At 37.5% G+C, this 116,492-nt stretch overlaps 3 protein-coding genes across 4 annotated transcripts in view; 1 reads left to right on the top strand and 2 right to left on the bottom strand.

Annotated features, from left to right (window-relative positions):
* The window catches only part of dnajb11.L (DnaJ heat shock protein family (Hsp40) member B11 L homeolog), a 16,549-nt gene extending 6,644 nt beyond the window's left edge, over nt 1-9,905 (top strand). Inside the window, 7 exon segments of the mRNA NM_001097715.1 lie at nt 502-634; nt 1,535-1,677; nt 3,526-3,608; nt 3,996-4,053; nt 6,080-6,191; nt 6,953-7,112; nt 9,758-9,905. Of these exon segments, the coding sequence (NP_001091184.1) occupies nt 502-634; nt 1,535-1,677; nt 3,526-3,608; nt 3,996-4,053; nt 6,080-6,191; nt 6,953-7,112; nt 9,758-9,822 (754 nt within the window). The 3' untranslated portion in view covers nt 9,823-9,905.
* Nucleotides 9,906-11,830: 1,925 nt separating this feature from the next.
* Nucleotides 11,831-50,677, bottom strand: wipi2.L (WD repeat domain, phosphoinositide interacting 2 L homeolog). Its single transcript, NM_001086850.1, is given in 12 exon segments — nt 11,831-12,482; nt 18,581-18,708; nt 21,732-21,839; nt 23,287-23,451; nt 26,535-26,642; nt 26,727-26,797; nt 32,050-32,142; nt 35,201-35,298; nt 37,317-37,413; nt 38,937-39,106; nt 39,297-39,379; nt 50,521-50,677. Coding segments are annotated over 12 exon segments (1,308 nt in total). The 5' UTR covers nt 50,595-50,677; the 3' UTR covers nt 11,831-12,369.
* A 6,417-nt stretch (nt 50,678-57,094) lies between these two features.
* On the bottom strand, nt 57,095-115,766 carry card11.L (caspase recruitment domain family member 11 L homeolog). Of its 2 annotated transcripts, XM_018236247.2 has the most exons (24): nt 115,376-115,760; nt 110,549-110,763; nt 107,010-107,147; nt 103,702-104,027; nt 97,240-97,419; nt 95,183-95,335; nt 92,737-92,862; nt 91,184-91,381; nt 90,857-91,075; nt 89,545-89,593; nt 86,676-86,791; nt 84,880-84,983; nt 84,748-84,785; nt 83,360-83,492; nt 81,609-81,804; nt 81,037-81,163; nt 78,443-78,683; nt 74,758-74,854; nt 73,846-73,941; nt 68,310-68,427; nt 66,225-66,404; nt 64,615-64,739; nt 59,282-59,397; nt 57,095-57,510 (listed from the first exon to the last, which is right to left on the bottom strand). In XM_018236247.2, the coding sequence occupies exons 2-24, from the start codon at nt 110,745-110,747 to the stop codon at nt 57,303-57,305; spliced, it is 3,483 nt and encodes a 1,160-aa protein (XP_018091736.1). In that variant the 5' UTR covers nt 110,748-110,763; nt 115,376-115,760; the 3' UTR covers nt 57,095-57,302. The 2 variants fall into 2 exon arrangements, with proteins under 2 accessions (XP_018091736.1, XP_041432488.1); XM_041576554.1 differs by lacking the exons at nt 57,095-57,510; nt 59,282-59,397; nt 64,615-64,739; nt 66,225-66,404; nt 68,310-68,427 and adding an exon at nt 72,083-72,211 and having other exon boundaries at nt 115,376-115,766.
* Nucleotides 115,767-116,492: the final 726 nt, after the last annotated feature.

The raw sequence follows: 116,492 nt of genomic DNA, 5'->3' as shown, positions 1-116,492 counted from the left end.
AATAGGGGGTAAATATTCACAATATAATTTGTGATGTAGTTATCTACTAAAATCACGAAAAAATTTTTTTTTTTTTTTTTGTTTTTTTTTATAAAATCAGACTTTTAAAAAAAAAAAAATATATATATTTTCGGAATTTATTGAACCCCGAGGATGGAAAAGTCAGAATCAGAAAATCCGGCATGTCAGACCTGTCGAAGTTGAATATAAGTCAATGAGAGAAGTCCCAATGATTTTTTGATGTTCGCTGGGATTCGTGCAATACCCTGAAGTTTTCAGACACAAAGAATAACAAATCTGAGTTTTCGGGTGAAAAATCCGAATAAATCATGAAAATCTAATGAAAAATCCCAAACCCAAGCGGATTTGATCGGAGTTTGTAGCAGAAAATATTGAGATAAATTTCGGACTTTGATAAATAAGCCCCTTAGTGTCCGTATCACTTTAATGTAATATATAATAACTAATAGTATTCTAGCATCTATTTTCTTCTTTTCTTAGCTTCTTTGGTGATTTTGGGTTCATGTTTGGAGGCAATCCACGTCAACAAGACAGAAATATACCACGTGGTAGTGATATCATTGTTGATTTAGAAGTGACATTGGAAGAAGTATACTCTGGAAACTTTGTAGAAGTAAGTAAAATATTTATTTTTTTCCTTGTGAAAATGACCAAGTAACATATGGTATAAGGCATTGTGCAAAATGTTTTGTAGTTTCTCTGGGCTTGGATTTATTTTTGTTTAATTTAGTAGCAAAATCAGCAAAATACTCTATAAGAAGGTTGTTAAAGGGAAAACTCTAGTCTAATCTAGATCCTAGGGCCCCTTGTGACCAACCCTGGGACCAGATCTTTCCAGGATTGGACACAAACCACATATTTGAAAAGCCCTTGTCTGCTTTTCCTGAAGTCCCTCTGCTTGGGAAATTCCTAATTCTCCAGCTGTCCAACAGGTAACACATTAATACATATGCAACAAACTTTTATCCAAACCGTACTTTGTTTTTTAACTTTTTTTTTCTTTCTGTGGATTCTCTTCATGATTAAGTCTTTCGAGAGTACAGATTTGACTGTTAATCATGTTAAAGATTGATGCTGTGATGTTTGCTAATTAAATGTTTTCTACATATTAGGATTCACCGAATCCAGGACTCGGTTCGGGATTCGGGCATTTTCAGCAGGATTTGGATTCAGCCGAATCCTTCTGCCCAGCCGAACCAAATCCGAATACTAATTTGCATATGCAAATTAGGGGCGGGGAGGGAAATCTTGTGACTTTTTGTCACAAAACAAGGAAGTAAAAAAATGTTTTCCCCTTCCCACCCCTAATTTGCATATGCAAATTAGGATTCGGTATATGGCCGGATCTTTAGCAAAGGATTCAGTGGTTCAGCCGAATCCAAAAAAGTGGATTCGGGGCATCCCTACTACATATATATGAGCTAGTAATTTCTTTATTTGTAACCTAAAGTGGCATTTCATTATTATAAGACCAGATCTGATATACTGAGAGATTTTTATGGTCAAATTGTAGGTTGTAAGGAACAAACCTGTAGCTCGACAGGCACCAGGCAAGCGGAAATGTAATTGTCGCCAAGAGATGAGAACTACACAGCTGGGTCCTGGACGCTTTCAGATGACACAAGAAGTTGTGTGTGATGAGTGCCCCAATGTAAAGTAAGTGGAAATATATAAAGATATATATTCTTGGAATATATCTTCTGCTTAATAAAACATTATTGTATTTATATTTATATAGTGTACACACAGAGCTATATGTATTATACATTAGACAGTAAAAATAATATATATAGAAAAAATGATGTTGGTCTTAGTGATTCTGTGCCAAATGGCATATGGCAACATTAAGGGGCCTGACTTGCTTTGTTCATTGTAGTTACAGTTTACATATGATGTTCCTTTTCCCTAGTCAGGCTCTGGGTATTTGCCAGTTCATAAAAGCATCTCTTCTAGGAGATAAATGCATTTGTGACCTTAGGTCTTTTAACATTTACATATAAAAGAAAAACTACGATCTGTTCCTGTTTATTACTATAATACTTAGATATATCCATCAGTTAGGACCATTTCTGTGCCCCACGACTGTTGTTAGGTTTGCTGCCTTTATAGCAGCAATAGAATATCCCATGTTCCCCTTGCAGCACCGGGCACTTAAGCTGACTCAACACTGGCTGATACAAGATACTCGTGGGACCTTCAGGCCCAGTTGGCAGCTTCTTGCTCAGTTATGGAGGCCCCCCAGCACATATCTGGCACAAAATCACCCGGCAAGTTTGAATATCTGCCAGATGAGGCCTGCATCCGCATGTTGAAGGGGCCCTTGTCTGACAGGTCTCTCCAGGCCCACTGTATGATTCAGTCATTGGCAGCCAGGCAGGATCAGCCCAGTTTGACCGAGTTCGTGGATGGCTAAATTGGGCACAGATCATTTGATCCACGGATTCAGGTTGTGAGCTTAATCCAACAATATAACCGAGCGCTTCTCTCATAAAAAAAGCAAGCCAACACAATAAATGAAAGCAAAATAAAAATTTTAAAAAGTGCGTTTTTTGCAGTCTACGTGCATGTACACGTCTCAGATGTGACTGTGTACTCGCTTGTTTTACCGTGCATGCGCTATATTAATAAATATTAATATAGCGCTGTCAAGAGTGTGTTAGAGAGTGAAAATAGGATCAGAGGGCCCTGCTCATAAAAGCTTACAGTTGTTTGAGGAATTCTGCTGCTCTGGTGTTTCCCCTCTCTTCCATTGTTCAGCAGACATGCAGGCTTCTCGACTTCTTGGCACCTATTTCGATTTTATGGTCATGTCCAGTAAAATGGCTTAAACAGAATTTTTAGGGTAATTTACAGTAAAGGGGAGCAGAAATGATACCACAGCCAATAGAATATTCCTGCAGTGTCAATGTACACATTGCAGCAACATTGTACATTCTGTGACTTGCCAAGAAGTCTGGGATCACACACTGAAGATCAGAGGAGTCAAATGCTGCCAGGCCTGGATTTGTGGAAAGGCCACCAAGGCCTGGACCTAGGGTGCCAGGATTTAAGGGGGGAGGCATGCTGCCCAAACACAACCATATTGGCTCAGAAACAATGGGGAAGGACAGGAGATACACTAGTCTATAATTTCCTGTGAGCAAATCCCCATTGCTCCAGTCCAATGATAAAAACTTATGTGAATAAAGGGGAGGGGACAGGAGCGATGAACGGCAGCGGCCTAGGGGTGCCCACTATGTAAATCCGGCCCTGAATGCTGCGCATCTGAAGGTGAGGGGGATGCACCGGACCAGCTGGAAGGCCAGAAGACTAAACATGACAATTTTTTTTTTATCAGAAATATTTTTTCTGATTTGTCTTCCAATATTAAGGAGTGAAACCTAAAACATTAATTTGTTGTACCCCCTTATGTGTTTATTTCATAGGATGAAACTTATTTTTTATGTGTCATTTTTATGTTAAAAAAAATCTGGAGTGCCTGCATCTGCATTATCTTTACTTTAGGCTTGTAAATGAGGAAAGAACATTAGAAGTGGAGATTGAGCCAGGAGTTCGAGACGGTATGGAGTATCCCTTCATTGGAGAAGGTAACATTCTTTCTCTCTCTCTGTCTCTTAAAGAAAATCATTGCTGCGGCTATTGAACACCTTTTGAGCAGTACACTGCCACATACCTTTATCAAATGTACCTTCGCCTGGACAGGAAGACTAGAAAAGCACTTTAGTTATGTAGTTGTGAAGTATGTGATTTAAAACAATACTGGCTGAGTTTATGAGAATTCTTGTTTGGTACAGGATGATACCATCTGTGAATATGGGATTCTGGTTAGTAGGTGGGGTGGTTGGCAGCTGTGTTGTCAGTTTAGTTGTCTGTGCATTCCAATTCAAACTGAGATAGGCTGGTGTAATAGCCGAAATGTATACATTTATTTGCTTTGTGTTCTTTTCCAATATCATATATTCATTCCTTTTTAGGAGAACCCCATATTGATGGAGAACCAGGAGACTTGCGTTTCCGGATTAAAGTTCTCAAGTAAGTACATGAAACTTTGTAGTGCTTGTTGGACTCTCTTTCCTTACCAACATCTGGTTCCTGAGTTAGGAGATTCTGGCTGCTGGTTTGTCATTATTATGTTCCCTTAATCACCAGGCAGGAGGCAAGAATTGGATTTGGATGAATACCCATATACTTTTGCCTAGTTGATGCATTGCCTTCCAGTAGGTCCACTATCAGTCTTCTTCCTTAACGGAGTATGAGAGCTTCAAATAAATCTAGTTCTAGTTCTGTTACATGTAAATGTAAGGTTATGCACCTGGGTTTTAAAAATATGCCTATGTACATTCTGCCCAGCAGCGGTGGAAGTCACACATATTGTGGGCATTTTTAACACATTAACCTGCCTAGACAATGGGCTAATAAGGCTTTAATGAAATAAAATAATCAAGGTACAGTAGAATGCTGGGCTTCACTTTCTGCATTTGTCAAGCATTACAGGGACGACCCAGCTGTACACGGTACAGGGATGTGTGAGAAATGGACATTTTGTCTTACTTTTAAATTTGAATTGCTATATAACTATTCTATCTCTTATGCACGGGTTGACCCTAACTTGCTCTCTCCAAACCCACACCCATCCAACTGCCATCACCGGAGGGTGCCAGCCAGTCATGAATATGTAAATGAAATAGGTAGACAGCCAGGAGGAGGAATGGCACTGGGGTTAGGCCAGGGTAGTGTTGCAAGTGTGTGTTTGGGGGGGGGGGGTTGGTTTGGGAGAGTCAGGCCTGCCTCCCACTCACAATGTGTTTCCTTGGCCCAGACCTTCCTGATCTGCAGGTAAAAAGATTTACATTTGCAGCTCTTGGCATCTAGTTAGTGTTGCACAGTCTTAGCACATAACCAAAACATCAATAATAGGTTAGAACTTCTGTAACTTCTCACTGGCTTCAAGGCTGCTCCTGCAGTGAGGCAAGGGCAAATGGGGTGACAAAAAGCTTCCCCTAGTAACTTTAAAGGAGAACTAAAGCTTAACTAAAGAAGTAGGCTAGAAATGTTGTATATTATGTTTTGAGCTTCTGTACCAGCCCAAGGCAATCACAGCCATTTAGCAGTAAAGACCTGTGTCTCCAAAGATGCCCCAGTAGCTCCCCATCTTATTTTCTGCTGATTCACTGCACATGCTCTGTGCTGCTGTCACTTACTGAGCTTAGGGACCCACTCACAATATACAGTACACATAGAATAGAAATGTCACAATATAAGGCTGATTAGTAATGAATACAGATAATTACTACATAGCACCATAGAAACCAGGGCAATTGGCATCAGAATTTAAAAATCAGCCCTGTAGCATCAGCTTATATTACAGACAAACCTCATTTTCTGCTTGATAATTAGTGACGACCCCTAAGCTTAGCTTCTCAACAGCTGCTCAGAGCCCTCTGAGCATGTGAGTGTCACAGACACTTTCCAAGATGGTGACCCCCTGTGACAAGATTGAAGTCCTGGATCATTGTTGCTATTGACAAGCTGAAACTTTAAGCTGGTGCAATAAGTTCAGTATATAAAATGGCATTTTCAACCACATAAATTTTTAGGATTTAGTTCTCCTTTAAAGAAGAATTTGCACTAGTAATGCTACCTATCTCGAAATGCTGCAAAATAAAAAAGCACCAGGGGAGGGGTTGGCATGGGTAGACCCAGAAGGACCCCTGACTTGCTAAATTCTTACATATACTGAAACGACCTCCAAATTATGAGGTTTTCTCCCATAGAGTCTATTTTAAGCAAACAATTTTTTTTCAATGACTTTTTTTCTTTGCAATTATAGAACAGTAACTTTAACTTGATCCTAATTAAGCTGCATAAATCCATATTGTGGCAAAACAATCCAAACTGATTTATTTACTGTTTAAATGACTTTTAGTATGGGTATGGTGATCTAAATTACAGAAAGATGACTTATCTGGAAAAACAGATATTATAACTGTTCCTTTTTTTTAATGAATTGCAATCTGTACATTAAATGTTAATTTTTGGCACTTGTTTGATTTAATAGGCACCCAATATTTGAAAGAAGAGGAGATGATCTTTATACAAATGTGTCTATCTCTTTAGTTGAAGCTCTTATAGGCTTTGAAATGGATATCACTCATTTGGATAGCCATAAGGTAAAATACTCCATGTAAACCTTGTGAAAATGGCTCATTATTTGCTGTAATGTATTTTTTGTTTCCTAAATCTGCAAACATATTCATTGTTCATTATGAAGCCACACCCAATGCTCTTTAGTTCCAATCAATTTGTAGCTTTTGAGGGTGTCTTTAGCATCGTTTTGCCATTCTGAATTTTCATAAAACTATACATATTCGGAAATTCACTTGCTTTGGTACTTTCTAACTGTTATGTTTAAAAACTTTTATTATGTGAATGAAAAAATTTACATTTGTTTTATGTATATTTAAATATGTAATCTTCAAATTTTTAATAATATTTAGAGTGATATATCTTGCTGCAGAAGTGGAATATCACAAAATATCAGGTGTCTTCCTCCATAAATTTCCAGGAAATACACAAAAGCAGTTGGCATTTATATGCAAATATCTGAAATTAAGCTGCCAATGAAAAGTTGAAATTACATTTTAAAATAACATGCGACACTTGTTTACGACAGAAAAACTGACACTTTCTACCCCAAAAGAAAGTGGCTATTTTTAAGTGTTATCTGTTTTTGCCAGCTTCTTTTTTTTTTTTTTTTGTTAGTTTGTTTTTATTGGGCCTTTTGTATCTTTTAGAAACAACAGCAATAAAAAGCAGAATACTGTTACACCAATATGGTTTAGTGCAATTCAGAAACTATTCCTATCTTTGTTTTAAGAAAAAAAGGGAATATATATCTATATATCTATATCTCTTTTTATTTTATTTACAGGTTCACATCATGCGGGATAAAATTACTAAACCAGGAGCAAAATTGTGGAAAAAGGGGGAAGGCCTACCAAACTTTGACAATAACAACATAAAAGGATCTTTAATTATAACATTTGATGTTGAATTCCCAAAAGAACAGCTAACAGAGGAGCAACGACAAGGTATTGTTCTTCCTTTGCTAGTGATTTATGAACAAACAAATGTCTGATTTATCATAAATGCATTTTACAATCTGTTTTGCATTGTTTTATACAAAAAGTATTGTACAGGAGATTCTAAAAGACTAGAGGACATCCTGGGAGGGGAGAAGAGAGGCAGATACATAAATCAGATAAATTATGTAAGCCGGAAAGAACTGCAATAATATCAACCTTGACCCAAAAACACTAGTTTAGGATAGATTTATATAATGGGAAAAGAAACTAGAATAATGGAAGTACAGTCATATTATGATTGCATAACTTTAAAGGGGTGTTTCAATTTTATTTAATACATTGTAGAATGGCTAATTCTAAGCAACTTTTCAATTGGAAATCGTGAAATATTTGAGTTTTTGCCCCAAAAAGCCTGTCCAGATAAATTTGAGGTTTAGTAAATAACCCCCTTATTGTTACTCATCTTCCCATTTAGGCCTCTCCTATTCATATTCCAGTAATTTGGACCCTAGCAACCACACTTGAAATTGCAAACTGCAGAGCTGCTGGATAAAACTACTAAAAATAAAAACCACACAAATAAAAAAATATTCTGACACAATTTGCAATTGCTTTCTATCACACTCTACATCATACTGAAAGTTTATTGAAAGGTTGAACAACGCATTTAAAAATGCTATAATGGATCGAATGAACATTTTCAAACCCCAGAGCAAATTTGAACCTACAAACACACCTCCCTGTAATTCCGTAGCGAATGTTTTACTTGACAAATCCTATTTATAGAGCAGCGTCCATGTGCCAAGTTATCCCATCAATTGACTCCTTGTTCCACATCACAATATTGTCATTCTCTCTGCGCTAAAAGAGCCACTTTAACATTTTAAAAATTGAAAGTTACCAGAGGCCACTTATTGGCACCCCTGGAACTGGCTGCTGGTTTCCACATGCGGCAAGTGTCTGACGTTGCTTTATGGCTGGAGCAGCCCTAGTCCTATGTTCCAGGACATCAATTGTACAGACAGTTTGGGGAGACTAAAAGCCAAACAAACAAAAACATATCTAAAGTTGAATAAAAATCTGTATTTAAGAGCTATTATGAGACTTATATGAAATTATCAGGACACAATTAAAAAAAGATCTGCCTTCAGTTGGGACACTCACTGTGCATAAAGGGATAATATCACCCATGGAGTTAGAGGTGCAATATTGTGTAAAAAGATCTATGTTGCTGAATGTTTGTGCTTTACATGTAAAACAATGCTGTTATTTTTTGCTTCATATGCAGAAGCCTAAACCCTGTACCTTGTGCATAACCTTTGTGCTTAAAGGCTGAACTATTTGTGGTTAATCTATTGCCAATAAACTGCTTCGGTGGCTTTCCTTCTCCTTTAAAGGGGATCTTTTGCAAATTTAATATAAGCTTCATCCCACTGAAATAAGACTCCTTCTAAATACAATCAATTCAAATGTCTGTGCTGATTAAGAAATGGTTCCTCTTCAGTATCTCACTCTGTACAACCTGTCACTCTTCATGCTGAGGTCTGGGTCAGACTTTGATTGACAGGAAGGTCTTATACGTCTTTATGGAGGACTCCCTTTCTTAGCAGAATAACTCAAATAACCAACTCCAGCACCAACAAAAGGCAAAAAAAATAACAGTAGGTTAAGGGTGCAACCCCCCCTCCCCCAAAGGATGTATTAAACCTGTCAATCAAAAACTGACCCCATCTACTACATGAAGAGGGATAGAGTGAAGAATCACTTCTGGCAGAATGTAAATGAGGAGCTGAAGTGAAGGATTCATTGAAAAGAATTTCTACTGAGGGTCACTGACCTTCGTAGTAAAGCATTATAAAAGAAACATACTAGGGTGCTCACTGAGGAGGGTCTTGAGTATCCTCCGATATCCCCAATAGCTGCGTGCAGGGGCTGCCCTGTCTCTGTGCTCCCACCTCAAAATAATAGTAATTGCAGGGTTACCTCACACACATCAGTTTGGACCTTACAGTAGCATGAGGTACTGGCAATGTCTTACTGCCAGGAACCAGCAATATGAAATCTTCCAGGATTCACTGGTTTTGTATTGCTATGGATGTTTTGTTTTTTCGTTTTTTGCTTTTATTTGGAGATGTTAGGCACCTTTGGGTAAGCTTAGCACCCAAGCCTTAAGCTGCCTATGCTCCAACCAACTGTGTATCTAGTTCTAGTACAATCATTGTAATGGATAGTTTATCTTAAAAAAATAGCTGTTCTCTATTTACGGCATGGCAGTAGCATTTTTGCCTTGATTTTGGCCTGGGCAGTAACTGTAAGACATTTGTATCTTATCCCCATTTGTGTATGGCTTTATTCTGGGTACTCCCATGTTAAGCTCTGGTCTAGACAGGACGGGATTCCTGTTTCCAGTCTCTCTTCTAATAATGGACCAGACCCACCCAGGGTTCCCTGGTTATTTCATGTGACCTGGTATCTGTGTTCCTGCTTCTTGTCTACCCTTGTGTATAACCTCAACATCCCCTGATGTTCTGCTTTCTCATCCAGTCCGTATTGACTCTGTCTTTATTCCTGCAAGACCAACATAGATACTCCTTACCCATGTTATGTTGTTTGTTTCACTTTATTTACCACAATCTTTTATTCTGTTTTAGGTGTAAAACAATTTATGAAGCAAAAATCGATACAAAGGATTTACAACGGGCTGCAAGGATATTAATAAGAGCCATTGGGAATGTATGGGTGAATTTGTTGGTGCTGTTGTTTATTTTATAATAAATGTCAACTCTACTCTTAAATGCACTTTTTCTTTTCCAAATGCACAAAGAAGACTGACAGGTTGAGTTAAACACAATAAGCAGGAGTTGTGTAATAGCACATTCAGTATTAGAATTTGATCTATTTAAAAAGAAGCCTTCGTTATTGGTTCCTTAGATGATAATTTGAAGAGGCATAACTGGCCCCTAAGATGTGTAGCCAGTTCAGAATCACCACATTTTCCCTGTTCTCATCAACCAATTAACCCCTTGCTTGTGCTGTTTACATATTTAAAACTAATTTTGGATTCATTTTTACGCCTTGCTGCAATACCCTTTTCCATCTCTATTTTAGCTTAACTGATTGCTTTTTTGCATGATTGATTGGTCTCTTTGTACCTAAAACATTCATCTGTCCCAGCAAAATGAATGCATGTTTTTATTTTTGCTTGTGAAAAGTCCTTACCAGTTCACCTGACATTCACCTCCCATGTAGCAGCATCACAGGTTTAAAAGTCTTTCAGACATATAGTGATTGGCAATTAAGCAGATTTCATTATTTTAGTTGTATGAGCCTTAAAGGACCAATAACATCAAAAAGTTTAAGAAAATTCGTTAGTATACATTGGAAAAAAAACACCAAGACAAATTAAACTTTAAAATTGAAAAGCCTTTATTAAGAAATAACTTACCGAAACGGCACTTCTGCTCCTGTTCAGAAAAGGCAACAGGGCGACGATCCATCCTGCAGCGCGCTATTTCTCCTCCCTGGCTATCACCCATATTGTACGGACTGCGTGTAAAGTTGCGTTGTGCATTTCTGATACCTTGATGTACATGTATGAAACAAGCCCAAATGAAAAGAATCCCAGGAAAAGCACAGCCATGGAAGGTTCTCACCAAGGACCTGTGTACACAGACTTTACCTCTCCAGAAGCCGCAAGGCAATGCACGGCTCCCCAGTCTTCTTCCAGCGTGTCCCTTAGCTATAAGTACCCAGGCGGTCCCTGGCTACTTGTCATGTAAGTAGTGCCAGGGATCAGTAGCCACCCGGAGCCAAGACATGACTCGCGATCTGGTCACTTATGGAAAGCACCTTTCCCAGGGAATACAGCCTGACATCCCCTCCCTTATGTCTGTACATTGCACTGTCCTACTGCACTATTGCCTCGCATGATCCCGCCCTGCGGGGAGTAGTCTCAAAATAACTACTTGCATAGCCAGTCCCCAGAATACTACAAGTGGCCAAGGGAGCCCGGGTTCAGTAGGACAGTGCAATGTCCATAGACAGCAGCGAGTCATGTCTGGGCTCGTGGTGGCTACTGATCCCCGGCACTACTTACATGACAAGTAGCCAGGGACTGCCTGGGTACTTATAGCCAAGGGACGTGCTGGAAGAAGATGGGGAGCCGTGCATTGCCTTGCAGCTTCTGGAGAGGTAATGTCTGTGTACACAGGTCCTTGGTGAGATCCAATGGCACTAGAATGGTGCCCAGAGCGGGGCGAGAGATAAAATCCTGACATTGGTTGCTTGCACAGTTCCCACTCAGAGCTTCCATGGCTGTGCTTTTCCCGAAATTCTTTTCATTTGGGCTTGTTTCATACATGTACATCAAGGTATCAGAAATGCACAATGCAGCTTCACATGCTGTCCGTACAATATGGGTGATGGCCAGGGAGGAGAAATCGAGCGCCGCAGGATGGACCGTCGCCCTGTTGCCTTTTCTGTAAAAGAGCGGAATTGAGTTGCGGTAAACTATTTCTTAATAAAGGCTTTGCAATTTTAACGTTTAATTTGTCTTGGTGTTTATTTTTTGATGTATACTAACGAATGTTTTTTTTTAATTTTTTTTGCTGTTACTGGTCCTTTAAACCTTTGAAGTCCTAGATAAATTGCTTCAGAGCACCTTTCACCTGACAGAGGAATAACATTTGCAGAAAAAAGCAGGTCACATTCAGATTTTTTTTTTATTTATTAAATGGTCCATCATGAATACACAAGGTACGGGAAAGTTTCCCCCACTTGGCCTACCTTCTCATAACATCGAAGAAAACAGTAATTTGAGCTTAATGCCTCATCCTAAACTTATTTTAAAATCTGTTGTCATATTTTGTATATGTTGTACACAGAGATTGGTACAGATTACACATGGAAAGAAATATACACACATTCAACTGTTTAAAAGAAGGACCCAAAGTCAGATACCTTTAGCAGTTTTGTATCTTTTTATGTGTGAATTGCAAACGATGCCATGCAACGCTAGGTGCAAGTACAATTTGGCAACAAAAAGCAAAGCTGTTAAAACAGAAAGGACTTAGAAGCCACTGAAATCAAAGAAAATTGCTTGAGTTGATAACCCCCTCCTCTTCCTAGAATGGAGACTATAGATACTGCAGATGTCATCTCTTAGTGCTCCTCATTTCTTCTTCAAGTCTATAGCAGCAAATAAGGGGGGACAAGAGTTGGAGGTGTCAGAGTTCTGTGAAATAAAAAGCTCACGCAAATCCCGTCACTCGGTTTGTAGAATCATAGGTGGGTTTTCATTATCCTCATCTAGCCGAAGATTGCCCATTTCATCTTCCTCACTGGCTCCTCCGACAGCGCCCAGATCATCAGCATAGGCTAGTGGCAAATGGAATTGGAGGACAGTTTAAAAGGAGGTAAATAAGGAAATAAACAAGACATGCAGCATGATTGTTAAAGGGACGGACCTCCAATTTATAAGCAAATGAATGTTTGCATATTACATTGTACACTACAGCTCACAGGAGCTCTCAGAAATGTTCTCTAACTATATACTTAAAGGGGTCGTTAACCTTTATTATGTTATAGAAAGGCCAATTCTAAGCAACTTTTCAATTGGTTTTCATTATTTATGTTTTATAGTTTTATAGTTTGCCTTTTTATTCTGACTCTTTTCAGCTTTCAAATAGGCATCGCAGACTCCCTTCTAAAAAAACAAATGCTCTGTAAGGCTACACATGTATTGTTATTGCTTCTTGGTATTCCTCATCTTTCTATTCAGGCCTCTCCTATTTATATTCCAGTCTCTTATTCAAATCAATGCATGGTTGCTAGGTTTATTTGGACCCTAGTTACCAGACTGCTTAAGATGCAAATTGAAGAGCTGCTGAATGAACAGCCAAATAACTCAAAAACCTTCAATAATAAAAGTGCAAATTATCTCAGAATATCACTCTCTAGTCTACATCATACTAAGTTCTCTCAAAAGTGAACAACCCCTTTAAAGGGGTTGTTCACCTTCAATGTACAAATCTTATGAAACCACTAACAATGCTCTCAATGTGTTAGAAAAACCATTTTCCATAACAAAAAGTAAAAATGCCAATGTAAAAGCTAATTTTTATAGCTATTAACTCAGTCCTTCTCCTGTCTCTCTGACCAGTTTTCTGAAGTGATGGGAGTGGCCTATTTTGAACCTGACACACCAAGAACTTCCTATATGATGACATCATCATGCCCAGGCTTTGCCCTTACTTGTTTCCTATTGGATGTTGATACTGCCCTCCTCCTAGTAATTTATTGGTTGCTTGTGAACTGTAACCAGTCACATAATTTGAATGATCATTGGTTGATTACTCAATTGTAATGGCAGAGGTTAACAGACGCAGCATATAAACAAACCTGCCTTGTAACAAACAATCACACAGCCATGCAGACAAATACTGCAGAAAAGGAAGGAGCAAAATTGTTTGGCAACCTTTGGCATTAAGCATAATGTCAGTTATTTACAAAATTGCAACAAAACCAGCACTGACTTGCTTAGAAACGTATGTAACTTACACATCTAGCAGGGACAGTAGGGTTGCCACCTCACCCTTTTAAAACCAAACACATATGAAATCCACAGCCTGCATGGCTAATTAGAGATTCATTTAGATGCTGCAGACTGAACTGATTTCTGTGCAGCCATGTATCATGCATCTAAATGAATTGCTAATTAGCCATGCAGCCTGTGGATTTCATATGTGTTTGGTTTTAAAAGGGTGAGGTGGCAGCCCTAAGTGACAGGCAGAGCAGTGATGAGGGCAGGTACGTTTTTTGAACATTTTGTGCGCTCAATAATCCTTATTGGAAGCAAAACCAGCCTATTGGCTCTATTTAGTGTTTACACCATTTTCTAGTACTAAGATCCAAATTACAGAAAGATCTGCTATCCGGAAGACCCCAGGTCGCAAGCATTCTGTATAACAGATGCCATACCTGTACCTTGCACTTGATCCCAACTAAGATATAATTAATCCTTATTGGAAGCAAAACCTGCCTATTGGGTTTATTTCATGTTTACATGACTTTCTAGTAGACTTAAGGTATGAAGATCCAAATTACAGAAAGATCCATTATCCAGAAAACTCCTGGTCCCAAGCACCTTGATCCCCTCCATCTGCACAGTTGAAGTCTCTGCAGTACACAGCCCACACTCCCCCTCCCTCTCACAAACTTGTAACAGTTTCTCTTCAGTACCTGAATGCTGCTCAAATTCCCCAGCACAGGAAGCAGTGGCAGATTGACAGCAGACATAGCCAATAGGAGTTAAGTTAGCTGCCAGTACAATGTGTGATGTCATATAAGGAAGAGGAAGTGAACACTGTAGTGTTTTTGGGGGTCAGTGACCCCCTCCCAGCACAGGGTCTGTGTGGAACTGAAGGATTAGTACAGGGACACTTCTGAGGTGAATATCTCTTGAACTGTACTTTTTCTGTTAACTATTTCTATGGAAAAGTTTGTTCTATTCATGTGAACTGTTAGATTTGTCAATTTGTTACAAAGGTGAACAACCCCTTTAAAGGAGAATTCAACCCTAACATTAAAAACCAATACTCCCCTACCCTACACAGACCCCCTCCCACCAGCCTAAGTGTTACCCCAGGCAAATGCCCCTAACATTTTACTTACCCCTCGGTGCAGATTCAGGTATCGGAGTTCATCTGTGCCATCTTCAGCCACTTCAGTAATCTTCGTAATGAGACCGGCGCTTTGGCAATTTTTGAGTTTTGGCGCATGCGCAGTTGCCGCGTGTGCCACCACGCCGGTCTCATTTCGAAGATTTCTGAAGAGAAGAAGATGGCGCCCGTGAACTCCGATGCCTGAATCTGCACTGAGGGCTAAGTAAAATGTTAGGGGCATTTGCCTTGAATAACACAGGCTGGGGGGAGGAGGGTTTTTTTTTTTTTTAACGTTAGGGTTGAATTCTCCTTTAAGTTGAAAAGTTGCTAAAAGTGCAACTGGGCATATTATTTCCACTTGCATATCACCCTGTCAAGATGCATCAATATTAATACAAGTCCATGGATTTGTTTGAATTATTTCTTAGGGCAGCATGTCTCCTTTAAAGAGAAAAAACACTGTTTTTACTAATGGGCTAAACTGGCACTTACAGTAGCAAGCCCTCGGCAATTAGTTTTGATCATTCAGTTCTCAGGGGCTAGTGGTGCACATCTTATAAGATCATTCAGGCTATTTCTTGTTGACAGGACACCTTTATGAGTGAAGGTGTTTTCTTCCCTGTTTACTTGAAAGGCAAAGGGATCCGATTTTAAGACCCAGAGATCCAATGGAAGCAATATTTTACATTGCTTTACAAAGTCTCTTCATTTAAGGCTTCCATCACTTCTCAGCAGTTGGAAGATATATTGCGGAGGTTTGAGCAGGGGACAATTCCAATGCCTTTGCAGCTGCACTTGAGGTTAAAGATTTAAACAGAAATCCACCTAGAGGTCTCTATCTACGAGTTACTCGACATCTGAACCATATTCCACTGAACATTTTTGAACAGAACACCCAAGCCCACAGATGGCAACTGCAAAAGATGGACTGTTGCCAAAGGTGTGTATCTTCATGCAGTACCCAAAAATCCATGCCTTTCACTTTAAAATCCAGAACACTAGTTGAATGTCTGTAATGAAAGCACCAGAGTCTTTGTAGAACTGACTCCCGGGAAGCTTTTGCTACTGCAGTCAGGTCCAGACAGAACATCATTTAGAGAGACACCTTTGAATTTAACTGTGCAAAATGGTCTTCCATTCCAACGCTAAGGTCAGGACATTGTTTATTGAACACTGGCGTCAGACATGGTGATGCAGCAGAAGAGTTTGCTCATTTAACTGGTCTGAGCTCTCCTCTGCCATCTTGTATTATGTGAGAAAACCCACCAAAAGAACTTGGGAGCAGTCCCTTGTTTCTTATTTCCATTTTTAGAAATTTCAATTTTTAGAAACTCATAGAAGAGTTATTCATGTTGCACAATCCACATGAGAATAAATTATGTGTGGGGGAAAAAGGGATGAACAAATCAATTACTTTAAAGGGAATTTCCTTAGTGCACTTCATCCAAAAACCTCTTATGTTTAACAGAGTACATGATGTAGACACCATATTATAATTCCTTGTGAAATAATATATATATATATATATATATATATATATAATCCTCTCCCAAGGAAGCCGCACTACTCAGGACTTATTGTGAAGTAATACTTTTATTGAACACACTAACGTTTCGGCTGCGACACCAGCCTTTGTCAAAGTAACATACATTAAAACATTTACCCTTAAATACCCAAACTATGGCGCGAACATATCCCCAACCCTCCCTCTCTGACGTAAGCACATGTAATTATCCTGATTTAATATATCCTCAACTAGTGCAAATGCATGCTGTTATAGTTTGCAATTGTATCGAACTCGTCTTCTCAATCATTAAATCAGATCCCCAAATGGTAACAAATATAACAAGTAAGTATCGCTTCACTTGTCACTACAGTAATACCCCGATACAGTGTTGCAATTAAGCCCCGCTGGCTCCCTGACATTATGAGCAGTATCTGTATATAAAGCTGCCAAGTCACATCATGATTTTTTTTCCATGATGTGGTTATATGGTGACACGGTATGATGGGATTCACCTTGATCCGATAATTGTCCCAGCACTTGTATATATTTGACAGATGCACGATTTGATTGTGGTACAGGACGCCTAACTGACAGGAGACGGCCAGTGTCCACAGATCGGGAGACACACTCACGGGGAATGAATGAATTGCTTTAGCCTATCATACGGCGACACTATGCTGACGCATTTGCTGTGCGCGGCGAATTACACGCAATACTATGGATTAACACATGGAACACGGGGCTTTCTGTCACTTACATGGGCGATCTGATCTTATTTGTTTTCACGGGGATCGTATAGACGGTGGATCACACTTGGTTCCGACTCTCATTTTGTGGTAAACATTGGGAGCAGGAGACACTATTGATGGGCCATCACGGGTGTGCGTCGGTGGTGGTGACACGTGAGCGGTAAGCTTTTAATATTATTATTTGAATCTGATATGATTATTATTTGAATCGGATATGTATTTGATGATGTGACTTGGCAGCTTTATATACAGATACTGCTCATAATGTCAGGGAGCCAGCGGGGCTTAATTGCAACACTGTATCGGGGTATTACTGTAGTGACAAGTGAAGCGATACTTACTTGTTATATTTGTTACCATTTGGGGATCTGATTTAATGATTGAGAAGACGAGTTCGATACAATTGCAAACTATAACAGCATGCATTTGCACTAGTTGAGGATATATTAAATCAGGATAATTACATGTGCTTACGTCAGAGAGGGAGGGTTGGGGATATGTTCGCGCCATAGTTTGGGTATTTAAGGGTAAATGTTTTAATGTATGTTACTTTGACAAAGGCTGGTGAAACGTTAGTGTGTTCAATAAAAGTATTACTTCACAATAAGTCCTGAGTAGTGCGGCTTCCTTGGGAGAGGATCGTATGAAGTTTCACGTGGCATGCGTGAGTGCTGGGATTTGGGGGAAGTATATATATATATATATATATATATATATATATATATATATATATATATATATATATATATATATATATATATATATATATATATATATATATATATATATATATATATATATATAGTGTATTAATAAAGTGCATCTAGTGAATAAAGTGTTGTGTGGTTAATTGATCAGAACCGGCTCTTGCGTGATTGTCAGTAAATGTGCAGTAAATTGTTGTATCCAAAGATTTCCCTTTTAGAGTAATAAAATGGTTTCACTTATGAATTGATTTGTTCATCCCCTTTTTTCCCACAAAATGACAATTTATTCTCATGTGAATTGTGCGACATGAATAACTCTTCTTTGAGTTTCTTTCTTGTGGACATATACATTTTTAATTACTGGAGTTGTCGGCACATCTAAAATGCAGACTTTATTTTGAAGTGATGACATGTTAGGAGGTGCGGATAGCAAAACATTAAAGAACTATTATTTCCACTCAGCCTCTACACTGATTTCCTGCTCAGCCACAGGCTCTTTCCCAATAAGACAAGAAATGTGCATGGGATAAGTGAGGATGGGGCGGCCAGACCTGGGAAGGGGGGGAACTAGTCTGCCTGTTCTACCTACAATGGAAACTAGATGCTGCAGATTAGAAATCTTTTGCCTGCCGTTGGGATTAGGTGCTTTTAAAACTGAATATTTCATAAAGTCTTGAAATTATTATTTCAGTTTATCTTTCCAACTGAGCAATATGATTTACAATAACAATACTGACAATAGGAATTCAAGCTAAACCTTGGGGTCGCCCACTGCACTACAGGCTCTTGTATTTTTACATATGTCTCACAAAGCTTCAAACTGAAAAGATGGAAATCAGGCTGAGCTTACCATGTCTTGTTGGAGATGGCGGTGGATACGTTTTTGTCACTGTAGCGCTATACGTCTGCGCCCCTACTTGCCTGTCGTGGGATGAAGACTCAAGAATTTCACTTGAAGGTTCCATGCTCCCATCAAGCCTTAAAATTGAAAAAATGCAGACTGAACTCCATGATAGAGGCACAGAAATGAAAGCTTTTGTACATTACAAATATACATGAATGAATTAGATGTTAGAGCTGCAACTGATGGATTAAATGGACTATATTACAATTACAAGATGAGCCTGAGTACACCCCCATCACATACCGCAGTTGTCTTTGCCAAATGATTAGACAACTAAGTGTTTGGTGTTGATCTTCAGCTTGTGCACATAAGAAATACAATCCACATGTAGGAAACATTTCCTGATTAAACACTTCTGATTAAAAGGAAAAAGAATAAGAGCAAGAGTGAGCATGAAGGGCACATTCTGGGGACAATAGAGAGAAGGAAACTAGAAACCTTTGAGGCAAAGTTGTACTTTTAAATGAGGTGCTACTGGCAGAGCTGAGCCAAGCAGGATTATCCAAGGCAATAGTACCTGGCCTGACTCCCTGCCAGCATGCTGGAATTCCCTCTTCCTCCAAACTCTAGCTCAAACTCCCCCCCCCCCCCGATCTCTCCCATACTCGCTGCTCTGTGGTTTTTCGGGTGTGCAGGGAAAAAGCCCCAGAGATGTCATTACTGACATGAGGGGAACTTACAAAAACAGTCTCCATCACCAAACTTCTGTCTTATTTCCAGAGCTACAGTATTTACGTACAAATGCCTTGCCAAATGTCTGGTGTGGCTCCAGCTTTAGTCTCGATGATGTGTACAAGAAGAGACAAAGCTATAAAAAGCCATTTCCACTAATTAAACAGAGCTCCAAGAGCCTAGCTGAAGCTGAATTCTGTCCCAAACCAATTTAAAGAACAAGGAAAGTGTAAAATAGAATAAGGCTAGAAATGCTGTATTTTGTATACTACACATAAACATGAATTTACTGCACCACAAGCCTAATCAAACAACTTTCAAAGTTGGCCTCAGGGGGTCACCATCTTGTAACTTTGTTATACATCTTTGCAAGACCGTGCACATGCTCAGTGTGGTCTGGGCTTCAGTTGGGAGGCTAAATTTAGGGGTTGGCATAAATTATCAAAACAGCACAAGTCAAATAATATCTGCCAGAAGCCAATACAGCAAGACTGATTAATAATCAGAATATACAGACTGTACAGGGTCCTGTGTTGTCATGTAATCTAATGTGGATTTTATAGTTTTTGTATTGTTTAAAGAACATGTAAACCCCCCTCCCCCCCCATAAAAATGTAATCAGTGAACGGCCTCTTTGAAATCTTTAGATAATTGCCACTCTGGTTGTTAAAAGGTTAACAGTAAAGATGTATAATCCCACTCACTCATGCATAATCCCTTTCACTCATTCATAATCCTGCTCACTCATGCATAATACCACTCACTCCTGCATAATCCTGTTTACTCATGCATAATCCCACGCACTCATGCATAATCCAGATCACACGTGCATAATCCATCTCACTCATATGCATAATCCCACGCATACATGCAAATATAAATGATGATGTAGCCAATATAAAATGGCGACCTGGTTGAAGCACATCTTGCATCCAGGAAAACACTACAGTGCAGGCTAACAGAGGGGATACAGATACTGCCTTACCCAATGCAGAGACAATATGTGCCTAACCTAAAGACATGGTAAGGGTTTATAGGGTTTACATGTCCTTTAATACAAACTTTCTCCAACTCTGCAGAACCAGTGGCTGCAGCAAAGTATCCTCCAAATAGAATCCCAGTTTATCTGTTTAAATCTGGCTCCATGATCTTTTTCCCTGCAGCTGGAGTTGGAAACAGTAAGGCAAAAATAAAATCCAATACAAATCTCTACACAGTCGCCGACTGCTCTACAGGGAAATAAACAAAGCTGCTTGAGTTCTGCACGGCTGGGAAGTAAGCGGGGGCTCCCCCTGCTGTTCATAAGTATGATTGTTTCCCTGCTCAGCAGTTAGGGACCGTCTGACAATTCCTTTCCACAGCAGCAAATGAAGTGAGAATTTCACTGCATACAGTCAGATTTCTTACCACATTAGTTATTGACGGCACAAATCAATGGTTTATTTTCTTAAAATGCCTTTATTAGGACATGGGCTCTGACCCCAAACATTTGGCAACGTTTCAGACCATTCTCTGTCTTTTTTCAAGCCACTAGTCAGGTTTTCTTAAAAAAAGTAAACATGGGATTTTATTTTTTTTTTGCTTTTCCTTGTCCTTTAAAGAAGCCTAAACAAAACACACACAGGTCTGCTGATAAAGCCAGTGCCAGTGAGTCTCCATTGAACTTGGTAACCACAAGCATACAGCTGTAGCCCAATACATGGCGGCTACCATCAGCAGCACGAGTGACTGCCATCATACCTGTAACTGGGGGAATTAAAGTAACTATCCAACACTATAAAATCAGAACTCTTTGCAAACATACAAAATGTACTGGAAGGCATGACAATAAATGTGCAGATAGACAGCCAGTGTATATGGTTGAAGAGCCTTCCAGTACATGTGAATTGAGCAGACAGAGCTCAATTCACTGGGCCTGCTGCAAGTTTGGCAGAGTGCAGCTTGTTTATTTAGCACTTTGCACACTACATGCTGCATTATAAATGACCATTTTCCTCTAAAATCCGCAAAAAATCACTGAAACATTAGGACCAATAGGATTGTTTTGCCATCAATATGGATTTGTGCAGTTTAGTTACCCTCAAATACAACAAACTTTTTTATTTTTAATTACAAAAATTTGAATTTATATGCTTAAAACTTTAGTTCTGGATAATGGGTTTCTCAATAAGGGATCTTATACCAGTACTGGTCTTGTCCCCAAGCTGACAAGAGATGCACAAAGATAGGGAGGGCAAAGACACACAAAGAGATGGAGGAAGATAGAGACAAAGTCAGAAAGTGTCGAAGGGAGTTTTACATTTGTTGTGTCTAGTGAAGGTCAGTGATGCTGGATAATAAACTTAAGGGCCGAATTTAATGGAGAGGTGTCTTTAAATAGTTATATGTAACACATGGAAATGAAGAAAAACAGAAATACTCTTACTTGTGTTGTTTCATCAGAGTGCACTCCCCTCCCTCCTGGGGATCAAAGTTGTAAATGTATAAATAACCATCTGCTGCCCCAACCAGAAGACGGGAGATCTTCTGAATCCTAAAAGCAACAATAGGTAAGTATGCAACCACCTAAAATATTTATTTAATCTGATCATGTATTTTAAGCTCAAAATTGATCATTGTTTACTAAAAAAAATGGGCAAGATACAAAATTAATTGTGATGCTTTCCTGTAACGCTTTCCCCAGAATCCGAAGCAATATGTCCTTTAACACTTTATTTTATTACTTGCTAAAAACAGTAAATCTTTGAATTTTACCCAACGCCTTTGTGTTTATTAATTAGTCGATTTGGGAGCAGATGGACTAAACCTTCAGCATAAATCTGAAAAAATCTCCTTAGGGCTGAGTAGCTGGTTCTGAACAACACACATGTGGCAAAATATCAAAGGATGAATAGGATCATCCCATGGTGATGGTCCCCAGTAGACTTCCATCAATTAGTGTTCTGTTGAAGGGGTAGTTCACCTTTAAAGGGGAACTATCACGAAAATTTAATATAAGCTTTATCATACTGAAATAAGAGACTTTCTAAATACAATCAATTTAATATTCTGAATCCTTTCTGAAATAATCAAGTTTATATTCAATTTCCCTCTCTCAGCATCTATTTCCCTCTCTCAGCATCTGTTTCTCTTCATTCTGTCTTCATGCAGGAGTTGGGTGTCAGATATTCATTGACAGTTTGATCCAATATATCTTATGGGGGGGGGCACTTCCTTTCCTAGCACATGTATTAGAGCTCATTCAATAACTGATTCCAGTATAAATAAAATCTAATAAAAGAACTGCCTTTTGCACAAACTCTGCATGTAGAAAGACAAGATTTCTGGTGATTTTAATACAGTGAGCTCTAATACATCTTCTAGGCAAAAGGAGCCCCCTGTAAGATATAAAAGATCTCAATGAATATAATAATATATAATATAATAGATGTCAATGAATATCTCACACCCAACTACTGCAGGAAGAAAGAATGAAGAGAAACAGATACTGAGAGAGGAATAGTGAAGATAAATTTGATTATTACAGAAATGGTAGAGAATTTTTTTGATTATAGATCGAAAACTTATTTTTTCAGTATGCTGAAGCATATATTAAATTTTCGTGACAGTTGCCCTTTGATTATGATGTAGATATTCTGATAATCTGAGTCCATTTGCAATTAGTCTTCATTTATTTATTGTAGCTTTTCAGTTGCATAGCTTTTTGTTCAGCAGCTCTCCAGTTTCGCATTGCAGCAACTATCTAGATTTCAATATACCCTAACAACCAGACAGTGGCATGAACGAAAGACTGCAATATAATTAGTAGAGGGAACGAAAAGGAACAATAAAATTCTAGCCTCACAAAGGAATCGTTTTTTTTGGCTGCTGGGGTCAGTGACCCCTATTTAAAAGCTGGTAAGAGGCAGGCAAAAAACTATTAAAAAAAAAAAAAAAAGCAACGTTAACCACCCCGTGCACTCAAAAACAAAGGGACTTACGTAGCTAAAGCACAGATGTTCTTGTGTCCACAGAAAGGTAACCGTACAGTTGCAAATGCCCTGCCCTGGTTAAACATCTCTGTGACTTGGGAAGGTAAATAGCTTGTAGATGCCATGATGACTCTTCCAAAATATCCAGTCCAGCTTGTAGGTTCTTCAGGAGGTCTTGAGGAAATAAACAAAAGTTTAAATTGTGATTGATAACTGTGGTACCTTTACAAAGAGAACACATATAGCAATCTGCAGATTAGAAGCTTTATAAACCGACATTCTTGAAACAGAACAGTATCCCTTCAAAAAAGGTACATGCTGGTGGTCTGGCCACAACAAAAGATGCTACTAGGCCACTAATAGCCCACCAGAGGAACGGCTGCAGGCAGCAGCACTGAACTATACTCAACTGTAAAGAATGCATTTCAAGTGCATTTAATGAATGGGTTTGTTTGAGCATCTGTGCTTGCATTCATGAAAACATAAAGTATATAGATATGGCATCTGTTATCCAGAAAGCTCCAAATTACGAAAATTCTGTCTTCACTAGGCTCCATTTTATCCAAATAATCCACATTTTTAAAAATTCAAAAAGTACTTGATCCAAATGAACACAATTAATCATTAACCAAAACCAGCCTATTGTGTTTACTTAATGTTTATATGGTTTTAAAGCAGACAATGTATTAAGATCCAAATTACAGAAATATCCATTATCAGGAAAACAGGTCCCAAGCATTCTGGATAACAGGTCCCATACTTGTATTTGAACATTTTGTACGCTGTCACAATATGGATTAAAAAGAATTTAGAATTGGAAAAAGGGGTGAGAGCAGTGTAAGCATGATGGCTACTCATGCTTAAAAGCTTTGACCCGTAATGATAAATGTAGATATAGATATTGTTTTATATAAATATGAAAAGGTCTTTCTTTGGAAGGCAAACATGTTGTAACACAGATACTGCATAATGAAATAATAATAAAAAACAAATTTAAACACAGAAGTGTTGATCCTTTCAGTATAATGTATGACATACTGAGGCCAATGTAATAATTCCTCAATATAGTGTGCACACACACACACACTCATTATATATATGTTTAAAGGGTAAGGCATTTTTTAGTAGCAGTATGCACAAAATGTCTCTGTCTTAAATATATTGATAATGGGTTGAGTGCAGAGGACTCTTGTATTTGTCTATATGTATTTTGTGTTCACACCCTCATTAGTGGTGAGCACAACTTTCCCTTGTTTGTTATAGTTATACAGGAGCAGTGACCAGCTCCATGTTGTAGCTCCCACCCTTCCCAGCTATAGTCAGGTGATCCCACTGGTGTCTAATAAAAGGGCAGCCAAGTATGGAGGTTTACTTTGAAAGCAGCTAGTAAGTTGCAGGTAAAACTTAGTCCCTTTATAAAATGTATAATGAAGCAATAGAATTCTTAATGAATCAGATGAAAATTGAGCATAGGACTGGCCAGATATGGGATGACTTTGACGTAGTTGGCCAGCTTAAATATATTGCAATATATGGACAAACAATCCCTGTGTTGTTTAAAGGGTAAGGCATTTTTCAGTAGCAGTATGCACAAAATGTGTCTGTATGTATGTGTATATATATATATATTATATATATATATATATATATATATATATATATATATATATATATATATATATATATATATATATATATATATATATATAAATAAATAAATAAACTACTGGATAGGTGCACTCAGAAAACAATGGAAATGCCTAGGTGCTGGAACATATATGAAAATCTAGAGCAAAGAATATATATATTATATTTATTATATATTTATTATAGTTATATTATATTTAATATATATATATATCTATATATCCGTTTCTTAAACATGCACTAATGCCTATACCCATATTCCCTACCCTTAGTCTCCTGTACTTTGCTTACGTGACCAAGATTCTCCCAACAATTAGAGAAGGAAAGGGTCAAGCTGAAGCAAGTTTAGCATAGATGAATACATACTTTACACTTGCTGATTGTGTAGATATCTGAAGGACAGTGCTATCTTTCAGGATGCCATTAAAATATAGTTTTATAAATATACAAGGTAACTAGATGGGCAACTAACAAAACCATATATTTTTGAGATTCCAGTATAACCAAAATCTAATAAAATAACTGCCTTTTGCATAAATTCTGCACTTAGAAAGACAGGATTTCTGGTGATTATAATAGAGTGATCTCTAATACATCTTCTCGGCAAAAGGAGCCCCCCTGTAAGATATATTGGATCTAACTGTCAATGTATATCTCACACCCAACTCCTGCATGAAGACAGTATGAAGAGAAATAGATGCTAAGAGAGGAATAGTGAAGATAAACTTGATTATTTCAGAAATGGTACAGATTTTTTTTGATTATATATCGATTATTTTTTGATTGTATATTTGACACTACAAGAGGGGACATTACTATACTCCGAATAATGTCATCCTCTTTTTCTTGATTGGTGTTTTTAGTAACAGAGGGGATATTGATATCTGTTAAGAATTTGAAAACTTTTTGTTTTTCAGTGCCCCTTCATTAACTATATCAGTTTCCCCTGTTTGTTAGTGAAACTATCCTTACTATGTGCATGAAAAATATGTAGCTATATATTGTGAATGACCTCTTTTCCATATGTGTATCTGACCCTGTTGTGAATTCTGTAAATATCTTAAATATTTTCTTTAATAATCATGACCACTTTATGTAAGCATTTAAAGGGTTAGAAAGAGGAATGTGATTTTGAGCAATTTCCCTATACACCTTAATGCTTAAAAAGTTATTTGTAAATGCAATTGCTATTAAAAACTGTATCTATCCAACGGTTTACATTCTTCGCACTACTGGCACTGACTGGTGAAACAATGTAGCAGATGATTAAAAGACCTGCAAGAGAAGTGACTTCTGCTACATTCTCTCAAGACTCAGAACCAGAAAAAAAAATCAGTTTGTTTTTTTTTTGCAATAACATCTATTTAAAAGTTTAAATAAACGTGTATTGCAACATTTCTTAACATTACATTTGCTTTCAATATGTTTTAAACTTTATTGGGTGGAGGACCCTTTAAAGAGCCAGAAAATAGTCAGTCATGTAAACTAGGTTATACACAGAGATTATCTTCAGAAATACAGATCAAATGAACGGAGACAAAAAAAATATTAAAGGTAAAAATGAAATTAAAAAAAAAAAGTTTTAGCAATTAAAAATACCCATATCATACTTTTCTTTGATTGTCTCCAACTTGAAGATGTGCACCGTCTCTGTGTTACTTGAGGCAGAAAGGAAGATGCTGTCCATGCTGAAAGCCAGCGAACAAATGCTCACACACCTGGGTGAAAACACGCATTTTCAATTCAGGTTATTACATTTTGGTCCACATGAAACATCAACAAGCATATGAAACCATAATTACCTTTTGACACCCCTTCGAAACTCAAAAAGTTTCTGCCCCTCTGGAATAGAAAACACACGAATTACTGTGCCCTAAAGGAGAGAAAAGAAGACCAGTGAGGCAAACATATAGGAACACCACTAGTAGACTGAATTGTTCTAATTAACATGTATAAAATAGACAAAATAAACAACCCTACAACATCACACAATAGATCAGGGTGTGTTGCTGCAGTGGAGACTAGAAAAGGGTTTCCTCAAGGTGATTATTAACATTTGGTATGGGAGCTTTCCTGATACAAGGTGGAAGAACACCATCGCCACAGTTTTTCAGCAGCAGGGACTGGGAAACTGGTCAGAGTCAAGGGAAAGATGGATGGTGCTAAATACAGGGATATTCTTGAGCAAAACCTGTGTCAGTCTGCCTGTGATTTGAGACTGGGATGGAGGTTCACCTTCCAGCAGGACAATGACCTGAAGCATACTGCTAAACTGCAACACTCGAGTGGTTTAAGGGAAAATATTTAAATGTGTTGGAATGGCCTAGCCAAAGTCCAAACTTCAATTCAATTGAGAATCTGTGGTCATTGCTGTTCACAAGCGAAAACCATCCAACATGAGGGAGCTGGAGCAGTTTTGCCTTGAGGAATGGGCAAAAATCCCAGTGGCAAGATGTGGCAAGCTCATAGAGACTTATCCAAAGCGACTTGCAGCTGTAATAGCCACAAAAGGTGGCGCTAAAAAGTACTGACTTTAGGGGGGGGGTGAACAGTTATGCAAGCTAAAGATTTAGGTTATTTTGTCCTATTTGTTGTTTGCTTCAGAATAAAAAATAAATAAAAAAAATCTTCAAAGTAGCAGGCATGTTCTGTAAATGAATTGGTGCAAACTCTCAAACAATCCATTTAAATTGCAGGTTGTGAGGCAACAAAACATGAAAAATGCCAAGAGAGGTGAAGACTTTTTCAAGGCACTGTATCCAAATACAGTGAATTAGAGAGGAGGTAGCTCATATGATTAAGACATGACTATAAATGAAGTGAACATTAAAACAGCATATTAAGGAATCTTTTATCATTTCAATTACAGCACGAAAAACAAAAATATAAAAAGTTTGTCTTCTTTTTTATGGCCAGACTCAACCGAAAATTATATACTTATATCAATTCCTCTTGTGCAGGGTAACTTGCTTTAATGAGCTTCACACTTTGAATAATAGTTCTGTCTCTAAGGATGATATTGTGTTTGATTATTTTCTACACTAGTATAATCTGGAAAGTGTATTTTGCTGTATTTAGCGTCCATATGGCAAATCACAAACTTGGCATATAAACAGTACAATTTTGATTGGCTGGAATGTTCCAGACAATGCACTTTATTCTGCCTTTACTTTACAGAAAATAGTTAGCTAGTACAATTATCTGCCTTTACTTTTTGCAGAGAGAAGGAAGTTCTTCTAGTTTCATTAGACTGGCTACGGATTCAGTTTTCTCTCTGTATTATGATGATCTCCTCAGACCAGTGTGTTGTGTGTGACATGTATTTGATTTTACAGATTTTAATGCATTCCAAAAAAAGGAATCTCATTTATCTGCTACTTTTCCAACACATGTCCAGGTCCGTACAGTTTCACTATTGCTCTCACTGCAGTGTCAAAGAGGACATCCCTGATTAAGATAGCCTCAAAACACGTTTCCAACAAAACCTGACCAGGAAAAGCATCAACCTGGCAGTTCACAAGGCACCACTTTCCAAAGAAATGCAAATGCTTTAACTGCATCATTGTAAATGATACAGGTTACTTGACATGGCTTTCATGTATGGCTGCTAGCTGACAGCATACTGGTTTGGGTCCTCCAGTGTTTGAGAGACTACTGCATTCTGACCCTAATAGGGGTTTACAGGATTTTCTAAGGTATCTGTGCCTTTACATTTATTTGCCATGTTTCAATAAAAGTTTTGAAGAAAGATTTAATTGGTGCAGTTTATTTTTGTAGCTGCAAAATTGCTTACTGCATATCTGGATGTGCATGCATGATTGTAGGTCTTAACACCAAGTTGCATTGAGCAGTCATTTGGCATTCATTCCTTATCACACATTTGCTTTCAGGAGGTTTCTGTTACTTTTGTTCCCTTTCCAAATCAATGGTTGCTGCTATATCGTTTCTTTCTATCAGTAAAGCTGGCCGTAGACACAAAGATCCGATCGTACGAATCAATGTACGATCGGACTTTCCCATCTCCCGACCCGCCACTAACCATTCAGATCAAAGTCTTTACCATTCCGATCAAATAAAGTAGTTAAAGAACAGATCAGCTAATGTTCTACCTCTGACAGCAATCGTACGATACTTATGTCTGACAAAGCTAGTGACAGTCTCCCACTGAAAATCGTACGATCGGCAATACACGCAGAGATATTATCGGCAGCCAACAGAGATTTTCTAATCTGTCCGATCGGCCAAACGACCGATTTCCACCAGACGAAAAATGTCGGGACTCTCCACACATGGTCCGAAAATCGTACAAATCCACGATTCATATGATCAGATCGTTGCGTCTATAGCCAGCTTTATTCATACAGCAGAGTATGGCAGTAAGTGAAAAACAAAAAACAGTATACATTCAGTCACAAGTTGCTGCTCTGAGTCTGCCTCTTGAGATACAAACATAGTTCTATCCTTTAGCTCAATGGCTCTCAAAAGAAAGCTCGGAGAAGATTCCTTGCTGTTCTGTGCAATATTCACCAACTGGTGGCAGAAGTCAGAAGCAGTCTTGTTATTGGCTCTTAAGATAAGCTCAAGGATCGGCTCACTTTTCTGTAGCCCATTGTCTGTTGGATCAAAATAAGGCAGTTTTCTTTCCCCTTTTACATTTCTGGCTTAGAGTCTTTCCTCACTGAGAATACTTTAGCGTAATGGGAGTAAACAGGGGCAAAGAGATTTTAAAACTGCTGCAAAATTCCTTCAAGAATCTTTATCTTGTCACAAAGTGCTCTTCTCTCTTCTTTAAAGGAGAAGGAAACTGTGTAGGAAAATGCCCCATACTTACTTACCTACTTACTTACCTACTGCTTGTTGCAGATTCTGGCAGCGGATTTCATAGCATCCATCTTCCGGGTTCTCGGTAAGCTGACTGGGAAATCGGCAATCTCCGTCAATTTCAGCACATGCGCAGTTGTCGAAAACCAGCAAATTGCTCCAACTGCGCATGTGCAGACATACCATATGCTGCCAGAATCTGCGAAGAGGGGTTAGTATAAAGTATGGGGCATCTCCCGGGGGGGGGGGTACGGGGGCTTTTTTTTCTACAGGTTTCCTTCTCCTTTAAATCACTATATAGTTAACTGTTGAAATATGCTTTGCATACTGTAGTATTGCACATTTATATTTTCAAGTTGCAAGGTCCTTGTTCCTGTTGATATGCTGTAAATAGGATTCTTCCTATGTATAAAACACATCACTTAGTAGATTAATAAGCCCCATGAAAGTGCCAAGACTTCTCATACCATGTTGCCATGTTCGCCTATCATTTTAAAAAGCTAGCATGTCTTAATCAAGTCCTCTATTTTCATCTCAGTTAAACCTCTACTGATTTCTTGTGCACATTAACTATTTTGGGTTAAATAGCTCGATAGCAACAAACGGAGTAATAATATCCTCCACAATGCAGCTGGTCTCACTTGTTACTCAATGTCCCTTGCCAGGTACATATGATGCAGCTGAATATTTTCACCTGGCCTCACATTAAGAAACATTTTTGTTGCACACATGAAAAATGAATGCACAGTGCGCCGGGCGGGTAAGAGAGTAATTCCATTTATTGCAGTGAGCTAAAAGACAACAGAAACATGCTCTTAATCCTGCATGTGGGAAATTTACTAAACTACTAACATACATTACCCTATACATTTACAGCACATTACTTTATATATATATGTATATGTAACAAACAACTATATAAAACGGTACTAATGGCATTATAGTGAAAGTTTTGCAGTTTCAGAACAATACAACTTGGATCTGCTGCACAAATGCATAAGTTACTGTGCATCACATGCACTTACTCTGCAGTCATTATTAATGGCCTGTTTGTTATAAATCACTGTAGTCTTTGTATACTATAATATAAACAGATTTAGTTCCACGCATATAACTTTCAGATATACTGAGAGACCCGACTGAGCCATGACATACTGAGGGGTCAGATATGGTTGTGAATGCTGGGAGGCAGACTGTTTCAAGGACAAGGAAATGTTAAAATTATGTATGTTGCATTTTAACATGATTTTTTTAACACTGATAAAAGCACTTGCTGTTTCCCCTTACTTTGATTCCATGTTCTCTGAATGCTCCAGTCTTCCAAAGCTCGCTGTAGAAGTACAGTGATATCAATGTATTCCTAGCATTCCACACCACCACTGCCCAGGGCAGTATCAAGCTTAGTTCTGTAGTCTCTCACTTCCGATTGCTTTTTCCCCCTCTTGGTCAATGATACAGGCAGTTAAGTAGAAGGGACTTTAGTACATGCGCAATAGAGACTGCAGGTAGGACCGTTAGAAGAGTGATTCATGAGAAGCTGAATGCCTTTACAGCAATAAAAACCCTAGAGAATCACTTCACTATTAGGAGGACTTACATTGCAGCAAACAATGTTAAGGAAGCTTTTGTTCCCCTTTAACGAAGTGGTGGTGCCACACTGTGCCTTGAAATGTGATGCCGTATCCTCAGTGAATCTTGCACTCATAACTATAGGGTAAGATTGCCCGATAGCTGGGAAGCATCCCAAGACCAAGACACTTCTCAGCATATGGTACAGGCAAGGCATGCAGCATTGCCTTAATCATGTGTGGTCCTCAAGCGGTTTCCCCCTGTCAAAGCTTGTCCTACAATCGGGAAAGTCATGGGCAGCATCCTGCAATAGGGCCCCTGCTGGTGGCAATGGTTGAGGGCCTGCAATTTGTGATATACCGTGGGTGGCATCCTGCACTTTAGAATGCCAGTAGTTTCTTTCCTTTAGTAGCCACTGAGTAACAATACTTAGAAACATACAGTTTTTCATCCACAAAAATCCCCAGATCCTTCTCATTTAAGGATGTCCCAACACACTGCCTTTTAGTGTATAACTCACATGTATATTATTTGTACCAAAGTGCATAACCTTGCACTTAGCAACATTGAACCTTATTTGCCACTTTTCTGCCCAGTTTTCCAATTTAGTCAAATAGTGCTGCAAAGTGGCAGGCATACTGCATGGAACTTAAGAGTTTTACACCAGAAAGCAAAAAGTATTTTTTGTTGTTTTAAAATGCAATTATTTTATGGTTATTAAAAAATTATTCTTACCTTTTCTGATGCTGTAGCAAGTTTAGTCCCACTAGCATCAAAAGCTAAAGCTGCTAGAGGACTGTCATGCGCAGGGATCATGTTGGCAGCTCTCTGAAACCAGACGATAACATTAATAGAAAGTTAGAACCTACAGTATATATCCATGGTCACAGGGTAGAGCCTCAATTCCAGATGAATAAGAAACAAATAGTTAAAACAAATATTTTGTACAGGAGTAAAGCCTTTAAAAGGGTTGTTAACCTTCCAACACTTTTTTCAGTTCAGTTGTTTTCAGATAGTTCACTAGAAATAAAGACTTTTCCCAATTACTTTCTATTTTCTATGTGTAACCGTTTTTCTAACATTGAAGTGTAAAGTGTCATTTTTCACCTTCCAAAGGCCTTCTGGGAGGGGGGGGGTCGCCGACCCTGTAAACTTTTTTAAATTGATACATTTAGTGGAAACATTTCTTATGTTTGTCCCTGCTGAGCAGAATCCCTGCATTTCATTAAAGGCAATGGTTAGAATTGATACAATAGTTTCTAACACTCCAGAGATGCTGCTGAGAAATGTATAAACTAAATGAAATCTGAAAATCTGAAAACAATTGAACTGAAAAAAGTGTTTGGAAGACGAACAACCCCTTTAAAAAGTGTGATAATGTTTTAAAAAAAATAAAATAAAACATTGAGAATGAAAAGAATCAAAATCAAATGTGAAAATGTAATAAATCGCCCTTTACAGGTTTGCAGCTTTTGCCCGACAACACGTCAGAGTTAATTTACGCAGTGCAGTAGTACAAAAATGTATGCAGCTGTATCATTGCATTTGTGTGTACATTTGCCAAGAGCCATTTTGCTGTCCAATCTGCTCTAGGGAACCCTGGAGCTAGCAAGTGCCACCCTGGAGGTGGTGGTAATTCCTGCAGGCTGCATCAATAGGTGCAGTATATGTGTAAATAAAGAATTATGTGCATATGTCATTTTAACACAGAGTGCCACAATCATTATGCAATCCACAATCTGAAAATGTTGAGTATCTGTGTCTGCATTTAAACAATTTAGACAAAACTGCTCAAAGGGCAAATCCTAGCATAGCTATAATTATTATAGAAGTGTGCATGTGAACACTGCAACATGGAAACATTATATTATAAGTAAAAAAAACAACGAATTGTGTCCAAAATTGTACGTTACACAGTGCATTGCATAAATGAGTCATTCTTCCCTTTACTGCATGCTGAGGGGCCAGAGGAGTCAGCAGAGTGATTAAGCAATTTGGTGTGAATATTGGCAATATTGTATTAAACATACTAAAATTTCTGTACCAGCAGAAAGGTTTAGTGGCCCTATAACAGTAATAACCCATGCCTTTAAAGTTCTCCACAGCAGCTTCTAGTCTTAAATCTTGTTCGGCCATCTTTTCTCTGCCAGTGGCATTGCACGTGCTCAGTGTGCTCTGGGCTGCTGATAAAACCTAAGCTTAGGGGGGGATCATCAAAATGGTGTGTAAATTGTGAAGCACGAGTCTGCATTGCTTACTGATCAACCTTGTATTACCGAAATCAATTTGCCTTGTTACTAGTTTGTTAGGAATTCTACATAGTCATGGTTAAAAAGACACAAACATTCATCAAGTCCAACTTTGCTCATAAATTGACAGCAAAGAACAATACAGTGGATACATACAGGCTGAAGGAAAGCACAGAAAGACTGTGCTGAACCTCCATCTCCATGCAGTCCAAAAGCCCAGATTATTTGGCTGTTTTAGGGAATCTATAAGCGATCGCTCTCCAATATACATTGTAAAAATTCTCTCTGCAAGTCCAGTATAACTGGCAGCCTCCCAGGATTTTTTCTGCTTATCTGTGGCAATACATTTGGTTTTTGTCTTTTCCCTGTTCCCATACCAGAGTCCTACAGGAAACCTTTCCTATATTTCTTATTGCTGGGAATAAATGAAAATGCCAGCAAAACTTAGAAAAGGTGAGAAAGATTTAATACTCTGGGCTCCAGTTCAACCCTATTTGGCCAAGTAAGTAAACATTGCTTAATGTGACCAGTGTGTGTTGTGTGAGCCAAGGCCACATTCACCTTTACAGCATAAAGAACAATACTGGCAATGAGAATTCAATACCCATTTTTTAGAAATTTAGACCATTATGTCAGACATGTTTACATAGGCTTGGCCAATAACACATGAGAGAGCAGAAGAAATGGACTTAATGTCTTTTTTAATGTTGTAGGAACTAAATTTACACCTTTTCCTTGCTAACACTTTGCCCCATTAGCGGTACTGAACCTGGGAAGGTATTGTTTTGAATATGACTCCATCTCTTGTAGTGCATATTTGGTGGGGATATATTAAAAATATATTTATTAAATGTTATTCCTTACATTATGGGTTGGACAACATATACCACTATAATAGTGTTACAGACATCAGTCCTTCCCCAGCCAAGACTCTAGTTCACCAATGCCTTGCATTTTCTGTGATAAACAGACCTACAGAAAGGAAATATTGCAGAAGTGTGCATGGCATTTGAAGTAAAAAAAGAGTCTTGGCTAGAGAAGAGATGAATACTGCAACACTGTGCCAATGCTACATATAGGCAAAACCACAAGTCCAGAGAACAGTAAATGACACATAGATGAGCCCCTTAGCAAAATTCAGCCCTCTTAACTCCTCCCCTAGTCAATTATACCCATAAGAATGAGCAAGAATGGGCCCTTATTACTAGTCTAAGCAAAGCCCCATTGAATCGGTCTCCTTCGAAGGAGTCCTGCATAATAGATAACCATGACCTGTTCCAGTATATTTAAATAAAACTACAAAGCCTTCTAAAAATGATGTGGCAATTTCAAAAGTGTAGACTACAAGAATATAAAGCACATTTATGAAGCCAACTGCAATATGCACCATTTTAATTGAGTTTACAATTCCAGCCTCTTCTCAACAATCTTCTTTTAAATCAACCTGCTTTGTCTCTTCAAGCATGCTACTTGGACCTCTGACAATTTATGTATGCTCCTTGATTTTTCTGCGCCTTCTAATTACATAATTTGTGTTTTAGCCATTACTCCTACTAGACACCATCCCAAGGCCTCACTCAAGCCCAAGGAGCTCTCTGACACAGGGGATTTTTGTGCTTTCTATGTAGAACACCTACCAGATTAACAGTGTCGAACACCTGGACTTCACCAATGGATGCACTTCCGGGATATGCTAGGTAGCAATTTTCTCCATTAATGGACAGCGAACACAGCCCTGCAAAATACAAAATCCTTTGAAGCAAATACCAGCCACTCCCTTTTCATAACAATGCTTCTGTTAAATACAATCTAACACAGATTATTTAAATTGGGGTGACCGATATGAAATACTGTATTACTTTAACCATTTAAAGGGGGTGTTCACCTTTAAATAAATGTTAGCATATTATTGAATTACCTGTTTTAAACAACTTTTCAATTGGTCTTACATTTATTTTTGAAATAAAACAATTGCTCTACGGGGCTCACAAACTTTTTATTACATATATTCAGGCCTTCCCCTAGTCATCTTCCAGTCTCTTGTTCAAACCACTACCAGATAGCTGCTGAAAACAGGAGTGCTGCTAAACGAAAAGCTAAATCATGAAGAAAAAAAATAAATAAAGACTAACTGCAAACTGTCTCAGAATATCACTTTTTTTGCACATGGAGATTCTAAAGTCAATACACAGCTTAATACGTTCGTACAAATGGCAAAGTGTGTTAATTTTGATCATCTGATTTAAGGAAAAACATTTGGTCAGGCTTCATTAGCTCATATCAGGGTCAAAAGCTAAAAACTTGGTTATTACATTCAAACTGGCCTTCAGACTGGGTCCCCCATTTCAATATTTTTGGCCCAGCTTGAGGGGAACCAACAATTAGGGAACCAATGAACAAATGAGTCTTGGGTTTGCATGTTTTAAGCATTAAAGGAGAAGGAAAGCTACCAAAGCAGTTTATTGCCAATAGATTAGCTACAATAGTGCAAGCTAGAACACTATATTTATTCTGTAGAATGCCTAACCATACCAGAGTAAACAGTTCTAGAAGCTTTGTTTGTTTAGGATAGCAGCTGCCATATTAGCTTGATGTGACATCAGTTCCTGCCTGAGTCTCTCCCTGCTCACACACAGCTATGGGCAAAGATTACAGCAGGGAGGAGGATTATTTAAAAGGAATGAGGTGGGAGGGAGTGAGGATCTAACTGAGCATGCTCAAGCCCTAGCCCTGTTGGTTTATGCTGAAAACAGGAAGTCTGATACAGAAGCCCATGTGTACACTATAGAAGGAAAGAAATGCTGTGTTTCTTTTGACAGATGACTCAGAGCAGCACTACTTTGAGAGTTTAGACCTTTTGGATAAAGCTTACTTCATTTTAGCCTTTCCTTCTCCTTTAAATGAGAAAAGTGTGTGGGGGGGGGGAGACACTGAAAATTGCCAAACTCTGCAACTGTTTTTCCCTTCCCCTTGCAATCAACCTTTCAGGAAAAGAGTAAAAAGGAACATTACAAAAAGTGAAAGAATGAAAAAAACAATGGGAATAGCAAGAAAAAGACATAGGGAAAAAAGAAGCAGAACAAATTGAATTTAAAAGTTAACTACTCCTTTAACTACAAATTAATTTTGATTTGATGCAGATATTCATAGTCTTATTATATGCAATGGGTTTCATTTTTCAATGTTGTGCTTTTTGAATTATCTAGCTTTTTGTTCAGCAGCTCTCGAGTGTAAAATGTAAGCAGCTATCCGGTTGCTATTGTCTATTTTACCCTCACAACCAGGAAGTAGTTTGAATGAGTGGCTACACAATGAAGAGGGGAGACCTGGAATAGAAAGAGAAGTGATAAAAAGTAGTAAGTAAAAATAATATTGTAGCCTCACAGAGCAATAGTTATTGGCTGCTGGGGTCATTGATCCCTATCTGAAAACTGAAAAGAGGTAGAAGACGACAACAAAAACTACAAAATAAATAAATAATGAAGACCAATTTAAAATCTGTTTAGAATAGGACCTTCCATAACAAACCAAAAGTGAATGTAAACATGAACAACCCCTTTTGTAACCAAAGACACAAACATTTTACAGTTATGACCATTTCCCTTAAATCCTGCATTTTATTTTCTATTCCTCTTTTTTTTAAGTTCTGAAATACAAGTACATCACCTGTTCAGGGGGCATTTTATAAAGTGCTTTCAGAATGATAGCAGTGTGCCAGATTGATGAAAGTATTTGGCCATCATTGAAACATACCTGAAGGGTTGGGTGGTGTTTCTCGAATAGTGTGCAAGACCTTCATATCCCTTATATTGTGAATGTAGAGCGATTCCTCCAGACAAACAATCAGTCTCTAAAAAAAAATATGGGAAAATTAGAGAAATACTTCTCCCTTTCAATTACCAAAATTATTGATAACAGGAATAACATTTGCAGATAATCCATTTTACTTAATTTCAATGGCATCCCTAGATGAGATTTAGAATTTTGCATGCACAATACAGTAAAAAAAAAAGAAAAGTTTACTCTGCTGCACATGCCTAAATATTATGAGGGTTGTCTGGGCAAAGGTAAGAAACATGGCGGCATTGAACTGCGCTACTTTTTTTATTCTCTTGGGCCAGTATTTCTTTCCTGAAACAAGCACAAGCCTGAGCAACTGGATTCACTGGATACTTGCACCCCCCTCCCAGTGAATTTTCCTTTAATCTTACTGTACCTAGAGGCGTGCCCTGAATATTGTACTGAAAAGGTAAGGTATATAAGGCTGTCTGCATTCCATATGCAGTACCTCACTTAATTATACCTACATTCAGAATAGCCAGTGCTAATAGATTTGCCATTGGGTTACCATCAGCCAGAGGAACTGATATGACAGGCTTTCTAAAACCTGGTAGGATGTTCTGTGATTAATGATTTATTAATGACCTGGCCAGTTCTGTGATTACCTACTTGTAAAATCCCTGGCACTCTGACTGGCTGCTGATTCTATGCATAATCCAGCCTGTTAGCTACTTGCTGGTCTCCCTCCTCTCTTAGTAAAACTGCACACTAATGGTGTCACCTTTAGAGCAACTTCAGCATCAATCTCTCTTAAGCTTCAGAAGATAAGCTGTCAGTGTCAATCCCCTGAAGTTACCCTTCCAGAGAAGCATTGGTTCTGTCTAGTTCTCTCTTTAGATATCAGTGTAGTAAAGGGCTGGTGCTTTCTGAGCCCTCTCTGACAAAACCTCCTTCACTGAATAGTTTAGTGTCAACTTTTTATCAATTAGGCAGTGTGCTAGTTCTTTGCGATTAGACATGTGCTTACTGTTACTTTGCCTGGGAGAGTCCAGGGTGGGGTCCCATCGCTAGCACAGAGAGTGCAAAAACACCCCTGACAGTGTGTTTCAGCAGTATATATGCTGATGAAAAGATCCCACAGGGATTCAGTTTAGTAGGAATTCATAATACTGGTGCCCCACTGGACAGGAAGGAAGTGACCACTTCCTTAGCTTTTAATAGGTTGCAAAATTCAATTTGCACTTGCTATGATCAAAGCACAAAAGGCAATAAGGAAGACAGTGGCATCTTAAGTATGATGAAATATGCAAGATGCATTGCCAACACTTTGTATTAACATATTATGAAACGGTTATCAATACAGCTTGCATATTTAATAAAAATAGCAACAGAAAATACATTTACACTTATGTCCCTTGAATAAATCCAAAGCCATAATGAGGAAAAATAAAGGTATGCTAGCGTTTAAATAACAGAAGCAATTTTTATCACTATTGTTTAAAAATGATTTTTCTGAAGAGCAGTTGTTGCAGTATTTAAAAGAAGCTTTAGCGATACTCCCATTTATAAGCCAAGAAGACATCTAGTACTCACTTGACGGTTCAGTTTCACAGCAAGAATTGTGTTGGAGTAGCTGTAGTTGCATATCTCAGTCCCTTTCTTAAAATGACAGACTTTAAGTTTTCGAGGTGCTTTGAGGCTCACGATAGCAACCAGACTACTTGAAAATAGCCTCTCAACAATGCAGACATCCTCTGTGTCAGCTGGAAAAAAAAAAGCAGTTATAAAAAAACAAAACAAAAAAAAACAAACATCCAGCGTTTATAAATACACTATAAACAAGACCTAAAGAATATGACAAACAACGGAGATGTAAACCAGATTTCCCCAGATGTGTGGCAAGAGGCACGGAAATCTGTGATTTTTAATGGAAAATTAGAATGGATCACTTACTGCATTCATATATCTGCTCAAGTTTATCCACTGAAGAGAGAGAGAAGAACTTGTAGCCAGATTTGCTACCAACAGCCAATGATCTGTAAAAAGAACATACAGCAAACATATCACCAAAATATCTTTTGGAACCCATATCATATAAGGAAAAGCTTAAACTTTAAAAAATGAAGATGTAATCGTATCCTCTTTGTAAAAATCCGGTGTAAATGGAAGCTTTCCTTCTCCTTTAAGTATCACAGGATAAATGTCTTGAGGCATGAAATGGATGAGGCTGTACCAGAAATGCTCTTTCAAGGAGAAGGAAAGTAATTTTTACTTGGGGGTGCCAAAAGTTAGGCATTAACTTACCTGATGCCGGTGCTCCCATCAGCAGAAAACTGCACCAGCCCGGGGTTATTCCAGCAAGCAACATGGAGTAACCCTGCTTCTTTTTTCTTCAAATTTCTGCAGGTGCAGTAGAACAAAATAGCCTGCTTTTTTAATTTTTCGTTAAAGTTGGCTTTTCGCTCTACTGCACATGCACAACCGCAGGAAGAAAGAAGAAGCAGTTAGAGAATCGCTTTGTGGTGCTCGCTGGGATAACCCTGGGCCGTTGCAGTTTTCTGCGGATAGGTGCACCGGCCTGGGGTGTCAGGTAAGTAAATGCGATCACTTAAAGGTGCCTAACTTTTGGCACCCCAAATGTAAAAGGATTTTCCTTCTCCTTTAAACTAATAAAAACAGCCTTCTTTACCTATGTGTGAAGTTAATAGCAATTAACAATCGATTTGCTTGCCACAAGTCAGTGACACCTATGGAGGCAACCTTTTTACACAGACATTAATTCCATGGTTCCCTCTTGTAATTATGTGCATTCAGTCTTAATTTATCAGAGCATGCTGGCCATTAGGGTTCCCTTTTGTGTCTATTTTAGTGCTTTGCAAATTGAGTTTCCTTTCATAAAAGAGCACAGGCCTGCAACTGCCTCTAGGCACTTACATAAAGCGTTAACCAGATCCAAATAATACAGACGTAAACATTTTTTTTTACACACAATCAGAACATAATGGTCAGTATTTGTATGTTTGATGTAAACACACTTCTACTGTACAGCACTAAGTAATGTTAGTGTTTTATATGTGTTAATAACAATACTATAACCCATGTTAGTGCAACACATTATAGAATATATGATCTGTTACTAGGTACAAATACCTTTTATTAATGGTGTTAGAAGCCTATTTATCATGTTGTGTAAAAAGTGGAGTAGAGCATTATCGGTGATGTTTCCCATAACAAGAAATCAGAAATTAGATTTCAACAGTTAGTAAATAAAAGCTAATATCTGATTGGTTGCTATGAGCAACTTAACTGGTAATGCTTCACTCCACTTTTTACACAGAATGATAAATAGACCCCATAGTGTGCAGATGTCTGAATCTGTGGTGGCTCATTGAGTTAAGCTCCCCATAGACGCAACGATTCTTCTTGCCGAACGACCGATTTTAGGGAAGTCCGAACAATCCTTCAAAATTATCGTGCGGTTAGTGGGATTCGAACGATCGTACATCTTACAATTTTTTGACATTTTTCAGGAAATTGATGGGCCAGGTCAAAAAATCTTTGTCGGTCCCAGTGCAATCTATCTATGTTTGCAGGGCCAAGCAGGCAGCTCCCCTGGCAAATTGGTCTTTTGAGTTGATGGTCAATTCGTACGATCATTCCGAGATAATCGTGGTCTCACGATGAGGATCGGATCTTTTAAAAATCTCAACATCCATGGCCAGCTTTAACTGCTGTCTTGCAGTGCTGGGGTACGGAGTTTAATTGCAGAGAGGGCACTCTCAGCAAGGCGTTTGCATTTTCTCCCAGGTACTTTGGATTCTTCCCACACACCAAAGACATACATGCAGGCTATGGTGCTGCTGATACATTTGGCCCCATTGTGTGTGAGAATGATAGGGGCCTTCGATTGTAAGATTGCTAAGGATGTTACATAGTTAAATTGGCTTAAAAAAAGACGCCATAAATTACAACCCCTCCAAATGAAACCCAGCATCCATACACAACCATATCTATCTAACCAATTTTATTTTTATTGCGGTTATTAATTACTTAACCCCCTTTAATCCAACACATTTTAAAACCTATAATCTAAGTCTAGGAGTTCTGGTAGGCATACACTACTGTGCTTAGAAGTTTGAATGTAATATTTCAGCATAAATATAACCTAAAACTTAAATCGCTTTAGGATTCGGCCTTTTTCAGCAGAATCCTTCTGCCTGGTCAAACCGAATCATATGCAAGTTAGGGCCTGGGAGGGAAATCGCGTGACTTTTTGTCAGAAAACAAGGCAGTAAAAAATGTTTTCCCCTTCCCACCCCTAATTAGGATTCGGTTCAGTATTCGGCCGAATCTTTAGTGAAGGATTAAGCAAATCCAAAATAGTGGATTCGCTGCATACCTAATAGTTTATAATAGAGTGTATTTTAACAATTTTAAATTAAGACAGAATTATAAACCTTTAAATGTCTCTCCATTAAGCTTTATTAACAGAAGTTGTAAGAGAGAGAGAAATTGGCTAATGAGGAAACTTCGGGCGACTTCGGAAAACAAATCGCTCAGTGCCAATCCGCTGGCGATTTAGATTCTAGCAGAAATGGGTTTTGGGGAGATTAGTACCAAAGAAGAGGCGTTTTGTTGCCAGGCGTCTACATCTCCCCGAATCTTAGAGTGTGCCCTTACCCTAAAAGGTTTTGCTTTCTGCAGAGATATATAATGCAGGTATAGTCAGTGAGCTTGCTGTCTCTAACTGGCTACTATATGTCACATCTCTTGCATCTTGGCATTTTTCTTCTATTTCAAAAGTTCTTCATTTCACGCTCTCATTTTCCTAATCACAAAATTGTGCTCTCAAGTAAGGTCTCACATATGCTAACAGTGTGTAGCCTAAATCTGCAATACAAGTATGGGAGTCTGTTATATAGAAATCCATTATCCAGAAAGCTCCAAATTACAGAATAGCTGTCTCCCATAGATCCTTTTTATCGAAATAATCAAATTTTTTTTAAAAAAAATATTTCCTTTTTCTCAGTAATAATAAAACAGTACCTTGTACTTGATGGACATGTGTCTTTTTTTCAACCTAACTTACTATGTTACTTGATCCAAACTAAAATTAATTCTTATTGGAAGCAACACCAGCCTATTTGGTTTATTAATGCTTACATGATTTTCTAGTAGACTTAAGGTATGAAGAAACCAATTTTAGAAAGATCCGTTATTCGGGAAAACCCAGGTGCTGAGCATTCTTGATAAGGGATCCTATACCTGTACAATGTTTTGTTTCTTGATGCAGTGTGTCAAATTGAATTTGTGTTTTTTTTCTTTTTCAGTAACTACTCATTTTAATTGGCTTTGCAGTACACACTCCTTTTTTACTCTCTGGAGTCTTACTATCAAAAATGTAGTTTTCTTAAATTAATTTCATTATTTTTCAGGATTCTCTGTATCTATGTGACCACATAAGGGCCACCATAGTTTTTTTGTAATAAATTGTAACACTCATATGTTTATTTTCTCAGGTTTTGTTCTCTTTACCTTTAATTGAGACACTTGCTATAAAAAGAACACACTATATAACAAAAGGAGGTTAAAGTAGGTTGCTCACCTTCAAAACCCTTTTTCCAGTTTGTTCACCAGAAAAATACTTTTTTCAATAACTTACTATTTTATAATTGTGAACGTTTTTCTATTATTGAAGTGTAAAGTTAAATGTTTAACCTTCTTGTGTCTTTTCAAAACAACTCTGGGAGGGGGTCACAGACCGTAAACTGTTCTAAATTGATACATTTAGTGGATACATTCCTTATCTTTGCCAAGCTGAGCAGAATGCTTGAACTTGATTAAATGGAAACTCCACAAAAACATAACGAACCTTTTGAAAAGTAAACATAATTTCAAACAACTTTACAATATGCATCATTTAAAAAAATATGCAGACTTTTTATGATTTTTAATGTTTTTTGACAGTTCCCTTAGCCTAGACCCCTGCTGATCTCTTTGACTACTTTGCTGAGCTGGCAGACTAAAAATCAATATAGAGAGCAGTAGGAGCCAGATTCAATTGAGAACGAGTTGGAGTACTCCCGCAGGTTTGAAAAAAAGCATAGAGCAAAAAGAAAGAAAATGTTGTGATGTGGGGCGTTGCAGTTCCACAATGGTCGGAGCAAACCAGTATGGGCTCCAACTCACTAGTACACACTAAGAGTCAATTGCCAAAACTATGGCTTCCTCAGGGCGAAATCGCTTATCGCTTATATTAGTTTAGTGAGCGTTGGCGTTTTTACGCCTGTGCGACAAAATAATATACATGCGCCAAAATGAATAAACGCCAGGAAGTTGTGATGTTTAAACTGCATTGGCGTGTTTGAACAGAGAGCCAATGAGCATTTAAGCTCTAGGTATTTCTAATAATTATATAGGCATTTAACGCTAGCCTGGATATATTGTAGATTTGCTAAGTTTCAACAAAATCAATAGCAATTAATAGGTAAGTTACTTAGACGAGTGCCACACCACCTACCAAAATCTGGATGGGGGTCACTCATTTTTTAAATATAAAGACAAAGGCCAAAATACTATATATATATATATATATATATATATATATATATATATATATATATATATATATATATATATATATATATATATATATATATATATATATATATAGTATATATAGATATAGATATAGTATATATAGATATAGATATAGTATATATAGATATAGATATAGTATATATAGATATAGATATAGATATAGATATAGATATACTGTTCAAATGACCAGCAACTCCAGGGATTTCAGTGAAAAAAGTTTTGTATTTAGATAAGTGCAGTTACAGCTGTAACTGCACTTATCTAAATACAAAACTTTTTTCACTGAAATCCCTAGAGTTGCTGGTCATTTGAACAGTGTATGAATTTTTTACCGTGCACCCGGGTAATCGATGTGACACAGTGTGCCACCCAGACGAATACATATATATATATATATATATATATATATATATATATATATATATATATATATATATATATATATATATATATGGGGGGGCCTGACTATTAGAGAAAGGGGGCGAAAGTAAAACCTTCATTTAACCCATTCGGGGACTTGCTGTTCAAGGTATAGATCCATTCCGCTTCTTTTTGATAGTTCTGGATCTTGCTGTAAAATATGCCAGTGGCGATTTATAATATGTAAGATACTTTTATGTTCCTTACTATAGTCCCCTATTAGTCTAATGATCTTAGTATCTGATTTTTGGGGCACTTTTTTTTTTGCGGTAAGGAGATGGGCTCTGTCCATTTCTAGTGCTCGGATGTAAGCTCGTTTAAGAGAGTTGTGGCTGTAGCCACGTTCCTTGAACCTCCAATACAGTTTTTTGCCTCAACCTTGAACTCATCAATGTTGCTACAAAGTCTTTTGACCCTCAAATACTGGCCAGTGGGAATTCCTAAGATTGTATTATTTGGATGCTGACTTTTTGCGTGCAACAGACTGTCCGTGGCTGTTTCCTTACGATAGACAGAGGTGCATAAGTTATTGCTAACTGGGTCTTGATAAATGCGAATGTCAAGAAAGTTGACAGTCTCCCTGTCAATCTGTGACGTGACTTTCAAATTAATGTTATTGACATTAACAGTGTCAACGAAGTCTGAGAACTTCTCCTTGGTGCTCGTCCATATTAACACTATGTCGTCTATATAGCGGACCCACAGGGGTATATGTTGGGTAAATTCTATAAGGTCCTCACTGAACACCAGGTTACGTTCCCACCATCCTAAATAGATATTGGCATAGGACGGAGCACAGGTACTACGCATGGCTGTGCCCCGTAATTGATGGAAATATTTTCCGTTAAACGGAAAGTAATTGTGAGTGAGCACGAACTAAAGCAGGTCTAATATGAAGGTATTGTGTCTCAGAAATTGTTCCCCCCGTTGTTTAAGGGTGTCATTAACAGCCAGCAAACCCACCTGATGGGGGATACTGTTGTATAAAGATTCTACATCCAGGCAGGCTATGTAGTGATCCGGATCAAGACTGATGCCTTCAAGGCGCCTAATTGCGTCGGTTGTGTCCTGTATAAAAGATGGTAAGCACTTGACGAAAGGTTTTAGGATTTCGTCAATGTAGTTACTGGAAGGTTCAGTGAGACTTCCGATCTCCGATACTATAGGGCGTCCCGGAGGGTGTGACGGGTGTTTGTGAATCTTGGGGATGGTGTAGAATGTAGCGACAACGGGAGATTTGACAGACAAAGTCAAATTCATTTTTATTAATGACTTTGTTGTCCAAGCCATTCTTTAAGATATGCCCAATAGCACTCTGGAATGCTTTAGTGGGGTCACAAGGTAGCTGTGTGTAGCAACCCTTATCGCTTAAAAGGCGCATACAATCCTTCACATAAAGGGTTCCATCCTGAATAACCATGTTGCCCCCTTTGTCACTTGGTTTAATAACAATGTCCCTATTGGTACTTAATTCTTTCAAGCCCTTTCTTTCTCTGCTAGATAGATTGTTTTAAGAGTTACACAGTGTACTTGTCTCTTTGTGGAGAAGTCTAAGGTCCCGGTTGCAGGCTTCAATAAATGAGCTGGCAGACTACTGTTACTTTGTATCAACAACCAGCTGTCCATAGATTGCATCCTCCAAACCCCACAATTCCCTGCACACATGATTTCAATAAGGAAATTAATAGCACAGTGCAAAGAATTGTGGGTTATATAGTTCCTGCATGCTGTCTGTAAGCTGTGGAGTAGTTGCTACAGTTTCTAACCAAAGTGTTTAGTCCTTCCTTCCCTGCCAGGATTTCAAATAATGCCGAAAGAGGAACTTTTAAACAGCTGGATTTCAGCATAGAAAATGGCATTTAGTCATACTTTTTGAAGAAACATGTAACTGTGATGGGTATATTAGGGGTTTCTGTGGGCCTCTTTATCAAATTTTAGTTTGGAAGCTGGAGTTCCCCTTTAAAGGAGACATGTGAGAAACAAGAATGTAGCAGTGCATTAAACTCTTTTAGATGTAGAAGCAATGTAAAAAGTTGCGTTTCTGGTTACTTTATTGAAAATATCTGCAAAATTAGTCCCGCCATTCTGTGCCACTTTCTGCCCACTGAATTCTCTGGCTGTGAAGAGCCAGCAGCACTCTAGGACAGGAACCAATTGGCTGCTAGGCTGAGCCTATAGGGAACTGAATCCTGTCTTTGCATGTGTGACTGCAGGGCTGTGATTGGCTTTCTCCCTTACTGTTCCTCTGGCAGGGACCATTAGGACTCCCCCACCTCATTCATTTGAAACTCAGACAGGGACCAGAGAACATCTATGGGGAGCTATTTTTGAAGACAATATTGATTTACAGCCAAAATTAAAACCAGCACCACATAGTTTACATTATTGCCTACAAATTTAGGGGTTTTCATTTATCCTATATGTCTCCTTTAAAGGCATCTGTTACAATCGACACAATAGTTCCACAGATGCTGCTGAGAAATGGATCAACTAATGTAGCAAATTGTAACAGTTCAGAATCTGCACCTGAATTACTGAGCTGCCAGACTGAAACATCAGAGAAAGGAACATTTAAAGGGGTTGTTCACCTTCAAGCAACTAGTTGTTTTCAGATAGATCACCAGAAATGACGACTTTTTCCAATTACTTTCTATTTTCTATGTGTCACCGTTTTTATAATATTGAAGTGTAAAGTGTCATTTTTCACCTTCTAAAGCATCTCTGGGAGGGAGTCGCAGACTCCGTAAACTGTTCTAGATTGATACATTTACTTGATACATTTCTTATCTTTGTCCCTGCTGAACAGAATCTCTGAGTTTCATTAAATGCAACTGTTACAATTGATACAATTGTTGCTAATACTACAGAGATGCTGCTGAGAAATGTATTAACTAAATGTTGCAAAAAACCGTTTAGAACCTGCATTTGAATTACTGAGCTGCTGGACTGAAACACCAGAGACTGGAACATTGAACTTTAATCTAAGATTTTAGAAAAATGGTAAAAAAACTAAATAATGGAAAGTAATTGAGAAAAATCTTTATTTCTGGTGAACAATCTGAAAACAACTGAACCAATTGTTTGGAAGGTGAACAACCCCTTTACTTAAGCTTCCATTTTAGAAAAACAGTAAAAAATAAAGAAAAAACTATGGATTTTTTTTAAATATCTGAACTGAATAAAGTGTTTGTAAGGTTAACAAGCACTTTAATGGTTTAGCAAAGCAAGATTCTCAATCAAAGTATAAACCAATATTTTTTATGGGTTCCATTCTGGGATAAAATAGTTCTTTAAATATTGGTAATCCGTACTCTGCTTGTACTGCACAAACTAGCCCCTTGTCACCACACCACAATCCAGGTAATTCCAGAAACAGGAGGATCCAAGTCAACAGTTCCTTTAGGGTTACAGTATTTTTATCTCCAGGTTGCAGTTCTGGGGTTCCAAATTTGCTTTTACGGCATCACTGGTCCTTAAAGCAGGCTCTAGGGTCACAAATCTCCAATGCTTCTTCTGGTCACTTGTAACAGCACCAAAATGTGTATTGTATGTAAAATATGTATTCAACGATTTACCACGGCCAGGTAAATAGCTAACAGGCCCATAGGTTATCATGTAGAGGGCAAGAGCCTTCAGAAGACAATGTGCCATCAAAATGTTTACCATTTCCTTCTCACTGACTGAATTGTGGAAGAGTTCTGATTGGCTAACAACAAGTTTATCATGCATCATGATCTTGTGGTTTCAGGCGATCATTTAACTTCTATTGATGTTGTTTTACCAATAACAGCTGCAGAAAGACTGGTGACATCAGCAAACAAGCGGGCATGCATGACCAGTTTTAGTTAACAATTGAAACAGAGGATACTAATAGTTGAAAAGAGTTTTCATGCAAACATAAGAATTGAAGCATGCCTGCACAGGATCCATACATATAACTACACACACCATATAATCATGTGGGTTTCATGTTTAATTTGAAAAGAACTTTTATTATACGGCTGTTGATGTCTGGGTGGCAGGACCCCTTTAAGACAGCAACAAGCTGTACAAGTACAGGGCCAGGTAGTGAAGGGTTTCCATCCCAATCTGTGTGATATTAAAGGAGAAGGAAAGCTACAGAGGCATTTTATTGCCAATAGATTAGCTGCAATAGTGCAAGATAGAATGCTATATTTATTCTGTAGAATGTTTTACTATACCTGAGTAAAAAGCTCTAGAAACTCTCTGTTTGTTTAGGATAGGAGCTGCAGTATTAACATGGTGTGACATCACTTCCTGCCTGAGTCTCTCCCTGCTCTGGGCTCAGATTACAGTAGAGAAGGGAGGGGTGTGGAAGAGGAGCAAACTGAGCATGCTCTTGCTCAGGGCAATGAGGTTTAAGCTGAAGGCAGGAAGTCTGATACAGAAGCCCATGAGTACACAATAGAAGGAAAGAAATGCAGTGTTTCTTTTGACAGGGGACTCAGAGCAACACTACTTTGGGGTTTTACTGGTGTATTTAGATGGACCTTTCTGATAAGGCTTACTTAGTTTTAACCTTTCCTTCTTTAACCTTCGGGGTGCCAAATGTTAGGCACCCCCAAGTGAATGTATTTACTTACCTAAAACCCCTCCTATCAGCAGAAAACTGCACCTGCCCGGGGTTATACCAGTAAGCACCACGGATTGATCTTCATCCGACTTCTTCTTCCTCCAAATTTTCCAGGGCAGACGTTTACACAGTAGAATGAAAAAGTAGACTTTTTAGTTGAAGTTCAGCTTTTCACTTAGTCTAATGCGCATGCGCAGCCGCGAGAAGAAAGAAGAAGACAGAAGAGGATGGCTCAGTGGTGCTCACTGGTATAACCCTGGGCTGGTGCAGTTTTCTACTGACGGGGGGGGGGGGGGGGGGGGTTTCAGGTAAGTCAATACAATCACTTAGGGGTGCCTAACATTTGGCACCCTGAAGTGCAAGAACACTTTCCTTCTCCTTTAAAGGGATCCTGTCATCGGAAAACATGTTTTTTTCAAAACACATCAGTTAATAGTGCTACTCCAGCAGAATTCTGCACTGAAATCCATTTCTCAAAAGAGCAAACAGATTTTTTTTATATTCAATTTTGAAATCTGACATGGGGCTAGACATTTTGTAAATTTCCCATCTGCCCCTAGTCATGTGACTTGTGCCTGCACTTTAGGAGAGAAATGCTTTCTGGCAGGCTGCTGTTTTTCCTTCTCAATGTAACTGAATGTGTCTCAGTGAGACATGGGTTTTTACTATTGAGTGTTGTTCTTAGATCTACCAGGGAGCTGTTATCTGGTTACCTTCCCATTGTTCTTTTGTTTGGCTGCTGGGGGGGGGGGGGAGGGGGGTGATATCACTCCAACTTGCAGTAAAGAGTGATTAAAGTTTATCAGAGCCCAAGTCACATGACTTGGGGCAGCTGGGAAATTGACAATATGTCTAGCCCCATGTCAGATTTCAAAGCTGAATATAAAAATATCTGTTTGCTGGATATCAGTGCAGAATTCTGCTGGAGCAGCATTATTAACGGATTCCTTTTGAAAAAATTTATATTCTCATGACAGTATCCCTTTAAACATGAACTTGCTAACAATCACAAGTAGAACCCTTGACTTTGAGAAGCTTTTTATTTTTTTAAAAGCAAAAGTGATCACTGAGTGTAGTGTAAACTGTGCAGCTGTTGCAGAGAATACAGAGAACTAACAGTTACTGTTTTGCAAAAACATCAGGGCTGCTTTGTGGCACAATCGTACATGAGTCCTAAGCCGGACATAACAAAACCCCCTGCTATACAACTATACAGTATCTCTACAGGTATCTCTCGTGCCACAACATTCAGCATTGGTAATGTTTATTAACTGCCTTCAGCATGACCAAACTTGTACATTTCTAACAACAACAACGTGGGCCTGTTTACCTGCCAAAGCTCCCATTTTGTTAATACAATCAATACATGTAAGTGTGTTCAAAACCAGCTTTCACTTTTACACTAACAAAGAACACGTAATATCATCCTATAGCATTAGCAGCAGCTATTCCATTGCTTGCTATTAGCCTCGAGTCTCCCATGCTTTGTAACGTGGGTTCTTTCTTAACTGTTCCATTGCCCCTTATTGTCAGTTCCACGAGCACTACCGTCACATTACTTACGTGTTATCCTGGTTGAAGTTAGCGAAAAGAAGCTGTCCGGCCGCTGCATCCACGCTCTGACTTGCCAGGTTCATGACGCTTTCCCAGTGCCAACCTGTTTAATATCCGGGTCAGTCACCGACTAAAAACACAGCGGAGCCTCCACATACCATCTTGTTTACGCGTATGAAGAACCTGGAAGTAAGCATGCGCCGTCATTACGTCGTTTACGTAAGGCGGCACAATAGGATTTCTTTTTTGCTCGTCATTCAGTCCGATCGCTATTTCATGTTTCTTTTCCTCAGAACGTAAACAATGGATTACAGACATGAACCGAAGCATTTCATTCGTTCCATGTTCTGCAGCCATGAACAGTTGTCTATATTATTATTAACCTAAAGGAGCTTTTACTTATGTGATCCACTGGTAGCAGCACAAACTAATAATGTTGGCAGATATTGAATTGTTTAGATAAGACAGACATTATACAAAAACATGTGAGTGAGACCCCCCCCCAATAGTTTACAGTAGTTGCGCCTTTACCAGCAAACGCCGACAGAGTGGGGTGATGACAATGCGGGTGGAACCATGGCGCTAGGGTAGGGTTGCCACTTGCCAGGTTTGCATTACAAAACCAGCCAAAGACTATCAAAAAAGTAGCCAAAAGCCATTTTAAAAGTAGCCCAAAAATAGCCAAATTTGCACACTGAAAAATCATAATAAATGCATATATAGACAGCACCAACTTTCAATATAAAACCTGTTTAAAACCCATATAACTGTTAGTGGGAAAACAAGGAGATCAAGCTAAAAAAATTAACAGCTTCAAAAGTTGCCCGCTAGTAGCCAAGAAGTGCTGTGGTCTTGCATAGGGGAAATTTTCTTCCTTGACTAATCTTTAATCTATTCATTGCTTGAATATTATGGGGGGGAATGGGAAAAAGAAAAATCCACAACCTAGAAACCACCCTTCATATGTAGCCAGGCCTGGATTTGTGGCGATGCCACAAAGGCCCTGGTCTAGAGCAGCAACATTTTAGGGGTGGCCCTGCCACATCCTAAGGAGCACTGGTATTTAAGAGCTCAATCGCATGCGCAGAGGGGCCAGAGCTAGGTCTGTTTAGCCGGCGATAGGACCGTGTGGCCACAGGAGTGGGCATGCGCAAAGCTTCCGTTTTGGCCTCGGGCACCGCTTCAATAAATCCAGCCCTGTATGTGGCAGTTAGGGTTGCCACCTTTTTACAAAATTTTCACCGGCCAGTAGTGGGGGTGGGAACAAAACGGGCGTGCTGTGACGTCAAAGGGAGTGGAGCCACGGCACGCGATGGGCCAGTGGTGGGGGTGGGAACAAAAGGGGCGGGCCATAACATCAAAGGGGATGGAGCCACATCACGCGATGGGCAGCAAAAAAGGTAAGTTTTGATCGGATTGGGGGGCGGGCCAAGGGCCTTTTTTTGGGGTATTACAAATTTACCGGCAGCTACATTGCCAGTAAATTTGTAATACCAGCCCCGGCCTTGGCAAGTGTTTTACCCTAGTAGCAGTCTTAACTAAAACAGCAGCACAGTCCATTACACACATGCTGTCTGCAGCAGATCACACTCACCATTCACCTGTCTCTCTCTTCTGTGTCGGACTGAGATGCCAGGGGCCCACCAGAAAACCTTAGACCGTGGGCCCACTTTCCAAACTATTATTCAGCCTTTGCTCACTCAACCTCTTCTCCTAGTCTTTTATATCTACATACTATTCTCTTCCTTTATCAATCATGTTTGCCATAAAGAAATAGGGAATAACTATGAGAGGCTAAATAGTTAGAAGCAAGAGGGCCCACTGACACCTGTGCCCACCGGGAGATTTCCTGGTATCCCTGTGGGCCATTCCAACAGTCTCTCTCTCTTTCTTCTACACAGCTGGGACAGGCCACAAACTCTGATGACACTTCAATTTGCATTTGAAAAATTGGGTTGGTTTTGAAAGTCCAAACCCACAGCAACTTCCAAAACTAGCCCGAATCTGTACGTTGGCAGGTTTGGACTTTTAAAACCCACCACTACATTTTTAAGTAGCCCTATTTGGCGTAACACCCGCCAACCCTGCGCTAGGGGAGAATCAGTGATGTTGGAGCAGGGTTATGATGTCACATTGACGTAAAAAAAAAAACTAGATAGGATTAGATCCTAATCTAACCTAACTGGACAGGTGGCAACACTATTGTATAGGTTCTCTGAACAAAATACATGTAACTGCTGATACATGTAACTGCGTGCAGTAATAATAAATATTATATTCCAAACATTTAGGGTGCGTGGGTCAATATTGTTCAGATAAGATAATCAAAGGACTCGCACTCCAATTCCTTTTCGTGAATAAACGTGTTAATTTATTTTTAGTTGCCTTTTTCCAACGTTTCGGCCCACATTAGGGCCTTGGGCCGAAACGTTGGAAAAATGCAACTAAAAATAAATTAACACGTTTATTCACGAAAAGGAATTGGAGTGCGAGTCCTTTGATTATCATATATATATATATATATATATATATATATATATATATATATATATATATATATATATATATATGGTTGCTACCTTTTCTGGAAAAAAATAGTGGCTTTCTTATATTCTTGCCATTTTTTTCAATAACATTGGCAACAAGCATAATTTTTACCGTCCAGGCCAGAAATAGATACACGGTGGCAACCCTAGCTATATATTGTGTGTGCAAAAGGTTTTTGGACATGGGGGTTACCCAAGATCTCAATTACCCCTTTGTATACCTTATATTCCTTCCAAATTGGTGTTATTTCCCAACAGCATACCTCCCAACATTTAAGAAACGGAAAGAGGAACAAAAATATCTGTCGTGCGTAGTGTGGTGAACATTTTTGACCATGCCCATTTTATGACCACACCCCTAAATACCACATCAATCTTATAAAATTTCGCAGTTTACATTTCTGGGAGTTTGAGGATCTTGTTTTTTGTGTTATTGCAGTTTTGCCAATAAAGCAGAATTGCCCTTTAAGCTGTAGGTCTCAGTTCTCCCAAGAGACCTGCTTAAATTGTTACAATTGTATCTTTGTGTATCTTAAATGTTTGCAGATGTGCAGGTGCCGAGTGTTCTGGGCCTCTTGTTTAATTAAGTTTTAGAAACTTTTTTTTTTCTGGTGTCAGTGCAGGGGATCAAGGAGGAACTTTTCAGTAACAGATGGATTATCTGCGAAAAACTTGACAGTTGGGAGGTATGCTACAGGTCATGTCTTACATCTGACTGTTCTCTCAAATGGGCCCTTACTTTACTGTTGGATGAAGGTTTCACCACACTGTACCCAACCATAAAAACAGACTTGGACAACAAATTGAACTGTTCATTGTACAGATGATGGGGAATTGCTCCAGAAATCTGACTACTGCTTGAGTCTCAATACAGGCCCCACAGTGTACTAACCCTTAATAGCCTCCTTTTTGGAGCCTCTGGCTGCTCCACTAACTAAATAAATCCTGGCGGTTGAGAAACTTGCCTCAGACGGCAGCCAAAAATTTCAGTGTTTAAATAGCTGGAGCACCCCTGACTTCACCGGCCTTTCTCCATTCCTCTGGCTTCCTGGTCTCAACTCAGGTGAGTGAGCTGTTAGTGTGGGCTGCTTGTCGGTCATAATAGACACTAGATCTTCACAAGCTTGGAATTATCTGAAGTGTCTGACCCTGGTACTTCTCATGAACAGGCCACCAAATTTGAATATGTATTATTATACTGTAGTATGTGGGGCATGTGCTAACTCACAGATTACAAAGATATCTACCTTCCACCATCTAAATTTAAAATAATCTCCTGTAAAACCAAGGGCTTAAATTTCAAAATTCAACTGGGATTAGTCTTCCAGTTTCTCAAAAAAACAGGTCCTGATCATGCACTGTTTGTGTAAAGAAAATATGTGAGTGACTAAGGTACTCCACACCACTTTTTCCATAAATTCCTATGGGGTGGCCACCCTCATTGTTAAATCTGTATCCAACATACAGTGAAACTTTAGTTTTACAATTTTACTTCCCCTGACACGTTTTAAACAGTTTTATTGTAGTTCCACCAAGATATAATGCTACTCTGTCTCAGAATAGACATGGCCCTAATTTCTTTCAGAGGTGGCAGATATTGCTTGTCTTCTGAGCAGAGTCTTTAACCATGCTTCCTCTTGTTGAGCTTGCTCTTCCAAAGTGGGTATTGCCCCTTGCAGTGGAAACATCACCCTAATTTGCTGTAGGTCCTTGAGGTGTGCGGTGAAATGATCAAAGAAACAACTGAATGCTGAGAGGCATCTAAGGCCTTTCTGCGATGATCCTGTGTGATATTTATAGCCTACTACAGAAAACAACTCAATTAAAAAAAACAGCAGCTTGAGGGGACAATTTGTCTAGCAGAAGGAAGTTTTGTAAGGGCTCCTATCCCCCCCAAAATTTTCAACCTATGTAACTTTTTATGGGGATAGCAAAAAAAGGACTGCCCTTCTACCCTGACTGTACTAGCCTCAATGTGGGCAAAAGCCCTCAGGTATGATAAAACATTATAGAATACAGTTTCCCCAAATACACCCCTATGATGCAAACTAAGATATTTCCTAACAGTGCTGGATCCGGTGCTCTCAGCAAATTTACAAAATGAAGTACATTGGCCAGTTATATGATAACCAAGAGTTTAAATTATTTCATAATACAACCGCCCCCGAAATATGTGGTACAAGTATCTTCAGCTCAGACACTCAGCCACTAGTCAGTTTCCCATTCCCCCCCCCCCAATATCTCTGTCTCTGATCCTTTATTAAAGTGTTCTTAAAGAGGTGAGTGACCCCAAAACATTTGCTGAGATCTCAAATAAGACAACACATTGTTTGCACATTGCTTAGTCAAGTGAGTGTCATTTGTGAATCGTTGTTCAAATCAGCAGCTGTGTCAGGTTCAGTTGGCTTTGGATCAAATCTAAAAGGACAGTGGTGTGCAGGGCAAAGGCTACTAACATGTTACTGTAAGAGGCAGAGCAGAGTAAACATTTGTTAGAACTGTTTTCTATAAATGTAGCCCTTGAACTATGGGTGGGCCAACTTGAAAACAAAGCAGCTATTTTCTGATCTGACAACACGAATGTGGTGCATGCTGGAAATTACTTATTATCAGTGTCTAGTCCTGTAGTTCTACTTTTCAGAGCGGAACATGTCTCTGGGGTCCAAAACACTGTAGCTGACACTATCCAGAGCAATTATCCCAAATACCTTTGGCAGCTGCTTTCCCCATCTTAGATGAATCAATTGGGGATCTCTGGGCTCTAGGATGCCTACCAACATGATTGGCAAGTCGGGTAGATTTAAGTCCTGTATGTTACAAGAAAGAAACCCTATTGCCTTTCATCAAGCAAATGAGAGTTTGGGGTGCAACCTGACAGCAATGTTGGCATCTTTTTCTTTCATAAAATTGTAGAAACACACTGTAGTGGTATGAACTATAATATGCAACTAACACCAGCAGTAGGCACTACAAGAAAAACACAGGGGGAGGAGCATTCCAAGTACACTACCAGTTAAGAGCAGCAAATCAGGGTTGTATGAGGACCTGGAGTATGCTTCTGGCAAGGGGCAGTGGGAACAGTGCTTGGACATCCATTGAGAGGGCAGGCTAGGCTGGGCCATAGGATACATTCCTGAGGGAATTGAGTTTAAGGCTTGCCAGCATAAGACCCTGAGTAATAGGCCATGGATTTGGTGATTGGAACACTGAAAATGTTTTAAGAATGACACAGTTATAACTCTGCTACTGCTAAATGCAAGACTGTATATAAGCTTGAACCTGTGATTGTGAAACTAATATGATATTGCTTGGAAATGGCAATGAAAACATTTTTTCAAGGAGCAAAAAAGTACCCATATTATTAGTGATTCACTGCACATGCTCTGTGCTGCTGTCAGTTACCTGAGCTTAGGGACCAACTCAATATACGTATATATAATATATACTGCTGATTAGTAATTAAGTCAGATTTTAGTACACAGCAGTTCTTAAACTAGGGCACTTAGCATAATGATGTATTAATTATTATCCTATAGCATTATTTTAAATGAAAGGCCAGCCTTATTTCCTGCTTGATAATTTGCTTTTCAGCAGCTGCCCAGAACACACTGAGCATGTGAATGTCATTGACTCTTCTACCAAAATCCAAGATGGGGAGCTTCTGTAACAAGTTTGAAGGGCTGGATCAGTGCAGTAAGTTTAGTGTATAAAATATGATATGATACTGTCTATCTAATTTTCCTGTTTCTACTAACATAAGAAGAAAAAACAAAATATTTAGCATTTGCTGGGTCCTTACTGTTTTGTGCCTGTATCTCCGATGGCTGTTCTGTCACTGTCTGTCATAGGCATAATTTATCCAGTGTTCTTCTTCAGAAAGAGGAGACAGGCAATTTGGACTCTCCCTAACAGCACCCTAGTCAAATGCCATGCCTGCCATAGCTCTTAAACCATTTTTTTAACTACAAAAAATTATTCAACTAAAAGCATTATAACATTTTGATGACAATTTTTGAGTCATTGGGTATTAACATATATAAAATTTAAAAACAAATATTTTAATCATTTTTGCTGTTTCTAACAGTAATTTGACTGGCTACAGACATGCATAAGTATTAGTAACAAAACTATTTGAACTATATTAATTAATGAAATAAAATGCTAAAGTGTTAAAGGGGTCCACCACAGTAAAAACAGATTTTTTGCAAAGTCAATGTAAATGTACCGGTAATAGATTTTCTAAAATTACATTAAATAAGGTTCTTCTATCCATATTGTTTTTCTCTGTTCCTCTGAGATTTTCTCTTTAATTACTCTTATTAGGTCATCAGTGCTGCTCCAAGTATCTGCCTCTATTGTTGCATATAGACAAGGCAGACTTTCAACTTCCTTCTCATTTTGGCGAATTTTACGCAGAAGTTCTTCTTCATTTTCCTGCCTTGGCAGCATTCTCCTGGAAATAAAACAAAAAAAATGAAAAATTTGTCTCACCTAAAACAACTTAGGAAGTGATGGTAAGATGTAGCCAGAGTAGAAAACAGTTCCTATTATAAAACTCTCATACAAATTGAGAATTATAAGGGGGAGATTTCTAAAAGGGATCCTGTTATCGGAAAACATTTTTTTTTCAGTTAATCAGTTAATAGTGCTTCTCCAGCAGAATTCTGCACTGAAATCCATTTCTCAAAAGAGCAAACAGATTTTTTTATATTCAATTTTGAAATCTGACATGGGGCTAGACATTTTGTCAATTTTCCAGCTGCCCCCAGCCCCCTAGCAATAATGCTCACTAACCCAAAGCCACTACAACTGCCACTACCCTGCAAGCCACTAAACACACATCACATACAACACAGCACATGAACTCCCTGTGTATTACAAAACATCACAACACCCCCCTTTATAAAACCACACAAATCTCCTGCCACAACAAAATAACATTAGGCCCAACCCACAATAATAAATGACACCACTTCCCTATACAATAAATACCAGTGTAACACACTACCCCCCACACACAATTACCCCACGTAAACTAACACCTCACACTACACTAAACCTACTAACAACCACCTCCCCCTCTCTTCTTGGCACTATAATAAAAGCACAATCCTGAGTTATAACACAATTCCCCTCTCCCTGGCAGCCCCGGTGCAACATTACCATACCCACCCTAGCAGTGCCTCCCCTCAGGGCCACAGCTCACCAGCCAAAGGGGTTTCCATGGTGACAGTCGGATCTACGCACACACTCAGCGCCGCTCCCCCCCGGATATGAGGTCAGAATGTAGGGCTCTCACTGAGCTTTATCAGTAACACGGAACTCATTAGAGCGTCAGTGGAATCATATGCACAGGGACATGTCGGGGAGGGATCACGGGCTGGGCACACTCCCTGCATATTATAAACGTGTAGTCTCTGGCCAAATATTTACTCTCGCCAGTCAAGGGGGGGCCCGGCTATTTTGAAAAGTGCAGCACGGCTGGGCCCCCCTTCAGGCCCAGGCCCGGTACAGCAGTATCCCCTGTGCCCCCCTGATAGCGGCCCTGCATCCACCACAAGGAAAAGCATGACTTAACAGAGTCCCATTCTTTCCTATTGTGGCTTTACTCACTGTGACACATGGAACCACCAAATACAGGTGGAAAGTAGCAAGTTTCCCTAGAAACCCTCACTCACCTCCCCCTTATGTATCCCATGTAACTACGTGGAAACGGTGTGCAGTCATTTAAGGAGGGAGGTAGAATTTTAGTAATTGTCTCAGTCTAGTAGTCTATTTTGTTTTTGGTCCCGTGTGAAATAAAATATTTCTGTGAATGGAGCACGAGTCCTGAGACAGGCTCCATCCTCACAGTGTTTTACCAAGGTAAAGCAACAAGAATAAAAGATGCACCAGTGGCCTCTCACAAAAAGCCCAAATCCATGAGCAGGGAGACATATGTAAAATATTTTTTTCTTATTGTACCAAAAGTAGCAATTACTTATTTCCAGTTAGGACCCCCAATCAGAAAGGAAATCTGAAGATAACATTTGCGGATTGGCCAAAACCAACACAAACCACCCGTAAATACAACCCTGATCAATTTTTAGTCTCTCCCATTTCACCATAATCATTTTCTGTTTATGCCACAGTTCTGGGTGTACAGTTTTTGCAGCAATGCTAAATAAGCAATTAGTTAAAAAAAAAACAAAACAAAAAAAACAAGAAAACTAAAATTACATTACCTGATCCTTTTAATGCTCTTCTCAGAAATTTTAATAAAAATGATGATGGGGAAGATCTTTGTTTTGATTAGATCCTTTGAGGAAGACAGCCCTACATCCAGTAAACAATGTTTATTCTGAAAACATTAAAATATAGATATTTTCTCAATCATTTTGTTTGCAATATATACTATTCACATTTTTTTTAATATTAAAGCAAAGTATCAAGTTCTCTTCACATTTGGTGTAGATATGAAGCGGTTTCAGGGTGGTGGTAACTATGCCTTTAACTTACGCCCCCTGGGATTGTAAGATTCACGGTACACACAAACAAACCATACTAATTAGGTCACATGAGCCAATTAACAGGCAGAGTTCCGTCTTTTGCATCCACACTTCTTCCTGTTACAGTTGTAGTATTTCTGGTCAGGTGATCTCTGAGGCAGCACACAGACCATCACGAAATGGTGGTTCAAGGCAAGGGATGTAAAAGGGCAATATTTACTTAAATATATATTCCAGTTTGGCAAGATTCTTTTTTATGCCACTTAATTTGATATAAACGATCTGTTGCTCAAGTATTCATTTTGGGGGCAAAGTTTTCTTTTAATGCTAAAATGTTTTTTTCCTCAGGCTTATCTGATAGTTCAGCCTTACAGCCACACAATTGGCAATGATCACATACCAGCTGATGGGATGAAGTCCACATTAACTAGCTAATGTGGTCCTCGGGTGGGAAAACCAAACATACCCGATCAAGATTTGCTGATTTTTGGTCAGATAATGGTCTGGGAGGCCCGTCGGAGGGCCCCATACACTTGCAAATAATCTGACGAATCTGCCGCTTAAATATGCCTGTGTATGGCCAATTTTAGTTGGATTCCAACCTGGACAATTTTACAAAGAAGTTTATATATCCTAAACTGTTATGTATTTGTATTTAACTGAATACTGAATTTATTCAAGGCCTATAGGAGAAGTTCATACATGCAATCATTTTCTCTTATATAGATAAACATTTTTCACTGCCATTTATCCTGGGGGGGGGGGACTATGTAATATGGGGCTGAGGGCACAGTGTCTTGCACTGCAGGTGTTGCTTTGTCATATATAGTTGGAGCCATATACAGTATATGTGGACTATAGTCAGCCGTGTTCATTAGGGATGAATTTTCAGTAGGTACAGTTTTGTGGTAAAACTCACAGTTTATTTCAAAATTGTAAAAAACACAAAAAAAAAAAAAAAAGATGTTGGACCAGTGCTCTGTACAACAGGAAATAATCAATGGAATTGGAGCCTTCCCACTGTCTATAAAATGAGCTGTCTGGGTGGCTATTGTTCAGTGTGTTGTAGTAAGTCTCAGTCCTTTTATAGAATGTAAATCTAAATTTCTACAATGGTCTGTAGAAAGCCAGTTGTGTGCAAAATTGCATCTATGCAGTAATGACCTAGGTGCCTGCACGCATGCGTAATGTGAATTTAGTGCACAGGAGAACAGCCTCTGTGCATTCACAGTGATATTATTTGGGACTCCTAATAGGCCACTTATACAAACTGGCAAATCTCCTGGCTTCTGGCATCAGTAAGTTGTGATGTTTTTGGAAGTGTGCTGTGAAACGGAGTTTCTAAAAAGCAAGGTGTTGTACTGTGGTATAACCATAAGATGTTGCAGTGGATTGTGAGAACAGCAGGATAAATATTGGGGTCTCTTCCTTCCATCCAAGACACTTTCAATACAAGCAGTCCCCAAAGGCTGTCCAGTATTTTCAGGCCCGGATTTGCGGCAAAAAAATGGGGACGTGTGCGTCCCCATTCAATTACAGCAGCTGCGCCGGCGTTTTTTCACCGGCACGCTGGGAAGGGGAGGTGAGGTGGGCGCTAGGACCGCGTGGCCGCCTGGTCAGCCTGGTCAGCCTGGTCAGCCTAGGGGCGCCCGTCATCGAAATCCGTCGCTGAGTATTTTGGATGATCCTTCACATCCTTCTCATAGGTTTTTTCCATTGCCTTCAGGAAAACAGCAGCATTTGTGCCCACTGTGCAATGTTTTTTTCCCCTAATCTGTAAGACTCATCATAGTTGCCTTTTAACATGTGCTGCTGAATTTTGCACTACTTTTTTTTTTTTTTTTTTACCATCGTGTAAATAATTTTACATTTATTGACTTGAGTTGTTGAAAAAAACCAATGATTATTATCCCCTCTTGATTAAATATATGGTTCGTTCATTTTAATGTTTGCATATTATACAAACCATATTATCTGTTGGCAACAGATTTTTATTGATTGTTTTATAAACTAGTACAGTATGGGATCCGTTATCCGGAAAGCTCCAAATTATGGAAAGGCTGTCTCCCATAGACTCCATTATAATCAAATAATCCAGATTTTTAAAATCGATTTCCTTTTTCTCTGTAATAATAAAACAGAAGCTTGTACTTGATCCAAACTAAGATCTAATTAATCCTTGTTGGAAAAAAAACAAGGCTATTGGATTTATTTAATGTTTACATGATTTTCTAGTAGACAAGGTATTAAGATCCAAATTACAGAAAGATCTGTTATACGGAAAACCCCAGGTCCCGAGCATTCTGGATAACAGGTTCCATACCTGTAATAATATAATAAAATACATCCACCAGATGCAATGCTCATTAACCATCAATCATGGTTAACATCAATCATGTTTGTAAGGTATTGGCAACATGGGAGTCTTTTGTAACATAATAGAAAGGAGCTTTTCTCACAATGTGGGGCAATGCATATGCTATTGGTGAGAGAAAACTGCCTTAACTGTGGTGTAATTTTGCCTTTCCATTGACTTCAGTGTAATTTGGTGAAATTTCATAATTTAGACTTTTCTACACATATAGGGAAAATAGACCCTCCCTTTTTGGCATAGCTTAGTCAGTTGGGCTTATGTAGAAAAGGAGTGTAACCACTATCTGAACTTAAAATATATATAAAAAAAAATTCTAAACAGACCTGACTCCACAGATTGAAAGAAACCCATGACAACTCATACAATCAATTTTCCAAAATTTCTTAAGGTGGTCATACACACACAGATATTATTGTATGAAACACAATTGATGATATTCAGTGTGTATATATAACAGATCAACCTCATTTTCTGCTAGTAAATTTGCGACGACCCCTAAGCTTAGCTTCTCAACAGCTGCTCAGAGCCCACTGAGCTTGAGTGTCGCAGATACTTTGCAATAAAGTGACCCCCTGTGACAAGTCTGAAGTTCGGGATCATTGCTGCTATTAAGAAGCTAAAACTTTAGGCTGGTGCAATAAGTTCAGTATATAAAATATGGCATTTTTAGCCACATTCATTTTTTGGGGTTTAGTTCTCCTTTAACAAAGCAAGCTTTTATTAGCTTGTTCAAGTCAAGTCAAGTGGATTTTATTGTCATTTCAGCCATTTACAGTAAATACAGTACATAGTAGAAACGAAATGGCGTTTCCTCCAGAACCCCTCGGTGCTATACAATCAGTTTGTCAGTTGTGTAGACAATTAAAAAATTAACATTTCAGAATCTCTCCTTTTTCCCTACTCTTATAAAGCAGTTGACCTCCCTTTGATAGTAAGAGTCCCACCCCTCTCTTTTTGCTTTTTTAGTCTATGACAATGAGTCTTTGGGTCTGAGGATCTGTCTGCCCTGCATTGTGTGCGAATGTGATAGGGACCTTAGGGGCAAATTCACTAACCTGCGGAGTTGCACTAGCACAGGCTTCGCCGCACTTTGCCAGGGCGCCGCTAATTCACTAAAATCCGAAGTTGCGCTCAGGGAACCGAAAGGTAGCGAAGTTGCGCTAGCATTAATTTGTCAAGCAAAGCAAAGTTACGCTAGTGATGCCTAATTTGCATACGGCGCCAAGTTAAAGTACAATGGACATACATGTAGCAGCAATTACAGACATTACACTACACAAGCCTGGGAAAGCTTTATAAAATAAAATAGAGTTATTTTGTCCTATACATGTACCCACTGTATAGTTTAGGTTTATAGTATAGTTTATAGTTTATGTTAGGAAATGTAGGGGGGAAGGTGGGTACCCCAAAAAAAATTATGATCTTTTTCACCCTTAAAAAAGAAAAGACGCCAGCGTTTTTTGGGAATTAGAAAAAATTTCAACTTTTTTTGAAGCAATCCCTATCTACTCTATTGCAAGAGGTAACGTTCAGTAAAATGCGCAAGTTAGTGAATTAGCGTAGTTACGTCCCTTCGCCATAGTGCAACTTTGACGTGGCGTAAAGGTGCTAAGTAGCGCTAGAGTAGGTCCACTTCGCTAGTGAATTTACGACAGTGAAGTAACGAAATGACTTCATGCTGGCGAATTTACGATATCGTTAGCCGCTTCGCGCTTTAGTGAATTTGCCCCTTAGACTTTAAGCTACACTGGGGGCAGAGACTGTGCTAAAATGTCAGCACAATAATAATACCAGGGTATAAACTTATAATGTGAATCTTATTAATAACCTCCACTGTCTGCACTTAAAAAAAAATAGACCTATGCAGGTCTGAAACGTTGTGTTTTATCTGGGTCAAGAGCCTATGTCTCAATAAAGGCGTTTTAAGAAAATACATTCATGGATGGTGCTGTCTGTGATACAAAGGATTTAAAAAAAATAGGCATTTTGTGTTTTTAAATTAAGGTCAGATTTATCAAAATGTGAGATTAGAGCTCACCACAGAAAATAGAAGCCCACTTTCTATTCATTACTATGGGATTTTCAGAAGCGTATTTATGAAATGGTGAACTTTCACCCTGATGGGAATGAATAGAAAGTGAATACGTGTTTCTTACATACAGTAAATGTGCATGTTGTATAATTTTGTCTTTGTATCCAACAACATTTAGGAGAAATTTCAATTTATAGTTAACTTTTGCACTGATACGTATATAAATTTGTTTTTTTTAAATTATATTTTTGATAAAAAAAAGCTGGTAAAAGATAATTATTTTCAATGAAGTTATGTTGTGATATTTTGAATTGAGTGGGATGTCTACTTTTACAAAAATTTGTTTTTGGAGGCATATTTTGTGTTTTGATCTTGCATGCAGAAGTTTATTTCTGGTGGAGTGCTTTGAATGTTTTCTTTTGTACTCCTTTGTTCACTTTTGGGTTCATGAATCTAGACTACACACACTGGGAAGTGTGCCCTGACGTGTAATACAGCTGGGATCCTATGCTGAAAGCAGATATCAAAGCATTCGTATCATATATATAAAAATAATAACACAAAATTTAGTTATGTTTTGGGAAAATGCAGTTTCATGTATGTTTTCATTATTATACACTGAAAAAGTTGTATGCAATTGACATAAATGTTTCTTTACACTACCTTTGAAGCAACTGATTCAATAACAGTTGGTGTAATACATTCAAATGTGTTTGGATTCCTTTCTCTGGAATGGATAATAGCTTCTGATCTCTTCTTCTTCTGAAGTACTTCTTTTGTTACTACATCTATAAAAAAAAACAACCATTGTGTGTAAATTACAATATACATATGCATCTTGCTACAAAAGGCACATCCCTTAGGCAATCATTTCTAATGTATAACCTCACAAATGCATGTCTTCCCCACCTCACATTCTCTTGCTCCATTTTCTTTTGCACTTTCCCCTTGATGGTACAAACAAATAAATTCTTTCTTTTGTAAACATCCATTTATTCAGAGAACTTGGACCTTGAATATTTTTTACTTTCTATTCAATACCCAGCTATACAGGGGCGGATTCCTCGTGCTGGCGCCCCTAGGCCGCGCGGTCCGATCGCCCGCCCCCAACCCGCTGCTGCGAGCACATGCACAAAAATGCCAGCGAACGACAGCATTGAATGGGGGATGCACCCAGGCAGGCGCAGTCCTAGCGCCTCCAATACCCCCCACCTGCCGCACGCACAGGCGAGTAAGCGCAGTTGAATGGGGGTGCACAGGTCCCCATATTGCCGCTGGGCGGCACGCCGCCCTAGGCCCGGCCCTTTATGGCCTCGCCACAAATCCGGGCCTGCAGCTATAAAAATAATCTAGAAACACCTGAGATTAATGTTATTAAGGGCTAGGTCTGATGTGAGGATCCGTGCAGCTTTTCCATAAAGTATAGTAAACAGTTGGGATTGACTAACATATTGGAATAGAAAGGGGGAACTAGGCTACTCCAAATCAATAAATCTATATCAACATGCCTTCAAAATATAACATTTATTACCTTGTAGATATATATATATATATATATATATATATATATATATATATATATATATATATATATATATATATATATATATATATATATATATATATATATATATATATATATATATATATATATATATATACATATACTGAAATAAGAAACTTTCTAATTGTGATCAATTAATTTTGTACTAAAATAATCAAGTTACTCTTCATGGTTTCCCTCTCAGCATCGGCCTCTCTTCATTCTCTCTTTATACAGGAATTGGGAGTGATTTTGACTGACAGTTACAGTATTATTGCCTTTGGGGGATGCTTGCCTAGATTATATATTTGAGCTCACTCTTTTAAAATTGCCAGAAATCCTGTCTCTCTACATGCAGGATTCATGCCAAATTCAGTTATTTTGTTTGTGCTGAAATCAGTTATTTGAGTTAGCTCTAATACCTCTGCTAAAGCATTTGATACAGTACCACAAATAAGGTTACTGATTGAATTAAGTTATATTGACCTTGAACTTACTGTGATATTTGTTCTTGAATAGCAAATTGGCTAAAGGATACATGGTATATGTGTATATGTGTGCCAGGGATCATTTGGAGGGGGTTGAACTTGAAGAACCATTATGCTTTTCAACCCTAATTAGATAACTTACTATCTAAAATATTTCCATAATGTTGGAATTTGCACATAATGGAGTTACTGTAAACTATAATGAAACAGTTATTTTATTATAACTACAATTATGTTCTTACCTGGCTTGCAAGTTAGAAACTCCAAAGCACCTCCAGAATTCAGTAATTTTTGCATTATAACTTTTGCTAGAACAGAGGGAGCAAAGAGAACCGGACGCCTTTTGTCTGTGTGACATGGATGCACCAAGCTGTAAGGTAGCAAATTGATGTTCTTTTTGATGTCACTGTCAGAATCCATGTCTAAAAAACAAAAGCACTTCAGAGCATTTGTAACAGTTAACAGTACTCTTTAATATTTGGGACATTATATATTGTTTGGTCTGTAATCAGCAGCCAAGGTTGGGTCTCTGGCACTGGAGGGAAAAAGACACGTGTCTGCAAAATTTCTTGGGATGGCGATCTATTAGCTTACCTATTAGTACTAAACACTTGTCAGTGTAGCCATCTGGGCCCAGGGCCTTGCCAGTTGGGGACATCTTTATATCCCATTTCAACTCTAACGTTACAGATGGTTTCTGTAGGTTTCTGTCTCCTCTTGTGAGAGGTGGAAGGCTATTTTCTCAATGTATTAAGTACAGTACTTAAGTACAGAGTTAGAACTCGACCAGCATTTACTACATATTTTCACTACTCTATATCCTATCTTATGTGGCCTTCATACTCAGGATAATAATGACTTGTTTATTTACTGGACTGCCTCACCTTTCATACTATCTTGTTTACAACTGGGTCTTACGTTTTGTTACCTTGGACATTTGTAACTTACACTGATCTTTTCTTTCACACACAGGTAATCTGTGAAATGTATTTATGTGTCTCCAATGCCTCATTTTACAGCCCCATTTCAATTCTGCTCTGGCTATTTTTGGTTATTTTTTTAGTAATTATTTTTCCATTTACTCATTTGACCCTTCCAATTGTAACTGCCAACCTCTAGCCTGTCTGTCCTCCCCAAACAGAGCATTGCCTGTACATTAATGTCAAGAGTTATCAACATTTGTGTGATCTGCTACTACCTTCTAGTCTTGTTTAAAGGGGAACTGTTGCAACAGTGAACATTTAATATAAGCTTAATCATACTGAAATAATATATATTTTTTAAATATTATCTAATTATCAATTAAAAATTCAGTACTTTTTTCTGAAATAATAATGTTTTCTTCACTCACAGTCTCAGCTTCTCTATCTTCATGCAGGCATGTCTAGAAGATGTATTAGAGCTCACTCTTTTAAATTCAACAAAATCCTGTCTCTCTACTGCAGAATTTGTGCCAAAGTCAGTTATTTTGTAAAAATTTGTTTGTGCTGGAATCAGTTATTCAAGTTATTTCTAATACATCTAAGCAACTTTTCAACTGGCCTTAATTTTTTCTTTTTTTTATAGTTTTTAAATGATTTGCCTTCTTGTGATTCTCCAGCTTTCAGATGAGGTACTGACCCCATTTAAAAAGGAAATGCTCTGTAAGGCTACAAATGTATTGTTATTTCGATCCACCCACTGTTATTCATATTAAAGTCTCTTATTCAAACCATGAAAAACTACAAATCATAAAAAATGACAACCAAATGCAGTTTGTCTCAGAATATCACAACACTCTTTAAATCCCCTGCTAGTTTGGGAAATCCCTTAATGGCTATGTAAGTCCTAGTACATATAACCTATGCCCCTGGGTAGCATAGCTTTCCCTGTTGGCCCAGGAAAGTAGTAACTTTTTCCTTTTTTGAAGACAGTAGACAGTGAGAAATAATCACAGATGGGGTGACCTCAGCCAATGTACTAGTGGAAATATTTGTGGAACACCTTCTCAGGTTACATGATATACCTCCAAATATTTATAGGGGATACAATTTGTGCCCAAATTCTGGCACAGGATCTTGGTTTCTGCACTGTTATGTATCTGACAATATGTCTGAATGGGCAGCAGTAAAACTACTTACTGTGGCTGAATTCCTTAACCAAGACACCTTTAAAGCCTTCACCTATTGTTACTCTCTCTCAGCTGTCCCTGCCGGTGATCAGTCTGTCCAGGGTATGGCTAATACATAGCAAATACTACGCTCCTCTATTGCACATGCTGGTGCCATGGGAAAGACATAGAACCACTTTACAATAAAAATGTGTCAGTTAAGTGATCAGTTACATACCTTCTGGCTTATCTAATAAATTCTTCATTGATTCAAGTGAAGTGGAAGTAGATGAGATAATCCGCACTCGCTCATTGCTGTTCATCCGTTTGTATTTGTTCTCAGAACGGTTAACAAACTAAAAATATATAGAAAAATGAGAATGTTAACCTTGTAAATTATATTAGTCTAATATATTAAGTTTCAGTTTTTAATCTAATTTTAAATCTGTTTTCATGAGAGATAACATTGAGAGGGGATAGAAATTAGACAACTGGTGTTCTGATATTTTTACACCTTCTATTACTGAATGTAGGCCAACTATAATGCATTAAAGGACTAGCAAAGCCTGATTCACTTGGTGGATGCAAATATTTTAGGCATTATCCAGTGAATCCAAAATCAAAGTTTAATTCCAAGACAAGTGTTCCTTTTAGGAAACAAAGTGGATCCAGGGACTGGTCCAACTGCCCTCTTGGGAATCAGGAAGAAAAGCAGTGGGGAAGCTTACCCCATTTATTGTGAACACTTGTGCATCAACGTTTCGAGGAGAGCAACCGTCCCTACGTCAGGATAAACATGCAAGTGCAAACAACACCTTTTACAGTATATCAATAAGTCAATCAGTATAACCTGTCCAACTGCATTCAGATTGAGTGTGTGGAGCCTTACAAATATTCCTATTGACTTCGCCAAAGTTGTGGAGGGACGTCTGAACCACCAGTGCAGTGAATTGTTAATTGTGTGGTTTGTGCAGCTAAAACTGCTTCACAGAATTCTTTTTTGCAATAAACATTAAATAATATAATATTATAGTCACTATTACCCAGATGCTCTTATACAATTGTAATTCATTCTGGGTTGTTAGTGATAACTAGATCCAACATAACACCCTTTTGTAGATGGGTCCTCAGCAATCTTTGACATGAACTCAAGTTATGCACACCATTAATGAAATTGTTTTCATTAACTCTGCGGGCAGTATTATTTTTTTAGTTAAAGGAACAGTAACACCAAAAAAACAAGCGTTTTAAATAAAGCAAAACATTATGTACAGTTGCTATGCATTGGTATAAGGTATGTGTTTGCTTTAGAACAACTATAGTTTAGGCTGTTGTGTAGCCATGGGGGCAGCCATTCAAGCTAAAACAAGGAGAAAAGGTGCAGGCTACTTAGCAGATAACTGATGAGCTCTGTAATAGAACACAATGGGATTCTACAGAATGCATCTGGTATCTGCTATATAACCTCTGCTTTGAATGGCTGTCCCTATGGCTACACAGCAGCTTGTTTATATAAACTATAATAGAGTTTCTGAAGCAAACACACCAGTTGTACCAGGCAGGGAAACAGCACATTATATTTTAATTATGTAAAAACACTTTTTTGGTGTTACTGTTCCTTTAACGTCTGGGTAATTAAAATCCCCCATTAATAAGGCTTGCCCCAACCTTACAGCCATTTCTAATAGTAAAAAAAGAGCTTCCTCTTCACATGAGGTGGACTGTAGCATACCCCTACAATTAATTTGCTTCTCATTCTCCTTCATAAGTTCTTCCTCAACATTGGGTTTAAAATCATGCTTAACACACAGACACACTCCTCCCCCCCCATTTTCTTTTTCACCTATCCTTCTGAAACCAGGTTTAACCTTCAATAATCTCTGCCGCATCATGTGTCATGCAACATTATCTCATCAAGATCCAGATCTCCCATTTTAGTAGGAAGCTTCTTGCATGATTAAACATATATTAACACAGGAATCAATTATTATATTTTGTAAATGTGACGTATGGTACTCCCTGCCATATATCTATCCATCCTTTTCTTCTCCCCTATCTTTCCTTACCATACCCAGATCCTTGTGTCACCTTCCACAAAACATCTCGCTGCTTCCTTCCATGCCTAGTTTAAAATCCCTCTGACCTTCTAGTCACTCTCCACCCAAAGAGCAGCACCATCACCACCAGCCGAGGTTTTACAACTCAAAACCCAGCATGAGTAAGGAACCTCATATGGGGTTTCCTTAAAGATTCTGTGTGCCAAAATCTTAATAGAAGTCTTAATGTTTAAAATTATTGTTTCCTTAAAGATTGATTGTGCCAAAAAGCAACAACAATAGTAAATAGGACCCTATGGTCTATTTGCCAGAAAGTAGCAGTAATTTCGACTCTGTTTTATTGCTCTCATCTCTTTTAACAGAGTCATTTGTTAGCGCTCCATTTAAATGATAGTGCTGGAGTTCACAGTCAGTAATTTTATTTTGGTGTGAACTTTGCTTCTAATTAGGCATTTTTCTTTATTCTAGGTAGGTTCTGCACCGGAAGCTTTTTTTTTGTTACTTAAATTTTTATTGGATAAAATCACAGTTACACCAATTGCATAACAAAAACATTGCATATTATCGGTACAATCCAAGGAAATAAGAGTTGCGGACACCTCCAAATTATGTCAACACGTGCGAACCGAAGTAGTTTAAAACAAATCCATCTTTATTAGGCAAAGTTAAAAGTAGCGGGCAGGGGAAAAAACAGGCTTAACGCGTTTCGTGACGACATGGATGGATTTGTTTTAAACTACTTCGGTTCGCACGTGTTGACATAATTTGGAGGTGTCCGCAACTCTTATTTCCTTGGATTGTTGTCTGCCGCGGCCAGAGCGGATCTAGCGGTTACACCTGCCAGGCAGTTCGCTGATGTGCACTCACGTCTCCAGTTTTGGATCGCACTCCTTCAAATCTTCATATTATCGGTACACACAGTGTCCCTTTCACAATTTACAATGATGGCATTGTCAGTATCTTATGTTATCCATTTTTAAAAAAATAAAATCGCATACAGTCAAATAAACAAATGTTAAACAAAACCAACTAGTCTACCTTTATTTACTCTTTCAGTGCATTTGTTTGTTTGTCCTTGCTAAACTGGGGATCTTACTGGGCCATTGGACCAGCTATATCACTAAGTCTCTAGAGACATCGTCAACCATTACCCTTGAATAGTAGTAGCTTCCTTCATACTTTGATAAATTTTTTACTAAGTTCTTATTATAGGTCAGCTGGTTTCCCTAAGAGTTCATATGGAGCTCATATAGCCAAAAATTTGTGGGTCCTGTTTTGGATATGAGCAATAGTACTCTCAAATGCATATTGATGATACGATTCTTATGGAGTTCCATGATTGTGGGAATAGTTGCTGATTTCCATTTGGCTGCTATCCTAATATGAGCTACAGTCAATATATGGTTCACTAATTTCCGAGAGGTGCTAGAAATTTCCAACAATGGGTTTTCCCAACAAGAGGGTCACCGAGTGTTTTTCTACATCTTTACAGGTCACTTTTGTTATTAATCTATGTACTTCTTCCCAGTATCCATTAATCATTGGACATGCCCATAGTAGATGGTACAGTGACCCTATATTGGAGCATCCTCTCCAGCACTGGTCTGGGATATTTGCATTTATCTTTTAGGGGTCATGCACCAATGCATCAACACCTTGTATATATTTTCTTTCTGCTTTACACAGGTCACCCCTGTTTTGGCATTCCGCCAAATAGCTTCCCAGTCCTCCAATTCCAAGGGACCTTCCAATTGAAGCTTCTTCTTTCTATGTTCACCCATTAAAGTTTAATTTTTCTGGGAGGGATGGGGGTTTGAAATGTGGTTAACCTCCCAAATTGCAGATGCTTGCTATGTCCCATTTAGTTCTGACAAGTCAGAACAAGAAAAAGGATGATTGTCTCATACTTACCATGATTTTCCATTCCTGGACAACTCCATATCAATAGATTTCCATCACTTTTCCAGTAGTTTTCTTGAAGGATGTCACTAGATACTGGATTGGGAGTGGGGTTGGACTTTTAAAGCTTTTAGAAGGGTCCTTTCTGATAGGAGCAGTGGGATGGGCCTAGATCCTGTAAATGCTGACATGGAGTTGTCCAGGAAAGGAAAATCAAGAGTCAGAAAAGTTATACTTTCCCCCCTCTATTACCTTTGATGACATTTCAGCACTGTGTATGTATGTAGATAGGTATATTTTTATATACTACTAATTATGTACACAGCACAGTACATCAGAACAATAAATGAATAAACAAACATTGGTCATTGCAATAATGAATGCAAATAAATACAAAGTACAGGTACATTAAAGATTAAGCGATAAGGAACTGATTTATCAATATGATTAGAGTTTACCACAGAAAAACTCACCCACTTTATATGCATTCCTATGGGATTTTTAGAAGCATATTTATCAAAAAATTAATTCAAATTATCACCTAATGACAAATACACTATTAACATTCCCCTAGAAATCCCCTGGATGGAATTTCCAAATATAAGGAGCAGCAAGGAAGAAAGGTTTAAGATGGCAAGCAGTGTGTATGTGTGTGTGTGTGTGGGGGGGGGGGGGAGTGACCAAGCAGTTTCTCTAAAAGGAACTGACGGGTCTGCAAGCAACATATGGAGAGAAACATAAGAGAAGAGATGTAGTGAGGTGCAGATCAATGAAAGATTTTGAAGTTTATGAGCAGGTGTTTATACTGTAAGAGTTATTCTTTATTTAATGGGAAGCCATGATAAGGATGTGGAGGGGCCTGTACTTTATTGGATAGGAGGAGGAGAATTATGGTAACAGTATTTAACACAGACTGTAGAGGGGAGAGAAAGAAGTTGGGGAGGCCAGTTACTATAAGATTACATTTGTCTAGACAGGATAGGATGAGAGCATGCATGAGTTTATGAGTTTATATGCTGAGAACTTCCCACACCAGTCAGTTGAACTGAAGAAGCTGCTCGGATGAGTAGTGAAACGTCTTCATTGATTACTCAAGTCCAGTTTTTTTTTAGATTTACCTATACTAGATATGCATGAGCGTCTCAGCTGTTGCTTATTAAAGAAAGGGATGGATGGATGATGTTGGCAATATTGTGTAAGAAGTGACAGGTCTTGACCAAGTTAATTTGGTCAGAGAAGGAGAGTGATGAGCCCAAGACTACTCCCAAGCAATGTAACAAGCTGACAGGCTTAATGAGCATGATTAAGGAAACAAAGTGATCAGTTCAAAGAGGATTAGAATAGAAAAGTGGCCTTTGGCAACCAGAAGATCATCTGTAACTCTACAAAAGGCAGTTTCATAAGAGCAGGCTGTAAACCAGATTGCAATGGGTCTAACAGATTATGGGTGTGTAGAAAATTATTAATATGGGAGAACACAATACATTCCAGGATTTTAGAGGTAAGTGTTAGAAGGATTCTTACTGGTATCCCTCCATTTGTGGGCCCTCTGCTCCCCACTAGTTATGCCATTTATCGTGGAATTTTTCTGGCCAACTATTAAGAAACTTTTATAGGATCTTGGACGTTTTAGTGGAAAAAGAAATTAGTGTGTAAAAAATGCGAAATGCTCTTATGAAACTTATGGCGAGTTGCTGGAAGCAATGTAAAAAATATAACTGGCACCGCAACATAACATTCAGGAAACTAAAGCAAAGCAAACAAAACTCATACTACAGCTCACAAATAAATTGGTAAGACAGATAAATGTTGAATCACCTGCAAAATTTGTCCGAAAAGAAAACTTGCTCTGGATAGTCTTGGAGCACTCTTAGTGTCGATTTGGGCAGTTATGTCATCTGGCTGTGGAGTATTCTGCAAGATGCAGAACAACAATGTCACCACTAAAAACTCAATGCAGAATGTCTCACTTGTTTTCATGAGCCCTAAAAAATTATGTATTTGCAAGACCCTTCCATAATACAGTACTAGTAACCCCCATAACAAAACTGCAAAACACTGTATAATCAAAGTTAGCAATATGAAAATGTTTATGGTAAGTAATGTGTAAATGAGCAATCTACATCTTTGTTGTGGAAGTGGACCCTCAAGGTATTTTTTTCTGATGGGCCCTAGAGACTTTGTTAATTACCAGTGATGTCAATTTGAGGACGACGTCTATGTCAAGTGTTCATCAAACTAAATATGACTTTTCCCTGCCTTGCTAGTAAGTCTGCTTCCCTGTCTGCTAACTCTACTTGTGCCAAAATCTTCCTCAGCCATGCCTGCTACCTAACTAGTGCCTACCTTAACTTAACCCTACCCATGCCAGTGCCTGATTTTTTGAGTTTTGAGTTGCTGCTATACCTGCCTACATGCCTACTTTTATGTCTCTACTCAAGACACGATGACTAGTGGCACTTGAGATTCTGTTGTGGCCCCTGGACAAGACAGTACAAACTGGCCAATGGTTGTGACAGTAAATTTATAAATTATAAGCTAACTATTGATGTAACAAACCTTAAAGGCTAAAACCCCATCACATTGAAGAACAAACAACTTATTGCATTGAATGTTTATTTGCACTTCTTTAGATTGAGTCTTAAAATGATGTTTAATTTTTCCTTGATGAAATTACAAGAGACATAGGTGCATTACAAAAGAGAAGAACAAAACACAAAAAATACTTGCCCTCATAGCCCGCAACGTACTACTTGAATTTTCTGCTTCATCCCTGTGGCCCCTGTGCAATAATTTTTTAAGCTTGACCAAAAATATTTGTTGAGCCCTGTGTAAATAAAAAGAACAACAAAAAAGTATTACATAAATACAGAGTTATAAAGGTGTTTTCCAATGCACATGTATGCCTATTTTCTAAGCAGATAACCAATAATATGGCAAAATTCAATATCCATTAAATAAGTATAATGGGGGGGGGGGGTAAGTTGAAACAGCAGGGTAAGAAATCCAAGATAAATATAAAAAGCGTGGCTTACAAAAAGTTTACTAAGAAACTCAGGCATTAGACATCTCAGCCTGGCAATTATAGGCCAGTAAGTTTGACATCTGTGGTGGGCAATTTATTTGAAGGCTTGTTGAGGGATCACATTCACAATTTTGTCCTAATGAATGGCATTATGAGCAGCAATCAGCATGGCTTTATGAAGGATAGGTCATGTCAGACAAATTTGATTGCTTTTTATGATAAGGTAAGTAAAGGTGGCCATACATGGAGAGATCCGCTCGTTTGGGGATGTCGCCAAACGAGCTGATCTCTCTCCGATATGGCCACCTTGAGGTGGGCAATATCGGGCTGATCCGATCGTGGGCCCTAGGGCCCAGCGATCAGATACTCACAAATGGGAACGGGTGGTCAGATCGCAGGACCGCATCAACGAACAGATGCGGCCGCGATCCAACGGGATTTTTTTGTCCCATCCGATCGAGATCTGGCCGACTTTTGGGCAGATCTCGATCAGGGAAGTCCATCGGGGGGCCCCATACACGGGCCAATAAGCTGCCGACTCGGTCTATCGTCAGCTTTTATCGGCCCATGTATGGCCACCTTAAGATGCTGGACAGTGGGGGGGGGCAGTAGATGTGATCTATTTGGATTTTGCCAAAGCGTTTGATACTGTGCCCCACAAATGACTGCTTTCTAAACTAAGGTCTGTTGGGCTTAATGAAATCGTTTGCACATGGATAGGAAACTGGCTACAGGATCGGGTACAGAGGGTGGTTGTTAATGGTACATTCTTTACTTGGTGTAAGGTTCTTAGTGGGGTCCCTCAGGGCTCAGTATTGGGTCCACTTTTATTTAACTTGTTCATTAATGACTTAGGGGAGGGTATTGTAATTAATGTATCAGTGTTTGCAGATGCCACAAAACTATCCAGCCCAATTAATTCCATCCAGGATGTGGCATCCTTGCAACAGGATCTTTTCAAACTGGCAATCTGGGCAGCTAAGTGGCAAATAAGATTCAATGTTGATAAATGTAAAGTCATGCACCTGGGATGTAAGAATATCCAAGCCACTTATACCCTTAATGGGACTGCACTAGGCAAATCCATTATAGAAAAGGACCTTGGAGTCCTTGTAGATGATAAACTTGGCTGTAGCAAGCAATGCCATTCAGCAGCATCAAGGGCAAATAAGGTCTTGAGCTGTATTAAAAGGGGCATAGAGTCACGGGAGGAGGGGGTTATTCTTCCACTGTATAGAGCACTTGTAAGGCCCCATCTAGAATATGCTGTACAGTTTTGGTCTCCATCACTCAAACAGGACATTATTGTATTAGAGAGGGTGCAGAGAAGGGCAACTAAGCTGGTAAAAGGTATGGGAAATCTTAGCTATGAGGAAAGACTGGCCAAATTGTGGATGTTCACGCTGGAGAAGAGGCGCTGAAGGGGAGATATGATAACTATGTATAAATATATAAGAGGATTGCATAATAATCTCTCTAATGCTTTATTTACCAGTAGGTCTTTCCAGCTGACACAAGGTCACCGATTCCGATTATAAGAAAAGAATTTCCGCCTAAATATTTGGAAGAGGTTTTTTACAGTGAGAGCTGTGAAGATGTGGAATTCTCTCCCTGAATAAGTGGTACAGGCTGATACATTAGATAGCTTTAAGAAGGGGTTGGATGGCTTTTAAGCAAATGAGGGAATACAGGGTTATGGTCAACAGCTCATAGTACAAGTTGATCCAGGGACTAGTCCGATTGCCATTTTGGAGTCAGGAAGGAATTTTTTCCTCTCAGGCAAATTGGAGAGGCTTCAGATGGGTTTTTTTTGCCTTCCTCTGGATCAACTGGCAGTTAGGCAGATTAAAAAGAAAAAAACTAAAAGATTGAACTCGATGGACATGTGTCTTTTTTCAACCTTACTTACTATGTTACTATGAAACCCACGATGTAGGAAAAAAGGAACATAAAGAATGGAAGGGAATTCATGGGATTGGATGTAACCTAAAAGATATTTTGCACTTATGGAAGGTGCAAGGGTATGTGAAAGGTGTATGTGCAGAAACCATTTGATAATGAGTGCCTAACCCATGTTTGGGATTTCAGATTTTTGTACCTCAGTTGAGAACAATTTGTGCAGGCCACAATAGTTTGGCTACAACATTATTATTTCCAAAGAAACAACAAGACGATAACCAAACCAAAACTTTTTACAGACCTACACAGCAGAAAACGATGGTAGGAATGGAGGTTATGGTATAAAATATTCATTTGTTAAATGGAGGGTGAAAAGTACAGATAGAAAAGAGAAACTTAAAAATGATAGGAGAGGAATATAATAATGGGATTACAAAGAGCAAAAATAAAAAGAAACATTATTTTATAAATAAAATAGGGAATTATAATGTTAGACAGTCCACAGTTAATGAGCCATCCTTTGGGAATGGTGAGTTAGCATTTGCATTTACCAAATAGATTATTCTATTCAAATGTCTCATGATGCCCCCCATCTATATACTCCAGCTCATATACACCATACATTTTCTTATAACACATTTCTCATCCAGTTACTAACAATACACTGATGCACAGTCACTTTAAATCATCTACTCATTTCTTCTGATGGAAATATATTTTTAGGGGTGTCTCCTGGTCTAAATAAGTTGGTTGCCTTCACATTTTTGTTATCTTTATACTAAGAATAAGGTTTTTCTAAAGTAATCTATTTTTGTCAATCAGAATAAACTCAAAATATAAACTATTTTTTTTTTTTAACGCAAAACAAAAGTTCAGATCATGCCAGAAAAAAAATCTATGAATTCCATGCTATCATGGATTTTAAAATGTTACTTAAGTGGAAAATAATTACCAGTTGCTTGGCAGGAATTGTTTTTTTGTGGAAAAACTGGCTGACAGTGAAATGGCTAACTTTTTTACTTTTTATACCGGAGAAAAGTATTCAGAAAAATATTCAGTTTCCCAATTAACAACTTAAGCTGGCCATAGATGTTGAGATTTTTAAAAGATCCGATCCTCATCGTGAGACCACGATTTTCTCGGAATGATCGTACGAATTGAGCATCAACTAAAAAGACCAATTTGCCAGGAAAACAAAGGGGAGCTGCCTGCTTGGCCTTGCAAACATAGATAGATTGCACTGGGACCGATAGAGATTTTTTGACCTGGCCGATCAATTTCCCGATACATGTCGGCCGAAAAATCGTAAGATGTACGATCGTTCAAATCCCACTAACTGCATTGATAATTTCGAAGGATTGGTCGGACTTCACTATCGGTCGTTCGGCAAGAAAAATCGTCGCGTCTATGGGAAGCTTTACTCTCAATGTTTTCTGCTCCTTCCAAGAATAAGATCGTATCATATTAAAACAAAAGCTAATGAACACATACCTGCTATAGCTGGGAATAGTGCCTTCTTCCAAATTCCGGTCAGTAAACGGATCAACTTTTGCACATAGCCATTCATACTTTCCCTGGTACATAGTGTCAAGGACATGAACAATTTCATCACAGTGAAGAGACAGCGAGCAACTGTCCCACTGACTTGAGATGTTTAGATTTAAACGTATGTAGAAGGAATCTCCAGAAATAATCTTCCCTTCTTCTAGATCAGTGATTAATTTTCTATATGCTAAAATGTTAAAAAAAATTGCAACAAATGTCAGTGAATATTAAATTATTCCCTAAAACAAAAATATCTAAAAGACCTAAAAAAATATACAGTGCAGAGATCTGTACATATTATAGCATGGACCAGATTTAATTATTTAATTGTTTATCATGAGAAAACACCACAGGAGTCTACAGGGGGTTAAACTAGATAGCACTGAATTGGGAGATAAAATTTTCCGAATGAACGGAATCTGGCCCTATGTTTGAAAAATCACATTTTAAGAAAACTAGTTGTACAGGTAAAATCATTGTTAATCCCACTACACAGCATGAAATGTATTTGTGATTTGTCAATAGTGTTCTTTAATAGTCTTTACTAGTACAGGTATGGGATCTGTTATCCGGAAACCCATTATCCAGAAAGTTTCGAATTATTGAATGGCCATCCCCCATAGACGCCATTTATCCAAACAATATAAATTTGTAAACATGATTTCCTTTTGTTCTGTAATAATAAAACTGTACCTTGTACACTTGATCCAAAAAAGTTCAAAATAGAGCAACTATGTTGATAAAGGTTATAAAACACCAAATCCTTTTTTATCTATTCTCTACTACAAGGGGCAAATTCTTAAGGGTCGAATATCGAGGGTTAATTAACCCTCGATATTCGACCATGGAAATAAAATCCTTAGACTTCGAATATCGAAGGATTTACCGCAAATACTTCGATCGAACGGTCGAAGGAAAAATCGTTCGATCGAATGATTCGAAGGATTTTAATCCATCGACCGAATAATTTTCCTTCGATCAAAAAAAGCATTGAAAGCTTATGGGGAAGGTCCCCATAGGCTAACATTGATGCTCGGTAGGTTTAAAGTGCCGAAGTAGGTAGTGACATTTTTTTTTAAAGAGACAGTACTTCGACTATCGAATGGTCGAATAGTCGAACGATTTCGAAGTCGAAGTCATAGTCAAAGGTCGAAGTAGCCTATTCGATGGTCAAAGTACCCCAAAAAACCTCCGAAATTCAACGTTTTTTTACTTCGAATCCTTCACTCGAGCTAAGTAAATGTGCCCCCAAGTGTCTCATGAATAGCTGTTATCACCCAAATAAACCCGAGTTTACCTTTAATTCTCTAATCACAAATAAATTAACTTAGCATTTTTTTTTTTATAAGCACACACCTATTTAAAACATCACCCACTGATACCAGATGGGTATAAAGAGAAGGGTATCCAGGATGCAACAGGAAACAGAGGGGTTTGGAAAAACTAGTAAAAATATCTGCTCGTACACATTGACTCACTCTGAACTGCATGTATAAAATAATTGTCTAGGTTTTGTGCCTTATTATAAAAGTGACTTTATAAACAGAAATTTGAATTGAGGAAGTTTATCTATTTATTATGGTTAAAGTGTGTTTTCCACTGCTATGTGGTCAATTGGTGTGAGCCAGTCCAAGACTGCTAAGACTTTCTTAGAGTCCACAATATTACGTTAGTGGAAATAAAACCAAGAAACTCAATGGTTTCTCTTTCAAATTCACACTTACCCTTACTACCAGATTATGAAGACATAAGAAAATAAACACCTCTTTCATATAGGAGGTGTAACCATAAATATTGTTAGGATATGCTGCAACAAAGGTATCTAGGATATCTCTGAAGATATAATTTGTGAAGTTTTGAAAGATTGCTGGGGAATTACAGAACCCTAAAGGCTTGACTAGATATTAAAAGTGTCCATGCTTAGTGCGTAACGATGGTTTTCACTCATTCCACTCCCTGGTGTGAATAATATTATAAGCCTGTTTAAAAAAGGAAATGGTGCTTCAACTAAAAAAATGCAAGCTCCTGCTGAAGATGTGGTTGGCCTGATGATATCTTTCTTTAAGGTCACGTCAATATACTCCTGGAGAACACTAAGTTCTCCAGTTGTATTCTAATGTGTTTGTAAGTAAACCTAGATGTATGTCCCTGGTGTGATATCAGATAACAGGGCATCCTCTAACAACTCAGGTTATACGTAGTATTTCAGAAGATGCCTTGTTAGGGCTATTTTAGAATTATTTTTATTAATAACTTGGTAGGCATTTAAAGATTATTTGAATGTAAACAGGACCAACTAGTTCTAAACTACAAATTCATTGCCTTACTTTTATAAAGTCATGTGAAACCTACATTTAACTGTTGCTAGGACCTGTCTTGACAGGTTCAACCGAGTACAATTCATCAGCTATACAAAGCATTGTTTAGGCCCCATAGTTATTGACTGAAAGGTCATCACAGCACTTCAAGATAGCTTAGAAGTAAACAAAATAAAATGAAACACATCCTATGTTTTAAATTGAGTATGAAGAAACTATTACCTTCCATGTTTAATCTGTAATGTATGGTAACTGATCCATTACATCTTTGTATTGACCAATGCGCTTCTTCTTTAGTACAGGAATCTAATGAAATACGCTGCTTTTTGCTTTTGATGAATCCATCTAACTGCAGGGCAAAAAGAAAAACAAGAAATATCAGTATGGCTTATTTATCCCACTGGTAATATTCTACATTCAATGTTTGTCTGAAAATATTTTGTTATATATATATATATATATATATATATATATATATATATATATATATATATTATATATATATATATATATATATATATATATATATATATATATATATATATATATATATATATATATATATATATATATATATATATATATATACTTTGAAACTGTGTGATTTGGTGAGCCCTCTATTGTTTAGTCCCACCCTGTTAACTACTGTTGTTACTACTATATAACCATGATTTGGGAGGCCAGCAGGAGCTTTGTGCAGCTGTTTTCTGCACACACAAAAATAACGTCTGCTATTGCTTACGTGTGAATGTTTCCACGCATCAGATTTCTTAGAAAATCATTAGTGTGCTTACCAAAAATAGCTGGAAACCCTCTTTTAGGGAGGCTTTTTCTGCATTAGAACCGGGTTGAACTTTGCTGATAAAAATGCCTCTTTCATTTCCTCCAACAATTGAAATTTCTGACATAAGATCATCTCCATTTAATGTAATAGTTTGTACAGTACTGTGTCTTACATGTCCTGTTGATGTAACAGATGGGCGGAATGGTCTGAAACAAGATAAATTATTTTAATTTGAGATGTAATTTCTTTTGAATATAAAATTGGACAAGAAATCATTGTAACATGGTTTTACACATCAGTATGAATAAACTTTCATCGATAAAAATGTAAATGTAGCATATACACCTAAGATAAATCAATTGCCGGGAACCTATGCAGCAATAATAGCACAACTCTGTTTATAAAGAATGAATGTGAAGGCTGTTATATACTTTTTTTATAACATGCAATTGAAATTTGTATTATATACTGCCTAATTTTGAGATTGCATAAATGATACACAATGAAACTATTTTCTAAACCTCTTAGGGCTGGCACACAGTTCATTGCTATGTAAATATCAATATGCCAACTGAAACCTTAATATCTATGGCACATTGGCACTATGCTCTTTTTATGTTGTAACCATAGATACAAGTATTAAAGCACAAGGTTAGTAGCCGAATCAGGATACCTGGGGCATTTATTTTTATGGAATGAGATAAGAATCTGTAGATTTTAAATTTTGAGTTGTTTTTTGTAAATTTGACAAAATTTAGGTGGCCATACACGGGCTGATAAAAGCTGCCGACAGACCGAGTCAGCAGCTTATTAGCCCGTGTATGGGGCCCTCCGACAGGCTTCCCAGATTGCTATCTGGCCGAAAGTCAGCCAGGACTAAAAATCCCATTGGATCGCAGACTGTATCTGTCCGTTGATGCAGTCCAGAGTTCCGACCGCCCGTTTACCCTTGTTATGATCCGATCATTGGGCCCGATCGGACCAGCCTGATATCGCCCACCTCAAGATGGGCATATCGGGGAGAGATCCGCTCGGTTGGCGACACCGCCAATGTATGGCAACCTTAACTTAGGAAAAGTATACACACAGAATGAATATTCAACCAACAGGTAGTATATATAAGTGGCTTATTAAAGACCTGGAATATAGATCAGTAATATATATCAGTTTATATATCAGTTAATATTGCCCTTTTACATCTTTTAGTTTGAGCCACCATTTTTGATGGTCTGTGTGCTGCCTCAGTAACCACCTGATAGGACATAATCTGTAACAGGAAGACGTGTGGGAGTTAAAGACAGAACTTTGTCCATTAATTGGCTGATGTGACCTAACATTTGTGTGCCCTTGGTTTTTTGTCTGCACTGCGAATTGTAGGATCCCAAAGGGGCAGCCCTTAGTTATTAAAATGACAATTTTCTATTTAAGATTTCCCCATGGCACATACTACTTTGTTATTCTAAAGCTGAATTTATTTGTTGACCTTTTGTATTGTATTTGTATTGGTATTAAATTTTAAATTACACAAGCCAGTTTAATTATGTAGGAAATATCACTCACCCATTCTATTTCTCCAACAGCAATCTCACCCTGAGAGTATTGATAAATACATAGGAATGTTGTTTTAAACCTTCACAGTAATGACTACTATAAGCATACTATTTAGGATTACTCAATGCACTGATTTATTATCTTATTATTTTTTTATTTCTATTTTTGCAAATTCTGTTACAAACTGAGTCTTGTTCTTGCAGTACGTACCTTTCCAAAGAAAGCTTTCTGAAAATTGAACTAATTTGTTCAAGGTCAAAACTGTCCAAACTTTCTGACTGGTGTGAAGAAGATGAAGAATGAACTGAAGGTGGCCCATATGAGCATCTTTCTTGAATTTCATCTTGATAGAAGAAATGAAAATATTGTGAGTGATAATGGGATTGTGTTTGAATGTAGATTATCAGTGTCCCTTCAGTTCATGGGGCAGATTTATCAAGGGTTGAATTTCGAAGTAAAAAATACTTAGAAATTCGACCATCGAATTAAAATACTTTGACTTCAAATACCGAAGTCGAAGGTTTTTTCACCGAATTTGGCCATCGACGCTCAAAGTAAAATCATTTGATCGAATGATTAAGTAGTTTGAATCGAACGATTGAAACGATTTTAGCGTACGATCAAACAATTTTACTTCGATGTGTGAAGACTTCGAAAATGGTTGTAGAAGGTCCCTATAGGCTAAAATAGCACTTCGGCAGGTTTAGTTTGGCGAAGTATTGAAGTCAAAGTTTTTTTTTAAAGAAACAGTACTTCAATTATAGAATATTGTAATATTTGAACGATTTTTACTTTGAATCAAAGTAAATTCGAAGTCATAGTATCCTATTAGATGGTCGAAGTATCCAAAAAATTACTTCAAATTTTTTTACTTCGAAAATTCCCTTGAATTCACTTCGACCCTTGATAAATCTGCCCCTGTGTGTTGATAGGGAATTTTATTTCACAAAATAACATTCATCATGTTCAATTGACTGTGCTGTAATAAGTAAACTAAAAATTGCTGCACTTTTGCAGGTCTCCTCTAATCACACTAATGATTTTAGAAATGATTATTAGGCATGAGCACGTTATGAATAAAAAGTACAAAGCTGGTACTGTTGTAACAAAGGAACTTTATAAATAGGAGGAGAGTTAAATATTTATTTGTGTAAAAGAAGCTGACAGAGTCCAAGTTTTATGGTAATATATTAGAACTATTAAGAAACAGAAAAGACCTTAGTTTGGTGATTGCCAAACCACTTTACTTAATCATTCAAGATTCTTTGAGGTCTGGCATGGTGCAGAGAGATTGGAATTAATGTGGTACCACTATGGTTTAAAAATGTTTTAGCTTTATGGACATGCCTCTTTACTATATTGATATACCTGCTTTGCATTTATATAGTGAGGTGTCAATACTGCCACTCCTCAAAACAGTGTTTTAAGTCAGAAACAACTGAGCTTTTGGGTTTTAGAAAAAAAAAAACTGGCAGACCCTTGAACATGGAACAACCCAGAATCATGCCTCTACAATTTTTGGCAGATAACCCTGGGTTAGATAATCCTCTCTTGATCAATGTTATGTTGCATAATTTTTTGAAGAAAATATGACTTACCATCTAGATCGAAACTTTCACTATCTTCATCATTAACACTGTTAAACAGAAAAGTTATGAAAATCGAATGTTATTTTTTCTTTATCTATTGATACCATAATTTATGTTTCTAATATTTAAAGTAAATGCAACCTGGGTGTTAGCCCATCTTCTTTATTGCGTCTTAAGATGGAGTCACTCCCTGGTGGTTCTGGCGTTGTTGATATAATGCTTTGACGACTACTTTTAAAGTGACTCTGTAAAATTAACATGAAATGTATTTTGAAAAATACAAAAATAAACGCTGTGCAATGTAAAATAATAAACATTTTTGCATTTTGTCAGTGAAATTAGTTTCTTGTGTGTTTTAATAAAATAAAATAGGTACAGAAGAATACTTATTTAAGTTTTATTTTACAGGCTAAATAAAACATAAGGGTTATTTTTGTTGGGGATAATGTATATATATATCTCAAAGTCAATGTGTCGCACGCGACTCCAAATGATTTATTAAGGTGCAGGGTCAGTTAAGCATGAATATGGTCGGTAAGGACTAGCATTTTCTTATATTCAATTTAAAACAAAAAACTCTTTATTTCCCATACTACTCGGTCCACATTAGGACCTTTTAGCAATTATAACAAATAGTAACTTTACTAATCTTAAATACCCATAACCATTGTGAAAATGGAGTCAAAACGAGATCAAGCAATCAATTAATTCATGCCTCAATAAAGTTATTTTGAATATGCAAATTACCAAACATATTTAAGTGCATTTCACTAGTCTATCCATTAGGTGTCTCATATATCAATCATAAAGTGACCACCATGTTGCTATATCAAATATACCATAGCAACCGTGCATTTTACTAAAATACACATTTTCTTTGTAGTGTAAATTACAATGATCAAGTGTAAGATTTAAAAATGTATAAAAAATTAAATAACATGTTATACTCATTAAAATGTTTTTTTTTTAAAAAATTATGCACTGTATCTAGTGTACCTCACCAGTGTGCTTCAAATTTTGACAGATATGGGGTCATGACAGAGCCGGGCCAACCCAGCCAGGCGCCCTAGGCAACCTGGCTGGGCACGGCGCCGGCTGATCGCACACTTGGGTGCGCATGCGTGAAACTGTGCTCAAACACGCATGTGCGAAACTGCGCTCAAACGCGCATGCGCAGAAGCGCTATTACAAGAAATTATCCATGGCAGTCGGCGAAAGACAGGACCGGACAATGGGGTAGGCGTCAGAGCAGGTACATGCCTGGCGCCCCCCCCAGCTTTGCGCCCTAGGCACGTGCCTGCTCTGCCTACCCCTAGTTCCGGCCCTGGGTCATGAGTAGCACCTACTTATACCAATGCTCTTATGTGGGAATAAGAGATGCAGCATATATATGGACATCAGTTATTTTGTAAATATGGGGCCTTTTATAGGCACTATATAGATGGTCTGTTTTTATAAGGACAGGCCATGAACAATCATTAATAGAATTTGCAAGTGAGTTAAACACTCTAGATAGTCCTGTGCAGTTAACTTTGAATAATAGTACACAACAAATTAACTTTTTAGATATCCCTGTACTATGTAAGTGAATATATTTCCTGTAATGATAGGATGAAGAAAATAGTATTACATTGGGACATAGTATGCGGTGTCTGGATCCGACAGTCGTGTCGCGTCACATCAACACTGCGACTTCATCCGACATTTCTATCTATCTCTTACCTATTTCTGTTGCATGCGACTTGTCGCAGGCGTTTTGTCGCAGTGCGTCGGATCACGCCGAAAATGTCCAAGTAGTCCTACCCTTAGAGGCATGTTACACATTTTGTGAGTTCACGTATAGGATACTTTTTAAGAAGGACTATTGATATAGTGTAAGTAGCCTTCACTGACTTAGATTGGTCTTTTGCAACATTAAAATATGTATTTTTACTTACTGTATTGGCACAGTCAATGCCACTAAAAGTGTCATTCAGCTGATCCGTCAAACAGAAGATGTTGTCTGGATTAAAATATTTGAAATCTGTTCTGCTGTCATTGCATCCTCTGAAATCTAGAAAAATAAATGGAAATCATCATTTACATGAATTTGTCAATCAGACCTTGGCCTGATACCCTTGCATCCAGGGGCGTAACTACAGAGGAAGCAGACCCTGCGGCTGCAGGGGGGCCCAGGAGGTACAGGGGGCCCCATGAGGCTCTCATTGATGAGCAATTTGAACATATATTGGTAAAACCGGACAAACACTGGATATGTTTGGGGCCCTAAAATTAATTTGCTGTGGGGCCCAGCAACATCTAGTTACGCCACTGCTTGCATCTGAACATGTGCTGCTTGTCCTGACCCAGATAAGTATGACTTGGCTATTTGCCTCATCCTGTGTGCTGCACCATTATGTGGTCTCACCAATAATAAATAAAGTATACTTGGATCATTAAATACTGTACAGTTGTGTGGGTGTGTGCGTGGATGTGTTTGGCTAGGGGTCATTTGGAGGGGTGGAATTTGATGGAATGTTGTCTTTTTTCAGTCCAATATTAACTGTGCAACTAACACCTCATGTTATAATATTTATAATTTACTCCTTTACATAAAAAAAGAAGAAAATCAATTCTCAGCTACAATATACCCAGACACATTATATTAATTTTATGCCAACAGAATCATTGAGTCAATACACTATTATAATTATCATCCAATTGTTTTTTATTTTGAAATTATTAATTCAATATTTTCCTATGTATACTGCCAAGATTACATATGTGTGAAATTGTAACAAATGGAAGTAGAAAATAGTGGGAAAACAGACCAGCAAATTGGACACATTTAAAGAATGCTTGCTATTGGTTATTTAGTATACTTCCTTCTTATTGGTTCAGTATATTGACTGACAATTTTTTCACAATTTTTTGTGGAACTCGTGTTATGTTGACATAATGAATTTTGTGATATTTTGTCATTTAAATAAAGCAAATTAGAATTATAATTTAATTGTATAGCTTGGCATATGCTAGTCATTTACAACATTTTAGATTTTGTTAACGTTTATTTTAACATAAGTGTGTTAAAGTGATTGCTCTTTCGGTAGTAGTGGCTGCCTCTTTTACACAGAAACAGGTACTCAGCGTTTAGACAGACAAAATTATTTCATGTTTCAGAATCCTCAGTAAATCGAATAGATATATAAAAGTTATTGTAAAACAGCAGGGCACATGTATTTTTCTATCTGAATTCACAATAGGTTTAGCAACTTGCAGCTTTCATAAATCATGAACATTACCCCATGGAAGGGCATCAACTGATGTGGTGCCGAACACAAGTTCAACTATATATTGACTGAATAATATTTTTCCTTGTAATCATACTACATAAGTCATTCTGTAAGTAATGTAAAGTAATCACTGTCTGGTTCTGTTACGTGGATTTTATACATTTGAGAGACAAAATATAGTTTGAGAGACAGAATGCATGATTTACATTTACAGAATATAGCTTGTGATATTACAATATGCTTTAATTTAATTTTGTACTCATTATTAACAAGATGGCTTTTATTGCCATTTTTCATTTATTATTGTCCAATGTATATGGCCACAATATCATGTGTGAGAAATTAATTTTGAGACAAAAAACATACTGGGGGATATCGTTGTAAACAGAATGTATTTTTTATAAACAAAATGTACTTGGGAATAATGGCACCCCATACAAGCCCCCTAGTATACGTTTGTGTGTATTTACACTATGGGTAGGTATAGCACTGTGAAGGCTTTTAGCATTGAGTAGAATGCACAGTAGACTTACCTTTGTTGCTGGACAAAATTACTGCTTAAACTTTCTTTGTATATACTGCCGTCAAGCATTTTCAGTGTGACTCATAGCAACCAATTTTTGATTTTGTTTTCTAACTGTTGAAATCTAATTTCTGAAATACTTTCAGTCTTGCCCAGGGCTGGAATTAGGGGTGGACAGAAGAGGCACATGGCTATTGCACAACAGTAGGGTCGGGCCCTGGGCATGAACCTCTTCTGTCTGCCTTACCCTAGTTTTTGTTTTTTTTTACTATAAAATCCAAAAAAAATTTATGGAAAAAAACTCGAATTTTTAAAAATGTATTATACCCCAGGCATGGGAAAAGTTAGAATGTGAAAATCCGGCATCTCAGAACTACTTAGGTTGTAGATAAGTCAGTGGGAGTGGTCCCTATCCTATTTGTCATTTTCTGTGGTCTACACTGGAATTAGCCCAAAAGTCCGACTATTTTGGACTTTTTGGGCAAAAATCCGGGCTTTTCGGGAAAAATTCCAAAAAAATCGTACTATTTAGATTTTCGCTTGATCTTTTCATGTTTATTGCCAATCCGACTAAATTGTGCTTTTTAAATAATAAATAAGGTCCAATCGTGGATTCTAGATTGGTCTGACTTTTTTAATTAAAATAATTAGAAGAATTTGGATTTTGATAGATAAGGTAGAACTCTAAGTACAGCACCACAAATCTTTGTTGAATAAAAATGCCTTTATTAGCAACACTTGGCAGGACCTGGATAAGCCTATTTTGATAAATAAGGCCCTTAGTATATGACACAATGTTCTGGGAGCAAATTTTTCCAACTGGTCTTCATTTATTGATTCTTAATTGATTTATTCATTAATTTAATTGAATCAACTTAATTTATATTTTATCAAAAACACAAATACCTTCACATCTTCAAGCTTACCTTAGAAAAAAAACAGCACATGTATTGGAGCATGGTATGGCCTATGCCTTGTGTTCTGAAAATGTATACAGGGAATGGCAATTACCTTGTAAATCAGTCCGTCTCTCTGAAACTGGAGACTTTATCCTCGAGACCTATAAAAGCAATTTACAAAATATAAATGAAAATTTTTAAAAAAAATAAACATCATCGAGTAATATACAACATTAAAAAAAAGATATGTTTTAAGCAAAACCATAACATTATTATTTATTTTATTTGTTAATTTATTACCTTTTTTGCCTTTTAGGATTATGGTGAATGGCTAATTCTAAGCAACTTATCAATTGTTCTTCATTCTTCACTTTTTTTTTATTATAGTTTTTTAATTATTTGCCTTCTTCTTCACTGACCCCATTGAAAAAACAAATGGTCTGTAAGGCTACAAATTATTGTTATTGTTACTTTTAATTGCTTATCTTTCTATTCAGGCCTCTCCTATTCATATTCCAGTCTCCTATTCAAATCAGTACATGGGTAACTTGGACCCTAGCAACCAGATTGCTGAAATTGCTAACTGAATAGCTGCTGGATAAAAAGCTAAACAACTCAAAAACCACAAATAATAAAAAATGAAAACTAAGTGCAGATTGTGTCAAAATATCACTCTCTACATCAGGGATCAGGAACCTTGGCTCTCCAGCTGTTAAGGAACTACAAGTCCCACAATGCAATGAAGGAGCCTTTTGAAGGAGTCTAAAGGCAAATGCATTGTGGGACTTGTAGTTCCTTAACAGCTGGAGAGCCAAGGTTCCTGATCCCTGCTCTACATCATACTAACATGTAAAGGTGAACAACCTCTTTAAGATCAAGAAACAATCCCGTAGATACTGGTAAGTGGACAACTCAGCAGTAGAATCTTGGGTTTCGGCACACAGCCACAAACCTAGACTCAAGGCGAGTAGATTAAATCCAATATGTGACAATGAGCATGCACTCAAAAGAATCTAGCCATAAAAGTAAAAGGCAAAGTATCTTTTTGAAGTTTACATGTCCTTAAAAAACAAACCTGTTTCATGCTGGGAGGCACTAAATCATAAGCTATGATGTACAGTGTCACATAAACAGTTGGTTATAAACCACTGGACTGTTGAAGCTCTTCGCATATGTATAGAGAACTGGGTAGATGATCATGTACCAAGAGAAATTGTTAATGGTACATTTTTTTTAACGGGACCAGGATTCCTCAAGGTTCTATATTGGGTCCACTTTTATGTAATCAGTGGTGGCGGGTGAGTGATTTACACATACTGGCTGTAATTGTTTGCCCATTAAGGGGCATTTATCTTTTAACTGCTACAATTTACCCACTTTTTGCAGCTGCAGTCTCTCTATCCCAGTATCTATTTCTCACTTACCAGTCCTCTTTCCTCTACTGTATTACAAGGAATATCTTTGAAATATGAACACACGTGTGGAATGCCTTTCAGGTTCATCCTTCTTTTTTTCTGTGATGGATCCTGGAGGAAGAATTCATTATCATCTGGTGATTCATCTGAATCTGAGGAATCTTCAGCTTCTTGACCACTTGCTTTTGAGTTAGTCAATACTGTGTTAGGCAGGATTCTTGGTAAACTCTGTGTTGCAAAGGCAAAAAGAGTAATTAAAAATGTATGTTATTTGCACCCCTATAATGTTTTTCAGTACAAACAAATCAACAATATAAGCATAACAATGAAATGTACCTGATCTGAAAAAATACCATCCTTAGATAATCTTCTTAGTTTGCATTCAAGGTTCACAATTCGGGCTTCCTTCCTTACCATCTCAATTCTAAGTTCATCACTTTTCTCTTCTAGTTCTCGTATCTGTTTTCTATACTTATCCTTGTCTATTAGACATTGTGAGTACTGTGTCTGTGCTTCATCGCGTAATCTGTATGCCTACACAAAAAAAATACAGCAATGAATTATCTTGAATGTCACAAAACAAGAAACAATGCACAAATATTTTTAAAATGTCGGGGATATTTTTTGATTCATTAAACAATACTTTAATGTGAAGCAAAAATGTTGCTACTAAAGTAAAATCAATTCAAACATGAATAATCAGAAGAAAATCAGCAGTATTGTACACCCACAAGGGATGCACAGAGCAAATAAACTAAACAAAACTAAAATCAATAAAAAAAAGCAAAAAAAGACATATATCAGGGAAAAAACGGCAGTAGTGTGCACCACGAGCAATACAGACAGACACTAAGTGGCACTAACAATGGCTTTTGGGTCTCACAGAAAACAGACAAGCAGAAGAGGGAAAACAGAAAACTGAAATCCACAGTTTCCACCTCCACTGACTCAACTAGGTAGCTTTAGCTAGCTCCAAAACCCAGTATATAACCCATTATCTGGAAACTTGTTATCCAGAAAGCTCCAAATTATGGAAAGGCCACCCCATTTTATCCAAGTAATCAATATTTTAAAAAATGATTTCATTTTTCTCTGTAATAATAAAACAGTAGCTTGTACTTTTTTACATGATTTCATATTAGACTTAAGGTACAAAGGACTAAATTACAGAAAGATAATTTATCCGGAAAGCCCCAGGTCCCTAACATTCTGGATGAAAGGTCCCACACCTGTACTTAATGGTATCATAAAGCCATGCTGATGGCAAGACAATTCTATTAGGTGTAATTATTTGCATCTAAACTACTAAACAAACCCTTATCCGGAAATCCTGAGGTCCCAAGCATTTAACATAATTAATCAAATACCTGCACCAGGTATCTGACTTTGGATTAATATAAAAATGACAAAAGCATATCAGTTTTACACAGAACCTAAAAAAAAGTTAACCATGTATCTAATTAGGATACATAAAAAGACTTGGTAGAAGTATTTACAAGCATATTGCATGCTTCCTCTACTTTTTTCCTGCTACTGTAGCCAAGTGGCCATTGGGAAAATTATTGAGCAGAACAGGGCAGTACAATGTGTCATCTCTGGTAAATGCACAGTCTCTAATTAAAGGAGACTTGTCACCCTAAGTAATAATTACAAACCCTATTATATCGTTTTAGTTTTAGCATAAGCTAAACTTTACTTCAACTATATAAATTATTTAAACCGTCTTTACTTCATCCTTTTGGAATGCACAATTTGAGCATACAGACAGACAACATTCTGTGGAAACTGATAAAATATAGGATATAATAATGTAATCACATCCTCTTCACAATGTATATAAATACGTAACACAAGCAGAATAAGCAAAAGTGTGAAAATTGGTCAAGTACCAGATCTCTCTCCTTCTCAACTTCTTCTAACTGAATCATAACCGTGTTCATGCGATGCTTGTACATTTCACAGTCTTTTAATAGGGTAGAACATTTTAATTCAAGATCTTCTTTCTCTTCCAAGTACTGTAATAATAATGAAAAAATAATTCAGTACAAGCTTATATTTTTTACATTTTCAGTTAGAAATTTAGAGAAATTAGTGTTTGTCACTTTGTTCCCTTTTAAAGGGTACAGTAGTCTAATAGTAGAAACAATAATCTATACGTTTTTAACATGTAGGTTAGTTGTGGTTCTTGGCAAATTCTTATAGGTATGAGATCACTTCTCCAGAAAGCTACAAATTACAGGAAGGCCATAGAGTCTATTTTAAGCAAATACTTAAAAGAACAAGATTGAAAATTGTATGTGGGAATCAGGAATAGGAGAGGATTACTGGGCTTGTGGGAAATATCCAATTTTACAATGGGCAGTGGACCGGTATAAGTCTGTCTAAATGTGTAAATCTGATAATCTGGTTGGGGTGATGTTGGGATTTCTACTTATATAATAGCAGTATACATTTATACAGGTTAATGAGTGGAAATTAATTTAATACTGCAAAATCAAGTATTTTAGGTCAATCCAGGCACATTATGCCTTAATACAAACAGACATTTCTCAGAATAATCACTCTTAATTTGATGAAGGCTAACAGCTGTATTCTAATGTTGATCTGTGTTAGGAACCAGTGACCAATCTAGGCAAATACTTTACTATTTCAATTTGATACACACATGCAGATGTTTCATGGGTGATTAACTAGATTACTTATGGTCTGACTACCTATAACTGTATATACCAATACCAACTAACTATATCTATCTATCTATCTATCTATCTATATATAACTAACTGTAGATCCTAAGATCACAATAGATCTTAGTGATCTAATCAAAGCTGGGCCACTGCAATCACAACATCACCCAGCAGACAATCTCACTGCCCTTAACATGAAGAAACACATATGCTGCTTCAAGTGAAAGTTCAGTTTCTCAACTCAACATTGATCTTTTCTATGGGAATATAGACCCCCTACTGTCTATAATGTTCTTTTAATGTACTTGCAAAGAGTAATGCAAGCGCCTTTTCTCCAGTGGAAAAAACCCCAACCATGACAGTCTGCCCTTATAATTTAAATCTTCCATCCCTTTCACCAGTTTAGTTGCACATCTTGGCACTGTCTCTAGCTCATTTATATCCTTCTTAAAGGGGTTGCTGATCTTTAAAATAACTTTTAGTATGATGTAGAGAGTGATATACTAAGACAATTTCCAAATGTTTTTCATGTTTTATTATTATTTGTGATTTCATCATTATCATTTCATTATTATTTGTGTTTTTTGAGTTATTTATCTTTTTATTTAGCAGCTCTCCAATTTGCAATTTCAGTTGCCAGGGTCCAAATTACCCTTGCACCAATGCATTGATATGAATATTAGACTGGAATATGAATAGGAGAGGGCCTGAATAGAAAGAGGAGTATAAAAAAGTGTCAAAAACAATACATTTGTGACCTTAGGGGACATTCAGTTTTTAGATGAGGTCAGTGACCCCCATATGAAAGCTGGAATGAATAATAAAAAAATACTAAAAATAAATAGTGAAGGCCATTTGAAATGTTGATTAGAATTAGCCATTAGCTCTGAACAAATTGCCCTGTTTATGAAAAGAAAGTTTAGTTTTTAACGCTTTAGTGCTTTTTAGACAAAGACATTTGGAAAAAATTGATTTTTGTGTAAATTAAAAAAATAGGTAGAATGCATTTACAATATGTCAAATTTATTGTGCTTTTTTTTAGCAAAGTTGTTTTTAGGTGTATACTGGAGACCCATTTATCAACATTCTCATTTTAATGATTTTAGAGGTTTTTGAAACCATGAATAAACTAATTGTCTCTAAAACCACAAATGCCACATCATTTATTAAAAGATCTGAAGATTAAAAGTACAAACAAAATAAAAAAAAAAGCTGAATGATCCAGATTTGGACAATTACTAGTGAAAAAAATCCAAATACTTTTAAAAGTCTGACTAGCTAAAAAAAAAAAAAGTTCAGTAGGACCAACGCAGCTCTCATTGACTTATTAGAGACCTCAACTGCTTTTGATTGACTGTGGTTTTTACACTTGGTAAATCTCAAATTTTTAGAGTTTTACAAAAATATAAGAAAATACAAAATTCTTGGAGAAAAAATGTGATTTGTGAAAAAAATAGAAATACAAATGTTTGTAAATCGGCCCCTTAGTGTCTATTTTGCTGCAAACTGATTTTACATTACAAAAAATAAGAGGATGATCTTGAGTGTGGTCTAGTATATAATGTTGTAGAACTATACACAGATACAAAAAGTATACATATTTATATACAACTGTAAAATTAATAGTGTTATGTTGTTTGTTTCTTACCTTGTCTCGCAAGTATTCCACTTGCCGTACCTCCTCTTGAAGATTAAATATTCTATTTACTAACTCACTACGATCTTCCAATGCTTCCTTACGATCATGTTCAAGTATATCCACTATTGCCTTATCTGAATCTGGCACACTTTGACTCCCACCCTAAAAATATGAAGTTAATATTTCTTTAGGTTTTGTTATTTGTCTTATAGAGAAAATATATACATATAATTGGACTTATATTTTTTACCATTTTTTTTTACCTACAGAGCAGATGAGATCCAACGGTCTGTGGTGGCACCTGCCCCTGAATTCCTTCATTAATCCTCAAGTATTCATGACATTGGACAAGGTGAGTATCAAATTCCTAGGGCAGCATGCAGTTTTAACAGCTAAACCATTTGTATGGGGATGGACTGAGTAGTTAGCAAACCAGACTCTTGGTGGAAATAAAGATGGGTTGCCAGAGTGACTGGGCCCACTCCTTCAGAAACATTACATTATACATATCTGTGCTAAATTTATATTTGCTTTCTGAAAAAAAACCAGATGGACTTTCAATAACCACCACTAGAGTTTTGGTTATCTACCAATTCATTGCTGAATATGCCTTACTTTTTGTAGTGTTCCAAACTATTTGTCAAACTGTGCAAAATTGTATCTAAGTTTATAATAGTTTGCTTCAGAGAACATTGTCTAACTCCTGCAATTTCTAATGAATGCCCAATTGGCAGAAGCTCATCCAGAGTTTTGTTTCAAAAGCCAGAGTACCCGCAGATCAGATCCCAAATACAGATACTTGTTGCTCTTATTATGGCTTATCTGGATACTACAGGGTTTTCTGCTTAGCATATGTAAAATCAGGTAAATGGTGCCACATGAACAGCGCATAAGTAGTGAGTGGGTCCTATACCAATACCCTTTAGATTACAAATCGAAGAGAGATTTTGGCCCAAATGCTGCTTGAGATGGCTGTTACAATGCTGTTACTCCTTAGGAGCACAAATAGTAACCCACCAGCAAACCCTGGCCTCTCAGGAAAAGTTATTCTGGTGCATAGTAACGGATCATCACCCTCCAAATTCACCAGAAGAAAAAAAAAAAATACCAGCACACAGGACTCCATGCAAGCGGGATAAACCCTGTTTTTTTTTTTTTTTTTTTTGTAAGTGTAACATTTCGAGGGCATGCCCCTTTGTCAGACAAAACTATTGTCTGAGGAAGGGGCATAAAAACTGGATACTTGTATAAAACTGGACATAGGTAGAGCTACTTTATACAGTTTTGCAATGAACCATGTAACCTTCACTTGATCACTTGTCTTGTTCCTATAACCCAAATAAACAATTTGTTTTAAGGTCAGTTTATGTCTATCTACATTGTGAGTGTCACTGCTCACTTGTTATCATTGAAGTTCAGTCTAAATAATTTTTTTCTGCACCAAGTAAAAATTCATCCATCTGGAGTTTGGATTATGTGCCTTAGCTGTATTTAAAAATAAGTGTGTAAACCTCAGCTTATAGTGTATTGAATTAAAATAGAAATATTAATAGTAATAACTGGATTCCTATTCTTTTCATGAAAAATAGAAGACGGTCTTCTCACTCATGTGTTTTGCTTTACATGCTTCAGGACATGGTAAATTATTTAAGGTGGAAATCTGATCTTATACTTGAATACTGCTTTTTACCAGTTGGAGCTATTGTAAATATTTGTTGACAAGTTCCTTAATGTTCATAAATGATTCTCACTGAATGCAGAAAGCAGAGAGATGAGAATAAGTCTGGTTTAACATCAAGATGTATCCTCTTATGGTTGTTAAATAATCATAATTTACAGATAATTAATTTTCTTTTTGTACTAGATTAATATCTACAACTACATTTCTATCAGCATCAGACCTTCTAAGCAGGATATACGAGTTAACTTTCTAATCTAGGTATAAATCTAGGGAGCTATTACTACATCCAAGCATGACTGCATATCTTTTAACTATACTATAAATCTGCATGCCAGACTGGTCTTTAATGCACCACATAAACATACAGTATAACAGAATGTATTACCTGTAAGATTGACTGGAACTCCTGCACCTTGGTTTTCAGGATTTCATTTTCCCGCTCAAGTTCAATCACCTGTTCTTTCTTTGGACGATTTTCAATATCATTTTTCAGTTTAAGAGACTGATTCCTTTCCAACTTGCATTCCTCTTCTACTTTATTCAAATGATGTTTGAGACGATCAATCTAATGTAATTAAATTATAACATAAAATAATGCTGCATTTCTATGCAATACACAGAGTTTATGGATCTGTAAAGGTTTTTGCCATTATGTGGGCTATATAGTCACGCATGCAAAGCCTACCCAATAAACCATAGCAACCAATATTTTCTTTTATTAATCTTATTGAACTGAACAGTCACAGCTACCTTTCTAGTAGCTGCATTTTAGGAATTTTTGAGTGCTCAAACTGTTTCACTGCAAATTACCACCAACAACATATTTGGTAAATTTGGAAATATAACAAACAGCACAAGGTGGACCCTCACTCATTGGGTCTAAATGAGGTTCTTCAGCTCCTTAACCCCTTAACTGCCAGCAGAATTTGACATTTCTTTTGTACTCAGTGTTATAACATTTTGGATAATTTTGCGTTCTCTCAATTTTGGATACTGTGGGAACTTTTAGTTTACATAGAAATCAAAACATTGATTTTTTCAGGACAATCTAATCTTTATAAATCTGCCCGAGTTGTTGTGCAATTCTACTTCGGGAACAAGCCTGAGATCACTAAAATTGCTATTTTTTATAATATAGGGATGAATACCAGAAAATATTTTATTGGCGGAAATCCAACTGGGAGTGCACTCCCTAATGCACTAAATTCTGTGTATGCATATTCCCCTCTATAAAAACTCTACGATTCCTTTGTTTGGGGTTCTGGTTGTGAGTTCAGAAGCCACGGAGCTTGTTTTACCTCAAGTGGCCCCCTGGTTACTGAATGTTCACAACACCAATACTAAATATATAAAGTTTTCTGGAGATTTTTGATATCCCAGCTTACACTACTACATTTTCAAAGTAGCACTCCAGAAATCACCATACTTAGGTCTACTCCAGAAAACCATTTATTTCAAAAAGTACTCATTTTGCCAAATCCAAAATAAGTAAATTGGTATTTCTACTCCAAACGTCAAAGCTTTTCTAAACTTGCTTATTTTCATAAAAATGTATGAAACCTCAAAACATGCATTTTACAACATCTTCTCCCACACAGGTCATTAAAAACCAAAATAAAACACCCTAAATCTAAATGCCGGGGGCTTCACAAAACAGTTTAATGCCCAGAATACATAGAGGATGTAGAGACCCCAAAATTAAATTAATGCATACAAATTGTCCTAAAAATCACTTCTACCGGAAAATCAACACATTTACTGCATTTTATGTGGGGTAAAATCACAAATAAATACATTTACCCCAGAAAAAACACATATTATACATTTCTGTGAATCCAGCATTGATAATCCTGTCTTTCTATAGTGATCTAGCAATTTGCAATGTTTTTCTAAAGGTAGCAGTTTTGATGAATGATCTGAGAAATCCTCATAAACCGTGCAATTCACAATATCTTATCTCAGACATTTCATTAGATACCAATATTAAAACTAAATATGAATGCCAAATGTTTGATGCCCAATATATGTAGATTTACCAAACCATGTGGTGTGTCCATAAATATATGTAGATTTACCAAGCTATGTGATGTGCACTATGTTTGTGTGTATAAAAATATAACACTAAATTTTCCTGCCCAAAACAAGTAATCAAAAACAATGCAGAATGCAATAAAATCACCAAAATTCAATAAAATAAACGTGGTTCACAGATATGCCATTTACATTTACAATAAAAGTATTTTTAATGGCAAGAAAAAACAAACAGCACATAAAAATAAAAATGAGCAAATCCTAGGAAGTGCTGGGTGGCATTTAGTTCTAGGGAGGTGGGAAAATCCAAAACTGCAGAAAATTCAGTTAAACATATCTAGAAGTCACGGTAAGAAATAATGTTTCCCAAGATTGGCATATTTCACTTGTGAATACCCCATTTCTCAGCGTAGTGGTTATTCTGTCTTAGGTGGTGTAAACCGTATTTATTGCAAATAAAAAGGAGAACTGTGACACAGAGCATCACAGCAACAGGGGTGACACTGGACATGACAGGAAGTTGCTGCAGCAGTATACATGTTATTTGCACGTGCCTTCTGCTACCCCTTCTGGGACCCTGGGCAATCGTTCTTATTTGTTTTCTCCACCTGCTTATTGCCTAGGGGTGGGGGACAAAGGAGGAGATGTATAGTCTACAATCTGTGGAATTTAGAGCTGTTTATCCACAGAACATAGAATCTACTGTATGTTCTATGATACGGTTTTCTATTGCAGCTCTGCAGAGAGCCAGGTCATTTATAAACACTTTAATTTGCACCTGGGTAATAATCCATGGCAGCCGATCAGATGTTCGGGTGATAAAATTTAATCACTAACTGGTTGCTGTGGGTTATTGCCCAGATGCAAATACAACCAGGGACCTATTTATCCTGCTGTGTAAAACATTGGAGAAAAACATCAATTAATCAATTGGATTTCAACAGTTACCTACAAGTTAGAAAACAAAAGCAAATATCTGATTGGTTGCTATGTGCTTCAAAGCCTCCATGATTCATGGCACTTAAAATAAACTATAAAGGAGAACTAAAGCATTACAAAGAAGTAGTACCTTATGTTAAAGGTTTATTTACCAAGGTAGCCATGGTCTATTTGCAGTAAAGAGCTGTTCCTCTGAAGATGCAGCTTTTCAGGCCCTGGACTGCTGACAGTAACATTTCCTTAGGGACTAAATCACATATACAGTATTTCCAATGCCACAATACAAGACTTATTAGTAATTTCATTCAAATTACATGTCAGGTCAGAAACAGAATCAGACCATATTATGTCAGAATTTAATAATCAGCCCAGTAGCATCAGCTTCTATAACAGACAAAGCTAATTTTCTGCTTGATAGTTTCCAACAACCCCTAAGTTTAGCGTCTCAACAGTTGCCCAGAACACACTGAAAAGTTTTTGAATTTTTGGAAGGCTGTGCCCTATAAGATATAACCTGTAGGCACATTCTGAAAAATCTATTACCACTTGTTGTCTCTGGGCCTTACAATCTGAATAAAGTGCTTCATCAATAGAAAAGTGCTGAAGTAGCCTGAATGTATCAGGTGTGATAAATAGTGGAATACATAGTTCACATACAGTGCACATGTTGGTGCTGTAATAAGTGACCATAAGAAGTTTAATGACCCAGGAGACTGATGCAAGACTCAAAAATACATTTGGAACCCTAGGACTGTGACCAGGAGTATGGACACTGCAACCCAGCCAAAGCTTTATTGGCATATTATATTTATTATCAAGCAAGTTTACACTTTCTCTATAATGGCTTCAGATTGTGATAATAGTCCTAAGGGAGAAAATGCCAGCATGCAGTTGATAAATTGTATTAAAAATCACAGGGAGCCATATTAAATCCCACAAGAATGTAGACGTTTATAGGACTCAGTGATAGTTGATGCTTTTGGTAGGAAATGTAAAGGAATGGTCATTCAGTGATTATTATTGTTGTCTACAATTGGTGGAGATTGTTAAGTAAAATGATAATGATATTAAAGGGCATGTAAAGTCTAAAATAGAATAAGGCTAGAAATGCTGTATTTTGTATACTAAATATAAACATGAACTTACTGCACCACAAGCCTAATCAAACAAATAATTTATGCTTTCAAAGTTGGCTACAACTTTGCAAGAATAAGACATGCTCAGTGTGGTCTGGGCTGCTTGAGTTCTGCATGGCTGGGAAGTAAGCGGGGGCTCCCCCTGCTGTTCATAAGTATGATTGTTTCCCTGCTCAGCAGTTAGGGACCGTCTGACAATTCCTATCCACAGCAGTAAATGAAGGGAGAATGTCACTGCATACAGTCAGGTTTCTTGTTAAAAAACGGTACACATTTTTTAGTTAAAGTATATTGGAGATATTGGTTTATTTTTCATTAAAGAAAGTAAAAATGGGATTTTATTTTTTTGCCTTTACATACCCTTTAAGGAACAAGTTGACAGGACTGAGACTTCTCTGAGAGAATCAGATGAGAAGAATTCAGAACTAAGGTTGCATGTTTACAACTGGCGATACATTGCTTGAGAAGACTAAACTGTGTGAATGTAACAGTGAATTTCTGCATATGAATTGTCATCAAATATTTCTGGTTTGCTAAAGTTTAAATCAATAATAGGAAGCATTACCTTCGGCACGTACCAACACAATTATCAGGATTGCAAGTAAGCTTGTTAATGTTATTATTTATTAGGACCAAACCAGTTTATACATGATTTCTGACATAATTTTAATATCATAGACAAAATCAGTTTAGAATATTTACCAGACTGTAATTCTATGATGGGCTTTTCCTAAACCCCCCAGTGAATACTGCCAAATGGTCTGGTCCCTCCCAAGTGCATGGGTGAAGTAATAGCTCTGTCACTGTTCTGTTCATGAAAAAGTGTCATGTTCCGTTCTAAAAGTTAATTTTTCCCCTGCAGTAAGTTGTAAATCCTCTGCTATAGTCACTGTGTGTTGTACAGCAACTTTACGGAGTTTGCATTGCAGGATAGTTTATAGTGAACCCTGCAGAGCACATGGTGCATCCCAAGATGGCTGCTATGTGGGAAATCTGCACAGTCTGAACAGTTACCTTACACAGCAAGGAGAGATGTTATGTACTGATGTTTGAAGTATTTTACCTTATATTGTATACTATAAAGGTTATAATAATAAATGCCTGTTGTAATGTAGGTGGGCTGGTGGCCTTGCAGTATACATGACAGTTGCAGTGTGTTTCCCTGCATTTTTACAGGGCCCCAGCCAAGTGTACTCAACCTTAAAAAATAAAGCTAAAAAAAAACATGAACATGTCTGCTTATGTCTCAGATCCTTTTGTCAAATGTTCAGTTGTGATATATATATATATATATCTATATCTATATATATCTATATCTATATATCTATATATCTATATATCTATATATCTATATATCTATATATCTATATATCTATATATCTATATATCTATATATCTATATATCTATATATCTATATATCTATATATCTATATATCTATATATCTATATATCTATATATCTATATATCTATCTATCTATCTATCTATCTATCTATATATCTATCTATCTATCTATCTATCTATCTATCTATATATCTATATATCTATCTATATATATATATATATATATATATATATATATATATATATATATATATATATATATAGAGAGAGATATATAGATATATATATATATATATAGATATATATGTTTTGTCTACGTTAATAACGCAAATACATTTGGAGTGCATGAACCACAATGCAAACTTTATGAACACTACCATATGCTTACCTCTATCACATATTACTACTCTTTATATACTATCTGTTTGGTTATTTAGTGATAACAAAAAGTAAGTCCAGAATTTTTTATTCACCATTTGTTCTTAAATTTCCACATCATATATCTTTTTCTATGTTTGTTTAAAATTACACACAGGTACATGTATCATACAATACATAATATGCTACTGCAAGGTGATGTTAGGGCCAATCAATGTTGAACAACAATACTCTAAGCTTAAACCAAGCACTAAGTTTTGTGAATGAAGCAAGTACATCCAGGCCACCTTTATTCATAGCAACTTCTATTGGTACCTAGTGATGGGCGAATTTCTCTCGTTTCGCTGAAAAATTTGCAAATTTCAGGCAAAATTCATGAAATTCGAAGGTCTTCCCGAAAAAATCGTAAAATTCTGACTTTTCACTCAAAAATCTTGAAATTCAAAGGTTTTCACAAAAAAATCTTGAAATTTTAATGATTTCCCTGAAAAATTAAGTTTTCAGTGAAGTTTTAAGGATTTCACTCAAAATGGTGAAATTTGAAGGTTTTCACAAAAAAATCGTGAAAATCGGAAATTGATGCCGGCGAATTTTGACCGGCGAATTTTCACAGGAGCTTTGCAAATTTTGCAAATAAATTGTGCTTTATTCCACTCAACGTTTCGATCCCTCGCTCTTTTTCGCATATATATATATATATATATATATATATATATATATATATATATATATATATATATATATATATATATATATAACCAAAGGAATTGTGCACTCCGTAGACAAAATTAATACCTGGGTGCCAGCATGGGAAATAAGCAGTGAACAAGGATTGCGGCACTCACACGTTTTGTTTGTTTGTTTTTGCTCCTAACGAAGATCCTTGTGGGGGATCGTAACGTTGAGGCTCGAGTGCCGCAATCCTTGTTCACATGTGTATATAAAACATAAGTAATCATTTTGTATGTCAGCTTCACACAAAGACTGCTCTGGAAATAAAAGGTATTTTACAAACTTACCTCAAGTTGCAAATCTCGACTTCTCATGACAGCCATGTTCTTCTCTTCGCTAAGCTGAGCATATCTCAGAGCTAAATTGTAATTATCATCCTTTACTTTAATTAATTCATCATTGCAGTTATTTCGCTCTTCTTTCATTTTATTGTATCGTTCCTGAAATGTTGCCAGTTCAAAACTGACAAGTTTCAGTTGCTTTTTCTCATCATCCAGTTGTCTTGATTTCGCCGCAAGTTCACATTTTTGTATTTCTTTGGTCTTTAACTGTTGCTGCAGTTTGATCACTTCATTCATTAAAAAATGGGTAAGCCCTTCATGTCCTTCCTCAACTATAGGCAAAAATAACATTGAATAACAGCAATTGTTAATATATTCAAAATAGACAACTAATTCCAATCTCATTAAAACATATATGGTGTATTAAATGATAAGCTCTTGTTTGTATAAATAAAGGAGTCATTTACTTAGACCCTGTACAGACATGCAAGACAGTTCTCCTGCCCAGGGTTTGTCTGTACTCTGCACCTTGTGTTGGTCAACACTCCCAAACTTCCGTGTCTGTACGAGACGAAACTTGGAGAAAATGTAGATACCTCCCCTCATGAATACACCATTGCCAAATGCAGATCTCTGTGCTCCAAAGTTGAACATTATTTGCACCCTGTGATTCAACAGAGCATTGCACCCATTAGCACTTTGCACTCTGCCATCTACTTTGTAAATGATTCCTTATATAATGTGCTAATTCATTTACTATGAATATTATCAAGTGCTGGGGTAAAATCTACGATATATTGCTTTCAGAGTTATAAAATAACACAAAAGTTAAAGTAGACTCACTTGTAAAAAAAGCCCTCTTTTTAATAATAGTACAACTCTCTCTCCAAAAAAGTAGGGACACTGTGTAACATATAAATGAATATAGAATGCAATAATTTACAAAGAATTGAAACTCTATATTTAATTGAAAATAGTACAGCTGTTTTATTTTTTTAAGTATATACTTTTGATGCCAGCAATACATTTCAAAAAGTTGGGACATATTTCCCGCTGTGTTTTATCATTCCTTTCTTTTTTAACATTCTGTAAACCTTTGGGAACTGAAGAGACAAATTGCGGTAAGTTTGAAAGTGAAATGTTCCATTCTTGCCTGATAGAATTTCTTCTGCTTAATAGTTTGGGGTTTCTTTGTTGTATTTCGTTTCATAATTGCACTTAATGTTTTCAATGGGTGACAGGTCGGGACTGCAGGCAGGCCAGTTTAGCACCCAGACTCAGACTATGAAGCCAAGCTGTTGTAATATGTGCAGAATGTGGTTTGGCATTGTCTTGCTGAAATAAGCAAGGTCTTGCCTAAAAAAGGCGCCGTCGGAATGGCTACATATGTTGCTCTAAAACTGTTATATATCATTTAGCATTAATGGTGCCTTCCCAGATGTGCCAGCTCCCCATGCCATGAGCATTAATGCATCCCCATACCATCACGGATGCTGGCTTTTGAACTGTATGCTGATAAGCCAGATGGTCCTTCTCCTCATTAACTTGGAGGACATGGCGTGCATTATTTTCAAAAACAATTAAACATTTTGATTGGTCAAACCACAGGACAGTTTTCCACTTTGCTTCAGCATATCTTACAATGTAAATGAGCTTGGTCCTAGAGGAGATGGCAATGTGTCTGGATCATGTTTTTATAAGGCTTCTTCTTTTCATGATAGAGATGCAAATTGCATTTGTGGATGCAGCAACAAACTGTGTTTGCAGACAAAGTATTCCTGAACCCATGCCGTGATTTCCACTTACGGAATTGTGTCTGTTTTTAATGCAGTGTTGTTTCAGGGCCCAAAGATCATGGCGATACAATATTGAGATTCGGCTTGTCCTTTGCGTAAAGAGTTTTTTCCAGATTCTCTAAATCTTTTCAGGATAATATTTAAAACCCTGCCCTATTTCCTCATGTGGGAAACATTTTATTTATACTTAGGGGCCCATTTACTAAGGGTCGAAGTGAATTTGAAGAGAACTTTTGAATTCAAAAACTTCGAATTTCGAAGTAATTTTTGGGGACTTCGACCATTAAATAGGCCTAAATTCGATTCAATTGAAAAAAACTTCGAATTTCGAAGTAATTTTTGGGTACTTCGACCATTGAATAGGCCTAAATTCTATTCAATTGAAAAAACTTTGAATATTCGACCATTCGAAAATCGAAGTACTGTCTCTTTAAAAAACTTCGCCTCCGACACTTCGCCACCTTAAATCTGCCGAATTGCTATGTTAACCTATTGACTCAGAAAAAACTTAAGACAATCGAATTTCTACAATTCGATGGTCGAATTTTGAAGTTTTACCACTTCGAAATTCGACCCTTAGTAAATGTGCCCTTTAATGTAAGGTCCGTAAAAAGATAGACCAATATTGGCTAAGCAGTTCTTAAACTACGGCAGCTTTGTGTGTTTTAATCTGCATGCACTGGTTGTTATGTTATTTGGGTCCCCACTTCTCATCTGCTGTCTCTTGAGAGCTGCACTCACTCACAGATGTACAGTTTTCAGCCAGTGAACAAAAATGTTGCTCTCAGTATGAAAACATGTCAGGCTACCGTTCCCGAAAGCTGTATTCTACCCAAAAAGTTATAATGTTTTCCAAAAAAGAAAGGAATCGTGCATAATTTCTTCTTCATTATCTTCCGATAAAAACGCTCAAAAACATATTGAAGGAATTGATGGGAAAGAGGAACATTTACTCTTTTGGGGTAGAGTTGAACCACAGCAATGCAAATACAAACCAGAACAAGAAATAAATGTGCATGTCAGTTTTCTATGCATTAATTTAAGCACATTTGAATTTTGCCGATTTAAATACTGCTGAGGTTTTATATATTTATTGGTGTTATATGTTTAAAAAAAATGTTGCAATATGTTTTTCACATTTTTGGGTGCAGACATTATTATGTGTATTTTGTCTCCCGGTGGCACTGTGATATTTCAACACATACAAACTATGGGATTTTTTGTTCCTCTTGTATGGAGTATGAGTTTGTTTATGCACTTTGATATTTAATTGTGTCATCATGACAAAGACCCCAGTGCAGGTCCAAAGGTAATGTAGTTAACAAGTTAAGGCAAAAACAAGGCCAATTAGAATGTTCTAAACCCTGTATTCGCTATTTATCTTTACATAACAACACAGATGGGCTTGACTTGTCTAATTTACATATCCACATACTGACCCACATGTCATAAAGTATGACAAACATAAGTAAATGCAGACTGGAAACTCGCCGATTGCATTTACATGAAGCCACTCACCTACAATGGTAGAAAATCTTCTTGTTGGTTCTTTTCCGGTGACCAGCTTATAGAGTTCAGGGTAGTAGAATTCTAGGCTTTCCAAAAATACAATATAACCCCTTTGACCTTTTGTATGGAGTATATCAAGGAGACGACCTGAAAAATAAGCAAAGCAATCTGAAAAAATTGCTATTATCGTATCTGGTTAATACGAACTAGAGAAACAGCAGATGAAAAATAAGATGAAACCTATTTTTTTTTAAGCAGAACAATAATAAAACACCTTTATTTTCTCTGAGAATGTTTGTTTTTTTTTCAGAATATAGACAGGTTGTACTTTTGTTACAGAATTTATTATACAAACTTAAAGGGGTTGTTCACCTTCCAAACACTTTCTTCAGTTCAACTGTTTTCAGATTGTTCACCAGAAATAAAGACTTTTTTCAATTATTTTCCATTTAAAATGTTTTACAGTATTTCCAAATCTAAATTTAATGTTCATGTCTCTTGTGTTTGAGTCTGGCAGCTCAGTAATTCAAGCGCAGACTCTAAACTGTTACAATTTTGCAACATCAGCAGGGACAAAGATAAGAAACGTAGCAACTTAATGTATTAATTTAGGACAGTTTACAGGGTCGCGACCCCCCCCTTCCCAGAGCTGCATTTGAAGGTGAAAAATCACACTTTACACTTCAATATTAGAAAAATGGTAACACATAGAAAAAAGAGATTAATTGGAAAAAGTCTTTATTTCTGGTGAACTATCTGAAACCAACTGAACTGGGAAAAGTTTTGGAAGGTGAACAACCCCTTTAAAGTTTCTGCAGAAAGGCCAAAATTCACATGATTATAGCACCCCACACCCATCTCTTTAATGATGGTCTTATGTCATAGAAATGTGGAGTTAAGACTGATTTAGCAAAAACCTAAACTCAGCAATAATCAGCAAAATCACAATTTTCTGTATGTCATTTTCAAAAATATATATGGCACCTACAACAAAATGCCTTTTTAACTCTCGAATTAGCAATGTAAATATCAGAGGGAAAAGTAGTAACCTCTGCTGGCATATGTACAAATTTATCAGGTAAAATGGGAGAGCTGGAGTTAATTGCATGTACTGAAAATTACAATATAGTATATAATAATATCATCATTATAATATAAAAGTATCACTGAGACCTAATGGGATAAAACATGTGATTGGGATGTGAATTTAAATGGGTACACCCTTTTTAGGAGGGACAGTGGGATTAAAGTGCAGAGGAGTTTATGTAAAGCCAAAATTAAAACCATGCACTAAAAAAATAAATACATGGAATAGACCTGGGGAAAGTGTGGAATCCCTTTGGATACAAATTTAAGTTGGGCCAGTGTCGGACTGGCCCAAAGGGATACCAGGAAAAGTCCCGGTGGGCCGAGGTGTCAGTGGGCCCTCATGCTGCTAGACATTTGGCCTATTTCATGGCCATTCCCTATTTCTTTGAGAACAAAGAGGCTAAATAGATGGAATAATTGATTATAGTATGTAAAGGAAAGGAGAATATATGAGTAAAGAAAGTAAGAATAATAGTACTAAGAATGGGTCTAAGATTAATTGGAGGGCCCATGGTCAAAGGTTTTTGGGTGGGCCTCTGGTGTCCCAGTCCGACTGAGCTGGGCTAAAGGTTACAAAGAAAATGATCATTGGTGTATGCTACAAACCACTCCATTAATGTGAGGGGAATGAATCCCAGCAGCTGAGGAAGATGATTGTGGGCAGGGGTTGGGGGTCGTTTTTGCCCAGAGCTCAGAACTTTACTTTCCTTTTTGGATCCCCACCTGCATTAACTTTTGGAATGGGGGGGGTTAGGGGGATGCATACCATGGAAGAGGCTTCACAGCAAGGACAAGTTGCTATTATGGGTGACTTCAATTATCCAGACACTAACTAAAGCAATGGGGCTCCCAAGCCAGTAAAGGCTCTAGCATTACTTGACACTAAATCTTAGTTCCATGCAGGATGCTACCATTTCACTGCAGAGCGATTTAACCAAATTGGAAAACTGGACAGCAATCTGGCAAATTAAGTTTAACGTTGATAAGTGAAAGATTGTTGTAAAAATAACAAATGCCAGTTATACATTAAATGGTAGTGTGTTGGGTGAATCCTTGTTTGAGAAAAATCGGGATATTTTTATAGACGATAAGATGTGTTACTATAAGCAGTGTCACCCAGTGGCTACTAAAGTAAATAAAGTAGTCTTGCATAAAAAAGGGCAGTAACTCAAGGGATGAAAATATAGGTCCCTGGTAAGGCTCACCTTGAGTTTGGAGTGCAATTTTGGGCAAACGTCCTTACAAAGGATTTGTAACTGGAGAGAAAGCAATGACTTCCAACTGGACTTATAAATGAAATGGAAAAATTTAAATATGAGGAAACACTGCAGTTTTCTTTGGAGAAAAGGCACATGCAAGGGGACATGATTACCATTTACATGTACAATAGAGGACATTATAGACAGGTAGCAACTGATTTTTTTTCACATTGAAAAGAAGAGTCTGCTCCTTTACATTTTACTACCATATAAATGTGAATAAAACATTGCTCACATGTAACATACCATCCCCATTCATTTTGTTTGTTTCTCATCACATTCTTTAGGTTTGGGTTTAGGTGTCTCACGAGATTGATGTTATACTGATGTCATGCAGATCTCTTTTCCAAGAGTGTTTTTAGGTCATTGTGTGTGTTTGGATTTCACTTTGACAAAGGCTGGGGACTCAAATAGTCAAAGCAAAATAGTATCCCAAACAGATGCATGCCCTGGTGAGGGTGAATCCTCTTTGCAGAGTTGGAACTTACATACTTTTGAACCACACTTTTATTCTACTAAATGTGAGTGCCAGCTTCCAGTGATATCTATGTAGCTGTCTACCTATGTATTTATCTTATCTGCAATGGGGGGAGGGGGTCATTTGAAGGGGTTGGACTTGATAGACATAATTGTACTACTGGAGAACTTCTGCCCATCTGAGCAAAGAGATCATGCCATTCCACAGTATCAAACAAATACTTAAAGCATTGGTCCAAATGACTAAACATATATTTAGGGGCTTTCACAAAAGCAGAGCTTGCCATCTGTTTACTCCAAAATCACTGGCTTCTCTGCCTGAAAAATGACATTGTGTCCTTCCATAGTGTCAGAGAGCTATTCAGCGGTGCATTTATGCAAAGGACATGTACCAAGTGGATTTCAAAGGAAGTAATACACTGAGGATCATTGATAAAGGTAACTTTACAAATCTGGTCATTGTTTCCTCCATGCTGGCTCTTGACCTAGAAAGAGGGCCTTTTGTGGTTGTGTTAATATTAGAATGTGGCATGGCAGGATACTTAGAAACACAGACAATTATCCTCAGACTGATATGGGTGTCTATTTCAGAGGGAGTTTTGTCAGGATGGGTTGTGACCAGAAACACCTATTGATGCCCATTCAACTTTCATCTGTCCACCCAAAATGTTTATTAGTGTCAATCCACACCAGTTATGGAATATTCCATACAGTCTGACATACCTGATCGGGTTGTTCTAGAGAGAAACAGAAGAGAGCTGAGAACTTCCTCTTCATCCTGCTCATCAATTACTTTACATTGTCTCAAGTATGGTGTTAACTTTGCTGGGTTAATACAGCGGCTGAGCATATTCCGATTGCACTCAATATTCTCCCAGGCAGCTTTATCTTCATCTTTTAAAGCATCTTCGTCGTTATCCATAATTTGCTGTGATTTGCTTGTAAAAAGGATAAGTGGTTTTATGTCAAAACATAATATATTAACTCATTGAAGGAAAACACATGTATTGCATCCAAATCTAAACAGTACCATTCTATAATTCTAAAAAATACAGTGAAACCTCAATTTTACGGATTTGACATTTTTCTGCATTCTACACAGCTTTTGTGGTCTCACAATATATGCATGCATTATACATTTTACTGATTTTACATTTTCCTGGATAGTACACCAATTTTTTTGGACCCCTGTTCTACTGTATAGGAAAAGGGAGTTGTCCTTTACTTAATGTTATGCATTGCATCCATAAATAAATGCACCCAGTTGTTGTCTATGTTGCTGTATTGTTTTGGTGTCCCAGATGATTGGTGGGCTCTATGACAGTAATGGTCAGTGGCTTTCTGCCATCACTCCCTACATGCAGAGCTGACAATCTGTCCACTATCTCATCTTTAAATCTGGTTACACACTTCTTGGGCATTTTGCTGGGAAAAAAAACAGTTGACAGCCTTCTTAAAGTTACAGTAACCATTTAGCCTATAACGGGCAGCAGACACTACCTGGTAGTGGATAACTATATATATCTTGGAACTCAGTTTTATATTTCAGGGATATGGCTAGAATGGAGGTCCCCTGTAAAATGTAAAATGGGGCTCTACTGTATAGGAAAAGGGAGTTGTCCTTTACTTAATTTTATGCATTGCATTCATAAATAAATGCACTCAGTTGCTCTCTATGTTGCTTTATTGTTTTGGTGTCCCAGATGATTGGTGGGTTCTAGGACAGTAATGGTCAGTGGCTTTCTGCCATCACTCCCTACATGCAGAGCTGACAATCTGTCCACTATCTCATCTTTAAATCTGGTTACACAGTTCTTGGGAATTTTGCTGCGAGAAAAAGATTTGGCATTCTTCTTAAAGTTACAGTAACAATTTAGCCTAGAACTGGCAGCAGACATACTATCTGGTAGTAGATACCTATAGTTATATATTTTATTAAATTAACATGCTAAAGACCTCGACAAAGCATGGAATTTTAACTTATCACATATGCAGCCACATCACTTTTTTCCTGCCTGAATGTAACACAAAAATTACACATATTTACACATATAATACATATGATTTACATATTGTAGACACTGTTGCTGAGTAAGCATGAAAATCATTAGCCCTTAATTGTATGGGGTCAGTATGGCTTTTAAAGAGGTTGCTCACCTTTGACTCATCTTTTATAGTATGTGGAGAGTGATAGTCTGAGACCATTTGCAATTTTTTCATTGTTTTATTATTTGTGTTTTTTGAGTTATTTAGCTCTTTATTCAACAGGTCGACAGTCTTTAATTTCAGCAATCGGGATGCTAGATTCCAAATTACCATACTAACCCATGTATTGATTTAACTAAGAGACTGGAATATAAATAGGAGAGGCCTGAACAGAAAGTTGAGTAAAAAAAGGTAGCAATAACATTACATGTGTTGCCTTACAGGACATTTGTTTTTTAGATGGGACCAGTTACCCCCAATTGAGAGCTGGAAAGAGTCCAAAGAAGAAGGCAAATCATTAAAAACTATAATAGTAAATGATGAAGACCAATTTAAGAGTTTCTTAGAATTTAGCCTTTCTATAACATTCTAAAAGTTAGCTTAAAGATGAACATCTATTTAATGGAGTTGTAGTCAAGTAAAAAATGTTTATAATGAGAATTTGGGCATGAATTATGTTAAATATGTAGCTTTTTGTTCATTATGGGTTTCTTTTATGGTCAGCCTTCATCTAGTTTTTGCAGTGAACGCATCTCTTAATCCCTGGTTTTTTAAATAGGGCTTTCTTAATTAAGATAGTATTTGAGGAAAAGAAAACACGAAAAAGTGTTTGTATATATTCCAAAAAATGGCCATAGGACCAGGGTCCCCTATATAACAAAGGTGCTTAGTGTCATCAGTTATAATTGATTCACTGTATCATGTGTGCCCTATGAGCATCCATGATTGCTGAAGATTTTGTATTTGGACTATAAGACTGAGACCTTTTCAGCTAGAGGCACTGAAACTTGTGTATTATAAGGGCCATTGTTAAGGCACGGGAGTTACTCAAACCTGTATAACATGACAAATACTATATAAGTTTCAGTAACTCCTGAAATTTGTATTCCCTGATGTAAAATATGACAATATTAGACGTTTCATGACCTGCATAAAAGCATTCCTTATATTTTAAAATATAAATTATTCCCTGTCATCATCAGTTTAACATATAAATCACATAATCACTGAAAAATGCAGGAGATGCAATTTCTGCCAGTTACGTGATTCATATGTTTTACAGCAGTGATTTACACAGATGACAAGGCTAAGTTATTTTCGGGAGCTCTGTCATCCACGGGTAGTGCAGATTGTCTATGACTAACAAATCTCTCTTAAGGGCCCTGAGACACAGGATGCGTCATCTCCCTGCAGGAAATCTCTCTCCCACGGGTGAAAACGGGCCCAACAATATTTGCTCCTTTAAATTACATGTGTCAACCCCAGGTAATCCCTTAAAGGGGTGGTTCACCTTTAAGTTTACATTTAGTATGTTATACAATGTCCAGTTCTAAGCAATTTTTTTTTTTTTTACAGTTAATTATTTGCCTTCTTCTGACTTCTGACTCTTAGCTTTCAAATGGGGGTTATTTAAAAGCTACAAAACTAAAAAATGAATGCTCTATAGAGCTACACATTTATTGTTATCACTACATTTGATTACTTGTCTTTCAATTCAGACCCTATTCATATTCCAGTCTCTTATTCAAATCATTGTTAGGGTAATTTGAGCCCTAGCAACCAGATTGTAGAGACTGCATACTATAAAGCTGCTGAATAAAAAGTTAAATAACTCAGAAACCACAAACTATAAAAAAATGAAAACCAGTTGCAAATTGACTCAGAATATCACTCCCTACATCATACTAAGAGTTAACTCAAAGATGAACAACCCCTTTAAAAATGCGGAAGAAGATGGAAACATTAGAACACATTACATGCAGCGATTCCAACATATTGTTGCGTGCTTTATTACCCGCGGGCGATGAAGCATCCTTTGTGTCAGAGCCCTTGTTTACCCCCCTTCAATGCCCTTCTTGTATTTTAGAGGGGAGCTATCATGAAAATGTAATATAAGCTTCAGCATACTGAGATATGAAACTTTCTAAATATAATCAATTAAATATTCTGGATTGTTTCTGAAATAATCAAGTATATGTTCACTATTCCAATCTCAGCATCTGTTTCTCTTCATTTTCTCTTCATGCAGTTGGGTGTCAGATATTCATTGACAGTTAGATCCAATATATCTTATGGGGGATTCCTTTTGCCTAGAAGATGTATTAGAGCTCACGCTATTAAAATCACCAGACATCATGTCTCTCTAAATGCAGAATTTGTGCAAAAGGCAGTTATTTTGTTTGTACTGGAATCAGTTACTTGAGTGAGCTCTAATGCATCTGCTAGGAAAGGAAGCCCCCTATAAGATATATTGGATCTAACTGCCAATGATTATCTGACACCTATAGGGGCGATCCTGCCCATTTTGCTGCCGGAGGCGGCCTTCATTTTGCCGCCCCCCGTCCCCACGACACTCTCCTTTTAGGGGGTCCACGTCGCTAGTGCAGAGAGCACAATTGCTCCCAGGAGCGTCATTTTTGCCGCCCCTGGCAACCAGGGGGGCGCTGCCACCTGAGGCGAGTGTCTCAACTCACAACTCACTTCATTGGCAGAGCGCCCCTGGACACCCAACTGCTGCAAGAAGACAGAATGTAGATGCCGATGAGGGATAATGAAGATAAACTCTATTATTTCAGAAAAAAATGCAGAATATTTAATTTATTGTATTTAGAAAGTTTCATATTTCAGTATGATGAAGCTTATCATAAATTTTACGGATTATTCCCTTTAAATATTATCTGTATCACAGTTTTCTCCTATCTTGTAGTGCTTGGTGCTAGTATATAAAGCTACAACTCAGCTCATGTGGAACTGGATTTGTATGTGTACATGTTTTGTGTACATTGTATGTCGTTACCTAATCAGTCTTGCAAATATGTGATGAAAAGACATACATATACTCAGTTTTTCATGTGCTATAGTGTCACAGTGTCCTAAAAAGGAAAGTGCAAAAGTATTGATTGCAATCAGTTGTGTACAGAAGCCAGACTGCATATCACATGTGCAGTGTGCTCTACATGACCTCTGATAATGAGAATCTACACCTTACTGGCTGACATTTCCTGATATTCTGCAAAAAAAGCCTCAATGAAGATGTTGCAGTCTGCGGCACTTTAGAGGGAAAAGTCATGTTTTCATTTAACACCAAAACTGAGTAGTATACTACGTTTGCTTCTTTGAATTCAATATGCTTCTAAATACTTGGGTAAGAGAAGTTCCGCAAATGTAGTTTTAATGAGTGAATAAGTAACGACTGCTTTACTCACAATTACTTTATCCTTTTACTGTGTTGCTATTTGGTAAAAATGGTTACAGAGATTACAGTTTACTAATTAAACACCAATCTGTCTCCAGTTTTGCAGGTTTTCCTACACTGAAACACAACACGCAGAATGAAAACCTTACTTTTAGTTGGTGTTCAAATGTAGGAGGTTTCCCAGGTGTGATCAGAATTCCAGCATTCCCACAGACATCAGGCTGAAGCTACACAACGATTTCTTCAGAAAGGTTATGTATAAAACCAGAGTTCGAAAGGACTAAGACAAGGGCACTAGTGTGAAAGTTAGAAAAATGCAGTGAACAGTTAATCTGCCATAAGATAGGAGGAGCAATAAAAAGGGAAATGAAAGTAGCTTACAGGAAACCAGCAGTATTCTTAGTTTAGCACACAGTTTTTTTTTCATAAAGCAATATACTGATAACATCAGTTAGACAAAATATATTGAACAATACATTTCTTAATGTTTCCATGTATTCTAAATTTTTAAAAAATCTCTAGGAAGTTGTAATTTTAATACCTTTCCTATTATTACCTATTAATAATAACATTTTATATAGGTTATAATGATAAAACACAGTATGATGCAGAAGAAACTGTATACAGTATTGGAAGAGACAAGACCATTGGCACCCACGTATGTGGGGATTAGTATTATTTAGAAGATTATTTAGAAGCCACATGCTGGTCAGGCAAATGTATCTTGGGGATGATCTGCTTTGCTAGTTCCTGGCTGTGCTTTTTCTTTGTGGTCAGTTAACGTCCAGTCCTGCCTCAGTCTCTTGCTAGTTCCCTTGCTAATTCCTCTTGTCAGACCTTCCTTTGGTTTCAATTTTCAGACTTGTCCATAGTCTGTTTTCTGATACTGATCCCTACTATGTCCTACTGGACTTGTACCTGTTCTGGGCTGCTCTCCTCTCCTCTTCCTCTCATGTTTGTATATTCTATTCCAGCCATCCATACTCTGATTTTTATATTCATACCCTAGGCTGTCCTTGTAGATGACTTGGTAGTTGAGACCCAGCCAAGTCCAGGTTATTGGACTTGGGTACTCTTACTTAAAGGAAGAGTAACACCAAAAAAATGCAAGATTTAGGGGCAGATTTATCAAGGGTCGAATTTCGAAGTATAAAAAGCTTTGAAATTCGACCATCGAATTGGAATACTTCGACTTCGAATATCGAAGTTGAAGTTTTTTTTACATCGAATTTGGCCATTTGCGGTCAAACGATTCGAAGGATTTCA

The sequence above is a fragment of the Xenopus laevis genome, chromosome 9_10L (genome assembly GCF_017654675.1).
Source record: "Xenopus laevis strain J_2021 chromosome 9_10L, Xenopus_laevis_v10.1, whole genome shotgun sequence".
NCBI classification, from domain to species: Eukaryota; Metazoa; Chordata; class Amphibia; order Anura; family Pipidae; genus Xenopus; species Xenopus laevis.
The sequence above is the reverse complement of the archived record's forward strand: the minus strand, read 5'-3'. Positions and strand labels throughout refer to the sequence as shown.

What these genes read in the sequence shown, in the direction of transcription:
- card11.L (XM_018236247.2), bottom strand. Translation starts at nt 110,747, where the DNA reads ATGGATAACGACGAAGATGCTTTAAAAGATGAAGATAAAGCTGCCTGG. An exon ending in ATGGTATTTTTTCAGATCAG is followed by an intron (nt 91,076 to 91,183) that starts GTACATTTCATT and finishes TTTGCAACACAG; the next exon opens with AGTTTACCAAGAATCCTGCC. An exon ending in GCATTGACTGTGCCAATACA is followed by an intron (nt 84,984 to 86,675) that starts GTAAGTAAAAAT and finishes TTAATTTTACAG; the next exon opens with AGTCACTTTAAAAGTAGTCG.